Consider the following 111,114-nt stretch of genomic DNA (forward strand, 5'->3'; position numbering starts at 1 on the left):
CTCTGTTTGTTCTTTAATTCTTCTTGGTGTTTGTTCTTTAATTCTTCTAGGTCTTTGTTAAACATTTCTTGCATCTTCTCGATCTTTGACTCCATTCTTTTTCCGAGGTCCTGGATCATCTTCACTATCATTATTCTGAATTCTTTTTCTGTAAGGTCGCCTATCTCCTCTTCATTTAGTTGTTTTTCTGGGGTTTTATCTTGTTCCTTCATCTGGTACATAGCTCTCTGCTTTTTCATCTTGTCTGTCTTTCTCTGAATGTGGTTTTTGTTCCACAGGCTGCAGGATTGTAGTTCTTGCTTCTGCTGTCTGCTCTCTGGAGGATGAGACTATCTAAGAAGCTTGTCAAGAAATGGAAAATTTTATCTGAACCAAATTATAACCCAGGAAGAGCATCTCAGAAAACTCTGAGAATTGTTCCATCTGTTAGAAGTCAAGGCATGGTTATATAAGTTTTTTGAGACAGAGAGCTGTGCATCAAATGATGTATTATTGACAGTTTACACAATCCAGATCTAAGCATCATTGTGGACCCTTACAAGGTCAAGAAGGAATGTTATCTTTTAAGGAGTTGTCTTCTTGATGCTGGAAGAATGTTGCTCTTTTTGGTTGAGGAAGTATTTCTGCCAATGTAGGAGGTTTGGTCGACGCATAATGCAGAAACACAATGCACAGTGGGGGGAGAGATGAGAGGTCGAAGGGCAGAGAAAAAATTTTTTATGTTTAAATGTTTCCTTTTTTGCCATAAACTATGAATTTTATTTCACACATGTAACCTAGCAGTAAAGAGACAGGACTGTTAATTTATCCCCCAATGCTGATATCACCATTTTGGGAGAATGGGGGAGAGAAAAGCAGAGTGGAGGGAAGAGTGTGTAAGGAGCTAACTCTTCAACTACCAGGAAGCCAAGAGATGTGTCCAAAATGGATAAGTACTACACAGTAACATGAGCATATTATTTAGCAATATGGAGTAAATACAATGGGGGCCTATGGAGAGTAGAGAGAAATGGAGCAGTAAATGAATGTTTTTATTTATAAGCCTTTTGATACCCATTGACTTTTCAGCTATGTGTACATATGTCTTTGATTAAATAAAAGAAAAGGAAATAGAATAGAATGAAGGAGATGCATGGGAAGCTATGGCAGACAGTGAGATCTGGGGCCCGGTTTTGCCTTCCTTCTCCTTTCTGATATTTCCAAATTTTCTGTAATAAAAGTGTAATGTGTTTATAATTGAAACACTCCAACAAACACTTTTTAAAAAACATACTTACAAATATTTATGCCAAAGTCATAGTCCCAAAATGTTGATATGCATAGACATTACCTGGGGAGTTACTTAAAATGCAGAAGTCCAGGCTTTACCCTCTGAGATTCTGGACCATTCTGGATGCCCTAAATAGACCAGAAGTGCCACATATAGTTCAAAATATAAAGCAATACCAAGCCAGGAAACTTTTCTTTAATTCCCTAAATTACCCAATCCATAATACATATAGAATGGATAGGAAGTTTAAATAGTGTTTTTCTAGACTGGACGATTTTCTAATCTGTGTGTGTTCCTGCAAATGCCTCTGCTTTGCTAATGCTCTCAGCAGCTGCCAGCTGGGGTACAGAAATTTGCATTTGCAACACTCTCCCCAGTTACGTAAGAAAACACTGCTCCGGGACCCCATTCCACACGGGGGCGCTCTCCCAGTTTGGTCCCTGTACCTCAGAGTCCATACGAGATCCAGTTCTTCCTTCCACTCCCAACATCTGGGACCACTCCATAACCACAGGGGCAAGAGACACACTTGGAGCTTTCCTGGAAAGTACAATTTGTTTGAGAACAGCAGCAGTAGCTAGTAAATTCAACTGAAAACAAAATTAGCATAGTGAAGCAAGTTCCCTCAGGCAATGGGAGTCCCAGCCTCCACTGGAATTTCAAGCATTACTCACTCTGCTCTACCACCCCCAACCCCTCATCCAGGGATGACATAGAGAGCTTCCCACAGCCAGGAAATGGCTGGATTTCAAGGTCCTCATAACCCGAGAGTGGTAGTTACCTACAGCAATTTTGCCTTCCCCCATACCACCCCCTAACCCCCCACCCCCACCCACCCCCAGGGACATTTAACAATATTTAGAGACATTTTTCTTTGTTAGAACTGGGGACTGGGGGTGGGGTGCCACTGGCCTCTACTGGGTAGAAGCCAGGACTGCGGCTAAAAATCCTACAAAGCACAGGACAGCTCCCTGCACACACTCCAATAAACTATTTTCTGACCCAAAATGTAAACAGAGCCTAGATTGACAAACCACGTGCTAGAAACTGTGATACAATTATTCAAATGAGGTTAAAAGATTAGCTGTCCTCTTCTTTTACCACAATAAAGCTCTATTATCTATTAATACTTGGCTTGATAAAATGTGTTCTATGTGCAGAAATTAGAACCATTTACAGACAGGTGCATCAGTCAACCTTTCCCAAATAGGATCCAAACACACACTATTGCCACCTCTCCTTAGCAGGCACAGCTGTAATCTCATAAAAGATGCTTTGCATGATATGCTTTTTTTAAAGTCTTATTTCACAACAGAAGCTGGAGATGGTAAAAAAATAAAATCTGTATACAAAGCTAGTGAGAAAAACAATTTGACGAGTGATGTCCAATGCTAAAAATAAAGTAAGAGGTGTTAGTTTACTAGTATTGAGGAGAATATAAGATGCTATAAAGCAAGCTCGAGATGCTAGAAAGCAAGTTCAAGAATATAAGATGCTATAAAGCATGACATTTGTCGGAACGGATGGTACAATTGCGACATCATACCAGAAATAAAGGATCTGGCAGTGTGCTAGGGTAAGGTGTTCTGTTATGTTTTATGATCATGTAGATGTGGTGAGGCCAACAGATTAGGAGACGACTGATTGCCACTGAAAAGGATGTTTGTTACTCATAGTTCTCAAGAGGAGAGGGAATGGCGGGCCACACAGGGCCACACGAGGAAGCACCAGGGTCGGTTAGGAGGCAGAAGAGGGAAGCATCAGCAAGAGTATTGCAGTTTTCATGGGAAGGAATGGGTGAAACAGGGTAAGCAGGCTAGTTTGAATAATTTCATCAGGCTGGGCACAAAGGGTGTCTCTAGCTGTCTGGTACCTGGCCCCAGGTGAATAGGGCAGGCGGATAGTGGTCCAGAGTGTGACAGGCCCAGTGAAGGAGGTGATTGGGGTGTGGGGTCTGGATCAGTTTCTTTCCTTTTGACAAGCACACTGGAGGGCAAGCTGTTTACTATCTCTAGGAATTGGCTAACCCTGGGAGGGGGCAGATGACCCCTTCAGGGTCATCAAGGCCCCAAATAACAAAGCATCAGAATACAGAAAATAAAAGACATGGTTAATACACAAAGGGAATGTCAGAATGACTAATGAAATATGCAAAACAGTAAGTTTATTCTTGTTGAGTGTGCATGGGTCCATGGGAAGGAGATATATATGTCCAAGAAAGGTGAATGAAGCGTGAGAGAGAGGTTTCTCTCTCCTCTGTACATCAGGTTTAATTCAAATGCCTGGGTCATATAATGGGTGAACAAAACCAGACATACACCCAAACGCACATCAACCGATGAATGTATAAATAAAATGTGGCATATTCATACAATGGAATATTATTCACCAATAAAAAGGAATGAAGTACTGATACAGGCTGCATCACAGATGAACCTTGAAAATGTCATGCTCCATCAAAAAAGCCAGACACAAAGGGTCACATATTGTATGACTCTATGTATGTGAAATGTCCAGAACAGCTGTTGTAGAGACGGACTATAGAGACAGAACGTAGATTAGTGGTTGCCAGTGCCTGTGGGGAAGGGGGAACGAGAAATGATTGCTGATAGGTACAAAGTTTCTTTTGGGGGTGATGAAAATGTTCTTAAATTAGATAGCAGTAACGGTTGTATGTCTATGAATATACTAAAAAAATTAAACCGTACACTTTAAAAGGGTGAAATTTGGGCTTCCCTGGTGGCGCAGTGGTTTGAGAGTCTGCCTGCCGATGCAGGCGACACGGGTTCGTGCCCCGGTCCGGGAATATCCCACATGCCGCGGAGCGGCTGGGCCCGTGAGCCATGGCCACTGAGCCTGCGCGTCCGGAGCCTGTGCTCCAAATAGGGTATTAATTATATCCCAATAAAGTTGTTATTTAAATAAATAAGCAGACTGTGCAAGTTTCCTCCTAAGGCACAGTGATGAATTTATAGTGACTGAGCAAGAAGGCAGGGCTCGGGGCTGGCTGTCAGCCCAGGGGAAGGGCCTGCCCCCAAATCCCTTCCCGACTGCCTGGTGTGGGTAATTGTATTCCACCGGAAGCTATTTATAACTTTGAGACTTGAAGGCTTTTGATAGTCGAGAGCCTCCTATTAACATGCAAATAATCCTGGGAGAGTTGTAAAATAGCAATCACTCCCCAAAGTGGAATGCAGTCTTGCAAAAGAAGCTGTGGCCACCTGCATTCCAATGTGTTAGTGTAGGTATCGCAAAAACTGCTGTGAGCCTCAGCTCAGCAGGTGACAGCAGGTAAAAGGACGGAGGGTGTCTCAATCTGGGACAGAGAGCAAAGGAGGTGGAGCCTGGGAACATCCCGGGCTTCACAGGGAGGCATGGAGGTGAAGGCAGAGAGTGGCAGAGACAAGCCCACACACCCCCACGCTGAGAAGACTCTCTTCCTTCTCCCTGAGTTGACAGTACGGCCACCCACATCAGGATGGGACTAGGGTGCAGACTGGAAAAGACCCCAGGTAGGCTCTGGTGAAAATGGAGCAGGACAGGATGTGAAAGAAATCTGCAGACACAGCATCACAGGCTAAGAGGCAGGGCAGGGCTCATCTGGCCTCAGCCAGGTAGGAGAGGATGCTGAGGACCAGGGACAGGACCTTAAGGAAGGCAGCAGCACCAGGACACGCACAATGAGGCTGAATGTCTCCCCATGTCAGATTCTGACTGTGGTTCGATTCTGTACAAAGTGAACACCAATGACAGAAGTACCAGGCCAGCCCTCACCAGCCTCAGTAGAAGGATGTGTTCTAAGAAATATGTTGGTGATTGATAGATTGCCGTGACTTCCCTGTGGCAGTAAACATTACTGAACTTCTACCTCACGCAGGCCCTGCAGCACGTGGAGAGATTGACACTTGGTCCCGAAACGGAGTGGGGAGCTAGTTACACCCAGAGTTGGAAAGAAGGCGGAAGATGCACCTCCTGTGGTCCCTGGCAGAGAAAGCCATCCTCCTTTTAGACTCTGGAGCAGCGTCACTTCGGACAAGAGGGTTGGGGGCGGTGGCATAAACCGTGTCACTGCCTCCTATTTTGTGAGCAGCTATTATCTGACAGCTGGAGAAAAAGTACTTAAGAAGGGGAAGGGGGAAGGCACACACGGAGATGCTGCTGTACCCAGAAGCAGGAAAGCCATCCTGCATCCTGGTCTCAAACTTGAGTGACCATCAGAATCACCTGGAACAGAAAGGCACATCCCTTCGTTAAGTCCGGGGTGAAACCCAACAATCCCCAGATGACACTGATGCAGATGCTGCCCATCCTGCAGCCAGATATTATGAACCAGCACCCTGGCTAAACTATCTCACCTGTTTTCTCAGGTCATCTGAGCAGACAGGTCATGAGAAGAAACACACACAAGTCTACAAAGAAAGGTCCAGCGCCACACAGGCTGGCTAGGGAAAAAGAGAGGGATTCCACTGAAAAACACAAGTTGTGGAATAATAACAGCAGCTAACATGGATGTATTGTGCCCTTAGCATGTGGGGAGGACACTCTAAGTGCGCTATGATTTATCTCATTTAAACCACAGGACAAGCCTACAACGGTGGTGCTATTCGTATCCCTGTATCCCCTGTTTACTTGGAAAGGGAAACCCAAGAACAAGGGTGATAAGCGGCTGGCCGGTGCCAAGATTCAGGTCCAGGTCCAGTGGACCCACATCCTTAACCACTGTGCCCTGAAGTTGGCAGAGGAAACAGAAATGACACTGGAAACAGAGAGGCTAGAATCTTCATTCCCTCATGAATCCTCCTGCTAGGCCTTCAGGAAGGCACCTCAACGTTGCAAGCTAGTCTCTTCTGGGAGAGAAGGAGGTGAAAAGGGAAGTGTATTCATTTGGTAGGGCTGCCCAGCCAAAGTACCACAAACTGAGTGCCTTAAACAACAGAAACGTACTGTTTCCCAGTTCTGGAGGCTGACAGTCCAAGAGAAAGGTGCCGGCAGATTTCCATCTTTCTGCTGGCTGCAAAAGGAAGAATCTGGTCCACGCCTCTTGCTTAGTTTCTGGTGGTTTGCCGGCCATCTTTGGCATTCCTCGGTGGATGGACATATCACCCCATCTTTGCCTTCATGTTCTCACGATGTGTGCGTCTGTCTCCAAATTTCCCCTTTTTGTGAGGACACATTCATACAGGATTAGGGGCCTCACCACGTAACTAATTACACCTGCAATGACCTAAATTCCAAGTAAGGCCATATGCTGAGGTGCTAAGGGTTAGGACTTCAACATTTAATTTGAGGGGGACATCATTCAACCCATAACAGGAAGCAAAAATCTTCCTGGTATGAACTCCAAATGCCTAGATCCTAAAGACGTCAAACATACTTTGGGAATTGCCTGGCAGTCCAGTGGTTAGGACTCTGTGCTTTCACTGCCGAGGGCCCAGGGTTCAATCCCTGGTCGGGGAACTAAGATCCCACAAGCCACAGAGAACGGCCAAAACAAAAATACTTCCCTGGGCAGGGCCAACCCGCCATATGTATACACTAAATAAGAAGCCCCACTTTCATCCAAGACTTTAGAAATCATCACCTACAATGTAGAGCCAAGTAGGAAAAAAAGAGGAGTACATTAAGGGAATTTTATAATGAGAATTCTTTTTTGCCTAACACTTTTCTTCAACTTTAATGCTTCTCTTTCAGGTATATCTACCATCCAATTATAAAGTAGGAATGCAGCAAGTCAGGTGAAAATGGTCTTTTGGTACCTGCCACTAACCACTGTGTGAACCGCTCCTCTTTGAACAGCATTCGAATAAAAGCTGTGCTCATTTGAGGAGAGCAAGGTTGAATCAGAGAAGATGGATGTGAAGATTTCTCGGAACAAAGGTCTAAGAAGTAAAGCAAAGAGAACTGATGTTCTGTATCAAACCGCCTGGGAAAGACAGCAATCTAGTGATTTCATTATTTGACATTTTCCCACTTCCTTCCACCACTCAGGGTGGGGTGTGCCAAAGGTAGAAAAACGCAGTGTCTGAATCTCACGAGAAGTTCCTGTGACTAGGGGTGGGCAGAACACCTTTTCTTTGGGGACAGAATGTGAATGCCAATTTACATCCCCCACAGAATTCGATTGGCCTTCACGTATATCATGATTGTTTAGAGAGGGGATGATGAAGAGACTTGGGGTTGAGCCTTTGCTGTAAATACCTCATTCACTCTCCCCTTTATTCACTGTTTGTTGGACTCCGATGATGTGCCGGGTGTTGTGAAAACAGTGAGTTAGAAAGTGAGATTGAACCAGCGCCTCCTCTCGTGGGGCGCTTCGACCTTCAACAGTACTTTTCTTCATGTGTTAGTTCCTCAGTCGGAAATCTGAAAATGGAATTTCCCTAAAGAATTCAACTCAATTCAACAAACATCTACCCAGCCCTTAACTTAGTGCCAGATAGTGTATTCAGGGCCAGAAGGCTAGAGAGCAAGGAAAGGGGATGGGATCTAGGGTGAGTTAGAAGGGACCCCGCCTTAAAGAAACGGAAATGAGCCTGGGAAGGCAGACCCGGAAAGGACAGATCAGTGCTCAACTGAGGCACAGGCGCCAAGCGAAGGAGGGCTAACTCTGAATGCTGAGGGAGGGCAGGAGAAGGCCCCAATGGAGCGATGTGTGTCCTTTACGCTGGGCCTTGAAGGAGGAGATGCCTTCTCTGGTCAAGAACTGGGAGAGGACAGCCCAGCTGAAGGTACAGCATGAGCGAATGTCCTGGCATGAGAACGCGACGCTGGTGAGAAAGGCACTTAACACACGCAGCGCTCCTCGGTCACGTGGCTCCCGTCTGCCGCCCTTTCCTCTCGTTCCCGGGAATTCACAAATGCAGCTCAGAAGGGGCGTCAGGAAACAGCTGGGCTCCAAGAACCATCAGAGCAATTCAGGTAAGTCCGTACTGGAAGCCGAAATACTGACATGCGGCAGGGTGGTGACAGAGCTTGTCATCTAAAGGAGACAGCCACTGCTCAGCTCGGCCCAGTAGGAGGAAAGTTAGAGCAGTCAGGTTTGGGGTCTTTTCAGGGCAGGTAGACATATACATATATAGACACACATCTCTATGAAAAATATAAAGTATATGTATAAAATGTGTGTATACACTCACACATATATACATGTAGGTATACATATACACACACATATGTACATACATTCTACATATTTATATTTATATTTTTCCCCTTACTGTTAAATATCCTTAACAAATGCAGGGCGAGAAAAGCACACGTGCATCTGTGCGCCAAATTCGGACCCACGGTCCACCTTGCTATACGTAGAGAGGAAACTGAAGTTCTGAGAGGATAAGAAACTTGCAGGGGCCAAGACTAGTAGGTGCAGCGACTGGGGTTCAAATCTTGGGCTGTTGGACCCCAAAGCTGAGCTTGCGGGAGCCCTGGGCGAGGACCAGGCAGTCACTCCCACTATGGAGCTGGATGTTCTGGAAGGAAGAAGAAAGGAAACTGTGAAGGCACACTCCGGGAAGAGGGTTGGTGATCTAGGAATGCGACAATCTAGCAGAAGAAGTATTTTTTATTTATTCGTATTTTATTTTCGGAGGGAGGTTATCTTTACTACTTTATTATTATTTTTTGTCGTTTTCTTTATTGGAGTATAATTGCTTTACAATATTGTGTTAGTTTATACTGTACAGCAAAGTGAATCAGCTATACGTATGCATATACCCTCTCTTTTATGGATTTCCTTCTCATTTAGGTCAGCGCAGAGCTTTGATAGAGTTCCCTGTGCTATACAGTAGGCACTCATTAGTTATCTATTTTATACATAGTATCAATGGTATATATAGGTCAATCCCAATCTCCCAATTCATCTCACACACCCCCTTTCCCCCTTGGTATCCATACGTTTGTTCTCTACGTCTGTGTCTCTATTTAGCAGAAGAAGTATGTTTTAGATGATTAGGAAAATCAAAACACACATGCACTCACACGTGAAGAGTAGTGAGAGGAACTGGCCAGACTGAGAAAGCTTTGGTACCAAAAGAGAGAGACCAAGGGCCAGCAAAAGGAGAAAACACTGGAGGTCATCCCAGCTGCTGATATTAGATTCTAATGAGTTAGTACTCAACAGTGGCTTCAAACACTACAGTGAAAATGTATTACCAATTAAAGGAAAACACCAACCTGTCCAAAACCAACCCAAAAAGAGAAACGGAATCCTGCACCTTCCATCCCCAGCCCTTCCTTCAAGCCTCAATCTCGTTTGATCAATAATTGTAATAGCATCCTCCAGGCATATTAAAGACCACAGAAGTGAGCTCTGCCCTGCAGGGCGCCACAGGTGAACATTTGCATATGTCAGAGTAAAGAGCGTTTCCACCAGCCTCCCCTGTTCTCCAGAGACAACCCTGGGGCCTCGCAAGTATTGGCAGAATTTTAGCAGACTGTGAAATGACACACACATGTACACTCCCACTGCATGTGTGTGTGTGGTGGATGTGTGTGTGTGTGTGTGTGTGTGTGTGTGTGTGTACACGTGAACACAGATATCTATGATCTGTTGGGTTGATGATGCTGGCAGTGAAGCAAGGTGGGGAGGAGAGAAAAAAAAAGTGTCGAGAGAGAGGAAAATGGAGAGATATTTCATCTAAATGTAACCTTTCAATGACATTTCTTTCTGCAGTAGCCATCCAGCTAGTGAACGATGCAGCTATTCTTGGGTTAACACCTTAAGAGAATTTTTTGATTGAAAATGTGGATTCTTTTCAAGAAAATAAGGAAAGCTACATATTTAGATGCATGGTATCAAGCCATTCAGGCCGAAGGCACAGCAGGATAGGTCTTATTGGGTATAAATGTGCCAATGACAGCCTTGTCCTGTCAAGCCTTTGCTGTAATTAATTATACACGCCCTTCGAGATTTCAACAGAAATGAAGCTCTGAGGGGTTCTTGGGGAAGATCCACAAAAGCCACAAAGCAGATCTCTTCGACACAGACTGAAAACATCAGGTAGTAAGGGGTTCCCTTGGCTTGATTCATGGGAAATAAAAGGAAAAATAACTTAATTTTGTTATTTGTGACAGGCAAGGCCTAAAAATCTGCAAAGGCTCCACAGGCAACAATCTGGTTTCCTCCTTTTCCATGAATGATGCGCTGGGAAGGCAGAGCCGGAAGAAATAAAAAGTAACAGCCCTTCATTCAAAGTAGTTCCTTGGAGGAGCAAGGTCAGAGGGGTGAGAAGGATGGGAACATGTGACCCAGAGGACACACAAAAGCCAGGGAGGGGGCAGGGTGGGAGGGCAGTCACTGCCCCCCCCAGCTCTCCCCACCAAAGCCAGGGTCACAGTGTCAAGTTCTCCCCTAAGATCTCGTTTTGCTCTCAGGAAAAAAAAAAAATTCTCTACTTGACATCTATTTTTAAAGCGTCTTTCCCTGCTATAGTGTACATGCTCAGGTCAAAAAGTTCACTCAGGGACTTCCCTGGCAGTCCAGTGGTTGAGATTTCACCTTCCAATGCAGGGGGTGTAGGTTCAATCCCCGGTCCGGGAGCTAAGATCCCACATGGCTCGGGGCCAAAAATCCAAAACATAAAACAGAAGCAATATTGTAACAAATTCAATGAAGACTTTAAAAATGGTCCACATCAAAAAAAAAAAATCTTAAAAAAATAAAAGTTCACTCAGTCCGCTTTCAAAATGCCTCTGTGGTGCCCCGTCTGAACAGCTGACACAGGCGCTGAGGGCCAGGCTGCGAACCTGCCCAAACTTACTTTGCAATAGTACAGAGTAAGAAAGAGCCAAGCAAGGGATGGGGCCGGGGAGGGAAAAGCACTGACTCCCGGGCAGAGAGAGGCGGGAGTGTCCAAGGCCAGCTGCTACCACAAGCATTTCAGCATCAAAAGCGGATCCAGGTGGAGTCACGGGAGCTCCATGTAACTAATTTGCATTTTCTCTTTTCTTCCTGGCTAATGGCGTGTGTGTGTGTGTGTGTGTGTGTGTGTGTGTGTGTGTGAGAGAGAGAGAGAGAGAGAGAGAGAGAGAGAGAGAGAAGATCCACTCAAAGTCCTGTCAAGAAACAACCGAGGGACTTCCCTAGTGGTCCAGTGGTTAGGACTCCGTGCTTCCACTACAGGGGGCACAGACAGGTTAACTGAGGGGTGAAACAAGACGTTTTCTAGCCAAGAGGAGAATACACATAGATGTGTGTGTGTGTGTGTGTGTGTGTGTGTGTGTGTGTGTGTGTGTATGAAATGGGTATTTGTATCCCTCAAACATATATTTCTCAATTATTTTGTGAAGAAATTGAGAGTAAGAGATAAAACAGAGCGTTAATATTCACTTCTCATTTTCAGCCCGAGGAGCTCATTGGGCCTGAGCTGGCCTGAGTCTATTACTTAGATTGGGCTTGTTATTCGTTTCTCCATTTATATCTCTGGGTTTTATTGCATGTATATTTATTTTCTTTATGAAAATCATCATTTCTATGTACAGCAGAATATCCATGTTTAGTTCTCCCTCAGTTCTCCTCATTCTTTTTTCTGAATATTGAAAAATCTCCTTTTCCGAAAAAAGTTGATTAGACTTGTTTACTGGGTGAAAAAAATCCATTCTCCAAGTGTAAAATGAATTAGTAGGAAAGGAGTTTTTGGAAAAAATAGAATTATTGAATCTAGATTGGCGTAACATATATTGTACTGCAGTTTACTCTGAAGAGAGAGATGAGATATGGATGACATCATTCTAACAGAAAATCTCTCCGGAAAAATACTTTACTGCTTTGAAAGAATTTTAACAAACAGTATTTTAGATGTAAGATTGAATCACATTGTAGGTCAAAAACAAACATCCACAATTTCAATGACTGATTCGAATACAAGAGGACTGAGAAAAGTGTCATTTTTTTACTTAAATACAATAAAAGTTCTGCTTGAATTGTACATTTAAAATGGGTGAATCTTATGGCATATAAATTATATCTCAATGTTATAAATTAAATGTTTGTGTACCCCCCAAAATTCATGTTGAAACCCTATGCTTCAGTGTGGCCTTTGGGAGATAATTAGGATTAGACGAGGCCATGAGGATGAAGTCTTCACGAGTGGGATTGGTGCCCTAATAAGAGTGGGGAGAGAGCTTGCTTCCCTCTCTGCTCCCTGCCGTATGAAAATACAAGAAGGTAGCTCTCACAACCCGGAAGAATTCAACCATGCTGGCACCCTGATCTCGGACTTCCAACCTGGGAGAAATAAATTTCTATGGTTTACAGGCCATCCAGTTTATGGTACTTTGTTATAGCAGCCCCAATGGACTAAGACATGCAATAAAGCTGTTACAAATACTATTGAGTTATTTATTCATAACTATTTGCAAAGCACTAACCCATTATTTATAGGTAGGAGATCTACTGAGGGTCCTTGAAGCTACATGAGTTACCTAACTTATCCAGAGAAGGGGAGAAAAACAAGCCACAATGAAAAGCCCAGACCTTTTGCTCCTCTTGGCTCAGTCCCCTACCTCACAAGACTTGAGTGTAAAAGGGCCCAATCTATTGCCAGCATTTGCAGTTCTCCAGGACAGGAGGATAATTAAACCAAGGCCACAGAAGTTGGTAGAAAAAGAGCCAGAAACTAAAGTCCACGGTCTCAACTGCTTCTTTCTCCACAGTAAGTTAACCATTAACTTGAGACCAAACAAGGACTTCGTCTTTTTCTCTGAGGCTTCCCTCTTCTACTGTGACACACCTGCTTCTCCCCACCCCACCTCCTAGCCCACCCTGGAAAGTGTTATTGGACAACAGCCTCCCTGTGGAAGTTCACCTCAACCCAAAGAGTCCATGCTGGGAGATAGGAAAAAAAACAGAATTGGCAGTAACACTCTGAAAGTCTCTTGGGCACTGTTCAGCATGCCCCCACGCTAGCATGCTTTCCTGGTAGCGGATGGATCCACTAAACCTATAGGAAGCCCTCTGAGAGGTGCTTCTCAAACTTGAATCCCCAGCGGATCTAAAATGCAGATTCTGATTCTTTAGGTATGGGCTGAGCTCTGAGAGTCTGTATTTCTCACAAGATCTCGGGAAATGCGGATGCTGCTTGAGCAGGGACCACACTAAGCAGTGAGTTGTTTTTTTTTGTTTGTTTGTTTGTTTGTTTGTTTTTTGTGGTATGCGGGCCTCCCTCTGCTGTGGCCTCTCCCGTCGCGGAGCACAGGCTCCGGACGCGCAGGCTCAGCGGCCATGGCTCACGGGCCCAGCCGCTCCGCGGCACGTGGGATCCTCCCAGACCGGGGCGCGAACCCGGCTCCCCTGCGTCGGCAGGCGGACGCGCAACCACTGCGCCACCAGGGAAGCCCCAGCAGTGAGTTTTTGAACAGCACTGTTCAAAAGAAATGTAAGGCAAGGCAAAAACGTGAGCCCCGCACATAATTTTAAATTTTCTGGTAGCTACATTAAAAAAGTAAAAAGAGGGACTCCCCTGGCAGTCCAGTGGTTAAGACTCCATGCTTCCACTGCAGGGGGCCCGGGTTCGATCCCTCGTTGGGGAACTAAGATCTCACATGCCAGTGCGGCGCGACCAAAAGCAAAAAAAAAGTAAAAAGAAGCAGATGAAATTAATTTTAATACTACATTTTTAATACATTTAATACAAATGAACTTATTTACAAAAGAGAAACAGACTCACAGACATAGAGAACGAACCTATGGTTACCGGGGGAAGGGTTGGGGGGATAGTTAGGGAGTGTGGGATCGACATGTACACACTGCTGTATTTAAAATGGATAACCAACAAGGACCTACTGCATAGCACAGGTATCTCTGCTCAATGAGACGACCTACATGGGAAACATTTAGGTTTCCCACTGAAACAACCTAAATGGGAAACAACCTAAATGGGAAAAGAATTTGAAAAAGAATAGGTACATGAATATGTATAACTGAATCACTTTGCTGTACACCTGAAACTAACACAACATTGTTAATCAACTGTACTCCAATATAAAATAAAAAGTTAAAAAAATTTTTAAAACTACATTTTTATTTAACCCAATAGTTCAGAATGTCATCATAACTAATGTAAGAATTTATGTTTGAGGTGTTTTACATTCTTTTTTTCATATTAAGTATTTGAAATCTGGTATGTATTTTACTTATAGCACATCTCAATTCCAACAAGCTGTTTTAAGGGCTCGGTAGCCCCATATGACCAGTGGCTACTGTTACAGGACAGCTCTAGGGACCTCCTCACATGGCCCTGTAATGCCTGGCCAGGCACCCCACAAGCAGCAAATGCTAAGGGGAATTATTCCCATTCTAGTCTATTCTTTCCTGGTGAGAGGTCTGCTAAGAGTTCCTGGAGACTCAGAAAAGGAGACAGGAAATGTCTTGTCTTTTAGGGAGGGGCATGATTCTGAGAGAGGAAGGAGGGCATTTGCATTTGGGAGCCTAGCAAGGACGATAGGAAGTTCAGGGTGGCCAAGTGTGGTGAGTGAGAGGCAAGGAAGAGGCCCCAGAGCTCCTGAGCTGCTCGCCGGCCCCTGACTCTTTGCCACCCATCACTGACCTGGTGCTGCTTGGGTCCCTGCCCCAGACTCTGAGGTCAGGGCCAAACTCACCAACCCTATGACTTGAATTTAGTGCCAAAATCAAGGAGGGCAAAAAAGAAATTAAAGAAGTATAAAATAAAGAGAAAAAGGAAAGTGAGACAAGTGGGAGATAAAAGAATCCCAAGGAAAAGAAAAACTCCTCTAAACACTTAACCTCTATTTACTTTCTCACTTCCTCACTCTTAGCTCCCAGGCTACACACAAGAAGATAAATTTTGGAGACATTTTTTCCTGCCTTAGCCTAGAAACAGGAGGAGGCTCGAAGCTACAGCATTTAGCTTTTACAAAACCAGCATGAGAGTATCCCTCATGACTCTTCTACAGAATTGGCTTCTGGAAGTCATAGAACTGGAGGACCATCGACTTCAAACTTCAAGGCAGGAATTCTTTCAGAAACAAGGACAGCCAGCCAGCCCTTCCATGAGAACTTCCAGAAAGAGTTCACTACCTCCATAAGACACGCTTTTCCATTTTTAAGAAATGTTACAAAATTGTTTCTATCAAGTGGAAATTTACCTCCATTTAATGTTCATCCACTCATCCAAGTCCTATTTTCTGGAACTATGCAAAATATATGTCATCCTTATCCTTTAAATAATTGAAGACAGATGTTCTGGTGTGCTTGTCCTAGATCTCTTCCTGTTCAAGTCTGCCAACACTTTTATATCAATCTGAGCACAATATATATAATATTATAATTGTCCAGAAAGAGGATTAGTTAAGTAAATTGTAGTCCTCCATACAATGGATTATTATGCAGCCATTTAAAAATGATGATGGAGATGTAGATTTATTGATATTGAAAGATTTTTACCATATGTTAAATGATTAAAAGGCCGGCTAGAAAACCATATGTATAGTAGGATCCCATTTTAAAAATACATATATAAATATAGATAAACAGAGAGAAAAGTCTAGGAGAATACACACTAAAATATCACAGAGGTTATTTATGGGTGAAGGTGTTATAGATATTTTCATCTTTTTGCTTAACAGCATTTTCTAATTCTTTTACAGGAACATGTGGTACTTGTATAGTACAGCTAAATAATGTTTTCTGTAAATAAATTGTAACCAGTCTTCATAGCAGATAAAGATCAATGACAAATCATTCACCATTCATTTATTCATTCAATGAATGTCAGACACTGTTCTAGGTGCTGGGTGACAACAGTGAACAAGACAGAAATCCCTGCACTTCTGGAACCTACACTCTAATGAAGAAGACAGATATCAAAAAAGAAATAAGAAAAATATATAGCATATTAGTAGTGACAAGTGGTCTGGAGAAAAAATAAAGCAGGCAAAGGGTAGCAAGTGTAGGGGAGGTTGAAATTTTAGATAAGATTGTCAGGGAAAGCCTCACAGAGAAGGTGCTAATTGAGTGAAGACCAGAAGTAGGTACAAGGATGTGCCACGTTTAGGTGTGTGTGGAAAGAGAGTCAAGGGAGATTAAGTACAAAGACCCTGAGGCAGGAGCACGGCCCACATTCAGAAACTATCAAAGAGCCCAGCAGGGCTGGAGTGGAGGGAGCTGGGGAGAAGGAGACAAGGTCAGAGAGGAAACAAAGGCCAGATCAGTAGGGCTTCGCATCACTCTAAGGTGGGCAGCCCATGGAGGTTTCTGAACAGAGGGCTCACGTGATCTGACTTATGTTTTAACAGAATCACCCTGGCTGCTGCTGTTGAGAATAGACTGAAGTGGGCAAGACCAAAAGCAGGGTGACCAGGTGGCCACTGGAATCATCCAAGCAAGAGATGGTGGTCCAAGTAGTGGCTTGGACCACCATGGTAACCGGGGGGGTTAATCAGATTAACCAATTGTTAGTGACCAGAGTATATTTTGAGAGTAGAATCCTCAGAATTTGCTGATGGGCTAGACGTGGGGTATAAAAGAAAGAAAGGAGCGTGGAGGTTTTTGGTTTGTTTGTTTGTTATTTTTTTTGCGGTATGCTGTCCTCTCACTGTTGTGGTCCCTCCCGCTGCAGAGCACAGGCTCCAGACGCGCAGGCGCAGCGGCCATGGCTCACGGGCCCAGCCGCTCCGCGGCATGTGGGATCTTCCCGGACCGGGGCACGAATCCGTGTCCCCTGCATTGGCAGGCGGACTCTCAACCACTGCGCCCCCAGGGAAGCCCGGAGCGCGGAGGTTTTGAGCAGGAACGATTGCAGTGATTGTATTCGAGATGGGGAAGACGGGGGAAGGGGCAGACAGGGTCAGAAGTCAGGAGCTCAGCTTTGAACATTAAATTTGAAAACCTCTTGGACAACCAACTGGAGGTATCAAGAAGATAAATGTTGTTTCTGGGGACAAAAGGAAAGACGCTGGATAGAGATATGTTAACAAAACAAAATTCAACTGAGAGAAAAAAAAATTCAACTGAGAACATTTTAAAGGTCTTACTGGCTTTAGGCACTGATTCATGAATCAGGCAGCATCTAGTCTAGCAGATAGAAAGGAACCCCAAGGAGCTGTACAAAATGAAAAACTTTTATAGGCAGAAGGGTGCAAGAACAAGAAAGTTATAATAGGCAAAAATCGGATCGATTATCACAAGGTTACTTTCGCTATTGGCAGGGGCCTATCAGGTAGATTATCTAACTGGTGTTGATCAGGGGATTCCCGATTGACTGGTTCAAGGTTCTATTTCTGGGAAAATCAAAACCTTAATTAAGCTAAATCTCGGTTTTGGTGACATGGGGCTTCGCATAAGCAACTCCCTTTGGGGTCTGTTGTTCTTAATAGACGTAAATCAGGAGCTGTCAACAGATGGGACTTAAAGGTATGAGACTGCAGGAGATGACAAGACCGGGAGTGCAGGGAGAAGAGCTGCAAGGTCTGAGCCCTGGTGCACCCAACGTTATAAGGTCAGGAAGAAGAGGAAAATCCAGAGAGGGACTGAGAAGCAGCTGAGTGGAGAAGGAAAAAAGACGGAGAAACTCTAGCATCCTAAAAGATAACGGAAAAAAGAGATTTAAGATGGAGAGAGGGGCTTCCCTGGTGGCGCAGTGGTTAAGAATCCGCCTGCCAATGCAGGGGACACGGGTTCGAGCCTGGTGCACCCAACGTTATAAGGTCAGGAAGAAGAGGAAAATCCAGAGAGGGACTGAGAAGCAGCTGAGTGGAGAAGGAAAAAAGACGGAGAAACTCTAGCATCCTAAAAGATAACGGAAAAAAGAGATTTAAGATGGAGAGAGGGGCTTCCCTGGTGGCGCAGTGGTTAAGAATCCGCCTGCCAATGCAGGGGACACGGGTGCGAGCCCTGGTCCGGGAAGATCCCACATGCTGCGGAGCAGCTAAGCCCGTGCGCCACAACTACTGAGCCTGCGCTCTAGAGCCCACAAGCCACAACAGCTGAGCCCGCGAGCCATAACTACTGAAGCCAGCGCACCTAGAGCCTGTGCTCTGCAACAAGAGAAAGCCTGCTATGAGAAACCCGCACACCACAACAAAGAGTAGCCCCCGCTCAGCGCAACTAGAGAAAGCCTGCGTGTGGCAACAAAGACCAAATGCAGCCAAAAATAAAAATAAATTTATTAAAAAAAAAAATGGAGGGAGTGGTCAACTGTGTCAAGGGCTGCTGCTAGGATAAGTGAAGTGAGGGGTAAGGGTGACCTTGGGATTTAGCGACACAGAAGTGTAAGTGACCTTGGCCAGAGCAGTTCTGGTGGTGCAGTCAGGGCTGGAAGCGGTGGTGAAAATCTCATAGGAGTAGAATCAAGAGACACTGGGAGGAGAGAAGCTGGAGACAGCTTTCTGGGAGCTTTGCTCTAAAGTGAAGAAAAATAGAATCATAACTAGAGATGAGGAAGCAAGAGAGGGTTTTTTGTTTTGTTTTCTCCGAGATGTGAAACATAACAGCATGTTTGTCTGTAAGTGGAAATGATCCAGTAGAAACAATAGGGAAGAGAAGGGAAAATTACCGGCGCAGTGTTTTGGTAAATGAATAGGTATGGGGTCCAAGCACCAGTGGAAAGCGAAGCCCTTGCTAGAGGCACAGGCTCATCCTCCACGGTACCAAGACAAAAGGAGGAAATGGGAACAGATGCATCTACCAGTAAGTAGATATATTGTAGGAGCGTATAGGGCTGGTCTCTGATTGCTTTAATTTTCTTAGTGAAACAGGAGGCAAGGATATCTGCTCAAGGTGAGGATGAGGTGTGAGGTGAGGTTGGAGGAAAGAGGAGAAAGTGTGAACCTATCATCTAGGAGAGGGAAAAGAGTAAAGGGATCACGGTACTTGTTTGCTAGGCAGCATTAAAGGTAGGCACGCTTGAATTCAGTGACCGTAACATCATGTTTGAGGCCTCCGATTTATAATTCCTTTTTTAAAGAATAACTAGGAATCCGTCAATGGAAATATTGACTTCACTACTAAAATCACAGAACCCTAGACTTTTTGAATTGGAGGATATTTTAAATACTATCATTCAACTTCTTTCTTTCATAGAGAAAAACCTAGGAGACCAGGGAAGTTAAGATGTTTACTAAACGAGGTCCCTAAACAAGTTAGTGGCAGAACTCAGATCTTTATGGAGGGGAAGAGAATAAATAGTTGAGTGGTATGTCCCCCAAATACAGACTACACATTAATAGCAGGAATGTGTATAACACTTTCTTGCTAGAGATGTACAATTATGGCATGGGTTACCTGAGAGGGAGTGAAGGTTAAAAGACATCTTTTAAGTGTTGTGAAGGATGGTTCATGCATTACAGAGTTAGTCTAAATTACCCTTCCAATTCCAATGTTCTACCCTTCAGATGAAGTGTTCAAGAGTACTGTGCATGAAAAACAGCATACCAGGGGCAGCGTTAGGGCTACTAGGATAACTAAGGCCCACAGCTCACTTAATAAGCCTCCTCCCCTACAGTCTTCAACTGCAACCTTTGAAATGGCAGAACTGACTGAAGTTCCTGATTTCCCCTGCCGGTGCTACGGTACCTGTGCTTATGCAGCAGGAACTGTCTATAAAACAAGTAGCCAGAGGAAGAGGTAGGAGACCTAAGATGCTTGACTATTAACAGGACAGATAATTAGTCCTTGAATAATTGATGCACTTAGGCTCCCAGGCTATTATTCTGACAAATATTCCTAATGGTGCTAAAACTAATCCAAAGATTTCCCAGGGCCAACCAATGAATGGACCACAAGTTTGCTCCGAAGGAAGTGTGCAGAAATGACGATTATGTTGCTATTTATTCTAATAAATAGGAATTGCCACAGGAGAGAAGTTGCCTTTAAACAAAATCTGGGCAAGTTTCCTTCAATCCCTAGTTTGTTCCATAGCATGTTTGTAGTTTTTAACTTTTTCTACAGCATATTGGAAAAGAACTGGGGGAATGATAAGGACAGCTATAACATGTCCACTGATAAAAATTGCCGTGTGTCAAGCGGGGCTGGCAGATTCGGCCAGAGCCCTGCTAGATTCAGTTTATTATTGACATAGCAAAAGAGCAAGGAGCAAAGGTGCCAGCTCCTGTGTCCTCTGTCCCACAGAGGGGGCCAGGTGACTACAACATGGTTGCTAGGAAGCTCTATTGCAGAGGAGCCATCCCCAAGCTCAGCTAAGGAGTTTAAAGCCTGCAGTTGTGCGCTCACAGTAGGGACAAGGCCTCAAACCTCCTCAGAGGCTGGGAAGCAGTGAGGAACTGTCTCATGTTGGCTTCCCAGGGAGACTGGGAGGCAAGTGGGAAATGCCTGATAGCATCTTCTCACAAGCCTCTCATGTTCTGAGACAATCACAGGGCCTGCGTGGAGACATGCACAGATCGCCACGGCGCCAGGGCAGAGCCGTCCCCTATACCATGGTGGGCTTAAGAGTCTCTCGGGAAGGATGGTGAAAGAGAGGGAGGAATGACATGCAGAAATCAGTAAAGATAGTCAAAAGAGCTCTGATTAGGAAGCTGAGTCGCTGACTAGTCGGCAAGAGAAAGAGGACCTACAGGCAGCATTGGCTCATTGAGGTGGGACCCACCAGGGGCAAGGAGCTGACAAACAGCCCATTGGACACAACATAACGGGAGAGTCCAGGGCATCCCCAGCACATGGATCTGAAAACACTACTTCACATCAACAAAATCAAAAGCTATTCAGAACAAAGAAATTTTAGGGCTTCCCTGGTGGCGCAGTGGTTGCGCGTCCGCCTGACGATGCAGGGGAACCGGGTTCGCGCCCCGGTCCGGGAGGATCCCACGTGCCGCGGAGCGGCTGGGCCCGTGAGCCATGGCCGCTGGGCCTGGTTCGCGCCCCGGTCTGGGAGGATCCCACGTGCCGCGGAGCGGCTGGGCCCGTGAGCCATGGCCGCTGGGCCTGCGCGTCCGGAGCCTGTGCTCCGCAACGGGAGAGGCCACAACAGAGGGAGGCCCGCATACCACAAACAAACAAACAAACAAACAAAAAAAACAGAACAAAGAAATTTTAAAGGCTAACGGACTGTTCTGAGAAACATATTATGTAAGAATATGCATTTGAATCAGAGTTTCTGTCATAGATGGTGCTCCATAATTATTGTGCTCAACAGACTTTGTTAGAATCTGGATCTTCCTAATCCTTCAGACCCTACACAGCTAGAACCTGGTGGAATAAGCAGGGAAAAGTATAATTTAAAAAGAGAGAGAGAGAGAGAGATCCAAAACAGTTGTTTGCTTAGCACTCTATACTTCAGAGTAAAGACACTATTTTCAAAACTAAAATGACAGTTGTTAGAATTTTAGTTCTGGAAGGAATCTTTGAGATGATATAATCCGAAGATTTCCAAACATTTAAAACTTGTAGCTCCAGGAGTCACTTTTCAAACCAAAGCCCATGAAAAGGGAAGCGGAACAGTCCATCCCACCCCACCGTTTTCTAATCGCCCCCCACTGCTCTGAGGGGCCTTGAGGACACTCCCAGAGCAAAGGTGAGAAACCACTAATTTAGCTGAATTCTCCTAGTTTACAGGTAAGAAAACTAAGGTCCAGAAGGGTGAGGTTATTTTTCCGAGGTTAAACTTCTAGTTTAGAGAAACAGCTTGCACATCTGAGCATTTCTTCACACTACAGTGCTGTTTCTAGTCAACTACTCATTTCTAAATTGCTACATAGTCTGATTTACTAATACAAAATTGCACTAGTAAGGATGTGTTCCAAAGCAAAACTGACTTTTAGAATTCTATTGTTCTGAGACTGAAATTATGCTTTTAAAAATCACGTTTGTTCCCCTACTGGACTAGTTCCATGGCATCAAGAATAGCTTCCTTTCTTAGTAATTTAAGCATTATTTTATCAGAAATTTAAGAATATGTGACTTTAATGTTTCATTGCATTATCTACCAATATTTTAATTTAGTCTTAGACCCAAAACACTTTCCAAAGGAGAGCATCTCCAATCTGGTAATTTATGTCAGCAAGAAAATATGATGAATTAATATAAATCAGATTTATAGCCAACTTTTCATGAATAAATTTATTTTGTTAAGTAGCTTATTAATTAAATAGGAGTATGATAAGATAAATGATAATAATACAAATAAATTACAGCCCCAAGTTTCTTGTTATTTTCAGAGAGAAATGTTGTAGGTAATAGCCATGAACAGGAAAACATGTTATACTTTCAATACCAAAATTCAAAAATAATTTTGGCATAGCTGCTCCATCAGTATATGAAAATTAAATAAATAAAAAAGACACTGGAACACTTTTTTTAAAAAATCTTATTTATTTATTTTTGGCTGCCTTGGGTCCTCGTTGCTGTGCACGGGCTTTCTCAAGTTGCGGCGAGCGGGGGGCTACTCTTCATTGCGGAGCACGGGCTCTAGGCACACAGGCTTCAGTAGTTGTGGCACACAGGCTCAGGTATCCTTGATTGGGGCGCACGGGCTTAGTTGCTCCACGGCATGTGGGATCTTCCCGGACCTGGGCTCGAACCAATGTCCCCTGCATTGGCAGGCGGATTCTTAACCACTGCACCACCAGGGAAGCCCCTGGCACACATTCTTAATGATTAATATTCTGCATATATTTTGAGCGAGACAAGACATGAATAAATGAATGCTGACAATCTAGCATATGCTGTGACAAATGAGTGCCATAGACAAGATCAGCAACTTTGAATATTAAGATATATTTGAAGATTCCTTGTCTTCTCCCTACCCAAAGAAACCAGATGTGTTATTTGGCTTCTGCTAAGCAACACAATGAGCAACAATTTATTGAGGTTCTGCTGTATGCACTGGGCCACCATCCCAAAACAATAAGGATTTTTAAAAGACAGCTATCCTAATGTAGCGTGTCCTTCTTGAGCAGACATAGGACATAGAAAGATAAATAAGTCAAGGAAACATATTTTGCATCAGATCATTACTACAGGTAATGAGTGTCGCCAAGGAAAAGTAACTAAGGATTTCTCTGGAGGGGGAAGTCTTCTTGAGGGTAAGATGGCTTGAAGGAAGGTAGCTCTTAGATAAGCAAACGGCAGGTCTTCACAGTATGCACTATCACAGGTCTAGACAGGACTATGGGTATATGCACTCAAGTGTGTATAGATAAGTTTGGCTGGAAGAGAGGAGCTGTGAAGGGAAGCACATTTGTTTTTGATGATCACGCAATGAAATGTGGCTCATACAGCTTAGAAGAGACAAGATGTGGAGCCTTGAAAACCAAACTATGTTGGGACCTTGCAACAGGGGAATGGAAGGAGATTGAATGAAGGACGTTCCCACTGGAAATCATAAATTGCTCTTGGCCAATTTGGGAGTGTCGTGGGAAGGTCAATCTGGCAGGAGCGTTATGTAAAGGATGGGTACGAGGAAGGAGAGATTAGAAGCAGGGATACCAGTCAGAAAACTAATGTGCTGGTTCAGTCACCAAGTGATGAAAAGCTGGGAGGCTGGGAGAAATCAAGACGACTGAAGATTCTAGTGTGGGTGACTAGGCGTCTTTATACTTGCTGAACGAGTGATTGAACAAGGGAGCAAGGGCAGAAATTCAGAGTGAAAGCTGGTTTAAAAGGGATGGATGGTTAAGTTTGGATTTAGACAAACCAAATTTATTGTGATGACTGAATATGGAGGTGGAAGTCCTCAGGAAGCAGCAGATGTGAGACTAATCAGAGCAATCAGAGCTGTAGACATAGGTTTGGAATTAATCTCCAGGGAGGTCAACGTTTAAGCCATGGCAGTAGAAGGATCCTACACTGGGAGCTCATGTACCGAGAAGAACAACAGAGAAGGCTGAAGAATGAGGTTGAGACCTGTGCAAACTTAGGGAGAAGAAAGAGGAGTTGGAACTAACAAAGAACCCAGAAAAGACATAATCCGAGAATTAAGTGGAGAAACAGGACAATGAAACGTCGTCAATGCTGACTGGATCAGAGAGGTTAAGGAGAATGACAGCAAAGATCATCGATAGCCTTGGAAAGAATAGCTTCAGGAAAATAACACGGTGAAAGCTAAATTGCAATGGATTAAGGAGTAAAGGTGGAAAAAGCAAGTATAATGCTTAGCAGTAAAAAGACATGACAGCAGTTGAAGGGAAAAGAAAGTAAGGGAAAGATCTTAGTCTTAAAGAAATATCTGTGGTACAGAGCGTAAGTACTGCAGGACACCATGCTTGACCTCTGTAGACTGCGGAGGTGACATATGGTTTGGCTCTTTAAATTTGATTTCTACTTTTTAGTTTAGCAGTTGACATGCACATCTTTCGATAAAGGACCCTCTACTAATTCTTTATACTTGTATTTTATTTTCTTAAATACTTTTTAACCCAATGTATATTCTACAAGTAAGGATACAATGATATATTTTGTTCCATTACATGATGCTTTGTACTATATAAGGTTAAATGTAGAATTTATAAAAGTTATAAAGCAGAAGACAAATATATTTTAGTTGACAGGGTTTCAGTAACTGAATACATCTTAGAATATTTTGGAACTTGAGTAAAAGTAACCCTATTTGTTGGTTACCCATGTCCTCTGGTATTACAAAAATCAGCACTCCTTTATCAGACCCTTTCTCTTCAGACACTTCTTACCCAAGCTTCGTGCCTATCCTCATCCTCCTTCTCCACAGCTAACTTTTGTTCTTTTGCTCATTTTCTTTCCACTTTCCCCTAGACACCTATGTTGTTTGTATCTTCAGTCTTTTCCTCTAGTCATAAAATAAGCATAACTAAAATAACAAAGTGCTTACTTAGTATGTGCCAGGGACTACTGTACATGCTCTCCATGGGTTGTCTCATGTAATCCTCCCAATGCATTTTATGGATGATGAAACTGAAGCAGGGAGAGGTTAAATGACTTACCCAAGATCACACAGTTTGTAAAAAAAACGAAGCCAAGATTAGAAAACAAAGAAAGTCTTACTCCAAAGTCCATAGCCTTAACCAATTGCTACATTGCCTCTCACCAGATCCTGTTAAGTCTCTTCAAATCTGCATTCCTTCCAGTCGTGAACTTCTTCAGAGTACTAACTTCATTCAGTAATATTTTCCTGTGATTATGGGCAACCCACATCGTGCCAGGGGCTGGGGGTTCAGGCGCTAAGAGTATGGACACTGGGAGCGCCCTGTCCAGGTGAGGTGAACAAGAAGTCATTAGAATGGAGTGTAAGGGGTGAATGCACGTTCACAGGCCCTCACAGGCCAGCGGCAGGGGAGGGGCTGAGTTTCCTCAACACCATCACCCCTAGGCAAGTCAGCCTGCTGGCCTTTACTAGATAAAAGAGACTGGAAAAATTATTGAAGCCCTTTTCAGGTCTGTAAGTAAAATATAACAGATTACGTAGGTAGTGTTCTCCAAAATCTGTCCTTATCATTCTTCTCCATCACTTATAGCTGGCTTCAACAATCAACTGTATGTGTCCATAGCTTCTGCATCTGCAACTTCGGCTTGGGTCTCTCTTCTGAGCCCGTGGGATGCCCCTGCTTCCAACTCAAACTTTAAGTATTTAAAACCCATTGAGAACCAAGCCAAACCAACCCAGTGACTCTCTGAAACGTTGTGTGTTGAGCTGTCCACACCTGCCACCGGCACCACCATTCTTCCAGAAATCCAGGGAAGAAGCCTCTTTTTATTCTTCCTCCTCCTCCCTTGGTCCTGACATCTAGTCAGTATGTTTCCAAGGTTTTTTTTAATTCCTCCTTCCTTTCCATTTTTTTTACTGCCACACCAGTTTCAACTTCATTAGCAAGCCTAACCACTGCAGTAGCAGCATCCTAACTCACCTCTCTGCCATGAACCCCTGTCTCTTTTGTTGTTGTTGTTGTTGTTGTTGTTGTTGTATGCGGACCTCCCTCTGTTGTGGCCTCTCCCGTTGCGGAGCACAGGCTCAGCGGCCATGGCTCACGGGCCCAGCCGCTCCGCGGCATGTGGGATCCTCCCAGACCGGGGCACGAACCCGGTTCCCCCGCATCGGCAGGCGGACGCGCAACCACTGCGCCACCAGGGAAGCCCCAACCCCTGTCTCTTAAATGAGGCCAGATTAGTCTTCCTGAATCACAGCTGACCATCTCTCCCTGTCCCACTGCCTAGTCTATCCTTCCATGCTCATTATGCTCTCACCCCCACTAACTTCTCCTCACCACTCTCCTTCATCTTATACACGTCAAGTTAAACCGCTCCCTATTTTCAAACAAACCATGAGGCATCCTGACTGTGTATGCAGCTTCCTCCATCTGAAATACTTTATTTTTGGATGTCCAAATACTGCTCATCCTTGAATGCTCTGTTCAGATGCAAAATTTTCTCTCCCGTTCGGTTGGAAATGATCTGTTTCTGACATGAACTTACACAGCATTCTATCGCACTTCTAAGCACTTGACGATTTACACCTTGTGTAGTTGTGCAGCTTCTCTCTTCTACGTGGCAGTCTTGGAGTGCAGAATCCCATTGTGATTCATTCTTATATGTTCCACTGTCCCTAACACAAAGTGCTCAAAAATATAAACAAGTGAATAAAAAAAAAGTGAATGGAAGGGCAAAAAAGACAAAAGATGGAATGACAAAAGACTGGAAAGATGGAAAAATAGAGGCAGTAATATAGCATACTACCATGGGTTAGAATAACATTTCAGAATTCTAAACAGTAGGCATCTCTCCATCACAGGGATTTCAAGTAGGAAAAATAACTGACTATAGTCACATGTTAGAGAAGAATTTTCCAAGAAGCCAGTTATGTGAAAGAAACAAAGTAGTACCACCTTAATGTTCAGATCCACACATTGCGGAAAGCTAGAAATTAATGCAAATAAGTAGGCTTTTAAACAATACAATACAGGGGTTTTTTTTTTTAAGAATTGTTTTGGGGGGCTTTTTAAAATTAATTTTTAGTGGAGTATAGTTGCTTTACAATGTTGTGTTAGTTTCTGCTGCACAGCAAAGTAAATCAGCTAGACTTATACATATATCCCCTCTTTTTTGGATTTCCTTCCCATTAGGTCACCAGAGCACTGAGTTCCCTGTGCTATACAGTAGGTTCTCATTAGTTATCTATTTTATACATATTAGTGTATATATGTCAATCCCAATCTCCCAATTCATCCCATCCCTCCTTCCCCCCTTGGTATCCTTATGTTTGTTCTCTACGTCTGTCTCTATTTCTGCTTTGCAAATAAGTTCATCTGTATCGTTTTTCTAGATTCCACTATAAGCAATATTATACAATATTTGTTTTTCTCTTACTTCACTGTATGACAGTCTCTAGGTCCATCCACATCTCTGCCGATGGCACAATTTCGTTCCTTTTTATGGCTGAGTAATATTCCATTGTATATATGTACATCTTCTTTACCCATTCCTCTGCTGATGGACATTTAGGTTGCTTCCATGTCCTGGCTATTGTAAATAGTGCTGCAACGAACATTGGGGTGCATGTATCTTTTTGAATTATGGTTTTCTCCACGTATATGCCCAGCAGTGGGATTGCTGGGTCATACGGTAGTTCTATTTGTAGTTTTTTAAAGAACCTCCATACTGTTCTCCATAGTGGCTGTATCAATTTACATTCCCACTAACACTGCAAGTGGGTTCCCTTTTCTCCACACCCTCTCCCACATTGTTTGTAGATTTTTTTGATGATGGCCATTCTGACTGGTGTGAGGTGATACCTCATTGTAGTTAATAAGGGAAATGAAAGAGCAAGGAGCTAGAGATACGCTAATGAAGGAGTTAAGAAAACATATTCTCTTCTAAACTTGAATTTTTGCTTGTACCTGGCAATCCACAGGCTCTCAGCACCACCCCTTTAAACACTGCCTAACTCAAACATTTCACTAATAAGCTTATCTCCTTAAGGCTATTTAAAAAAAAATCAAATCAAGAACTCAGCACAATCTCAAAAGTTTCTGCATTTACACAGATATTTAGAAAAGCATCCTTAAGTAGAAAAGGAGTTTAAAATCAACTACTATATAACTGAAGAAATGGACAGATCAATTTCAAGCATTATTCTTCATACCCTGTCAATTTCAAAGGCAGAGAAACGGATGAATGAAGCTCTGTCAGTGATGGCCATTTCACTAGCACTGTGGTCATCTGCTTCTAGTTGCAGAACATTAATTTCTTTTAGAGAGGCAATTTTGGAATGTATCTTAAACATGCCTGGATTAGACAGAAATCAAGGAAAAAGTCCAAATGTCCCACAAAAATTAAAAATCATAAATCTCTACACGAGGAATGTGTGATTAGAAGATTATTCATTTTTCTTTGTGAATTTTTTCCAAGCCTCTATTTGTACCACAAAATCCCTCAGCATAGGAAATGAAAAGTTCCAATCTACATATTAAAAAAATAATAATTCAATTCCAAGGAGATACAAGGCACTTGGCAATGCCTTAAAGCAGCGGTCCCCAACCTTTTTGGCACCAGGGACCAGTACCCGTCTGTGGCCCAGGGGTTGGGGACCCCTGCCTTAAAGGAAGAGTGTTTCTTCCAGTTTTTTGTTTGTTCTTATACTTGTGAAACTATGAAAATGAATAGAGAAAGGGCTCCTGATTAAATGAAATAGAAACTGGCTTGTAAGACCTCCATTATAGCATATAACAATTTCCAGTGCAACTTCCAGCTGGATTTCAAGGTTGGATACCACATTAAAGTCATCTTGAGTAGCATTTAATTGATCCACAGTTATTACACAAATATTAATCACTGTTAGTCTAACCATAAAGTACCATGAATATAGCCCCCTGGGGTTCTTGACAAAATATAAGGTATAATATATATATATATATATATATATATATATATATATATATATACACTCTATTTAAATAACAAAGGGGAAAAAAAATACCTACCCTGGATTGGCAGCTTCCAATATCCAGGCAAAAGAAATTAAACCAAAAGCAAGGCTACTTCACAGCAAGATTTATTAATACATCCAAAAGAAAGAAAGAAAAATCATTTTGTCACACTATATACAGATAATACATACAGTGTTTTATACACATATTACATCAGTTTTTACACAAGAAAAATATACATAAAAATGTAAACTTTTGTATACAAAAACCCTTAAACAAATTAAACAAGGACCAGATAACAAAAGGAGACCAATCCATTATTATTTCATCAAATTTTTAAAACGGTAATACAGTACATTCATTGAGATATATATGGAAAACGTGAGCCATCTCTTCTTGTTTAAAGGGAAATTACAAACCGAAAGCCCATCATCTCCCAAAATGTGGTCTCCCCCAGCAACAGCATACCCAATGCTGTAGATATGCCTTTCCTCAGAACTGGGGGCCTCGTCCCAAAATCTGCCAATCTCCTCATCTTGCTCCTACAGTCTGTGCAGAAACAAGTGGCTCCTAGCTTTTGTGCATATAACTAAGCTTCCAGCCACTATTTACACGAATACTGAGAAGATTCTCAGTTTGTAAGTTCCCTTTAAGCAGTTTTTTTTTTTGTATATATTTTTAATGTATGGCCTTAAAACATACTTGTGTGCCAAGGTGAAGGAGAACACTGAAAAAGAAGGGCTTTGAGAACGGCTAGTCCTTGCTACCGTGCAGTTACTTTGTTAAAAGAGATTTCAAAACTGTGCAACCTGTCATTTTACTGGTTTCCAATAAGCTACCTCACCTTTGATTTCCCACTGCAACTTGGTTTCAATCTGTACTTCAGTACTCTGGTTAGTACCATACAATTGCCAAGAGGCTTGTTAAAGGCTGCTCCTGATATCAAGTTTCAGCTAAGCTACTCTGTGAAATCCCTCAAACCCCAACCTCTATTTGAGTCTTCAGGGGTACTCTTACTCCACCTGTTTTTTGTTAAGATCTTAAGATTTAGGATTGTCCATCTACACACTCCTCTCTCTTTAAGGTCTTGAAATGGAATCTGCTGCCAACTCATCACAAAATAAAATATGCAACAGTTTTCTCTTAATATTCTTTCATTCAGTGTATCAAATTGATATACTAATGAAAAATACCTGAAGCTGTGGGGAGTAAGAATTAAATCTAGGTCAAGTGCATGCAGACTTGGAGTTCTTTAAAAAAAAAAAAAAAAAAAAAAAAAGTCTGGGAAGACCTCTAACTAAATAAATGCAAAACCTACTTAAGACAACTGCATGAGAGAGCTGCCTTCTCTCACAGCTGAATTTTTGAACAAGGCTGAATAAAAATTAGGTGATATATTTCCCTGCAGCTAGAGAGTAGTTAACTTCCCCCAGGCAAAATGATCTTAATGATCATTATTTATTAATGAAAGGAAGAGGCAAATTGGTGAATTAAGTTGATCTAGGAGATGGTGGATGACATACAGTAATGCAAATGTTAGGATTGTTTTATAACTGAAATAAACAGGCTAGTTTGTGGTACATCTCCATTTCAGAGAGAGGAAAATGCACAAGGTTCCCCAAGTGAATCTCCAGCTCTCTTCCTCTCACGGGACAGATGGCATTTTTAAAATGACAGTCTCCCTTTCAGTTAAAAAAAAAAAAAATGACAACAAAAGGAAAAGGAAGATAAATAAATAATAATGTGTGGACGTCTTTAGATGAGACTTTGAAATGTTCTTTAAATAACTTCTGATAATGTATTTTAAATCATTACATACAACTGCCATTGCAGTGACAATATTCCAGTAGGGGCAGCATTTTGCTAAATGTAAAAGATTGCCATTTAAAACTCATACATATACATATGTATATACAGTATATCAACACTATTTATATACATATATATCTAGAGAGCAACATTTCATTGCCTTTGAACATCTATATAGCCACTCCCACAATATATACTAGAGACATACTGTGTGAGTATATATGAAAGTATATGTACACATGCTCCAACATGTATATATACACTTTTGTCTGTGTGTGCATAAAAGCTTTAAAGGCACAATATATAGGGATGCAAGTTTTCTAGAGAGCTGCAGCCAAGTTAAAACAGAATGTCACCAATGTGAGAAAAGTCAAAAGGAAATATAGCAGAACTCATTACACAAGAATTCGTTAAAGCAGTTTCACCATGAATAAAATGAATTATAGAATTTAAGAGGCTTAGGTTATAGAATTCAAGAGGCTTTCCATTAACATGAAAATGGTAAATTTATGATTAAATCACAAAGTAAACCAAACTGTTGAAAGGACAAATTAATGACAATAAATGACAAAATAAACCTAACACTAATGTCAATCATAAAATCATAATTATGTTCTTTTTCAATTTAAGTAAAATTTCCCAAAATTATCTAGGTAAAACTTTCAAAGTAGTCTTGTTTGAATGTTGGTTTTTGGGTTTATTGGTTGTTTGTTTTGAGACAAAGATGATGCCCAATTCTCAAAATTACTATTAAAAGGATTATATACAAAATTTGTATCTTCTGGGAAATTTCAGAGACAAAGATATTTAAAAGAAACGAGTGAAATATTAATGAAGTATGGCTAAGCCAAATGATTCTGGCTAGAAAGGACATAATAAAGGGGAAAAAAACACAACGAAGCGTGATTTTTAAATGGTGAGAGATTGAATTAGAAGGTAATGAAGATGGAGAATAGTGAGACTGGCAAGTAAGTACAGTGCTAAGAGGAGCTCATAAACAAGACTATAATCCTAACGACTTCCATCTTTGTATGCTCTGACGATTACCCTAGACTGTCACCTCTTCTTGCTTAGAGAATAATCCAGAATTTTCCATAGACGTATAATCTTGCTTAACAAAGGCTGTTTATCTATTATACACACACTTTTTAGGGAAATATATGTATATATATATTTATCTATACACACACATATACATACGTGTATATATAGATTTATACAAATGTATAAATAAACATAATACTTCTCAATCTTTCCACTGACAAGGCAAGTTCACATTCAGCAAAGTGCCACCACATCCCATATACACATCTCTGTACAGATATACACAAAAGGGTCTATTTTCACCCTTCAATCAGGGGGAATTTATTCTAGCAAATCCCATAGTAACTGAAGGGAGAAATGGCACCAATACACCCTCCCTTCTTTCATTTGCATGCATATGTACAAGAAATACGCAGATTTTAAAAACCTATAAAGCAAGAGTGAATGAAACTGGGAGACGCTGCAAAAAATACAACTGTAAAAAGAACAACATACAAAGCTTTCCCAGGTCTTGAGTTATCTAAGATGAATGAGGCTTCAAAGGTAACTACAAATTCAGATGGCTTATTAGAAGTTGTTTTGACATGTTTCAAAGTATATGATTTTTTAATATTAAAAATAAATGTGATCGGAGCATTTAATAACAACTCTAGCTTTGACTACTATTTTAGACCACCAGATACTTCAGTAATGAATGTATAGCAAAAAGACAAAACTCAAAATATAGGAATGTATTTCTTTTTAAATTCCAGATAAATCAGGTAAAAAGTCAAGGGTAGCATAACTTTTCGTATAGCCAAAATATGGGGGTTGGGGGGCATGCTAACTTCATAAACAACAACACAACTGAGTAACTTTTTTTTTTTTTAATTTTGGAAATAACTGAAATCAACCCAGCTTTGAAATGTGCATGGTGAAATAATCCCACCAACTCTTTAAACAAAGCAGCCCCTTAAAAAATGGCATTCTTTAGAAAAGGCCTATACTTTTCTTAATTTCACCAAGAAAAGGTGATCAATAATATCTTATAACTCAGAAGATGAAGAAATCTATTATTAACATAAAAAAGGTTCAGCTGATCTCTGGTCCCATCACCCCAATAGATAAACACAGCTCATGTCCAGGTCTGTTTCTCTCTTATTTTTACTCTCAAAAGTGAGAGGCTGGTCTTTAGAACCTGCTGTTTCTTGAGTCATTTTAAAAACATAGCATAAGTTAATCAAAAGGTTAAAATAAAATGCACATGATATCAGAGCTAGCCTTTTAACATAACATAATCAAGAATTTGGTGTATTTATACAACAGAGACGATGAGAAAGTAACTCCAATACCCTCAACTAAATAAATCATATTTCTACCATACATTGTTACCTTTTTCTCTTTTTATCTAAGCACACATTCATCTCTCTCACACACGTGCCCCCAATGTATATTTTTGCATGTGTGTAAAAGCACAGACATATACATGCACACAAGTACTTTAATTCTATTTTTAAGTCACAGTGGGAATTCCTTAGTGAGGAGGGATAAAAAGTTCCTGAATAAGACACTGAGAACATCTAGATTTATTATTTTCTCTATTTTACTTCCCAACTTAACTGTAATTAAAGAATAAATCCATAGGAAATAAAAGAGGTTTTAAAAACTTAGTTTACAAATTCCAGCTACAGTAGTTGGGAGCTTTACTTGATCTATGTATTTCTATTTACCCTGTAACTAAGCTTCTAGCCATCGTAAGTGTAAACCACAGATCATTTACTAAAGAGACATCATTCTCAACAGTTCTATGAGCAGTAATAAATGGTCTAAAGGTGTTCTATGTTTTGAGGCCCCAGGATATCCTTTTATTTTATATATCTGCAAGGTAGCAAAGGATAGCTATACACCTTGACACGGCAGAGATCCAGTGTAAAAAGGTGCTTCACTAGTTTGTTTTGTAAAAAAAAAAAAAAAAAAAAAAAAAAAAAGCTCATATATAATTTTTTAGCTATTAAACACATAGGCAACATAATTCATTACACTCAATACAGCTTTAGTATAAAACTTATAATTTATGAGGTGATGTTAATAGTATAAATTAATATACCTTTTCTCTTAAAATCTACAATAAGTATTCTGAAAGCTCATTGGGGAAGGAAATTTTTAAATAAAAGTTTTAAAGCTGTGCGTGGTGGGAAAGGATTCTGTATGCTGAGGCTGAGATGAGAGCCTGAAGGAGAAGGAAAAGCGTCCCATGCAAGACACCGTGGGCTACGAAACCAAATGTTTTCTCTTTCTTGCGCTCTCTTCAATGATGAGTCACCTTTAGTTTCTTTTAAAACTATTTTCTTATTTTAAAAACTGCCCTAATTTCCACAAGGAATCCCTGAGACATACTCAACACTATACAGTGAAAAGAACTATCACTGTTGAGAGGAACTGATTCAACCCTTCAGAGCAGATGAAGACACCGTCACAAGCACCAAACCTCCCATCCGTTCCACACTCCTCGGCTGGAGCCAACTGTACCTCAACAACGCAGGGTGGAGTCATTTCAGGGCAAATCAGTCTATTCCCCAAGTAAAAGCAAGGGTGGCATTTAGCTGCATTAGAGCCTTCTGCGCGGCATGTTGAAAATTTTTCCAAGGGTAACTTTGGGTGCATATAGAGCTTACTTCAGTGGTCCCCAGCTTAAAAAAAACAAACAAAAACAAAAACCAAGTGAAAGAAGAGGATTCTATTACTCTTAGGCCAGGAGCAGTACAGATTGTGTGTGTGTGTGTGTGTGTGTGTGTGTGTGTGTGGTATCTGTGTGTGTGCAGATCGTGTGTGTGTGTGTTTGTGTGCAGATCGTGTGTGTGTGTGTGTGTGTGTGTGTGTGTGTGTGTGTGTGTGTGTGTGTGTACTTCAGTGCCGGGGGTGGGCTGAGCAAGCAGGCAGAAGGGAAAACAGAAGGAAAGCTGTGCTGCCCTACATTGCTAAGAGTTAGACAGGTTTTCTCCAATAAGACTGTTTTTGGACTGAACTTCAGATCACCAAAACCCTGCCACTCAAAAGTAGCCAAACACCCCCAAGATTTGGGAACCTGGGGTTAAAAAAGTCATTCCAAGTTTGCTCTCTTTGTTTCTCTCTGAAATGCCACGTTTCTTTTTATCTGCTCTGTATCACAGTGCAGCGAGGAAAGCTAACAAAAAAATTTAAGAGCTGGAGTGAAAAGAGAATTTTTGCTATTTAGAAATAAGGCTAAGTTTGACCCACAATTTTCGCATTAATGACACCGGTCATTAGGAGAGACATAATTATTCATTTATGTTTTATGTTTTCTTTCCTAACTCACTGGTTAGGAGAGAAGAAAATGCTTAACGGATATCCAACTATGTCCTTTACGGATATCTTATTACACATCTTTTGAAAGGTGGCATTTAAAAAATGCTACTTTAATCCACTGAACACGGATTTTGGGTCCCTCCAGAATATGATATTGGAAAGCTTTATAAAGTTCAGAATATTAAGAAGTCATTACATTGTTTTACTTTTCTAGAGAATGCCCATGAAAATTCAGTTGTTTTCAATGTACTGAGAGGAAAAATTAAAAAAATCTACGTTCTATCACACATATATTCCCACCCCACCCCATCCTCAAGAAATATATTTCTTGTCAGGAAAAAAATCCTTGGAGCGATGTAGGTATCTGTGATGAAAGATCTGGTATGACTACATTTTCTTCCAGGGAATCCTTTAAATTGCCTCATTAAACTGCAGAGTTCTGTTGACCATTTAAAAGACCACTGTATTATTCTATATATACCAGATTAAAAACAGAATTTAATAGAATGTTAAAAGAAGGCGAAAAAGAAAAAGGATGAAGAAACTGGAAACGAGACATCTAAACAAAATTTAAAGGACTTTCTAACCCTATAACTTGAACTGGTTCGCCTGGTGGTGTTAACATCCTCGTCTTCTTGCGATACCATCCACAGCAATCTTTTGAACTAACGGGAAGAAAAAAGGCAACGTGCCCCACACAAGCACTGCCGATGAAGCTACCACCCGTCACCACCACTCCCACCATGCAGGGGGGCACAGGAAGGACTGCAGGCAGGTATCAGTGAATTCACAGGATGGGCGTGACCTACATAGGCTCAAATTCTAGTGCCCAATGACAAAAGCCCAACGGTAAAGGTCAACAGAAATATAAATTTCTTCATGTAAGAAGCAAATTGTACAGCTAGGGCATCTGCATGTATCACGGGCACTGTTTCCTTCCAAATCAAAGAACTGTCTTTGCCTCTGTGGATTATGATCACTGACTGAGAACGAGCTCTGGTAAGGAAAAGCTTTAGTGTTAGTCACAGAGAGTGATGATTCTTAACTTGCGGTTGAGAGGTTGGGCTTATTTAAGAAGTAAATCTTATAAATAACTATTTGGCAAAGATAAAGTACTAGCTTTCATTAGCCTTAAACCGCTCCAGACAATAACTACAATTTTAAGGAAAAAAAAATTTTTTTTCCAACTTTATCTCCATACCTACTATTTGCTTCTCATTAAATTATACTCTTTTCATGGAAGGATACTAGACACGCCATACTGCCTGCCAACATGAAATTGCTCAGGAAGTCATTTATGAAGCAGTTCTATCTCACATGGTAGGTTACTAGAGAAAATAATCCTTTGCCATATAAGCTATGCGACGATAATTAGAAAGTTTTTCCATTGCATAGTCTGTCACTTGGTGGGTTAAATGTAATTGCTATTTACTATTGCGAATTGTTTACTAACTACATAACCTACCCAGATGTGCAAATTGCTAAGCCATTTGTACAGAAGAAAAACAATGTCTTAAGTACTTTAATTAAAATAATACTAACAATTATGCAGAGGGTGTAAAGGAGAAAAACACATCTTTCCTTCGGACGCTACAGATCACAGCCAGTGAATATTATACATTAGAATGGAATTCAGATTCTCAGAGCACAGAATGTATCCATTAACTGCAGCAACTTTGTACATTAAATCACATTAACACAATCTAACTGGCCTTTATAAATGGTCCCAAAGTACTGCAGAAACAGAGTGAACCTTCTTTGCCACTATTTCTCATGAGTTTGACACTAGAATGAAAGCTAGTATCCACCTAATTAGATAGAACCTTATATAAAATTTGTTTTTGATTCCAGTATTGCCTTATTATAGAATAAGTGCTATTTTAAAAGACACTGATTTTCATATTTCTGGAGTAAAAGACACTTCATTCCTTTCTTTACATATTATTAGCAAACCTACTACTAATAGACTAGAATTGCTCCATTAGCTAAAAGAACAACATAACAGATATCTCTGGGTTCACAGATGTTCTTCTCTCTTCCAAAAAGGGACTCACAAGAAACAGCAAGAGCAAACAAATCGCAAGCTCGGATATTTGTTTTGAAGTAGACGAAACGAGAAGAAAAATTTGTTTTTTTGCTAACTCCTCAAACCTACGCTGGTACTTTCTACGGGTGCCCTTTCTTCAGCTATCATCGTGGGCATCTACACAAAAATGAATTTACTCAAAGTTTTTGGTGTGAAGCTGTAACTGGCAACATTCCTGATCATTTCATGCCTCCTTACCAGAAAGCAGAAAAGGGCTTAAAAATGCACAGAAAACAGAAAATTGCAAACCATAAAATGTGCAACTTACTGCAAACTCAGTTTTGATAACTGAAGAATTTTAAGCAGCTACCACAAGGGACAAATAGCCAGAAAAATTCAGATCGACGTCCCATGACTTGCCCTTCACTGTCAAAGAAGGGCTGATGAGAAAGTCAGTGTGTATGTACCACTTTTACCTCAATAAAAAAGAAAGTCAATGGGCTGCTCTGCTACAACCTTTAATTAGTACACAATGGAGACGGAATCAAATCACCGGGAATGGACAGTTATCTCGTGATGATTATTATGGGATGTGAAGAGTTTAGCAAACTAAATGACACTTTTGAGCAGAGGTAACTACTCATAATCGTTTCATTACAGTACATTAAAATAAAAAAGCTTACTAACATAGGTTCACAGGTGAAAAATATTCAAATTATCTCTTCTCACCCTTCAGAATAGAAATTTACGGTGCTACCAAATATAATTTTGCTTTGTGACATAATTTTATAATTTAGAAATTTCTCAATCTGCAAAAAAGGCAAAGCTATTAAAAAATAAATCTTCCAATCAATTATCATGATTAAAAAAAAAAAACTAAATATATTACAAACATATTTTTGGCCCACAGAAAGAAACTTCAATAAATACAAAATAGGGCATATAATGATTTCATACAGTCATGTGACATTTCCCCTCCATAATCTCAGGCACGTTTTATCTGCATAATGCCTGCTGATTACCATCATTCCTTTAAAAAGCAGAGAAAGAAAAGCTTTCAAAAGAAGGGACTGGTTAGAATTAGCATGGCATAAAGAGAATACATATAGGAAGTAGGAAAATACATCCAAATCTTTACCTATTGAAAAGGAATTAAGATCAAATATTCCCTGACAAATGAATTATTATATCACATCATTAATAGATATGTTCTCTCTACTCATCTTAAAATATATATATGTAAATTAGACTAGACTCGGGTATAAATAGCCAATGGTATCTCAAGGGACAGTGAAACTTCTCAGCAAAAGCAGAGTACAGATGCCTTTAAAATCTAGTTCCACCCTTGGGCGCGGGGGGGATCGGGGGTCGGGGAGAAGGCAGGTAAAAAGAAACCTCACATATTCATTTCATAGTCACCAGCTTACTAAACTATCCAATATGATTTTTGACCCTACAGTTCTGGTACTTAAAAAAAAAATGTCCCCAAACTTAAACCTAAATACTTAAATTATTTTAAAAGTACCAAAGGGTGGATAAAATTTATGTCTAATTTCCATATTCTGCTTTGAAAGAAACTTTAAAATGTGTATCCTTCAGATATTACACATCACTTCACAACTGGTACATTGATTCTACAAGTGTCTTCAACATTTTACAAATCTTACCAAAGAATCACTACTGTAAACATGAAAAATTCAAAAGCAAAAGATGGATCAAGGAGTTCACAGATCCCATCTTTCCAAACCTATCTGACCTATCCTGCTTTTCACATCAAAATATTTTAATTACATCTTGTGAATATATTCCATGGAAGAGGGATTTAGAAACAAATGCACATCTAAAAAGGCAATATAACCAACCACCAGACCTCAGAATCGCAGCAACCCTGCAGTCCCTCCAGGCAAGCTTTTCGCGACATCTGCAGGGCACTGACATGAATTCAGCTTTTTGTGTTCTGGGCTAACTTAGCAGAAGAGGGTTGTGCTATTCACGCCACCAGACCACCACCCTTCTCCATTCAGGAAAGTCGGTTAACTCGGTGGGAAAGAATGACCAACCTTATCAGGGTTGTGAGATGTGGGAAAGGAGAAGGGCCTTCTACTCATTAGGAAAGAAAAAAACCTAACAATGGGACAGCTGCTTCCTGCCCTGCACAAAAACACACGCGTGGGTGCACACACACACACAGGCAGTCAAAAGACTAATTTTTTTTCTTTTTAATTAAACATGATCACAATTAGGAATGGAATCCTGGCCTCATGTGATGTTTAGCAGTTGGTGCTAAGTCAGAGCCTTGATCTGCCTCTACACACCATTTGCCGTCTCTTACACAGGAACTCGATGAACAGGCTCATTCTATTTAGAACCACCACCTATGTAAAGACCTGGTATTAGAATGGAAAGCATTGATCTGAATACTAGGAAATCGTAAAGGGCACTGGTAATCTGAGGTATCTTTCACTTCTAGGACTTGCTGCTGAAAGTCGATTCTATGCAGTCACTGTGCTGAGCCACGAGGAAACCACTGGGGGAGGGCGGGCCTGCCGGGAGGGGACGAGCACCAGTGCGCAGGAGCACGTGTGAACACTGAAGCGAGGCCCGCTGCGGGGTAACGCGCTTAGCTGGAAAACGGAGTTCTCCTCTAGGCCCCATCTGTTATTTTTAAAATCTTCTTTAGGAAAAGGGGAGAGGGGTGATAAAGAGGAAAACAAGATAGAAAACACCAGGTTCCCCACCTGCCTGCAAGCACACAGATACGCTCAGTTAGGGGAGGTAAAGGGAGAAGATGCATTATTGGTACTTGTAGCTGTGGCACCTGTCACTGTGAAGCCTGTGGGAGGCGCTATGGAGCTGTGGCTGGGCTGCAGGTCCTTGGGGATGCCACTGTGAGAACTCAGCTGGTGGCCGAAGGCTGCGCTGAACTGAGGGAGTTGCTGCTTGGGAGAGGTGGAGGCCAGCAGTTCAGCAGAAGGCCCCATGCCACTGAAGCTGGTCTGCGGCAACCCCGGAAGCACACTGGAGCTGCTGGGGGTCACGGTGGCGAAGGCAGGCTGTGTGGTCTCTGAGTTCGAAGTGGTGGGTGGTGTGGATAGGGAGGTGGAAAGAAGATGTCCATCTGCGCCGAGAAGGTTGCTAAATGGAGAGGGATCTCCGAGGCTGACAGGGAGACTGCCCCAGTGAGTTCTGGGGTTCACGACTCCTCCAAGTGGCACCTCAAGTTGGGCTGGGAGCAAGTGCTGCGCCATGATGGGCATCTCTGCTGAAAAGGTAGCTGCCATATTATCACCAGAGTAAGATGTTGTGTGGGGAGAGGTGATATGGTCACTGTAGGGAGACGGCACGTGCTCACTATCATAATGGCTTCCATGGGGCGAGGAGTGTGAATGATCACTGCTGTATTGCTGTCGTGAGGTGATTAGGTCATCTGCCTTGCTCAGCAGCTGGGCAGGATGTGGCCTCTGGGAGGCATGGCTGCCGTCATGAAGTCCATGAAACTGTCCTGGGAAGGCTCTCTCCCCAAGTGCACTCTGGCTGATCAGAGTGGCAGAAGTAAGGCCAACGTTGGCTGGGGCAGAGAACTGCCCCTGGATCTGCCCTGCCAGGGGTGTAGGTGGGTTAGACAAGGTAGCAGAACGGAGCAGGTTCTCATCCAGCTCTAGACTAGAAAAATTGTCGTGTACTATACGCCCATTCAGCAGCTCCCCCAGGTCCGTGTTTACCTCTCGGCTCAAGGACTGAATTCCTGAAGCTCCAGTCCCTGTGGAGAACACCCCTATTCCTCTGTCTGACAACTCCTGGACGGGTACACCATCTGACTGGGTGAGCACCCCAATGGTACTCAGGCACTCAAGAGAAGTCACGGCCTGCAAGGCCCGCTCAAGCTCCTCGGCCTCTTCGGTGGTGGGGAGGAGGTCCCCGTTCTTGCCTGAGTAAACGAGAGCCATCAACAGTCAGCAGAGCTTTCACCGCCCCAGACCACAAAAATCATACAGCGGAATGATTTGTAACAATATTCTATTATGGATCGGATGGAAAGGAAAAAGTGAAATATTCAGCTGCAGGACAGGTGTGAGGGGTCAAGCTGTCCCGGAACCTGAATCACATCTTCAGTTCATTTACAGCACTATCAAAAACCATCTGAGCAAAGTGTTCGGTGCTTAGGAGTCTAAGCGTTACCAATTTAAAACCCGTGGTGACTATCTGATTTCACAAATGTTTTTACCCCAAGTTATATTAACGTCATTAAAACGGAAAACATATCTATCAGTTCAGATCTGAGAAAAAAGGCTGTGCGGGAGGAGCCGCCTTTGTTCCTCTACTCTTGGGCTCTTCCAGCTGGAAGGGCAGCTGTGAAGCCTAGAATACAGAACCCACGTGCATATTTCAGCGCAACACCAAGCACTCAGCTCACTTCATAGGTTACCTTTTGAAATGCTTTTGCGTTACTCTCTACTCTTCCCTCTCATCCTTCTCCCATTTCTAAGTGATTTTCACACAATGGAAGTCACAGGCCTCACTGATTTCATTTCCAATACAAAAAATCCATTGTAAGGAACTTGACTAATCACCCCCAAAATACCCAGTTTTTAATGGTGAAAGAAACCTTCTAAGAGTATAAAAGATTTCCCTTGAAAGCACTAGAGAATTGGTGGTATTAAGTCAACTTTGTTCTGGAAAAGTGCACTTCAGTTGAAGTACATGGTGGGGTACTAAAATGAGGACAAGTTCTGAAAGGTTTCAATAAACTCAAATTTTAAATGTCTTTGTTCAAAAATAAACGAAGGTAGGTGCCTTGGCGGTCCAGTGGTTAGGACTTAGGGCTTTCACTGCCGCGGGCCCGCGTTCAATCCCTGGTCGGGGAACTAAGATCCCGCGTGCTGCGCGGTGAGGCCAAAGATAATAAATAAGTAAAGGAACAAAGTTATAAACCTAGCTCTCAAACCTACTGATCCACTAAGGCTAGGATATCAGTTTAAAAACTGTACATGCCTCACCTTCTAGAAAGAGTAAAACAGCTTTAGTGCTTTACCTTTCCTGTCTCTGGTGAGAGACGTTACACGTGAGGAGGGATACTCCAAACATATCTCAAAAAAGTTACCTCCCCGTTTAAAAAACTCATTTTAAAAACCAGTTTTCTCCAATCAAAACATTGACCATACCTTCAAAAAAATCAAAATCTTGTAAGTCATCAGGTAGCCGCGGCAGGACGTCTGAAAAGTCCTCCTGGTTCAATTCCAAGTCATGTGGAATGTCAGTGATCTCATTGGCAATGTCATCCGGCAGCTCATCAGCACTCAGCTCTGGCGTGGACGGGCTCCTGGGGAAGATGACACGATTGGCCCCGCCCCCCCCCCCAACTTGACCTCCACATCAGTGTCCCCGCGACAAGTCTGTCGATGCAAAAACGGAAAATCCTAACTCAAAATGTCTCCCTTCCTACTTTAAGAGAAGGAAATCGGAAACCAAAACGACAGACCTCATGTAGTTACACACTTCTGCAACGCTTACCCACGTATTAAGAGAAGACAACAATTTGGAGATACTATTTTTACTGCAAATTAGTAGAATGAATGACAATTTTGTGCACTAGTAAAATGAATTACAATTTGGTATATCAAGTGTGTCTTAGCACTTTATAGTAGAATTTAAAATCTGGTCAAAATAATAATTAAAAAAAAAAAAAAAGTAACAGGGCTTCCCTGGTGGCGCGCTGGTTAAGAACCCGCTTGTGCCAATGCAGGGAACATGCGTTTGAGCCCTGGTCCGGGAAGATGCCACATGCCGCGGGGCAACTAAGCCCGGGCGCCACAGCTACTGAGCCTGCGCTCTAGAGCCCGTGCTCCGCAACAAGAGAAGCCACCGCAATGAGAAGCCCGCGCACCGCGACAGAGTAGCCCCCGCTCGCTGCAACTAGAGAAAGCCCGCGTGCAGCAACGAAGACCCAACGCAGCCAAAATAAATAAATAAATAATGAATGAATAAATAAATTTTAAAAAATGAAACAGATAAAACTGGGATGTTTAGCTGAAACAGAAGCCTCATTCATCTGGTCAAAATGCTTATTACCCCTGACAAAATTAATAATGCATCAGATTTCTGATGGAATATTTCTGTTGGAACATATATGGAATTTCTGTTGAAATAGAAAAATCTGAGAGTAGTCAATTAAATTCCCAATATCAGCATGTGCTCTCTTGGTTATCAAAAGCTTTACCTCAGATCTAACCCCATCAGATATTTTGTAAAAAATTATATTGAAAACTACAAAATCTAGGCTTATATACCAAATGGTTCCTTTAGCCTACTTCCAACACTAGAAAAGTAAACGAAGCCAGATGTTCTGAGAACGATCAGAACACGTAAAGCAGATGTAAACTCTGGCGCCATCACTGACCGGATGTGAGAGGCCTCCACTGGCAGTGAGACGCTGGTGGGCATGCTGAGGTTCCCCTGAGGAACTGCAGGGGGAATGGGTTTTTGGGGTCGACGAGGTCCACGCCTTCTCTTCTTCTTGTGTTTTTTGGTAAGTGCAGGAGGCTTGGTTTTTTTCCTGGGTTTCCTCTGCTGCTGGTGCTGAACTTTACGGGAGCTATCTCCTCTCAAGAAATTATCCTTTGGAATGAATAAATGGGTATTTTTAAACTGAGATTATTTGGGAAAAACCAAATAGCTATCTGAAAAAAATACTTATATCTCTTAAAATTCTATATAGTGCCTAAAGCTATGTATAACGATAATTAAATGAATAAGAAATTCATTTTAAAATTTAATTCAAATCAATTCAATGTATACATATAGCTCTTCCCACATTTACAGGCATTGTCATAGATGCTGTAGTATAAAGAACTGAATAAACTTTGATTTGTGCTCTCGAAGAACGTAGTCTCCCATGGGAAAAACATGACTACAAGGATACATAAATACAGTAGAAAAAATTGGGCAATAATGATATAAACACCTTCTAAGGGTACACAAAAGGAAAATCCTTTATTTGTAGTTACGTGAGATTAAAGGATAAACAGGATTTTAAGTTACTGGGATAAGGGGGAAGATCATTCTAGGCTAAAGGAAATGGCACAAACAGACAAAAAGGACAGCAAATAATTGGGTATGACTATTGCTCGGGGTATAATGGAGGACAAAATATAAAAGTAACCTGTAAAGAAGTCTGGAACCGGATCCTGTATGACTTTGAATACTCTGTTAAGGATTTTAAACTTTATTTTATAGGCAATGGGGAATGATTTTTGATGACAGGAGTACATGTTTTAAAAGGATTAACTATCCTGGTAGCAACATAAAGGGATAAAGAGAAGAGGCAAGTGAGTGGAGGAAAAAGTTCCAATCAGAGGGCTAGTTCAACAAGTATTACTGAGACTGATAAATAGCTGAGGGCAAAGTGAGCAGGAATGGAAAAGCGAGGGCCTGTTGAGAGAGAATTCTCAAGATGTGACAGCTCCTTGGATGTGGTGAGGATGAGGGGAATATAAAATTCTCAAATGTGTCCAGGATTTCTAGTTGAGGTGATTGTTAGGGGATAATGCCATTAGTTGGGATACAGAACACAGCAGAATAAACAGAATCAGGAAAAACGTTAAGGAATTCAGCTGGGCTCAGATAGAGTCTGAGATGTGAAGACGTCCAGGGAGGCAGGAGAAAACCGTATGTGGTGCACAGGAAGGAAGACAGGGATGGAGATGGAGACCTGGAAATCGTGACACAGTACAAGTCCCTCAAATAATTTATAGGGACCAGGCAGACATGGTAAAGAGAGAAGACAATGGGCACACAGCTTTATAAAACTGTTGCAATTAAGTGAGGAGGCAAAGGAAGAAGAACCAGGAAGGAATGAGAAACCTGCACTACAACTAGCTTTCTTCAGCTAGTACCCTTAAATCTGAAGACCCAGATGCACATTTTACTCTCTCTACAATCGGAAAGCATTTTACAATGACGGCATATTATTCCTGCCGTCAGCCAGGTGATGATCCTTACAGTTGGTGCTGCCTACATGTTCAAAGTTGGTCATAGCTCTTTGAACTGTCATTGTTTGAACGAAGGTATGTGCATTGTTGGTTTTACATGCAAAGGAAAAACTGCTGTGTATGCAGAAAGGCACAAAAAGCGGCAGTGTGTAAAACTGTTACTGGTGAAGCAAATATTCATTATTGAAGAACTGACCACAATCGCCCCCACCCACCTTTTTATTGCAAAGCAACAACCAAAGGAAAAGGGAAAATAATCCACAAAGTGGACAAAGCTGTGTTATAGTAGATGTATGTAGAAAATACTGCCTTTCACACACCAAGAATTAGGTGAAACCAGGAATGCTATAGAAGATAAAAATATCTATGTCTATCTAACACTAAAAAAGCTATTTTGGTAAGCATAAAATAAAAATTTGAAGTGATAAGAAATGCACTGTGCAACATTTTTTCCTTCTTGGTGGTATATAAGACAATCGTGGTTTTTACGATTGATGTCACCTTTGTTGATGAACTCAGTAATAACTCTTATAATCAAATACATAAAAAGATCTGAAGACTAATAATTATCACTAGCATCAAACAAATTCAAAGCAAGAAAGAATAAAATTAAGCATAAATTCAGGAAATCTAAAAGATGTTTAATCCCAGACAAATACTTGAATCCAAACACAATTACAGACTCAAAATTCACAAATTTAGAAAACAACAAAAAAGAGGCTGCTTCCCAGCCTCTGTAATTCCTTTTGGTTCAACACTTGACGTCTACTTTTTTTATGCCCACTATGTAACTGAATAAATAGTGAATAAGCAGCTACCAGTACCCACCAGGTGCTGGCATCCATTCCAGGATTTCCCTCTAGGACCAGTGTGAATCTTGAGCAAGAGGGAGGAAGAGAGCTCTAGCCAAGAATACACAAGTCCTACTGGTTCTGCTTCTAGGCTTCTGTCTTACTCTCTTAGGCTTATGCTGTGTAGCCAGGCAACATTTTTGGTACTGTGCCAGCTCCTCCACACAGAAGTGCCCAGGACTGAGACCCTGCCTGGCTCTTGGTATTCCCTTACTTAGCTCCTCCAGAGAACACCTGTGTCCTAGAGGCTCTCCTAAAGCCAACTGTTCATTTACGTACACTACTTACAAACACTGTTCACTCCCAGCATTCTCACTGTCCCATTCTACTTCTATGCAGGACAACGCAGTTAGTAACTTACCATCTGTTGTATGGTCTCATACCTATTGAATACCATGTTCTGTCTGCCAGCCTGGACCTTGGGCAGCTCTAGCCTCTTCTAACCAATGGCTGTCCTATCAAGTGGCTGAGTCTAGTTCAGACTCTCACCCCTCTCCCCCACAAGCCATGTGCCTAACCGATAATTTATTCAACCATTACTTATGGAGCATCTTTGTTCCGAGCACTGGGGATATAGTAGCATTGAACAAAAAATGTTCCTGCCTTTGTGAAGTTTACATTCTAGTAGGGGGATTCAGAAAATAAACAAAATAATTAATAAATAATGTTAGGCAAATATAAATGTTAGGAAGAAAAATAAGGTAGAGTACGAGGATAAAAAATAGCAGGGTAGAGGGGAGGCAGAAATGAACTGACACTTGATCAGAAACCTGAATGAAATGAAGGAATGAGACATGGAGAAATCTGGGGAAAGAACACTCCAGGAAGAGAGAAAAACAAGCAGAAAGTCCCTGAGGTAGGAGCATACTTAGAGAGTGTTTAAGAAAGAGCAAGAAGGTCAATGTTGCTGGAGCTGTGGAAGTGAGGAGAGGGTATAAGACGAAGCTGGAGAGGTTGCCAGGGCCAGATCAGGAAGTGCCTCATAGGCATGGTAAGAATTTCGGATTGGATTCTAGATGCGATGGGAAGATACTGGAAAGTTTTGATCAGGGAACTAAAATGATCAGATGTATATTCTAAAAGGCCTGCTCTAAAGGCTACATACTGAATGATTCCATTTAGAAGACATTCTGGAAAATGTAAAATTATACGGACAGAAAGAGATCAGTGGGGATAGAAAAGGGCCGACTACAAAGGGCAGCACTAGAGACTTTTGGGGGGTGATGGAATGATTCTGTATCTTGATTATGTATCTGTATGCATGTCAAAATTCATAGTACTGTATACTAAAAAGAGTGAACATTACTATATGTAAATTCAAAGACAGTGGGACCCACACACATAGTCTACCCTGGCTGATATGTGAGCTACACATCCGGGCACAGGGGGCATGGCAGGAAGAAGGGAGACTAATTAGGAGACTATTACAATAATGTAGGCAAAGATGATGGTAGCCAAGGCTAAAATGGTAGCAGTGAAGTTGGTAAAATGTGTGTGAATTCAAGATACAGTCTGAAAGTAGAGCCAAGAGATTTGCACAGTTTTGATCACCCAGTGTTAGTCTCTCACTGGGGGACGGATGGAATACAAGTGTTTGCTCTACTCTTATGTAATTTTTAACTTAAAAATAGCTCATACTAGTGTCAGATTCTACAACTGTCTTCAGAGAGAAAGCCATCTGTGTATTGTAGAAACTTTGCATTGAAAATAACTTTTAAAAACCTGACTAATATTATTTTATACTGCATTTTTATTTTACATTATTAAATAAAATATATATTATTTGATGACTGATTTTATTATACTAATTCAACCTTCTGTTTGCCTGGCTGAATCTACCTAAGTAGGAATGTTTAACCAGCTGAAAAGTATAAACTGCTTTCAATTTCTTTAGAAGCATTCACATAAAAACAGTTATACTAATCATCAACTCACTAAATCAATAAAGCAGATCCTAAAGTACAGACTCCCCATTTGACAATATTTTCCTAGTCTTATTAGAAGTATGATGGAATGGTATAACTTTAAAGCCAACATTTACAACCAGGATCATTTACTTCAGTGGTTTGAAAGCTACAGTGCCAAGGGTATATATTACCAAGGGTCTGTGAAATCAATGAAAGTCCACAAAAGTGGTTTAAAAAACATATGGAAGGGGCTTCCCTGGTGGTGCAGTGGTTGAGAATCCGCCTGCCGATGCAGGGGACGTGGGTTCGTGCCCCCGTCCGGGAAGATCCCACGTGCCGCGGAGCGGCTGGGCCCGTGAGCCATGGCTGCTGAGCCTGTGCGTCCGGAGCCTGAGCTCCGCAACGGGAGAGGCCACAACAGTGAGAGGCCCACGTACCAAAAAACAAAAAACGAACAAAAAAACCTATGGAAGTCATTCTTTAACCATGATAAAACCTCAATAAGCTAACAAAAATGTCTATATTTTAAATGTTTTAAAATTAAAATGGGAAAGTAATTATTCAATATTTGTATACGTAATTTAGTATACAACTTTTCAAAATATATGGTCCATAAAGGAAATCTAGAAAACAAAACAGGTTCTTAGAGAAGAAGCCGGTAAACTTCATACACGGCAACTGAGGTCTAGAAAGGATGACTCATTAGTCCATGTTATACATATAGCTAGTGGCAAAGCCAGAACCAGTGTTACACTACTAAGTCCTGTCCAATGGCCACTTGGTTACCCTGATGCATCCCTGCAAACTAAAATACGCTCATAGCAGGTAAGAGTTGTCTTATTCAACTTTTTAATACATAGGTACCTAGCACAACACCTTGCAAATAGCAGAACAACTCAGTAAGTGTCTGATGGGTGAAATGCATTTATTTTAAGTGATTATATAATTCAGGTAGTTCACTAATTCAGACTTTTCTCTCCAAATTATTCTGAACTAATTAGGGCTTACGCTACCAGCATTAACTAAAGCAATAAATTAAGTCCAATGGAATTATAATAAGGGTTGGCTTTTGGCTGAAATTTCATCAAATATCCAAGACATTCGCAGAATTATATATAAGAAAAGCAAAATCCTAGAGAAATGGAGCAAAGAAAGATCTTGAGAAATTTGCCTATGTATAAGAAAATGTATCTTGAGGAGAAGAGAAGTATAGACTAGCTACAGATAATGAACAAAATGACCACATCTAACTAACTACTAAATGCTTTCTAGAATGGTGTTTTTTTTTCAGTGAGGGTATAAAATTAATTCAATAGGTTATGACCAGCATTTTTTTTTTTTAGTGAAATAGAAGAGACTACAAAATATGAGGTACTAAAAGAGTATTGTTTCACAAAACTTGTTTCAGTGATTTACATACACATATAGTTTGTACTAAGTCATAAAATATTTCCTACTCTGGACAGCTATCAAAACTTTGAAAGCCTCAAGCTATTATATATAGGATGGATAAACAAGTTCCTACTGTACAGCACAGGGAACTGCACTCAATATCCTGTGAAAACCATAATAAAAAAGAATATGAAAAAGAGTACATATATAAATATATGTATAACTGAATCACTTTGAGAATCCGCCTGCCGATGCAGGGGACGTGGGTTCGTGCCCCCGTCCGGGAAGATCCCACGTGCCGCGGAGCGGCTGGGCCCGTGAGCCATGGCTGCTGAGCCTGTGCGTCCGGAGCCTGAGCTCCGCAACGGGAGAGGCCACAACAGTGAGAGGCCCACGTACCAAAAAACAAAAAACGAACAAAAAAACCTATGGAAGTCATTCTTTAACCATGATAAAACCTCAATAAGCTAACAAAAATGTCTATATTTTAAATGTTTTAAAATTAAAATGGGAAAGTAATTATTCAATATTTGTATACGTAATTTAGTATACAACTTTTCAAAATATATGGTCCATAAAGGAAATCTAGAAAACAAAACAGGTTCTTAGAGAAGAAGCCGGTAAACTTCATACACGGCAACTGAGGTCTAGAAAGGATGACTCATTAGTCCATGTTATACATATAGCTAGTGGCAAAGCCAGAACCAGTGTTACACTACTAAGTCCTGTCCAATGGCCACTTGGTTACCCTGATGCATCCCTGCAAACTAAAATACGCTCATAGCAGGTAAGAGTTGTCTTATTCAACTTTTTAATACATAGGTACCTAGCACAACACCTTGCAAATAGCAGAACAACTCAGTAAGTGTCTGATGGGTGAAATGCATTTATTTTAAGTGATTATATAATTCAGGTAGTTCACTAATTCAGACTTTTCTCTCCAAATTATTCTGAACTAATTAGGGCTTACGCTACCAGCATTAACTAAAGCAATAAATTAAGTCCAATGGAATTATAATAAGGGTTGGCTTTTGGCTGAAATTTCATCAAATATCCAAGACATTCGCAGAATTATATATAAGAAAAGCAAAATCCTAGAGAAATGGAGCAAAGAAAGATCTTGAGAAATTTGCCTATGTATAAGAAAATGTATCTTGAGGAGAAGAGAAGTATAGACTAGCTACAGATAATGAACAAAATGACCACATCTAACTAACTACTAAATGCTTTCTAGAATGGTGTTTTTTTTTCAGTGAGGGTATAAAATTAATTCAATAGGTTATGACCAGCATTTTTTTTTTTTAGTGAAATAGAAGAGACTACAAAATATGAGGTACTAAAAGAGTATTGTTTCACAAAACTTGTTTCAGTGATTTACATACACATATAGTTTGTACTAAGTCATAAAATATTTCCTACTCTGGACAGCTATCAAAACTTTGAAAGCCTCAAGCTATTATATATAGGATGGATAAACAAGTTCCTACTGTACAGCACAGGGAACTGCACTCAATATCCTGTGAAAACCATAATAAAAAAGAATATGAAAAAGAGTACATATATAAATATATGTATAACTGAATCACTTTGCTGTACAGAAGAAATTAACACAACATTGTAAATCAACTATACTTCAATACAATTTAAAATATATATATATATATATAAACTTTGAAAGCCTCTGTTGCAGAAAATAAAATTTGAACTTACCATTTTTTTGGCATGTTCTTCACACAGAGGTGTCTGGTGTGTAATGTCAAAAACGGGCACAGAGCACTGCTGTCCATCTGCAAACTTGGCCGTGCAACTTGAGAAGAGCTGCTGAGAGCGGTTCGAGAGGATATCTGGGGTTTTTTTAAGTTAGGAATAAAATACACTGAAACCACTTAATTTTTCGAGTTCTACATAAAATGTGTTTCTTCCCTAACTTGTGCTTAGTAAGTATAAATTTTATTATCTATAAAAGCTAAAGAACCAACCCAACTACTAATAATAGAAAAATGATAGTAAGTTGAGCTTATCATCTTTATTTCTCAGAATATACTTCTGAAGGAGTCTATTTTGCTAATGAGCTTCTAACATGAGTCTCCCATTGTGATTTATGGTCATTGTGATTTCTGTTATTTGGAGAAGCAGGGTCATTTCCTTCCTAACACACTGACTCCTAAAAGTTCCACTATGATGATTAAAAACAAACAAACAAAAAACTTTCTCTTAAGGAAAATTTCTGCCTAATATACTCATTAAGAATAAATATTTAGGGCTTCCCTGGTGGCACAGTGGTTGAGAGTCCGCCTGCCGATGCAGAGGACACGGGGTTGTGCCCCAGTCCAGGAGGATCCCACATGCCGCAGAGCGGCTGGGCCCGTGAGCCATGGCCACCTAGCCTGCGTGTCCGGAGCCTGTGCTCCACAACGGGAGAGGCCACAACAGTGAGAGGCCCGCGTACCGCAAAAAAAAAATAAAATAAATAAATAAATAAATAAATAAATATTTAAAGATATAATTACAAAAAACTTGACTATCCAAATCTGAATTTTTCATTTCACACTTCCAACACCAAACTCAAACTCATAACTTATGAAAAATTACTTTAAAATCAAAACTGTACTGTTAAAATTGGAACATCAGCTTTTTATCATCATCATTTTTAAGCATCTATACTTTTAGCCAGCCACTAACTACATTTCCATAGATTTACTTTTTATCTATTAAGGAAATACCTTTCATTTTTCCTTTATGCTTTTACGGTTAAGGCTATTTATAAAGCCTTTACTGCATAGAAACTACTGCTGAAAAAGCTGTGAAAATACAACACCAAGAACAGAAAGGAAGGCAAAAATCAGATAGATAGCAAAGAAAAGTAACTGCAACTATATAAATTTTTAAAATGCTACTCAACTTCAAAAAGTGAAAGTAATAAGATTTCATAACCAGTCTGAAGCTCCTTAACATAGGTTTTCCTCAAGTATATCCTGTCTTAAGATATCTTTCCTAGTCAGTGATGTTTGTTATCTTTCATCTCAAATCAGCACCACATTCGATAAAAATAGCAAATTAATCCCATAGCAAAAAGTGTACTGTAAAACTGCATAACTTTCTTGGAAGACTAAAAACAGTTTTTGAATAATGGGATTTGACTTTCCCATCAATGAGTGTCATGGTTGCCTCATACAAACTACCTAGAAACACTGGAAGGACCAGAATCCTATTAACAAAATTTATTTAAGTGACAGCCACTGGAAAAACCTACTACTTGCTGTCAACTTTGCTCATTTTGATATGATTCTTGAATACAGAGTCACAATGATATAAGCAGAAAAAAACTATTCAGAGGACACCAAGAAAATCAGAAGTAATATAAAAATTATTTTCAATTATTAGTTATGATTTCAAAAGCCATTCATCACTTGGCCTGAGAATGAAATATATCACCCCAATGAATTAGTACTTTTCAATGCACACTTGATTTAGTTAAGAGGATACGTTGGAAACAATGTCTGGTGAATGGAAGGGCTTTGTTGGTGCACTGTTCACCCTTCAGGGTCCCACTGCATGCTGCTGGCTCCACCTCCTTCAACTTGGTCCGGCTTATGCTAAGGAAAAAAACCACAAAACTGATTTTTAAAAATGGTTTAAGAATCCAGGGCAATTATTTAAATAATGTTACTACTCTGTAACACCCACATTTTTAACTACCTACTTTCATCATTTAAATGCAAATATAGGGGCTTCCCTGGTGGCGCAGTGGTTAAGAATCCGCCTGCCAATGCAGGGGACACGGGTTCGAGCCCTGGTCTGGGAAGATCCCACGTGCTGCAGAGCAACTAAGCTGATTTTTAAAAATGGTTTAAGAATCCAGGGCAATTATTTAAATAATGTTACTACTCTGTAACACCCACATTTTTAACTACCTACTTTCATCATTTAAATGCAAATATAGGGGCTTCCCTGGTGGCGCAGTGGTTAAGAATCCGCCTGCCAATGCAGGGGACACGGGTTCGAGCCCTGGTCTGGGAAGATCCCACGTGCTGCAGAGCAACTAAGCCCGTGCGCCACAACTACTGAGCCTGAGCTCTAGAGCCTGCGAGCCACACTACTGAGCCTGTGTGCCACAACTACTGAAGCCTGTGCGCCTAGAGCCTGAGCTCCGTAACAAGAGAAGCCACCGCACCGCAACAAAGAGTAGCCCCCACTTGACACAACTAGAGAAAGCCCACACGCAGCAACGAAGACCCAATACAGCCATAAATAAATAAATAAATAAATTTTTTAAAAAGTGCAAATATGAATTACAATGAGCAGTTCCAATACTTCTCCAACCTACTGACAAAACAAATATTACATTATAATTGGTCTCAGCTATGTCTCTCTGTTTTTGTTTTTTTTGCTCTTTTAAGTGATATTTTGGTTCCTTTTACTTTACAAAGAGGCAGTAGAGAATAGTGATGAAGACCATGAGACTAGATCAGACAGACCTGGTTCTGAATCTCCGCTCTACCTCTTATTAGTTCTGTGACCTTGGGCAAGTTACTTAGCCTTGCTTAAGCCTCAGCTTCCTCATCTGTAAAGTGGAGATAAGAGTACTTCTAGTCTACAGGCAAGCACCAAAAGACATAACACACCTAAAACACTTACCACATACAGTATATAGTATGGTACATAGATAGTAAAGAGTCAATGGTTGTTCGTCACCACTATCATCATCATCATTTTTTTTTCAGTTTATTTTTTTAAACATCTTTATTGGAGTATAACTATTTTACAATGGTGTGTTAGTTTCTGCTGTACAAAAAAGTGAATCAGCTATACGTATACATATATCCCCATATCCCCTCCCTCTTGCGTCTCCCCTCCCACCCTCCCTATCCCACCCCTCTAGGTGGTCACAAAGCACCGAGCTGATCTCCCTGTGCCATGTGGCTGCTTCCCACTAGCTATCTATCTTACATTTGGTAGTGTATATATGTCAATGCTACTCTTTCACTTCGTCCCAGTTTACCCTTCCCCCTCCCCGTGTCCTCAAGTCCATTCTTTACGTCTGCGTCTTTATTCCTATCCTGCCTCGTCAAGCTGCTAAACAATACATCTGCAGAAAACTTAACCTAATACATGAGGAATGGGATATAGAACAGAAAGCTACGCAGTGAAGAATCTCCTTTCCACCCTCGTCTTGATTTGCTAGTTCCCACTCGCTCTATAATAAGTATTCATTTTATTAGTCTCTGATCCTTCCATAGTTTTATACAAACATAAAAAAAAAATCAAAAATAAACAATATTTAAATTCTTGAAAGTATCAATATAAAAACTATGCTATTTATGTAATTCTATAAAGTGTCACAAACTATTAGGCCTTTACACATGGCTGAGTATGGACAAAGAATCTACTTAATGCACTGAGTCACAAGTCAGGCATCAAAAATAAAGAAATATTTTGAATTGTTTGTTTCTAATATCTTTCTAAGGATTTACACTAATTAGAGAAGGTCATATAGAATAAGTTACATATGAACTTATTACATAAAATCTAAATAAAATAATATTTTTATTATAATTTTAACTTTCATATAAACAGTAAATGCAAATAGATGCTGCCAGGTGCTGCCATAGAAGTTGCTTTAATTAAGAGTTCTGCAAGATTTGTCAGATCACAAGAGTGAGGAACTAGGTCATTAAGCCCTGTAAAAAGAATACACATTTTCAAAAAAAACGAAACTTTACTATTTTGGCAGCTAAGCCTAATTTCTCTTGGTCTAGATTTAAATAGAAGGTACCTCTCTATTTTGAATGGATAATTTTCACTGAACAGTTTAATAATTTGCTCAGCCAGCTACCAGGCCTAGTGTTACAACACAACCCTCACTTTCTTTACCCTAAACTTCAAAGTAAACCATTGGTTTCATTTTTAAAAAATCACCATTATGTTCCAATTCACCAATCTTTCTCTTAAAATAAACCCAAAGTCAGAATTTCAATATCCCCATGGATAATTAAGGTAAAAATGTCTGCTGTGATGTTAGATATATTTTATTATCCAAATAATCCCAACAAAACAAAGGTTTTGATGTTGTTAATATGAAAATATCTACGACAGGCTTCCCATTTGAGTGCTCTACTGGATACCCCATTAAAAAGGAAGTTTTCACACAACCAACACTATCTCTCTGCAGGATTGTGGGTTACAAGATACTGAGATTTGGGTTTACATACTTTAAGTTATTTCAATGGCTTGTTCCACATATTCACCAATAAATATGACAAAGTTATTATATAAAGAACATTTTAACGTTGTTCAGTTTATATCTAAACTATATTTAAAGAATACCTATTAGAAGGTAGTCACTATAGTTTTAATTTCTAAAATATTTAGTGACTTCCCTAGTGGCGCAGTGGTTAAGAATCTGCCTGCCAATGCAGGGGACACGGGTTCGATCCCTGGTCTGGGAAGATCCCACATGCCGCAGAACAACTAAGCCCGTGCGCCACAACTACTGAGCCTGCGCTCTAGAGCCCGCAGCCACAACCACTGAGCCGGCATACTGCGACTACTGAAGCCCACGTGCCTAGAGCCCGTGTTCCTCAACGAGAGAAGCCACAGCAATATGAAGCCCACACACCACAACGAAGAGTAGCCCCCACTCCCCGAAACTAGAGAAAGCCCGCGCACAGCAACGTAGCCAAAAATCAATAAATTTATAAATAAATAAATAAATAAAATATTTAACAGCGGGACTTCCTTGGTGGTCCAGTAGTTAAGACTCCACGCTTCCACTGCAGGGGGCGCGGGTTCGATCCCTGACCAGGGAACTAAGATCCTGCATGCCGTGCAGCACAGCCAAAAAATTTTTAAAGAAATAAAATTTTAAAAATTTAAAAATAAATAAAATAAAATAAAAATAAATAAAATATTTAACAGCAACCTTTTATATGTCTTTTGTGGAACCAGGCCTTTGAGAACAAAAAATATTAAACACAGAGGACATTATTCAACTGGCAGCTGATTTCTGCAAACCTAAAATATATGTAATGTAAAGCAGTTAGTTACTATTCACCAAGGAATGATTATGACACACTGTCATATGATTATCAGTGATGCACTGAGCAATAAACTTTTTACTAATCATGGCAGACATAACCAAATGACATCACATAAATCTGAGAACTATAATCAAGTTCATCTTGGTGTTTGTTTTGTAATACTTAGTTATCATGAAATTTTCTTAAAAACATCACTAAGGGTGGTTTGGGAGATGTTCTGAAAAGGAAGCAGTCGATTCTGCCAGTTAAAAATCATAGGTAAATACAGTTTCCACACAAATAGCAAATTGTCCCAAGCTCACAGTATAGTCTCTTTCATCTTTGACAGGGTCATAATAATATACGAGACCCGATATATACAATGGTCTATATCTAGATGGTTTCACGCTGGACAAAACTCAAATTTCTACTGAAATTATACTCTTGAAAGCATTATATAATACAAATGTTAGATACCATTATTTTAAAACCTATGTCAAACTGAGTGAGTTCTTTCAATAAACAGAGAATAGACCTTCACTTGTTCAATTCTATTCATTCATTCATCAACACTGGAGATTAGAAACAAAATATACATTGTTCCTGCCCTCATAGAAACCACTGTCTAGCATGACAGACAGACATTAATGTAAGTATAAATTCTACAACGAAGCAGAGTACAGAGCACAACAGCATATATATCAGGGGGACCCAACACAGTCAGTGGAATCTGGGAATGTTTCTCTGAGAAAGGCAAGTCTCTGAGTAAGTAAGAAGTAAGCTAAGAAGTAAAGATGTTCTGGGCTTCCCTGGTGGCGCAGTGGTTGAGAGTCCGCCTGCCGATGCAGGGGACACGGGTTCGTGCCCCGGTCTGGGAAGAACCCACAAGCCGCAGAGCGGCTGGTCCCGTGAGCCATGGCCGCTGAGCCTGTGCCCCGCAATGGGAGAGGCCACAACGATGAGAGGCCCGCATACCGCAAAAAATAAATAAATAAATAAAGATGTTCTACAACAGACACTACCTCCATTACAGGGGACTGGGAGCTCTTAAGAGTGAGAGGAGCTTTTTTCCTCTCGGCCGCCGACATGCCATCCAGAGTTTCTCTGAGAAAGGCAAGTCTCTGAGTAAGTAAGAAGTAAGCTAAGAAGTAAAGATGTTCTGGGCTTCCCTGGTGGCGCAGTGGTTGAGAGTCCGCCTGCCGATGCAGGGGACACGGGTTCGTGCCCCGGTCTGGGAAGAACCCACAAGCCGCAGAGCGGCTGGTCCCGTGAGCCATGGCCGCTGAGCCTGTGACCCACAATGCATGCATCACCCCAGGATCAATTTCAACAAATATCACCCAGGATACTTTGGGAAAGTTGGTATGAGGCATTACCACTTAAAGAGGAACCAGAGCTTCTGCCCAACTGTCAACCTTGATAAATTGTGGACCTTGGTCAGTGAGCAGACACAGGTAAATGCTGCCAAGAACAAGACTGGAGCTGCTCCTATTATTGACGTGGTGCGATTGGGTTACTACAAAGTTCTGGGGAAGGGAAAGCTCCCAAAGCAGCCTGTCATCATGAAGGCCAAATTCTTCAGCAGAAGAGCTGAGGAGAAGATTAAGGGTGTCGGTGAGGCTTGTGTCCTGGTAGCTTGAAGCCACGTGGTGGGAGATTCATTAAATGATGACAAGTGCTTTTCAGAAAAAAAAAAAGAGTGAGGGGAAATACTGCAGGCTGCAGCCACTATGGAGGTATATTAGATATACATACACAGTTTCAAACAACTTAAATATGCCAAGAAGCAGAAAAATCTTAAGGGCATGGTATTTTTTGAGATACCCAACTGAAAAATAGGTTATTTTTTTACAGCAAATATAATGAAAACCAAAATACACACAATGAAAATGAATTTCAAAAATTATAGAGCTATGTAAGGAATATGACCAATAGCTACAAAGCAAAGGTTGATTTTTAGTTTTCTGCTTGTTTTAAACCCTTTTCTCCTCAAATGACTCATGCATGATCACTATAGAAAAATTAAAATACACAGACTACAAATTTTTTTTAACTTTATCAATAATCCCATCATCTAGAGAGAACCACTGGTAATACTTAGGTATATAAACCCCGAAATGTTTTATCTATATGTTTATTTGCACGTGTGCGCACGCGCACACACATAGAAAAAGACTAGAAGGAGACAGAATCAAAATGTTCATGGTGCTTGGTCTGTTTCGGGAATGGTGATATCATGGTGATTTTCTGCCTTTTTCTATATTTTTCAAATTTTCACAATAAGCAAGTATCTTCATTATAAACAGAAGGGATTTCCCCCCCCCAAAGAAATCCAATGTAATAAAACATTTTGAATACATGATATATGGGATTATGTACATATTAACAGAAAATACAATGAAAAGAAAATTTTAAAATAATATAAGTAAAAAACATACAATACCACTTTTGTGGTTTAAAAAAAAAACCTAAATATTACTTTTAAATAACACAAAATTTCTAAGCATTGTCTTTTTTTAAAGACAGGTAACATTCTCAAATCCTCTACTGAATAAATTCTAATCAAACTCCAGCAAAATTATAGTAATACTTTAATTTTACTGTCACCTCATGGCAGGATTATTTTGCCATCACAGAACTTTGAGCAACAAAACCAAAATACAATGCTTAAATATTTTAAGATAATATGCCCACCACTCATTGTGTCTCGACTATCCTCTCAAAAGTTAGAGAAAACAGACTGAGGTGAGTTCTTAGAAAGAGGTGGTAGTGTGAGGCTCTGACCTGGTCCGACTGCATGCAGCTCTCTGTAGCTCCTGGATCAACTGGCCAGTACATTCTGGCTCTCTACTGGCCGCCTGCAGCAAAGCTTTCCTAAACGTGTGCCGGCATTTCTTTTGACGAGATTCTGCCCGCTCCAGGCGGCAGAGGTGCTTATATTTCTGCTGAAAGTAAGTGCAAAGTTGGGTCACCCTGGAGCTCCTACTCTCTGTATCATCATCATCCGACCTAGAGAGTGCAGGGAGAGAAGCAGAAAACTTGATTACATGTTAGGCTCATTTTAAAAAGGGGAAAAGCAGATGAGGAAGGGGGTGCTGGATGCACAGGGCTGAAACTTGTGGCATGTGAGCACACATTTAACAAAATTAGAGGAAGAGAATTTCAGTAGAGCAGCTGAAAATAAGTAGTGTTTTAACAATAAGTGAGCAGTAGAGACAATCCAATGCTTTAAGAAGCTTAACCTTCTTAGCTTGTCATAATTAGACATTCAACGCATCAGTGTCTTCCAAATTTTAAGTGACTAGGGATTTTGGGGAAGAAAATAATTTCTTTACCTCTACTTACTAAAAAGTCTGAGTAAATGACACGACGGTTATGAGGAAACACTCAGCATAATTTCATAAAAGATAGGTCATACCAGAAATAGAGCAGTGAATTCCAATGGAGCAGTGAATGCTATCTAAGAGCTGCTCTTTCAGATGTACTGGTTTTTAACTACTCTTTTTTTGCTAAGCACTTAAAAGAATTTTGATTATAGGGATCACAATCATTCTACAGTATTTTTTTAAACTACAGGAGATATCCTAAACCACATTTCATATAACAGGGAATTACACAGAGGCTTTTCTATCATTACGCTAATGTTGACTGATTGGTGGCCCCTGCTGGAGCACTACACTGAAAAGGATGCTGAGGGCACGTTTAGGCTCAACAAGAAAGAGAGCTGTGGTTAGTCAGCAATGTCTACCGCCAGGGAGGTTAAAAAGGTCACCTTTCTATAGCATAAATGTGATCTCACTTTTTTTTACTGTTAGGAATAATGCACACAAGACTTGAAAACTGACCTGTGTTATTTTACCTTCCTTCTCTTATATCATAACGTAAACAAACAGCACACATATGACACTACAGACGATATATTATCTTACTAATATTCTGTAAATCCTTTCTTGGTTTCTCTTCTTGAGTGGTATTACCTGTTTTTTCTTCAGAATAGCCCATAACAGGCTACTCTGTAAACTTCTGTTTAGTACATGTCTTAAGAGTCATGTTCTCTTCAGTATAGTTTCTACTGCAGATATACCAATTGAAGGATCTCACTTCAACCTTTTCACCTATTAGACATTCAACATTTACTCTATGTCTATCATGCTTTGTGAAAAAGCTAGGAGCTTTTTAAAATTTCAGTTTCCCAAGACCTACCCTAGATCTACTGAACCAGAATTTCCATGGGATGGGACGCAGGAATCTCTATTTTAATTGTTCCCCAAAGTCCCACAGCAGGTCTCCATTTGGGAATTGTAGTAGAGCCAGTACATGCTGTTAGTATCTTTAATGTGAGGTAGAGAACAAGAAACATAGGAGAGGTACAGATAAAATGCTTTTAAAGTTCCCTAGAAAGACTGCTGGATGAAAGGCTTTTTGTAGACGAGATGACAACAGAACTGAACCTTGAAGAAAGAGTAGAATTTGAAGATGAGTAAAGAAAGGTACCTCACAAGGATAAAGCAATATAAGCCAAGATACAGAGATGGACAGGATGGGGAACAGCAAGGACTGAGTAGCTTGGTTTGGCTAAGGTGTGGGGAATGCAGGGGAGTGCTGGTGGGTTAGGTAGACTTTCTAAAGCTAAAGGCCAGATTAAACAGTTCAACCTTTAATCCATAGGCAATGAAGAACCTTGTAGATTATTAAGAAAATAGCTAACAATAACAGAGCTATGAATGAGAAAGATTACTCTGTCAGCAGATACAAATGGAGGAAGAGACAGAAGAAGAGAACAGTGAGGAAATTATGATAAAACTCCAGGTAAGAAATAACAAGGACCCTACACCAGGGGGGCAGCAGCAGGACTGGAGAATATGAGAGGTAATCTGCATGTATAAGAGACTCTGGGGACTTCCCTGGTGGTCCGGTGGTTAAGAATCTGCCTTCCAATGCAGGGGATGCGGGTTCGATCCTTGGTCGGGGAACTAAGATCTCAGATGCTGTGGGGCAACTAAGCCCGTGCGTCACAACTACTGAGCCAGCGTGTTCTGGACCCCGCGTGCTCCGGACCCTGCACGGTGCAACTAGAGAAGTCCACACGCTACAACAAAAGATCCCATGTGCCGCAACGAAGATTGTGTGTGCCACAATGAAGACACGAAGCAACCAAATTAAAAAAAGAAAAAAGAGGGAGACAGTCTTTGTCAACTGGGCAAGGAAGATGGAAGGGACAATAATCACCCAGTTGTTTCCATTGGCAAAGAGCAGGAAACAGGAGCAAGAGCAGATTTGGGGTAGGAAATAAATTCCATTTTAGACCTAGGTAATTTAAAGTACAGATGAGGGGCTTCCCTGGTGGCACAGAGGTTAAGAATCCGCCTGCAAATGCAGGGGACACGGGTTCGAGCCCTGGTCCGGGAAGATCCCACATGCCGCAGAGCAACTAAGCCCGTGCACCACAACTACTGAGCCTGCGCTCTAGAGCCTGCAAGCCACAACTACTGAGCCCGTGTGCCACAACTACTTAGCTCGCACGCCTAGAGCCCGTGCTCCGTAACGAGAGAAGCCACCGCAATGATAAACCCGCGCACCGCAACGAAGAGTAGCCCCCACTTGCTGCAACTGGAGAAAGCCCAGGCAGAGCAACGAAGACCCAACGCAGCCATAAATAAATAAATAAATAAATAATTTTTTTTTTTTAAAGTACAGATGAGGCAACAAAGGGAGTGGTGGAAAAACAGCTGGAAATTATAAACTTGACACGTTTGGAGAAGAGATACAGATTTTGGAGTCAACGGCTAACAACTGGAAGTGACTAAAAGTAAAAGGCCACAGAGATAATAGAAAGAACACAACACATAAGGGCCATTATCACAAAAGAATTTGGTGACTGGGTATGAAGGATAAGAAAGTCAATAATGACTTTGAATCTGTATAATAAAGAGAATTGAAGCGCCATAACAGAAAGATGAAAGAAGAGAAACAGTAAGTCTTAAAGGGAAAATAAAGCTAAGGTGGAAAAGCAACTGCCAACACTGTTATTTAAAAAGCCTCTTATTACTGCAGAGAAAATGGACTAGATGAGTGTTTCTCAAGTTAACCATGGAAAGATGCACCTGGATGTTGCATGTTACATCATGATAAAAGTTTTCAAAGCTTATTCATAACTTCCAAAATTATCTTGTTGTGGTCCAGTAACAAGCAGTTTGCAGACTAGCACAGATCCACAGACCATCCTTGGCACTGTCCTAAACTAGAAAATCTTCAAGATGCCTCCCACTTCTAAGATGCTAGACGTTAATATTTCAAATCTGGTTGCTGAGGAAGAGTAGCAAATTAGGAAGAGAAAAGCCAGTTCCCATAATATACCAGCAGTGACAAGGGCTGGTACCTACAGCATTTCTCGATATGTGTTAAGTTTCCTTCTTTCTTTAACTTTTCTCATCTGGGTGAAATGGAGACATAGCTGGCTCACCTAACTCCTATGGTCAAGAGAAAGAAATGATACATGTGAAATCACAATATAAGTACAGGTATTATTATTAAGATGCTACTAATAGCTCCAAATACAGAGCAGTAAATTCCAAACCTGATTTCGTAAAACTTCAGGCTTGTCTGTAATCTCAAGGCGTGACATGAAATTTTCCAAATAAAAGTCACTTTATTTTACTTTATTAAAACAACAAAAGAGCGAAAACTTCCCACAAAGAAAAGATTCATGATCAGACGGCTTCACTGGTGACTATACAAAATGTTTAAAGAATTAGGGGACTTCCCTGGTGGTCCAGTGGTTAAGACTCCAAGCTTCCACTGCAGGGGGCATGGGTTCAATCCCTGCTCGGGGAGCTAAGATCCCGCATGCCACGCATATAAATAAATAAATATTAAGAAAAGAAGGCATAGTCAGAGCTGAGGAAAAAAAATAAGGCATAGACAGTTACACCTCAATAAAAAATAAATTTTTTTAAATGACAGCAAAATAAAAACTTTTTCAGACTTTCAAAAGCTGAAAGAATTTATCACTGGAACACCTGCACTACAAGATATATTAAAGGAAACCTCTCATACAGAAGAAAATGACATCAGATGGCAATCTGGAACTACTCAAAGAATAAAGAGCTCTCTAGAAATGGTAAAAACATGGGGGATTATAACATAGGTAGAAGTAAAATGTATGACAACTATAGCACAAAGGATGGGAAAGGAGAAATGGAAGTACACTGTCATACGGTTCTTATCCATGAAGTGGTATAACACTTAAAGATACACTGAGGCTGGGCTTCCCCGGTGGCGCAGTGGTTGCGCGTCCACCTGCTGATGCAGGGGAACCGGGTTCGCGCCCCGGTTTGGGAGGATCCCACATGCCGCGGAGCGGCTGGGCCCGTGAGCCATGGCCGCTGAGCCTGCGCGTCCGGAGCCTGTGCTCCGCAACGGGAGAGACCACAACAGTGTGAGGCCCGCGTACCACAAAAAAAAAAAAAAAAAAGATACACTGAGGCAATTAAGTATGTATACTGTAAACCCTAAAGCAACCACTATAAAAATAAAACAGAGGAATGCAGCTAATAAGCCAAGAAAGGAGTTAAATGAAATCATAAAAAATAATCAAAAAAGAAAAACAAGGGAAAAAGGACAAGAACAAATAGGACGAATAGAAAACAAACAAAAGATGTTAGACTTAAATCCAATAATATCAATAATCACATTAAATTTAAATGGTCTAAATACCCAAATAAAGAGCAGAGATTGTCAGAGTACATAAAAAAGCAAGACCTAACTATATGCGGCCAACAAGAAACCCACTTCAAATATAAAGACTAAAATAGGTTAAAAGTAAAAGGACTGAAAAAGACACCAAGCTAGCAGTAACCAAAAGAAAGCTGGAGTGGCTATACTTATATCACATAAAGTAAAATCTCAGAGCAAACACTATGACTGGGATAAAGAGCATCATTTTATAAAAATAAAAGGATCATTTCATCAAGAGAACAGAACAATCTTAAATGTTTATGTATCAAATAACAGAACTACAAAATGTGTGAAGTAAAAAGTGAAAGAACTCATACAAATCAATAGCAAAAAGGCAAAAAATCCAATTTTGCAAAAGAAGACATACAGATGGCTAATAGGTATATAAAAAGATGCTCATCATAGGTAATCATCATTAAAATGAAAATCGAAACCACAATAAGATATCACCTCACACCTGTTGGAATGGCTACTACCAAAAAGAAATAACAAGTGTTGGTGAGGATGTGGAGAAAAGGCAATCCTTGAACACTGTTGGTGGGAATATAAATTGGAACAGTCACAATGGGAAACAGTATGGAGGGTCCTCAAAAAATTGAAAATAGAACAGAATGACCATATGATCCAGCAATCTCACTTCTGGGTAAACATGACCAAAGGAAATGAAATCACTGTCTCAAAGAGATATCAGCACCCCCAGGTTCACTGCATCATTATTCACAATAGCTAAGATGTGGAAGCAACATAAGTGTCCACACACAGATGAATGGATAAAGAAATTGTATGATATGTATACAATGGAATATTATTCAGCCATAAAAAAATGAAATGTTGCCATTCATGACATCATGGATGGACATCAAGGGCATTATGCTAAATGAAGTAAGTCAGAAATAGAAACAAATACCATATGCTCTTTCTTATATGTGGAATCTTTAACAAAACAAAACAAAACAGGGACTTCCCTGATGGTCCAGTGGGTAAGACTCTGAGCTCCCAATGCAGGGGGCCCAGGTTCGATCCCTGGTCGGAGAACTAGATCCCGCATTCACGGTGCAACTAAGAAGCCCGCATGCTGTAACTAAGATCCTGCATGCCACAACTAAGACCCAGTGCAGCCAAAATAAACAAAACAAAACAAACAAAAACCTCCATCAAGCTCATAGATACAGAGACTTAATTGGTGGTTGCCAGAGACAGGGGTAATGAGTAAGAATAATAGGTGAACTGTGTTTTGGGGGATTTTATTTGTTTTTTAGTTTCAATAAATTTTTTAAAATTTATTTATTTTAATTTATTTATTTTTGGCTGCATTGGGTCTTCATTGCTGTGCACGGGCTTTCTCTAGTTGTGGAGAACGGAGGCTACTCTTCGTTGCAGTGCACAGGCTTCTCATTGAGGTGGCTTCTCTTGTTACGGAGCACAGGCTCTAAGTGCACGGGCTTCAGTGGTTGTGGTACGCAGGATCAGTAGTTGCGGCTCACAGGCTCTAGAGCGCAGGCTCAGTAGTTGTGGCGCACAGGATTAGTTGCTCTGCGGCATGTGGGATCTTCCCAGATCAGGGCTTGAACCCATGTCCCCTGCATTGGCAGGCAGATTCTTAACCACTGCAACACCAGGGAAGCCCAGTTTCAATAAACTGGGTAATAAAAAAGATCCTGCTGGGCTTCCCTGGTGGCGCAGTGGTTGCGTGTCCGCCTGCCGATGCAGGGGAACCGGGTTCGCGCCCCGGTCTGGGAGGATCCCACATGCCGCGGAGCGGCTGGGCCCGTGAGCCATGGCCGCTGGGCCTGCGCGTCCGGAGCCTGTGCTCCGCAACGGGAGAGGCCACAACAGAGGGAGGCCTGCATACCACAAAAAAAAAAAAAAAAAAAAAAAGATCCTGCTTAGTCTCTCATGGTAGAAATAAGACAGCAAAAGAAACTGTGAACAATGATACCAAGAGTCTTATTCAGGGGCTGATGGTCGTCCTGCTCTCCATCAACACTGCCTCACCCCATCTTCCACACCCAAGCATACATATGTTGTTTTTATTGGCTACAAAGCAAATGTGATAATATTAAGGGATAGTTTAAAAATAAAGAATGTAATTTTCCAAAAAAAAAAAAAAAGTGAGAGAACTAAAAAGAGAAATAATCAAATCCACAAATAGAGATTTCAACAACCCTTTCCAGTAACTGATAGAACAAAATGAAAGAAAATCACCAAAGATGAAAAGAAAGAAAATTAAAGAAGACCTGAACAACACTATCAACCAACTTGATTTAACTGACATTTACAGAACACTGTAATCTAAATGTGGTCTCTGAACACAGTACAATTAAATTAGAAACCAATTCCTGATAAATCCCCAAATATGTGGAAACTATATATCACTTCTAAATAACCCATAGATCAAAGAAGACATCAAAAGGGGTATTAGAGGGAATTCTCTGGTGGTCCAGTGGTTAGGACTCTACTCTCTCACTGCCAAGGGCCTGGGTTCAATCCCTATTCAGGGAACTAAGATCCTACAAGCCACGCAGAGTGGCCAAAACAGAAAAGGGGAGGGGTATTAGAAAATATTTTGAATTGAATAAAAATGAAAACATGTTGTATCAAAATTTGTGGGATGCAGCTAAAACCAGTGTTTAGAGGGAAATGTATAGCACCAAGCATCTATGTTAGAAAACAAGAGGGACTTCCCTGGTGATGCAGTGGTTAAGAATCTGCCTGCCAATGCAGGGGACATGGGTTCGATCCCTGGTCTGGGAAGATCCCACATACCGCAGAGCAACTAAGCCCATGAACCACAACTGAGCCACGTGCCGCAACTACTGAAGCCCACGCGCCCAGAGCCCGTGCTCCGCAACAAGAGAAGCTACTATAATGAGAAGTCCACGCACCGCAACGAAGAGTAGCCCCCATTCGCCACAACTAGAGAAAACCCTTGCACAGCAACCCAACGCAGCCAAAAATAAAATTAAAATTAAAAAAAAAGAAAACAAGAAATATCTCAGGTTTAACTGATTTAAGCGATTATCTTAAAAACATCAAAAAAAATTAAAGCCAAACAAAAGGAAACAGAGCAGAAAGCAATGAAATAAAAAACAAGAAATTTGGCTTCCCCGGTGGCACAGTGGTTGAGAGTCCGCCTGCCGATGCAGGGGACGGGGTTCGTGCCCCGGTCCGGGAAGATCCCACATGCCGCGGAGCGGCTGGGCCCGTGAGCCATGGCCGCTGAGCCTGCGCGTCCGGAGCCTGTGCTCCGCAACGGGAGAGGCCACAGCAGTGAGAGGCCTGCGTACCGCAAAAAAAAAAAAAAAAAAAAAAAGAAATTTTTTAAAAAAAATCAATGAAACCAAAAGCTTTCTTCATAAAGATTAAAATCTATTTGAAGCTATTTAAAAATATTTATTAATTTATTTTTTGGCTGTGTTGGGTCTTTGCTGCTGTGCGTGGGTTTTCTCTAGCTGTGGCGAGCAGGGGCTACTCTTCGTTGCGGTGCACAGGCTTCTCATTGCTGTGGCTTCTCACGTTGCGGAACACAGGCTCTAGGCACTCGGCTTCAGTAGTTGTGGCTCACGGGATCTACAGCGCAGGCTCAGCAGTTACGGTGCACGGGCTTAGTTGCTCCGTGGCATGTGGGATCTTCGCAGACCAGGGTTTGAACCCGTGTCCCCTGCATTGGCAGGCAGATTCTTAACCACTGCTCCACCAGGAAAGTCCCTATTTTTAAGCTATTTTAATTAAAACTTTGAAGTTATTTGCACAAGGACAAACAGGCCAATGGAAGAGATTAGAAAATGCACAGACATACACATATATGTCAAGGCCTCCAATGCAATGAAAAATAAGTGTTCAATAAATAGTGTTGCTTAAATAGAGAAGCCATATGGGGAAAAAAAAAAAAAGATCCTTGGCCCTAACTCACATCATATATAAAATAAACAAAAATAAATTCCAGAAAGATTGTCAGTGAAACAATAAAGCTTCTAGAAGATAATATGAGAAAATAACTTCATGACCCTGGGGTAAGCAGTGATTTCTTAAACAGGTCACAAATTAACCATAAAGGAAAGAACTAATAAACTGTACCCATTGAAATTAAGAACTTTATTCTATCAAAGACATCATTAGGAATGTGAAAAGGGAAGCAGTTACTGGCAGTACTTACTGTTCCTTAATACTACATTTAAGATACCAACTTATTTCTGCTACTGAGAGACCTAAGTAAAATCCTAAGAGCTCCACTTTGGCATATGCATCTACAACTAAACTAAGTAACCAAGGAACCTCTGCCAAAACAAGGCCAAATTTTCTCCCCAAATTTCTTTAAGTACAATTTTGGCTTAGGAAGAAAGCTCATGAAAAGGTTCTTTGGGGGGAATGTAGCGATCACGCCACTGTGCTTTTTTTCCCCCCAAAACACAATGAACTCACTGAGCAATTTTAAATGGCAAAACCTTGAGAAATTTCACATGGCAAAAACTTCTTGAAGATATAATGGACAGGCTAGGTAGGGCCAATTTTCTACAGCTCTCCATTTTCTATTACACTGAAGCACAACAAGAAGCTGGAATAAAGTAGTTCTATAGGTAGTCTAAAAAAAAAAGGACAGAGGTTCCTGTGAGAGAGCACAGTGGCAGATGCAGATGTGCAGTTGCAGGCACAGAAGGGATGGTAAACCAACGCAATCCCAGTTTCACCCAAGGAAAAGAATGTAGTGCCCCATGCCTGAAGCATAATACTCGTTCAACAAGAATATGCTGAACAAGTGAATAAACAAATGAGTGAAGAGGAAAAGATTAAAGGGACAGCTGGGCAGGAAGTAAGGAAAATTGCTTGTAAAAAGGAGAAATATATACTGAAGGAAAAGAAGAGCCTCAGGAAAGCAGAGTATCATGGTAAGTCAAAGAAGAAGCAAGTTAGCCAGACTGGCCAAGAAAGTAAAATGCTACAGAGATGAAGACAAAGATGATGGTCACAAGTCTGTAACAGCAAAAGAAATATTCTGAGAACTGCACTAGAAGGCAGAAATGGAATATACATTGCTCCTAATCAAGGGCAAATACTCCCAATACTAATGTTCAGGTAATTTTCAGAATTAAAATAGGATTCTTAGCTATCATTTATCATTTCCCATGAACCAGGTATTGTGCCGAGCATTTACTTATGTTACCTATTTATAGCATTTGGAAAATTAACCCAAAATATCCCAAGTCAAGCTAAGCTGATTTGAATATCAACCTTAGAAAGCACGGTTGATATTATCTATAACCTAGAAAGCTTAAGCTCAGTTGTACTTCTATCTGAAAACAAGAAATGCTAATGGTGAGGAAACAGTCTTAAATGACATATAAAATGGAATCTCAGAGAGAGAAAAAATATATATAGCATTTTCCAATACTAACTCGGAGACAAGGGAGACAGGGACAACTATACGGGATATAAAGCCCAAGAGTGGAAATGGAGGCAACAGGCTGTTATAGTTTAATGACACGGACCATTAATAAATCCAGCTAACTCTCCTTGCTCTAATTCCATGTCCAAATAAGCTTCTGACTATAATTTGCTTCCCATATAGTTTTGCTTCGTGAACATCTGTACCACTTAATGATAATACTTCTTAGTAAAAACTGTCATTTTGGCTTATACATTAGCCTCCAGTGAATCAGCTCCCTAAGCCTAATCATTTCTGGGTGTACTAACAAATCACCTTTTTAAGCCTATAAATTCAGAAACCGGACCTTAGAATATATATGCATACTATGATACTGTGAAATTGTAGGAGTCGGCCTGGGTGCAGATAGTCTCCCCTCCGTCTTGCTGAACACCTATTCAAACCACAGTACTTAAACGAAAATAATAATTAGCTGAGTCTGCGAGTCATCTTTTAGCCCCACAGACAAGGATCTATCTCAGTCCTGTCACGCTGCACCAAGCATATACCTATGATGCTGAGGCAGTCCCCTGAAAGAGAACTAGTCTTCTTCTTACCACTGAAGGGGCTGGGCATTAACCTACAGCTTTCTGATAAGGTAGATATCGAGAACCTCTAACGAGATTATTTCAAAAAAATATTTTAACACAGAAATATTCAGCACATTAGAAAATCAGAGAATGGATAGGGATTTCCCTGGTGGCACATGGTCAAGAGTCCACCTGCCAATGCAGGGGACACAGATTCGAGCCCTGGTCTGGGAAGATCCCACATGCCGTGGAGGAACTAAGCCCGTGCACCATAAATACTGAGCCTGCGCTCTAGAGCCCATGAGCCACAACTACTGAAGCCTGTGCTCTGCAACAAGAGAAGCCACCGCGATGAGAAGCCCGCACACTGCAACGAAGGGTAGTCCTCACTCGCCGCAACTAGAGAAAGTCCACGCGGAGCAAAGAAGACCCACCGCAGCCATAAATAAATAAATTTATCTTTAAAAAATAAAATGAAATTAGCATATATAGGAAAAAATCAATCTACTAGAGTGGAAATTTAAGAATAAAAAGAAAAAGGAAGACTCACGTGTGTCTTTCATATCTGAGGGTCTCTCGGATGGACCAGGCAACCTGGTATGGCGAGGCCTGCTCTGAGTCCTCCAGTTCTTCTCCACTCTCTTCAGACCAGTCCAACCCTAGGACGGAGGAGAGGATGTTGCAAGTTAGAAAAAATTAACATTTATTTAAAATTCAGATAAAAAGCTAGCTGAAATACATAACCCGACACCTATAGCAAGTACTATCATAGTGTGAATAAATCCCTCCTGATGAGTTTCAGCCCTGTTCTGGCAAAGGTATTAATTAATAATGAATGTATGACATGCACTCGCATTTAAAATAATGACATTACAACAAAAAGGCTATATTCCACGGATGAACATCTTTCGTCAGATGCTTCACAAATGGAGTAGAAACAACACAAAGCAAAGAGAGAGTTCAAGTCAAAAAAAGGGGTAGAATTTCTTAAGTATAGAAACGTTATACACTAAAATAATGTCGAAAAACATAAAACATATTCAAGACGACAGGAAAAGAAGCCTAATGCATGTTCAGGCAAGAAAAAGTCGAAAGGTGCCAGCGGACTCATGCTATACCTCAACAAAGAAGCGGCCTAGAATATATTGTGAAAGGCAGGCACACTCCATCCCCTTTTCCCAATAACATCTCTGGAGGAAAGGACACCATCCACTAGGCAGGGCCATTCCCAGGCTCTTGCCCCCTACGGGAAAAGGGAAGGGCAGGATGGCAATGTTCTATTTCTAGTATCGCTTGGGGTTTCTTTCAGTTCTTTTATTTTTTTAAATTTTTTTTTTTTTGCGGTACGCGGGCCTCTCACTGTTGTGGCCTCTCCCATTGCGGAGCGCAGGCTCCGGATGCGCAGGCTCAGCGGCCATGGCTCAAGGGCCCAGCCGCTCCGCGGCATGTGGGATCCTCCCGGACCGGGGCACGAACCCGCGTCCCCTGCATCGGAAGGCGGACTCCCAACCACTGCGCCACCAGGGAAGCCCTCAGTTCTTTTAAACAAGAGCTGTCACATTTTGAGTTCCATTTGGAAAACAAGGTTAGAGGGAAAAGTAGAGAAATACAGTATAATAATGCTTATTTATTTTGTTAAATGCTATTATTTTTAATGACCGGGTAATTGTTAGCTTCTAACATACACGTTTTGCCTTTTTTTTTTGGCCACACAGCAGAGTATGCGCAATCCTAGTTCACCAACCAGGGATCGAACCTGTGCCCCCTGCAGTGGAAGCACAGCATCTTAACCACCTGACCACTAGGGAAGTCCCAAAGGTTTTGCATTTTTAATTTTGTATCTTGAAGAGGTCTTAAATACTGATGTTGCATAGCCTAAAATACAACAGTGTGTGGACTACATAACCTTAACAAACTCATACCACTATGAAATTTTAATTAGATACCTTGATGACTAGTATTCTATGTCTTCCTTCTTGAGACCCTCAAAAATCAAAAGACCATCTTCATTAGGCACAGTTAGTTAAAAAGGATCTCACAGATTTCTTCCATAATTTTAATGAGTTTACATGTGCCAAATTGGGAAATTAAGAAAAGGTTAATTGAAATGCAAATTATAAATGCTTAAAATTAAATATTGCCATTGGCATAAAGAAACACCAAATCTAGTTCCAAGATGACTATTCAAAATGTCAGGTCATCTTAAAAAGTAAGTTACTTTCTCTAACTAAAATAATTAGTAGTTTGTTAAAGAGTAAGTCAAAAAAATAAAAAATAAGTAAGTGACCACATCATCACCTTCAGGATGTTGAAAGGTGAGATCTTTCAAACACAAAGTGACACTCAAGGCACCTTTAAAAATTAGAACATGAGTTGTTATCTTTTATATTTTCTGTAGAAGTCATAATAATGTCTACTAAGATATCCATGCTTTCTCTGAAAACGTCAAGATCTGAGTCATAAGAAGTAAGATGGAAGTGTTTCTCCTGTTGTAAAATTAACTGTCCAATAAAACAAACCTTTGATCTTGGCTTCATTATCACTAGTTTCAACATAACTAATTGAGATAACCAGCCCAAACAGGACTGTAGAAGCCAACTAAATACTGGGTTTTTCTTTAAGTATTCTTTGCTGACATGAATGCAGAGTACACTTGGTTATAATAGTGCACTGTAATTTCTGGTTTCTCCAAAATAAACTGTTTTAAAAATTTGGGTCCCTCATATGCTTGAATTTTTTAAAAATAAAAAGATAATACTTTTCTATGAGTTTTAGTTCTGTTCAAAATGATTGAAAGTCAGCCCTCAACACAACATAAAATTTCATAGTTTCAAAAGCTAAAATATTATCAGCATCTAGAAATAAAGAGAAATATAAATAAAAATTTAGCAGATAATATGGGTAAAAGGTAGAATAAAAGGCAAAACATTTGGAAAGAAAAGTTAGATCTCTGCCTCAAAACTAATGCCTAATGAGTTCCAAACAGATGACTAAAATAATAAAAGGGCTAAAAGAAAATATAAGTGAACATATTTATATACTCTTGGAATGAAGAGAGCCTAAACAAGAGGAGAAAAAAAACCTGATTCAAAAGGAAGAAATCTTTAAAAAGAGAGAGAGAGAATACATAAAAAAAATTTAACCTCTAAATTCCAAAACCTTTATAATAGATACTAAAAGCAAGTAACAAATGGGAGTGAGAAGAGGTTTTGCAACAAACATTAAATATGTATAAAAAGCTCTTACACCTATCAATAAAAAAGAGGAATGCTTAAATAAAAATGGATGAAAAAACTGACAGGATAAAATAGGAAATACATATGTCCAAAAAAAGCAGTATGAACCAATATTCAAAACTACATTATTAATCTAAAAGAGCAGTTCTTACTCAAAGTATGGCCCACAGATCCCCAGGGGTCCCTGAATCCCTTTTTAGGGAGATGCTTAGGTCAACACTATCTTCAAAACAATACTAAAATGTTATTTGCCTTTTTTACTGTGTTGACATTTGCACTGATGGTAAAAACAACAACAAAAAACCCATGGTGGGTGAAACTGCTGAGGCCTTAGCGTGAATCAAGGCAGGGGCACAAAACTGTCCTAGTTGTCAATATATATTCCATACCATGACTTGCAATTAAATGAAAATAAGTATACAAAAAACAATTTAAGACCATCCTTGATAAAGCACTCATTTATTAAAGACTGTTTATTTGATCAAATCTTGATTCTTGTGTATATGTCTTTATGATGCTGTGTGTGATGAAATGTGAGGTATATATAAAGCACCTCTACTGCATCTGAAGAAAGTACAGCAGCTGTCTTGAGGAAAAGCACTTTGTAGGACTCTTAGTTGTGATCTGAACTAGCTGCTTTTCCCTCATTCAACACCAATTTTATTTGAAAGAGTGACTGACAGACAAACTATTGGCTATCTGGCAGTCATTTTTTCTAAAATGAACACAGTGAAACCATCACCCCAGGGAAAACAATGAACAGTATTTGTTGCCAATGATAACATTCAAATGTTCACTTGAAAGCTCAGTTTGGGGGGAAAACTTGAATTTATCACTGACAGTATGACAAATACCTAAGAGTTGGACTTCTCCGATAAGACTGGTGTTAATATTAATGAATGCAATCTAAAATTTTTGTATAATGAAATGTGTCAACATTTGGGACATCTGTGTAACTCAGTAGAGCAATATCTTCCAAATGACCAACATACGATGTTACAACATCACGCATGGGTAAAACAGTCATTCAAAAATCAATGGATTTTAATGTAACAGTATGCAAAATTCCTAGATATGGTTTCAGATTCCACGTTGAAACTAATTTTTAAGAAACTACCACTTGTCAAGTTTTGGTGTAGAACCAATTACAAATATCTACAATTATTTGGAAAAAACTATTAAAATATCCCTCCCTTTTCCAACTACAAATGTGTAAGGCCATATTTTTATCTCCTAACCAGAAAAAAAAAACCCCACATATCAGGACACATTGAATGCAGAAGCACATATCTAGCACAACAGACATTAAGATTTGCTAAACAATGTCAAACAATGCTGCTCTTCCCATTATATTTGTTTTTGTTTTGGAAAATAGTTATTTTTCATAAAAAGAACATGTTAATATGCAGTAAATTTATTGTTATTTTAAAATGAATTAGTATTTTTTTAATTTCTCAGTTTTAACTTCTAATTCAGTAAATATCAGTAAATATAACTCACATATACAAAATCTCTACCATGTCCTCGATCATTTTTGAGAGTGCAAATAAAGTGATTCAAAGGCCAAACACTTGAGAAACACTGATCTAAGGTATACAAATTAAAGCAAACTTTCTATCAAATTTGCAAAGGCAAAATAATAATAATAATATCTAATATCCAGGGCTATAAAGATGTAGAGAAACTGTCATTCTTACACACTGCTGAAAGAAAAGTAAACTGACAAAATAATTCTGAAGGAAAATTTGGCAATACATATCAAAAACCTTTTTAAAAAGTGCAAAAGCTTGGGATCAGCAATTCTGCTTCCAGGAATCTATTTGAAGGAAAAATTAAAGATGTGATGGTAATTATTTTACTGAGAGGGCTATATAGCTACAACACTTTATACTTTAATAAATTGGAAATGATTTAAATTCAAGAAAGAATTCAGCTGTGACAAACTGTATGAAAAATAACTAACGTGATAATACATTACAAAACATTTTTAAATAGGTTACAATACTGTACATATAGCAGGAACTTAATTTTATATATCTGAAAGAATATGCCAAGATATTAACAAATAGGTATTAATAAGGCTTGGGGTGTTTTAATTTATTACTTTTGCTTATCTATATTTTTTCTTTAAGTTTCATTAGCTTTTTTAATTACAAAAATGGGACAGTACAATACCTCTTGGCATTTTTCTACTTGCTAATGTATCATGAGCACATCCAGGTAAAAGATGGAGATTTCATTCATTCTTTTTAATAGCTGCATAATACTTCATAAAATGTATATGTACCAGAATTTACTCAATTCTGAATTTCCTATAGGTTATAAAGGTTGTTTGCAGATTTTTAATACTCCAAGCAATACTGTAAGCAATGCTGTAGTAAACATCCTGGAACACATATCCTTACATTCTGATATTTTTTTTATCCATAGATAGAGTCCCAAAAGTGAGCTTGCTGGCTATACGTATACTTTTAATTAGTATATATTGTTGCATTACTCACCAGCAGCGTATGAGATCCCATATCCTCATCAACAACAGATATACTTTTTGCCAATATGATGGTAACTCATTGTTACTTTAATTTGTGTTTCCCCGTCTGTTACGAGGATTGAGGTTTTCATTTGCTTATTGACCATTTATATTTCTTCTTCCTCTATTCCCATCCTTTTCCCATTTTTCTATTGCTGTCATATGTCATGCAAATAATTTTTCCTAAAGTTAGAATCACAACTCACAACAGATTCAAGAATAAATTCCAAGTGAATCAAAGGCTTAAATGATCAAAAATAAAACAAAACAAACTATTAATAGAAAATACAGAAAAACTGTATAAACTTGCTATCAGAGAGATTTTCTTGAGTAAGACGGAAAACTCAGAAGCAACAAAGGAAAGACAGACATTTGACTACATTAAAGTTTTATCTGTAATTTTTTGCTTTTCAATCGTGAAGGTATTACTTTAAGAATTTTTTTTTTTTTTTCAGAAAACTGTCAGCAGATATTTACAATGCTATCTTATTCCAAAGTCCTGTGATAAGACATGTGGAGAACTTCATTAGACACACAGGGACTGAGCTCAGAGGCAGAAAACCAAACACAACTGCTTTAAATATTGCTACTACTACTGCTAGAAGCTATAACTGGAATTCTAAATTCCCAGCTCCTATTTCTTCTGCATCCTGTTCACCAATCACTGTCCTCTCCAGTAGCATATTTACTTTAAAGCGGTCTACCTAACTATGAATCTTTAATTGACCACTCTGTCCAAGTATTCTTTTACTCCTATTACATATGAGGTTATGAAAATAAAACCTTGTGCAATAGGCACATTTTGTTACATTACACACATATGATATGGTAAAATAGACAGTAACTCACCTAAATGGGGAAACAGATCAGTGTCCAGCTGATGTTTTTGGGTGCACAGTTTCACCAGTCTCTGCAGTCGACTTATACAAGAGAAGTGTGGAGAGAAGGCTGTGGCTTTCATAAGGACCCGGTCAGTCCTGGGCGGGTCCACGATGGGAGCCCTACTAGATGGCAGGAGGGGCAGAGGCCTCTTGTGAGACAACTGCCTGGCTTGTGCTATAGTGTGTGGAGTGGGGGCCACTCCCTGCATTGGTAGGCTGGTGTTCTGAGGTTGAGGTGACTTGCAGACTAGACCCTGCGGTGGCGCTGGAGGTTTTAAAGTGGATAAAGGTGACAGGTGGGAGTGCTGCTGCGGAGGCTGCTGCTGAGAAGGTGCAGGAGGGGGACTAAAGTGCTCTTGTCGAACTTTTAAAATCTCTGTCTCTCTCTGGCGCTGCCGATTCTGGGCCAACTTGCTCTGCAACTTCTTTCTCACAGTTGCCCCTTTCTTTAGGTCATCATCTTCCTCGTTGAAAGCAAATGGGTCTTCCAACTCAGTTTCCAGGTAGTGGAGAGGGACCCTTGCCCCCGGTGGAGAGAGGGACATTCCATCCAGTCCATTGGGCATCTTCAAGGCCAACGTGGGCACTGTCAGGCTAAAGGCCATGGTATCCATCTGGTGCCTGACCTTTACCTCATCTATAGGATCATTCTTTTTCTTCCTCTCTTTTTTCGGGATAAAGCCAAGTACCTGCAAGTGGCTGTTGCAGTACCTTTAAAAATACACACATATACAAGAAAATGTTCATGATACATATTAAGAAAAGGAGAATATAAAACTACGTATCATAAAATGTGAATCCTAATATGTTCAAAATGCATGACTATAATAACTCTGGCATTCGTGGATGTGATTTATACAACTTCCACTACCCTCAAGCAATCCTCAAAGTCTGTGCAATTTTGCTAAAGCAAATATATGAATTGCACATGTGAAGAGGCTGCCAGACAGAAGCAAGTCATTCAAATAGTGAGTGGCCCTGGATAACCAACCACCCAGCTATTGCTTCTCACACCGCTTTGTTATTCTCTATTCATAGCATACAAAGTAGCTCATCAGGAGTCTAAAGGATCACTTAAAATTCTCTTATGTATAAAAAAATATATGTCCCAATGCCATTCAAGTATTGGAGATTCACAAAGATCTTATGACATAACACTTCAGAATGTTAAATGTCAAAGAAATGATACAAATGAACATATTTACAAAACAGAAACCGACTCACAGAGAATGAACTTATGACTATGGGGGGCGGGGGGGAAGGGTGGAGGGAAGGGATAGTCAGGGAGTGTGGGATCGACATGTACACACTGCTATATTTAAAAAGGATAACCAACAAGGACCTACTGTATAGCACAGGGCACTCTGCTCAGTGTTATGCGGCAGCCTGGATGGGAGGGGAGTCTGGGGGAGAATGGATACCTGTATATGTATGGCTGAGTCGCTTTGCTGTGCACCTGAAACTATCACAACATTGTTAATCGGCTATGCTCCAATATAAAATAAAAAGTTTAAAAAAAAAAAAGGAATGTCAAATGTCTACTGTGTGTGTTCTACACACACACACACACACACACACACACACACACACACACAAAGAGAGAGAGGGAGAAGGAAGAGAAGAAAAAAATAAAATAATAAAACTAATTAGTGCGATAATCGATTAAATGAGTTTCTCAATAGCCAGCCACATGTTAAGTACATGGATTATCTCCTCTAGCTAGTTTCTACCTGCAGGAGGTACTAAAATAATGCCTTTTATACAGATGAGGAAACTAAATTTTATACAAATTAAATAACTTGCCCAAAACCACCTATCTGGAAAGTGACAGAGCGGAGACAAACTAAAAATCAAAGCTCGTATAGCACAGGAAACAATATTTAACATCCTGTGATAAACTATAATGGAAAAGAATATGAAGAAGAATGTATATATATGTATAACTGAATCACTGTGCTATACAGCAGAAATGAACACAACATTGTAAATCAACTATACTTCAATTAAAAAAATAGAAAAAAAAAAAAGTCAAAGCTCACGAAGACTCAGTTAAGTCTTCAACAATGAGCAGGTTACTTCTGTAATATAAATGCTATTTTAAAAATACTATGAAAAGAAAGAATCCTTCTACATAATGAGAAAGTAGAATGCATGTTATTCCAATAAATTTCACTGAAATCCTGTGAAGGCTTCTAACCAGAAGAAAAGTAGTATATTTCCTAAACTGGTATTCCTCATGCAGTTCCAAGGTATGTTAACAAGTATGTCATAAAAACAGTATTCCATGCTTAAATAAATTTGGAAAATGCTGGCTTAAACAGAATGAGATAACGATTTCATCATGTGTTTCTGCTAAACAACCTCTCAAAGCATTTTGTATGATAATGTGCATTATACACCAAGGGTAGAAATCTACCCATATAGCACTGCTTCCCAAATGTATTTAAAATGGCACCTATTTTATTGCAGCATATTTATGATATCTCCATAGAACACAGTTTGGGGAAAAAGGCAATAAAGTAAATAATGTCAATCCCCAAACTCAATGGGCTGCAACAAAAAACTGTTTTAATGATTGTTAAAAACACAGATTCACCAAAAATCAGGACACATGGTTTTGCTGGTTTGTCTTAAAAATAAGTCTATCAGAGGCACTCTTTAATTTTAAATAGAACTATTAAGAAAAAGCTTTCTGGACAGTAAAGGGACGTTACACTGTGTTTGTGTGTGTGTGTGTGTGTGTGTGTGTATGCGCGTGTGCACACGCACGCGCGTGCGCCTAGCAGGTTTGAGCTAGGTCCCTTACACACCTTAAACAGAATAGATTCATAAAGCTGCAGCCAACAAGGAAAAGGGTTTCAGGGATAACTGTACTAAGCTTCCCAACAGTTAATGGTTTTTGTTGTTTTCTACTCATTTTCAAATTAACAAAAGGATTAGTACTATTAGTGGGGAGAAGTGAAGTGGGTTTTTTAAATTTAGAAATCAAACTCTTCTGCTCATTTACATGGACAGCCTGGACTGGTAAATGAGGCTACTATGTGCTACATTACCTAATCCAGCAGAGGCGAATCCGCATGTACAGTCCTCCTTCAGCCCCACCCTCAACTCCCACTCCAGCCACTGTCACACTATCGCAACATTTAGCCTGAACTCTTAAAAACCCTGCCTCTTCTAAAAGGGAAAATTCTTCATAACTAGAATTAGAACAGCTTACTTAGTTATGAACAGCATTTAAAATAATGCAAATATGAATTTCCAGTCTAAAAGAATACAGGGGACTGACTGCAAATGGGTTCTTTTGGGGGGATGAAAATGTAAAATTAGACTGTGTTGATAGTTGCACACTCCTGTAAATACACTAACAAATACTGAACTGTACACTTCAAATGGGTGACTTGTATGGTATGTGAATTATATCTTAAGTTGTTTTAGAAAAGAATAAATATAGGAAACAAGAAAATTTCTTGGTAAATACATATCATTAAATAAATATATATATAAAATTAAACCAAACTTAAATTTAAAATACTATATAAAATAACCAACTTAATATACCCATTTATCTCTAAGCTATCAAGGCTACAGTAAATGGGCCTTAGCTTCCCACTGTATATTAGAAAATGGACTTTTCAATTATACCACTACTTCTACTGAACATAACACTATTCTATCCAAAAGACAGAATCCCATAAGTTAGCATTTATAATACACACCAGGTAAGTTACACACCAGATATTATTAAGAAGCTTCCTCTAGCTGACTACCAACCAGATAATTCTGTCAATTAAAAGTCCTTGGGAATTTGTTTTCTAAAACTATACATAAAACCATGTCAAATCCCTAAGTGTCCAAGGAGTAACTGCCTTAACAATGATAAAAGCTTATTTTCAAAAGAATATTAATCTTTTCTACATTGTATCATATAGTACAGTTATAACTATTATATTTATACACAGGTTTAAACATATTATTACATGAATTCAACCTGGGTTTCTTGAGGTAAAATAGGAATATTACCTCCTACTAATGTCTACTTTAATCTGTTTTCAAACAACCCTACAAAAAGAAAAGTATTCATAGCATTTGTGTTCATATGATCTTGGACCAATTCTGAAAAAATGTATAACTTAGCATTTATTAAGCCTAGCTTCTCTTGACACAGCATCACAGAAGTCCTTTCCCTTCTTGTTCTGAAAAAAGAAAATTACTTCAAATATAAAGGTGAAGATGTATGTTTCAGAGAATTAATATTTTGGAGAAATTCAGAGTGACTCTCACTTTACTTCTTGCTGTTAGCTATTAAAATAACACTTGCTTCGACTGAAATAAAAAAAATCCAAGGTTGACAAAAATTGCAACTGTGTGTGATAAACTAAATTTAAGACAAAATTATAGAAATGTGATTATAATGGATCTTGAAGTAAAAAAGTTAATCCAAGTCCATCCATTCTTCAAGTTAGAAAAGGGCAGCAGTAAGAAATTATTTTCAGTCAGCTAAAACCAACTGGACAGACATGCTTATTAGCCTAGTACCTTGGTACCTTTCTCACCTGAGATTAAAATTTTATTCCTTTCCTCACTAAACAGCTGTTTCTAACTTTCAGGTGTTGTAATCTGAAGCCTAAAGTGCTCATTAGAAATTCTACGAGAGTATTCCCAAATCACCACATTATACCGTACTCATTTTGGTGGGATATTTATCAACACAAATTATTTATTTCACCCTAAAAGTTTAAAAGTTGCTCACCATGACATATAAAATACATGATTCCTTTTCAACCAATTTATGTAGGTGACATTCGCTTGTATATAGGAACAAAAATAAAGGTTGTATATGTATTTTTTAAAGACAGAAGTAAAAAGTTCAAATTTCTACCTAAAAATAACAAGTATTTGAAACTTTTAGGAAAATAAGCATGCATCTCTCTGTAATATCCTACAATGATCAGCATGGTTTCTGGAGAACTGAGAAAAAGAGACATGATAAAAAGAGATTACATGTGAAATCATAAATTTTCCTAAGAATATGAAAGATGAATAATCAGCATAAGACTCCTTTAAAAACACCTCCACATTTTTATTTTTTTAACTCAGAAAAATATAAATTCATAATCCTAGTCAAAAAGCCTACTTTACTATGAAAATACAGTTTCTAAATTATAGTAAACATAGTCTATATGGAACCCTTTTTAACCAAAAGAAGTCTGAGAGGAAGTAAATCTGAATGATTCAAGTAATCATTCTTTTGAATAATTCTTTTTCAGTAAGTACATACCATTTGCTACCTTTCAAACAAAGATTTAAAAACTCTAAAATTATTATCATTAATAATAACACCTAAGTAGTTCCTATAATTTCTCTCATTCAGGCTGATGAAATTCTAAGTAGAGAAATCAGGAAATACTTTCTAAGGCTGCAAACCAAACACATCAGTGCCAAGACTTCAAGCAAAAAAAATGTTTTTAAAATAATCCTAGAAAGTCTATTAAGTAAAAAAGAAGAAAACAAACACTTTTCAAATAATTCCCCAAATTTACTACTCCATTTCTTAAAAATTGCCATCACTCATCTTTAGAACCATTCTAAAGTTTACTTAGATTAACCCCCAGAACTCAACATTTAAGTTCATCATATCAAAACACAAACAAACAAACAAACCCAACTTCCAAGCCTACTAATTAATAATCAAAGATTGCTTCCCACTGTCAGCGCTTACCTGCGGTCCTCTGATTTAGGGATGGGGTTGGTGCAGCGCTGGCTATTATACTTGGCCACATATTCACATTGCTTGAAGGGGGCAGTCTTGTCCTCCAGAACGTGTCTGATACAGAAAGCGTAGCCGTTGAGTCGCCGCTGCTTGCACAGTTTGGGGCTATATGAGCACAAGGGCTTATTGTCAACCTCAGAGAAGTGTATATGTTTCCCTTCATACATCACGTGACTCTATTCCTTGTGAACATCAGCTAAAAGACCACCACAAAAAAAGAAACCCAAATGATAAATCAGAGAGTATAATGCAGATTTAAGTTGAGAATTTCACTGAGGGACTTCTGCCCCACAGCCATACCTGATTTTAAATCTTCTGCACCATAGCAATGTTAAGAGAACCCCAAGGATACCACAGTTTGGAATGCTGCAGAATCAAGATGAAGCAGATTGTCTACAAAAATATCAAAAGGCCTAGTTAACAAAGAGAAATAAGCAAAGCTTGCTCATCTGGGAAGTAAAATACTAGGATATCACCCTTCCTAACAGGATGGATTCTTCATTGTAATCCAACATCCCAATATTGAATTCAAATAATAAGACACATTATAAAATATTAAGTTGCCCTACCACTCCAAATTGAACTAAATAATTTTTGCTTTGGTTAAGTTTTGTAAATAACTCAAAGCAGCAGGGCTCTTCCACCAAACTAATGTCAAAAGGTGGCAAGTCATTTTTTTCACTACTGATGGCTGCATGCTATGCCTATTTTCAGAGCTCAGATCTCTTTAAAATGACAATGGAATGAGCTCATAGACCCAAAACTTCCCCCAGAACTTCTACATTTTTGGATATGTTGGCAAAATATTTAGCAGTTTATAACAAATGTTTCTATAAACTACAAAAAAAGAACAAATTCCTGTTTTAAAAAGTCATTTTCCCTCTAATATTCCCCCCTACCTATCCCATCCAGACCGTAAATTTCTTGAGTCCAAAGACTATTCACCACATTTCCACCATTCAGCTGAGTGCTCTGCAGAACACTGTGCTATAGTATAATTATCATGGCTTATGAGTCTTTGGAGGTTTAAGAAGAAAACGGAAGGAAGCAATCACACAATAGTCACTATCTCTCTACACACAAAAGGTCCAGCAGTAACATTTATGTGCCATAACACCATATAGTCTGCAATGAAACTGATACAACTAATCTGTCACATCAGGACATAGGGGGCTGCTGTGGTCTAACCCAGGGATCCCCAACCCCCAGGCCGTGGACCCATGACGGAACCCGCGGCCCAGCAGGTGGGCAGCCGGGGAGCGAGCGAAGCTGCATCTGCCACTCCCCATCGCTCCCCATCACCCACATTACCACCTGAACTATCACCCCCACCACCCCGCCCGTCCGTAGAAAAACTGTCTTCCACGAAACTGGTCCCTGGTGCCAAAAAGGTTGGGGACCACTGGTCTAACCCACCTTCTCCACACTCCAGAAGTCACCCAGACAGCTGATGAACAGCTTAGATACCAGCTACAGAGAAACTCAAGAAACACTCTCTCATTTCCAAAACTAAATATGAAACTCCTTATACCAGTGAATGACAAGATACATAAATCCTTGAAGAGTCAGAAGATATGTCTGCTCAAGTCTGATTATCTGCCAAGGTAACTACAATATTCACCTTGAACAAATCATTTAACCTCAGTTTTCTCATCTGCAAAATAGGGATAATATTAGTAGCTATGTTATCAGGTTGCTCTAAGGATCCAAAGATACAAAGCACGCAACATGCGAAGTACCATGCCTTGTATAAGTTATAAGTAATAACAGAAGTTATTACTCATAAATGTTCTTATTATTACTACATTTTACCTGCTGATGATAAAGGTAGAGAATTTGTATTACCTTTGAGAAGCATTACACTTACTTTAGCAGAAAAAAAAAAATCTGAAACATTAGCCTGGTTAATAAAAATCACATTTATTACTGAGTAAACCTAATCATACATCACTGTAAAAGAAAAATAAGAGCTTTCCCTTTTCACTTTATCAGGAGGCAAGGAAGAAAAGTTGGACTAAAAATTTAAATTTAGCTGCCCCGAAGGTCTGGATGTTCAGGACAGGAAATTTTTCAAAGCAAAGCCATGCTGTTTCATTTTTACACCCTCTCTTCGGCCTGCTCATCCACCCGGCAAACATAAATCTTTCATGAATTAGTCCAAGTAAATCTACATGAACTTTAGGAAATAAATAGGCTGGAAATAAGTGACTGAAAAAAGTAACTGCCATTATGAAAAAAGTAGACTATATATGTATGAGAATATTTTATAAATCATATGAAGGGTTAACGTTCACTTTTTACTGACATTTTCTATCTAGGTGGCATCATATCTATCAAGATTGCTGACTCCCCCTTTCTTTCCAATGTTTATGCATCTTTTTTTTTCCTATTTGCATTGGCTAGAACTATTGGAACAACGTTAATAATAGCAACCACTGGTACTCCTAACTTTAAATGAGAACTGCTTCGAGTCAATGGCAGCAATAATGCTGACTTCTGTGTTATGTTAAGGAAGTATAAAGAAATTCCTACTTTATTAAAAGTTGTTTCTTTTAAAAAAAAAAACTCAGAATTGATGGTTAATTTTTACTGAATTCTTTCCCAGCTTCTAGGGATATGATCATTTTTCTCTTCTGTACTTTAAAAAATATGTACTAAAAATATTTAGTATTTCCTGATACTGTACTCTTCTTACACTCCTGGGATGAAAGCAACTTGGTCATCATGCATTATTCTTCTAATGTATGGCTGAGTTACATTTGCTAATATTGAGGATTTCTGATTTTTGTATTTTGAGAATGTCTAGAGTTTTTTTGTGTGCTTTGGTGGAATTAGGTGTTAATATAATATTTTAAAAAACAATTTATAAAATCTATGTTCCTGAACAGTTAAAAAGCATTGTAGTTATAATGTTACTTAGAAAGTTGACTGGGCCTACTAGTGTTTTGTGCAGATCAGGTTTTCAAGTTTATCTGCATACAATTTAGCAATGTGACCTCTTACGTTTAAATTTCTAAATATCTGTGACTCATTCTCGTATTCTGTGTATGTCCATACACATACGTGATAGTTGTGCTTTCTCCTCTTGTTCATGATTGGGTTCAACAGGAGTTTATCTGTTTAATATTTTTACGAATATCCTCCCCCAAAAAACAAAAACGAAACAAAACAAAACAAAAACCTCTTGGATTTATCAGCACCTCCATGTATTTTCTAATTCATCAATTTCTGCTTTTATATTTGTTCATTCTTTCTGCTTTCTTTCCATTTATTTTATTATTTTGTTAACTTCTTGGGCTGAATTCTTTTATTTTCATTCTTTTCTTGCTTAGTAATTTGTTTACATATATGAATTTTCCTGAGTACTGTTTTAATCATATCCCATAGGTACTAATACACAGAATTCTGATTATCAATACTTTCTAGTTGATTTGGATTTTTTTATTATTTCTCCTTTGCCCCAAGAGTAATTTAATTTTTTCAGATGGTAGAGTTTTATGCTTCCCTTTGTTTTAGTGCTAGTTAAGAATAAGGAGCATTGGGAATTCACTGGCGGTCCAGTGGTTAGGACTCTGTGCTTCCACTGCCGGGGGCCCAGGTCCAATCCCTGGTCAAGGAATTAAGATCCCACACACACAAAAAAAGAATAAGGATCATATTGGTGTCTGAGTGATTCTCTGGGCCCAGCAAAGGAACCAAGTTTCCAGAGCTCTGAAGACAAGGGGTAACACCCCAAAATACAGACTTATTTTCCACTCCACCTTCATTGGCCTAGCAGCTGCCAAGAACAAAGGCTGCATCTCCAGATACCTAGCAAACAAACGCAGTACTGCTTCATGAATTGATTGCTTCTCTGAGGTGCCCACAGTGTATTTGGGGAGAAGCTTCACGAATAAGTCGAGGAACGGCTGTCTTATGAGACTGGAGAGATTCCACAAAAGAATGGATGTCATGAAGGAGGCAATGGTTCAGGCAGAAAACAGCTGCTGAGATTACAAGGAAGCTGGAGAAACAGAAGAAACACTTGAAGAAGGAAAAAAAACAGCTGGCTGCAACTGTCCTCACATCTTTAGAAAACAGCAGCAGTGTAGAGGAGGAGTGTGAGAAAGGACAAAGGTGCTGAGACCTTGCTGAGAGCCCAGAGAGCTGACTGCAGCACACACCCATCCCCTGGGCAAGTGTGTTCTGTCCTCGGCTGCCTCCCAGGAGTGTAAGACCCCAAATGAAGAAAAGCAAAAGCCCCAGTAGGCTCCTCAGGAGAATGGAATGGAAGACCCATCTCATTCTCCAAACCCAAGAAAAAGAAATCAAGGAGAAGCTGGTTAGCAGTGATCTTGAAGAGACAGCTAGCAGTGGAAGTCTTCCCAAGAGGAAGAAATTGTTCCCCAAAGAGGAACCAGTTAGTGACCCTGAAGTCAGAAACGATAGTGCCCCCAAGAAAAAGAGGAAATTCTCTTCCAAGGAACAGCCACTCAGCAGTGGACCTTTAGAGTCTGCTGGCAGCAAGAACAGCAGCTCTAAGGAAAAGTTCTAAAAGCTATCCCAGGAAGATCAGAATGGACACTTCCCTGGTGGGGCACAACCCACGGAGATATTTCTCAACCCATCCCCTATATCCTAATAAAAACAAATTCACAAGGGAAAAAGAAAAAGAAGGAGCATAATCTGCATATATCTCTGATTTTGGATTTGACTGAGTTTTTATTTGGGGACTAACAGATATTCCTGGGAAAGAGTATTCGTTGTTTCCAGGGTATGTTGTTAGTTGTATCATATACCATGCTATTAACATTCACTATGTTATTACTTATTTCAACATTCACTATGTTATTACTTATTTCGTTTGCTTTCTCTATCTACCCAGAGCTGGAAGAGATGAATCAAAATCTCCTACTATCACCTTATTTGTTTCTCCTTGTATTTATTTTATAAATTTTGAAGCTGTATTATTTGATACAGATATTCACGACCACTAGACTGTCACTCTTTATCATTAGGAAATGCAACTTAATTGATGCTTTTTGTTTTGAATTCAACCTTGTCTGACACTAATACCTGGACTCCATTTTTTTGGATGTGAACTTGCTGGTTAAGTCTTTGCCCATCATTTTACTCTCAGGTTTTCTGAGGCACTGTTTTAGATCACAGGTCAGCAAACACTGGCTTATAAGACAAATTTGGCCCATTGCCTGTTTTTGTAAATAAAGTTTTATTGGAAGGCTGTCCTGTTCATTCATTTACATGTTGTATATGACTGCTTTCATGCTGTAACAGAACTAGTAGTTGTACCACAAAGCCTAAAATATTTACTAAATTATTATTTGTTGGTCCCTTTTTTAGATACATCTCTTAACAGGTTTGACTTTTTTGCTCCAATCTGAGTCATTTTTTTTAATAAATGAGTTCATCAAATTAATAATTTTGTATTTACTTACATGACAAATGTTTCATCTTAATTTTATTACCTTATTTTTTGTATTGTTTTTAGCTTTCAATTCTTTTTATTACATTATATAGTCTATTCTCTTGGAAGATTTATAGTCTGTGTCCTTTAAATAACATTTCTTTACTCCAAACTAAGAAAATTAGTATATTTAGCATTATTGTGATTAATCTCATGTTATGAATGAGAAAAATTTCCGTTTTTGTTAACTACCTACCCATTCCAACTCAGTATTTCTTCCTTAGATTATTATTTCTACATTGCTATAGCTTATGACATTTTAATGTTTGTCCTACATTTAAAATTATTCGATGCTAATCACTAATCTTCTAACTTCGTTTTCAATTCATCGCTTTTGTTTGTTTTTGTTTTTGCGTTACACGGGCCTCTCACTGTTGTGGCCTCTCCCGTTGCGGAGCACAGGCTCCGGACGCGCAGGCTCAGCGGCCATGGCTCACGGGCCCAGCAGCTCCGCGGCATGTGGGATCTTCCCGGACCGGGGCATGAACCCGTGTCCCCTGCATCGGCAGAAGGACTCTCAACCACTGCGCCACTAGGAAAGCCCTCAACTCATCTCTTGATTCAATAGTTTATAAAATAGTTACCTTCTTTTTCCACATTCCCCACCAAGGACTGACTTATGGAAAATAAGCCGTGGTTTTTGTTTAAAAATATATGTCAACTGAAATTATACTTAAACTATAGCTTTCCTGGACATAAGTCTTAGATCATATATTTTTTTTTTGGTCTATTGACTTTGTATAATTTTTTTCCATGTCTCCTAGAATGTAAAAGCTTGAGGCCAGCCTCTTTTATAGGAGGTTTGATTTTTCCCCCCCGCCACTTTAACCTAACAATAAGTCTTTATGGGAATTCCCTGGCGATCCAGTGGTTAGGACTCAGCACTCTCACTGCCGGGGCCAGGGTTCAATCCCTGGTCGGGGAATTAAGATCCCGCAAGCCACATGGTGTGGCCAAAAATTAAAAAAAAATTTTTTTTTAAGTCTCTATATTTAAATACTAGAAGCCATTCTAGAATTTCATCTTTTACTGTGGCAAATTCTTCCTTAGTATCTTGAATTTTTTTTCTACTTCATTTATTCTATTGTATTCTTCAAGGGTACCAATTATTGGTATGCTAGATTTACTGTCTTCCATATCTGTCTCTGTCTCTAGTCTTTTACTTTTTCCATTTTGTATTGCTCACATTTCTCAAGCTCACCTCCATTATCATCAGCTATAGTGTATATGTGCTGCTTTGAAAGTGACCTTCATTTCTACAATGACTATATTTTCCTCTTTTATTTCATACCCTGGTTCCATGAGCTCACTCTTATATCTTATTTCTTGAGCTTTTGTATCTCATCTTTAAACTCCTGTTTCAGAGGAGCCACGTCTCGCCCCCAACTCTGCACACCACCACCCAGCATAAGGAACTATTTATTCATAATTTTCACTTTCTCTGTTCTTTCTGAAAATGATCATCTCCAACACTCCTCCCTTAAGGCTTGACTCAATGTTGATTAGTCTCCCCAACTCGCAGGGGCCCACATGGCATAGATTAGGGGATGACAATTTAGGCTTTCTGTTCAGTTGACCAGATCAGCAGCTATATGGCTGCATGCTGCCAGTTTCTCCTCTACTCTCAACTTCTTGCAAAAATAGTATGACTCTACGGTTTGTTATTCAACCCCACCTCTCCTGCCACTCAGGGAGCACAATGTATATACCAACTTTGACATTCCTAGTAAGGGGATCACTAGTTTCATCCTCATGGTGTGTCACCTACTTGGGAGGAAGCTGCTCCCCCTACTTTGCTTGAGTTCTACAGAGGAAATCATCCTCTCCTTGCATCCTCTCTTGCCCTGGTTCCATTCCCACTGCACTTAAATAGCACTAATTCATATATTCTGATTACAAGGTTTTTTTAGTTATCAAAGATTGAGTTTTTGGGCTTCCCTGGTGGCGCAGTGGTTGCGCGTCTGCCTGCCGATGCAGGGGAACCGGGTTCGCGCCCCGGTATGGGAGGATCCCACATGCCGCGGAGCGGCTGGGCCCGTGAGCCATGGCCGCTGAGCCTGCGCGTCCGGAGCCTGTGCTCTGCAACGGGAGAGGCCACAGCAGAGGGAGGCCCGCATACCACAAAAAAAAAAAAAAAAAAAAAAAAAGGTTGAGTTTTTCTTCTGTTTCTCATTCTCCTTATTCTTTTTAGTTGGTTTAGAGAGCAGAGATGTCAGTATTCTGACATCATTAACCAGAAGTATCTTTTAAAATTCTGCATAGTAAAATGTACCAAAATAAAATCAAAATCATAAAACAAATTATCTAATTTTTACAACAAACATATTCCTTATGTTATTTTCTGTTTATTTTTAAGAATCAACATGTTATTAAAGAAGTTACTAAACTTGATTCATTTTCACTATGTCTAATCCATGTGATTCTAGCTTTAATGACAAGTATTTATTTATTAAATACTGATGGCAAGTCCATCATTTTCAGAGAAGCTATAGAGGATATTAATAGTAAAAGACATAATTTTTTCCCTGAAAAGATTATAATCTATGCAACGAGATGCACTCAAAAGAAAGGAAGTGAATAACTGGAGGACTTCACCCAGAGCTCTGAGCACCCAGGCGCCTCTGGTCTCACTAAGCCCAACGACAGGCCCTCTGTCCAGAGCAATGGATGTCTTCCTCTTTGTGCCCCCTCCTCTGGCCAGCCCTAGCCTCAGAACACAGCTCAGTTGTCACCACATGCAGATTCCCAAAGGCTGAGTTAGTTACATGCTCCTCTGAGGTACTCTGTACATTTCTTTGTTTTAACCCTTATCACATTCTACTTTAATTGCCTGTTCTTCCGTTGTCTTCCCTCTTAGGAAATAAGCTCCTAGAGGGATAAACAGTTTTCTGTTCATCATTATATCTCAGAGCTTAGCAAAGTGCCCAGAAGTTAACAGCTGCTCAATAAGTACATGCTGCCTACATAAATAGCTTCTGTGTAGTACCTCAATTCTAGGTTGTCTACCCAAAACAGGTTACTAGATTCACCCACCAATCATTAAGTAATTTTTAAAAATCACTAAATTGGTACTTCAGACAGCCTACACAATAATTTCTAATAGCCATAGCCATATACCAAGAGAAAGTATAATTTAGAAGCTTTAAATTTTTTCAATATTGCAGTACATCTGAGGTAACACCAAACGTTTCATCAAAAAGATTCACATAATTTGCTACCCAATGTCTATCTGGCAAATAATGTTTCTTAAAACAATGTAAGAATGAATTAAAATCTACCTATTCAACTTCCTCCTAACTCTAAGAATTCATTAATCTATCCAACTGCCCTCTTTCAGCATTTGCCACAAGGTGCCAAAGCTCTTGCTAATGACCTCTATGCCATTACAAATAGGTGTTCAATTGCAATATCTTATAAACAGCTTCTCTTCAACCTTAGTTTTTTTACATCTACCTGTGATTATTTTTTTCTATTAATATTTCTTTGATTTTTAACGTTTTAAAGTCCTACTAAAAGCCAACTTTCCATCTCCTTTTTGAACAATCCATTTTCAAATCCCTCTTTTAAAAGGCCAATTCAGGGATTTCCCTGGTGGCACAGTGGTTAAGAATCCGCCTGCCAATGCAGGGGACACAGGTTCGATCCCTGGGCCAGGAAGATCCCACATGCTGCAGAACAACTAAGCCCATGCGCCACAACTACCGAGCCTGCGCTCTAGAGCCCCAGAGCCTGAGAGCCAGCATGCCCTAGAGCAACTACTGAGCCTGAGTGCCTAGAGCCCATGCTCGGCAACAAGGGAAGCCACCGCGCTGAGAAGCCTCTGCACCACAACAAAGAGTAATGCTGCTCACCACAACTAGAGAAAGCTTGCGCGAAGCAACAAAGACCCAATGCAGCCAAAGATAAATTAATAAAAAAAATTTTTTAAAGCCCAATTTAATCTTTATACTTATATTTTCAATTCCCTAATGTATTCAAACTCACTTTATATACCATAAAAGGAAAGAATGTTGGGGGACGATGGCCCTCTGCTTTGAAATCTAACTTCCTTCTTAATGAGTATTATTTAATATCAAAACCACTTTGTCTATAGGGACTTCCCTGGCAGTCCAGTGGTTAAGACTCTGCACTCCCAATGCAGGGGGCACTGGTTCGACCCCTGGTTGGAGAACTAAGATCCTGCATGCCGCAGGGCATGGCCAAAAAAAAAAAAAAAAAAAAAATCACTTTGTCTATAAACTGGAAACAACTATTCATCTGGTCTTCTCTACATTAACAGGTTTTTCCTTTTAAATTAAAGAAGAAATCATCACAAAAGCGCTAAGGTAGATCTCAGGGGAAGAAAAAAAAAAAACTATATATTTTTCATTTTTTACATCTAGCCTCCCACCACTGAAGTTCTTTACCCCTACTCCACCAAAGGTGAAGTTCACATGGCCTTCACTCATTGACATTCATTGTAAGATAAAATAAGAGATGAAACATATAATGTATAAAGTCCACATGATCTTAATCAAATGTCTTACAGACCCTAATATTTAAATACAATCCCACTGACTAATCCATTTAGAACTATACCTAAGCTCTACCTTTTAATACACAATGAACATCACTAAAAAAAAAAAATCCTAACCAGACTAAATTTATCACAGCTATAGTACATACTATACTCAGCTGTGGAAATAACTTGTTTAGAATTAGAATACAAACAGATCGGGCTTCCCTGGTGGCGCAGTGGTTGCGCGTCCGCCTGCCGATGCAGGGGAACCGGGTTCGCGCCCCGGTCTGGGAGGATCCCGCGTGCCGCGGAGCTGCTGGGCCCGTGAGCCATGGCCGCTGAGCCTGCGCATCCGGAGCCTGTGCTCCGCAACGGGAGAGGCCGCAACAGAGGGAGGCCCGCATACCCCCCCCAAAAAAAAAAAAAAAAAAAAGAATACAAACAGATCTATGCTCCCTTAAAGAAGAGAATAGAATTAAGGTAACTAAGCACGTAAGAGCAGCAGTAGAATATACACCCTTATTAATTATTACCAAAAAAGCAAAAATAACTATTACTGAGAATAAATTCACAGAAAGAATATTTTCACAGCAAACATATCCATATACTGAAATTCAAGAGAAGGAAATATGGGTAGGTGTAAAAAAAAAAATCCTTCTTGATATTACATGCTGAGTTTAATGAAAAATAAATTCCTTTCCACAGTTTCTTTCTCCTTGCAAATACGGAGGAATAAGACATTAGCAGGGAGAAAAGTAAGAAAGATAAGCTTTTTTTTCCCCCCAAAGTCCCTGTTTATATATATTTTTAAACATCTTTATTGGAGTATAATTGCTTTACAATGGTGTGTTAGTTTCTGCTTTATAACAAAATGAATCAGTTATACATATACATATGTTCCCATATCTCTTCCCCTCTTGTGGAGACCAAAGACCTGTATGCAGAAAATTATAAGACACTGATGAAAGAAATTAAAGATGATACAAATAGATGGAGAGATATACCATGCTCTTGGATTGGAAGAATCAAGATAGTGAAAATGACTCTACTATCCAAAGCAATTTACAGATTCAATGCAATCCCTATCAAACTACCACTGGCATTTTTCACAGAACTAGAACAAAAAATTTCACAATCTGTATGGAAACATAAAAGACCCCGAATAGCCAAAGCAATCTTGAGAAAGAAAAACGGAGCTGGAGGAATCAGGCTCCTGGACTTTAGACTGTACTACAAAGCTTCAGTAATCAAGACCGTACTGGCACAAAAACAGAAATATAGATCAATGGAACAGGATAGAAAGCCCAGAGATAAACCCACGCACAAATGGTCACCTTATTTTTGATAAAGGAGGCAAAAACATACAATGGAGAAAAGACAGCCTCTTCAATAAGTGGTGCTGGGAAAACTGGACAGCTACATGTGAAAGCTTATTTTTGATAAAGGAGGCAAGAATATACAGTGGAGAAAAGACAGCCTCTTCAATAAGTGGTGCTGGGAAAACTGGACAGGTACATGTAAAAGTATGAGATTAGAACACTCCCTAACACCATACACAAAAATAAGCTCAAAATATATTAAAGACCTAAATGTAAGGGCAGAAACCATCTATTGCATAGCAAAGGAAACCATAAACAAGACCAAAAGACAACCCTCAGAATGGGAGAAAATATTTGCAAATGAAGCAACTGACAAAGGATTAATCTCCAAAATTTACAAGCAGCTCATGCAGCTCAATAACAAAAAAACAAGCAACCCAATCCAAAAATGGGAAGAAGACCTAAATAGACATTTCTCCAAAGATAAGCTTTTAACAAAAGCAACCTACAGCCCTTTCTGTCTTCCAACAGCAACCATAAACCAATTTGCAAAAATTTGAACATTATTCTCTTTGGGACTGCCACTGTATCACCTCCATGTGGAATCTCTGCATGTCATTACTGTTCTTTTGAGTCTCGAGTTTCAGAAGCACGTTCATTTCACTGCCACAGCATTTTCCCCTAATTGCCATCTGTAATTTTATATTCTACCCCCTTTTAAGAGCCTGGACCTACAACATGCCTTACAATTTTTTCTAATCCAACATGAACCTAAACTCTCAGAATGTTAGTTTTCTAATATATTTAATACAAACGAAAAGAATTTTTACTTATCCCAGATCATATAAAGTCGTAAAAAGCGTGTGCCCCCTACTTTAAGCTTTTTTTGAAATGAATTTTAATTCAACTTCATGGAGCATAAAAATGTGATACTAAACAGATTATTATTATTATTGATTTTTTAAAAAACAGCAATATCCCACACATCAATGTGAAAAGTAGTAAAATTAGACTCAGAAATGATAAAAATCTATCAACTGATGTGATTCAAAGAGAAAGATCAGTGAGAAAAACTGCCTATCACCCCAAAATATAAACAATATTCAACATGAAGTTCAAACTAGAATATTTAAAAATAAATTGCTTATTGAATGTCGATTATGTGCCAAACACTGTGCTCAAACAGCACTGTACGAATAAGTTTGCATTGTGAATCTTAATTAAAATGGCCTTTATGCTAGTCGAGTTCTTTACCTAATTTATTAGAAAGGTAAGGATAGCTCATGCAGCAGTTGAGAGCACTTACTGGCTTTAGGGGGTATCAGAGATGGTGCTCCAATCTGGCTCTGCTAATTACTGTGTGTTTGACCTTGGGCAAGTTATTTAGGTTTCAGTTTTCTCAGTTGTAAAGAAAGGATTACAATAGTATGTACCTCATTCAGTCACTTAGGAGAATTAAATTAGGTATTTCATGTGCATGGTACCTAGCACATACTAATCACTTAATGTTAAGTGCTATTAGAAGCAGTAAGTAGTAGTTTATTGGTATTATTTTAATCAAAGATCTGCAGGGCTGAAATGCAGTCTCCAGCTGTTGCTGGTTTTCTGAATGGTACAACATAATTCTCGGTTAAGTCAGGCCCTCCCACCTTCTTGAGGCTAGGGTAACAGAATCCACTGAGAACTGTTTTCTATAATCCATATTAAAAATCTAATATTAAAAATGTCTTCTTGGGCTTCCCTGGTGGCGCAGTGGTTGCGCGTCCGCCTGCCGATGCAGGGGAACCGGGTTCGCGCCCCGGTCTGGGAGGATCCCACATGCCGCGGAGCGGCTGGGCGCGTGAGCCATGGCCGCTGAGCCTGCGCGTCCGGAGCCTGTGCTCCGCGACGGGAGAGGCCACAACAGAGGGAGGCCCGCATACCACAAACAAAACAAAACAAAACAACAACAACAAAAAAATGTCTTCTACATTCTACAGAACATCTATATTCCCGGTGTTCTTAGGATGACAATACTAGCAGAATGAGCAGTGTTTGATTGGGTTACAGCATTTATTAGGTCCAGTTAACAATCCTGTACAACAAATGCCTTCTGAGTTTCTATCCATGCCACAGTCACTCTCAATTGTTACAGAAACCCTACACTGCAGGACAAGAAGAAAGAAAAATTAAGTTGTAGTTATAGTCCTCAAAGTTCTTCTGTTCTAAGAATCTGAAACCAATGGCCTCTTTGTTACTAAATTCCAGGTCCACCTTTCCATCCTTATCTCACTTGACCTCTCTGCAGCACCTGACACTTTCTCTTTCTTGAAAACTCTCTTTCTGGCCGCTCAGTCATGGCTTCTCTTGACCCCAGACTTAAATGTCAATGTTCCCCAAGATGCTCTTAATCTTGTTTTATAGGGATCGAAGATGAAATAAATGCCTACACGGGCCACAGGGGTGGGCCGTGGCCAGACTTTGGCAAACTTTGCTTATCTAAAAGACAGCAGACTCAAACCAGTTCCAACAAGTTGTCACGATTAAAACACACAGGCAGGCTTCCCTGGTGGCGCAGTGGTTGAGAGTCCGCCTGCCGCTGCAGGGGACACGGGTTCGTGCCCCGGTCCGGAAAGATCCCACATGCCGCCGAGCGGCTGGGCCCGTGAGCCATGGCCCCTGAGCCTGCGCGTCCAGAGCCTGTGCTCCGCAGCGGGAGGGGCCACAGCAGTGAGAGGCCCGCGTACCGCAAAAACAAACAAACAAAAAACACAGGCGCGCGTGGACCCAACGTTTCCAGATCTTCCAATTTTTCAAAGAAGACAAAAATCCAAATTTTCCCACAAAATCTTTTCCACGTCAGCAGCTCATTTAAACTGTTGAAATACAAGATGCGTGACCTTGAACAAGTTATTTTACAAATCTGTTTCCTCATCTATAACGTGTCAGTGATAAAGTCACACACAAAGAATGAATATCAGACAAAACATTTTACAGGCTTTCATTTTAATGTCTGCTCTACATCTACCCCAAGACTAGATTATCCCAGGTTTCAAGCTAAATGTATAAAACTGTGAATATGCATAAATGCATTTTACTGGAGAAGGGGCCAGAAAGTTCATCGGATTCCCAAAAAAGACTAAGAACCACTGACTAAACCAAATTTTTCTAATTCTACAACTTCAGCTGTTATCTATACGAGGATGGTTCCCAAATCTACATCCGGTCAACCTATGAAGACCACTTTTACCTCCGTAACAGCCTCTCCACTGACTTCTCTCCATCTCCACTGCCACCTCGTTAGTCCAAACCTTCAATCTCTTCTCAGCAGCTGTCTCACTTGCCCTCCTTTGTTCCACCTTTTGTACGATTCAAATCTTCTAAAATGCAAATAATTTATTTGGCCAAAGGCCTACATAAATGTAAAATGAATCCAAATCCCTTGGCCTAAGTACAAACTCCTTAGGACCTGGTCAGGCTGACCACTCCCTCTCCCATTATAGATTCCTACTCCCCCAATTCCTACAATTTGCAATACAGAATACTCCTTTGTCCGTAGGCATTTATTAGTACTTGCAGGTCCCACCTCCTGGAATGCCTTTCTAACTCCTCCCATTCCCTCAGGGCAGAAATCCCCCCACTGGAAAATGTTAACTGCTTGCCCCTAGGCCAGAATAAGTAGGTTTCCTTCCTCCAGGCTAAACTATCCCTCACCATTCAAAGATGTAAATGTCAGCTTTATTTTTCTTCTCCACTAGACTAAAAACTCCTCAAGGGCAGACAATGTGTCTTTTTATTACAAGGCCCAGGGCTACCACTAAAGAAGCTAATCTGTTAAATGAATGAAACAGCACTGGCTTCAGCAAATCCTACCATCACCTCAGATAAACATCCGACCCTCCCAAGATGAGCCTACCCAAAGCCACAGACTACTCCGCCCTTCAAAGCCATACAACACACACAGCTGCAGGCAGATAACCTCCAGAGGTTAAAAGGAGCTAGAAGTAAACCCACCTTCTTTGCCCACTGGTGTACTTACCACTCCTTTACATTTACCAACTCACAGAATCAACGACAGAGACTAGGCTAACATCAAGCTACTGAAACTCTCTATGAATATACTGCTGATTTTTTACTGGCACAAAAATATTCATTTGCCCCATGAAAGTAATTATTATATTGTATCTGTACTCAAATACTTATTAGTATTAATATATGCTGAGTCAAGCACTCATTCACATTGAAAAATTCACATCGAGAATATTAAAAAACATTTAAAGGAAAATATTATATAAAGGTCAGGCACCACTCTAAAGGCTTTGTGTGCAATTCCTCATTTAATCATCACAGCAACCCTATGAAAAAGGTGTTATTATCACCCCCTTTCACAGACGAATAAACTGAGACTTAATTAGAGTAAGTAATTTATCCAAGTTACATAGGTAGGATTCAAAGCCAATTTGTCTCCACAGCCCAAGCTTTTAAGCAATACAAAACTATACAACATTGTTAAATGGAAGATCCTGAAATTATGCGGTATGCACATACAATCACAAAATAGGGAAAAACACACACATACACAACAAAATGTTAATGGTTATCTCCTGAATGGGATGAATATGAGCAAATATTACCTTTAGTCTGAAAAAAAAAGCAAACAAACAAGAGAAATAGTATAGACGGTGCTAATAGAAAAGTAGAGTGGGCTAGGGGAATTAAGAGCCAAGCACGTGGGCTATCTCATCTAATCTTTACATCAAAAAAAAAGTTATTTCCATTTTATAGATAAAGACTGAGAAACCTCCCCAGTGGAAGAACTGGCATCAGAACCCAAGGCCCAGCCCCAATAAGGCTGACTGCAGGATACTATGCTACAAATAAAATGCAACCAAAAAGCTGTCTTAAAACCAAGTCACATGCTGGGAAAGAATCAGAACCAAGTAGCCTGGCATCTTAAGTGCAAGGAGGGGAAAAAAGGGAGACCTAAGGTTTTCATTTTAAGCTGATCAAAAGTAACTCTGCAAGTGTCCCCAAAACGCCAGGACCAGCCATTACAGTCGGGGTTCTGGAACAAACTCATAGCTAAAGGAAGTGGGGAGGAGACTCCACTGCTGTTTGTTTTGCAAAGCACAGAGTCGAATTAGCATAAGTTAAATGGACTTGGATGGGACACCATTGTATATGCAGTGGAGTATCTCCTTTGGGGACAATTTGCTGCCTCCACCCCAGTCTCACCAATTCATCCATTGTTTACAAGTTACCAGGTGTGTGTGGGGAGACACGGAGTGCTACCTGTCTCAGAATATTGCTGTTAACTGTATTCACATACAAATACCTCTCATTATCAATAACTACTGTTCCAGAGCTGGATAGTGAGAGCTACTAACCCTGGGGAAACATTTCAGGTAAGAATGAATGGATCAGCATTTTTTTTTTGAAATGACATGTTTAATTTTGGGTGCTCTGACTTGGAAATTTTTAAATCCATCTAAACTATAATTTCATTTCTCTAAAAATAGTACTAACATTACTCACTGAGAAAAATGGTTGGGGTAGGGTATACAAATTTTCTTACACAATCTTTTGGAGGAAAGAAAACGATTATTTCAGACTTATAAATGAAAATTAAACATCTGATTTTGAAACTAAATATTTAATAGTGAAAAAGTATATTACCTTAGCAACTTAAAATTCATTCAATATTTACCTTGAAAGTCTTTTCTTAGTTTCAAATACAATGTATTTGAAACCCACCATTCCTTCAAAAATAAAGTAGCCCATGGGGTGATTAGATTAGGAAAGATGTGGAGGCCGGGGGAGTTCAAAACTTTTGGGTTTGTTCATATACAGATTTTGAAAGTCTGGGACTATGACGCCAACAATATACCTTAAGAATATCAAATTATGAGGCAAAGAGATTTTTTTAAACCTTAAAATGTCCTAAGAGACTCATAGACTGATTTCTTCCATCCAATATGCTCCAAAAATAAGGACAAGCTATAACAGAAGTAATAATTTTGGGTACACAGTATATGAAAACATCGAAATCAATAAGCAATTTCAATTAATCAATAAAGTTAAACAACCATTAAATGTAATTTGCATTTTTGTAAGAAATCCATACACTCTCAAATATCAAGGCTTTCTTAAGTAAAATACTAAATGGCTGGATGGCTGTCACTGTGGAGAAACAGAAGGAGTTTTATTTTAGGCAGACAAAAGGAAAAGAAGACACACTTACTAAGAATCACAGAAGGAATCTCACTTCCACGCCTAACAGAAGTCAGCACTGACCAAGTCCTGGGTTACCCCTTGCCCTCTGCAAGTACCACCTTGTCCCTGGGTAACAGTGCTCTGGCGGGGGGGGGGGTGTATGAGCGGTCAGAATGTGGAACACCTCTGCCAGCCAACTCCAGCCTACCAGGCAGGACACACATACCTACACACAACCTCCTGTCCTAGGTCTGCTAAAAAAAAAAAAGCCGGGAAGAAAAGAGCGAATGAAAGAGGAAAAATCACCTCTCCAAACATGCCCACGCTGGGGGTTGGGAGTGGGGGGCAGGGCACATTAACATTTCGACTTCCACACTAAAGAACACCAGGAGGTTAAGTGTTGCCACAGGAAACATCCCATCCCCGAAAACCAGGAAATCTAGATTTGGAAATTTAAGTTTTCGATTTTTTTTTCTTTTTTTTTTTTTAACTTTCAAAACTCACGGCACCAAAATATAGCTAAAATTGGATCCGTTTAAACATAGAGAGAAAAAAAAAAAACCATACCCAAACCACACCGTGTCAGCTATGTTCAGTTCCCCGAGGACTCTTCCACAGACCCTTCTGAGTTGTGGCAATAACAAGTTTCCTTAAAATGCCCATTTTTCTATTTCTAGGGTCGAACCTAAGAGTATCACAGAAATCCAAATAGCTGTTATCAGAATAAATAAACGACTGATCCTTAAACTGCAGACTTTGTTTCAGGAGCTGCCCTGCCCACCTCCACTCCCTCCTCATTCTTAACGCTTCCCAGCAGGGTCCGTCCCGAGAACCTGGGTCTCCCTCTTGGGTCCCGTCCCCGCGCTTGTTTTCCCGGACATTGACCAAATAGGACAGGAAACTCTTCCATCTGGGGGCTCTCGAGACATCCAACCCCCTCTCACTGTCAGGCTCCTCACCGCTCCCTACCTCTTTCCCTCAGCAAGGCTGTCCAGAAAAGGGGGCTCGAGACCCAAAGGAGCCCGGGATGGGAGAAGGGTGGGTGCTCAATCTGAACATAACACCCCCGGTTTCCGGGGTGAGGGCTAAAAAAGCGACTAGGAAAGCCTGCCCCGTAGAAATACCACCTGAATTTACCTCCTCCCTTCCCACTGCAACAAGCCCAGTCACTAACTAATAAGCTAAGACAAATCCCTGGAAAACTTTTGCAAACGGGCCGAGAGGGCCCTCTCCCCAGCCGGGGGGCTCCCGGGGAAGGGGCTGGAGTCTGTAGCCCTGGAAGGGCTCGCCGGGGAGCGGGCGAGGGGTGCAGGGGCGGAGTACCTTCCACGGACAGGAACTGGCAAAGAGTTTCAAAATAGCCGAGTGCTCTCCCCCACGCCCTCGGGGGTCGCGAGCGCTAGGACCGGGGCTCCCCGAAAGGAGACCAGCCCCCAATTCAGGCCTAAAAGGAAACTTTCCGGGCCGCGGCTGCACCTGACTCCTCACCACCCCTTTACCCCACCCCACGCCCGCCAGGCCGCCCGCCCCGCCCCGGCCTGGCCTGGCCGCCCGGAGCGCAGAGAAGGGGGAGAAATAAATTCAACTATTACCGGAATCGGGGGGTGGGGGGCGTCGGCGAGAGAGCGGGGGAAGGGGGCAGCTGGGCGCCCATTCCCCGCTCCTAGGCCCTGACGCCCCGGTCCCGGCCGCCCGGGCCTGCCGCCCCGCGGGGGAGCTTTCCGGGGCCCCGCGCAAGATTCGGCCCAGCAGCGCCGCCGTCCCGCCCGGAGGCCCCGGGGGACCCGAAGGGGCGCGGGGAGGCCCGGGGTGCGGGGGTAGGGCGCGGCCGCTACAGCGCCCGCCGGCCCGAGGCCTAACCGGCGCCCCCTCAACCCCGGCCCGCGCAGGCCGCGCCGCTCGCCCCGCTCCGGCCCCGGCTGCACCCCCGCCCGGAGGCCCGCCGTCGTCAACCGTGGGCGCCCCCCAGGCCCCCGAGTCCCCAGCCCCCGCTACCCCGGCGCCGGCCCCTCTCACCCTTTCATTCTCTGCCCGGGGCCTGGCGCGGGCCGGCGAATCCCCGGCCTCACGTAAGCGCGCTCGCCGCCCGCCCTGCCTGCGCGGCCCAGCCCGCCGCCCTACGGGAGCCCGGGGATGTGGGCCGGGCCTGGGGCCGCCTCTGCTTACCTTTCAGCTGCTTTTTTTTTTTTCTCCTTCCCCCCTTTTCCCTCGGCTGGTCTGACAGATCAGAGTGAGAGGCGCTGGCAATGGACTAGGAAGCTCGGCCGCCGCGGCTACTGCTCCCCCCTGGGCTCCGGCGAGAGCCTTTCCCTGTCAAGCAAGAGGGGTGAGGATCATATTTTTATTTTGGAAACTAAAAAGTGCTCCCAGGGTCGGTGATTATTAAGGGGAAATCCCTGAATATACTCTCCAGCCAAGAAGGCAGGGCTGCCGGAGCTGCACAAGAAGAGGCAGCAGCCTCCTACAGCACCACTACAGGCACTGCGAGGACATAACACCAGAGAGCAGCTCCTCTGCCCTCCGAAACGACAACTTTCCTACCATCTTGGAGGCAGAGGAAAGGGGGGCCGGGGGGAAAAGTGCACCCGCTCCCGGTAAAGTACAAATTTCGACTTCTCATCTCTGGAAAAAAGTCCACACCGGCCGTCTACACCGGCGCCTGGGGGAAAAAGCGGGGAAGAAACTGGGGGTGCTTGAGAAACGTTTGCATTTGCACCAGGGGGAAAATTGTTTCTGCATCTTCTGATGGCAAGAAATCTTTACAAGACACAGGTTTTCCGGTGATTATTGTTTTCTATTTTCTGTTTAATTTTTTCCATGTTCGTGAGAGTGGTGTTTGAATTTTTTTTTCAGGCTAATAATGATTTTTTTTTCCGTTACAGATCTAAGTTCTGGGTCTGGTGGTCAGTTTATAAATTTGGACTTCAAGAGACTTCCTAGCCACTTTATTTGTCTACTTATTTATACGTTTTTGTATTGATATACAGAGAGATTTATATGATTCCTTATATATAAAAATTTGTGTTATATATTCCCCTCCAAACTGAGATTGCTGGAAGACAGTTGTAAACGGATGTCTTTTGTCTCCTTTTCTCAAAGCAATGTAAATAAAACCTATTGATTGTCCAGAAGGGCAAGATGCAGCTGTTTATTTTTCACAGTGCAAATTAAGGCAGAGATCACTGGGGGCATAAATACAACTTAAGTATAACTGACCACCTTTATAGAAATAATCCTAATGCTGTTATGGTCTGCCCATGAAGAAATGTTACTGTAAAACTGGAAACAGATTTTAAAGACAGCTTTAGATTTTCTCTAAGTACAATTGCTTATTTAGAATTTTGTACAGGCATTTAATTTTTATTTTACTTTAGATCCTTTAAGGTTTAGATCTTTGGTGCATTACACATGTTGCTATCCACTTTCTGTGTCGCAGAATTGAGAAATGTGTCTATTGTTGTTAGAGTTGAAATGTTAAGAATTTCTAATGTGCTGCCAAACTGTGTGAAGTGCTTTTAATATATTGCAGTGGATGTCATGAATCTGCTTTTTTCCAATAAGCAAAGCTTAGTAGATAGATGGGAACAAAGTCATACAGTGCAGAGCTAACACAGAGGTGAGGGAGAGACGGGTGCTGCCCACTTGCAACAATTCCCATAGAACTCTTACTGGAGAAGAACAAATTGCAGAGATATAGAAAGAGAAGAATACTAGAAAATGAACAAAAGGTCTTTTCGTGTGTTCTACAGGGAATGAGGAATTGAATCTTGTACGAAGAGTTATTTTTCTGACGCAAGTTGGCTGACATAGTGGGAAGGAATTTGTAATAGTAGTGCCTTGCATCAGTAGAATATTTATTTTTAATTGGGGTATAGTTACTTTACAGTGTTGTGTTTCTGCTGTACAGTGAAGTGAATCAGCTATGTGTATACGTATATCCCCTCTTTTTTGGCTTTCCTTCCCTTTTAGGTCACCACAGAGCATTGAGTAGAGTTCCCTGTGCTATACCCCAGGTTCTCGTTGGTTATCTATTTTATACATAGTAGTGTATATATGTCAATCCCAGTCTCCCAGTTCATCCCACCCCCCCCCTTACCCCTTTGGTGTCCATACGTTTGTCCTCTGTGTCTGTGTCTCTATTTCTGCCTTGCAAACAGGTTCGTCTGTACCATTTTTCTAGATTCCACACGTATGCGTTAATATACGATATTTGTTTTCCTCTTTCGACTTCACTCTGTATGACAGTCTCTGGGCCCATCCAGGTCTCTACAAATGACCCAATTTAGTTCCTTTTTATGGCTGAGTAATATTCCATTGTGTGTATGTACCACATCTTCTTTATCCATTCATCTGTCAATGGACTCAGTAGAATATTTAATTTCTTTCATTTAAAATTTATTACAGAGCATTTAGAAATAACTGATGCCTCACTTTAAAATGTTTATTTTTTGAGCTTCCAAATTTAGAAATTCCCATAATGTTAAAATGAGTTCAGATAATGCATATAACAGATACTTATTATTTTCATGCTGACCCCCATCTTTATCATCTATGTTTGAATACAGTACCTGAATAGTCTTGGTTTTCTTTTGCAGTTTTTTTGCCTTACTCTTTGCTAGAAAAATCTAAAGTAATGAAAGTAAAATTAACTGACGTTTCTGAGATGATAAGAATCAGTTATGAAGTTGTGTTCTATTTACAGTTTTTTTAACATTTGGAAATCAAACACTTCAGTCATAACAAGGAAATCCGTTCCCTTAATGAAGAAATCTAGTGGACTTGAAAAACGTGTTTTTGAGCAACTTGTTTCTTATATGTGACATGACATGACTTTGTAGATATGCTTTGAATTTTTCAAGAAATTAAGATGTGTTTGCTTTAAGCTGACTGCACCCTTTTATGCAATCCCTCTTGTGACCAGCAAGCTTGTTTTCGTGATGTCCATCTGGGGATAGGGATATGGTGCATAATCTTAGCATTTCAATGTCTTTCTCTTTATAAAGCTTGACTTGTACAGGGCTGTGATCCATGATGTTTATTCACCAGCTGAGCTAAATAGCCCAGACTTGGGGAATTACAGGCCCAACAAGAAGAAATCCTGCTACGTTTGTAACATTGGTCAGTGTTTATTTCGTTTGGTAATTGAACTCATTTCAGGTGTTATTATCTCTAATTCCTAGAAACTACAGGTGCTGACAGAACTACTGACATAATTAACCTTAAATAAACGTATTTTGCCCAATAAGATTCCCAATACTGTACTCAAATTTGGCTAACACTGAGCCCCTAATACATCTTGGTAACCTTGCTGGACACTTTTATGTATGTGCTCTGGTTTAATTCCCCCAAGGGCTCCAAAAAGTATTATTTTTCTTTCCCTTCTCCCCTCCTCCTCCTCCTTTCCACTTCTTTCTTCTTTTAAATACAGTTGGGATAATCGTCTTCAATTTCAAGGAATGTAGACGTTCTTGGCCCTAAGGTTTTCAATAAGATTCCGAATCCTTTCGCTCTATAGTTTCTGAGGTGCCTTCCACAGCTCTGTACGCTATATCTGGAAATGCTAAGTTTCTGCCATTTACTCTTTGCCAGAAACAAACTGAGTAGCCAGCAGCTGGAGCCCCTTCATTCACTAGTGGCAACCAGCGGCTTATTTCACCTTCATGAAGTCTAGTACCTAAGTCTATCCATTGTTTTGAGACAAATATATATTTGTCAGTTGAAATGCACTGTGTTTAAGAGAGATTTCCTGCCTGATCCTGAAAGTGAACAGTACATGTAATGCACTAGCATAATTAGAAATGTTACCTATGTTGTAAAGTTATGGTATTTTCTAAAAGATCTAGTCAGTGGATGAAGTGACCTGGAGCCATGAATGCCAAAGTTTTACCTATGTGATACTTAGAGCAGTAGTGTCTTTTATTTATTCTGTTATTATGCTTTACTTTCACCAGTAGCTTGTTTTGGCCTTTAGTTGAAATAGGAGACACTTGCCTTAATATTTTTACTATTATAAACTTTAATTGATCTGCCTTTTGGTATTAATGATTTTAATTTTGTAAAAATTGACCACCTTATTGTGAACACTATGGTGGAAAAAATACCACCTAGGGAATTCCCTGGTGGTCCAATGGTTAGGACTCCGCACTCTCACTGTCAAGGGCCCAGGTTCAATCCCTGCTCAGGGAACTGAGATCCCACAAGCCACGGGGTGTGGCCAAAAGAAAAGAAAAGAAAATACAACCTATATTCTTAAAAGAGCTCATTCACAGATTGTGTGGATTTAAAGTGAAAGATCTATGCATGTTTAATATATTAGATGTTTTTAAGCAATAAAGCCATGCCTTTATTGGCGAATGTTTTGCTGACAGAATCACCAAGTGTTTAAAAAGACACTGACAGCAGACATGATTATACAAATTTAGTGGGGGGGGTTTGGGAGAGTAGGGGTGTGATTATAAACCTTCCCTAATCACAGAAATGGTTTTTTGTAACATTTCTAAAGGCAAACTCTGAAGTGATACCAAGAGGTCCCTAGTAGTTTGAAAACTTCCAAGGAGGTGAAAAGAAGTGTGTGTACAGAGCCTAAAAGTTTTCAAAAATCATACTCTTGGGCTTCCCTGGTGGCGCAGTGGTTGAGAGTCTGCCTGCCGATGCAGGGGACACGGGTTCGTGCCCTGGTCCGGGAGGATCCCACAGGCCGCGGAGCGGCTGGGCCCGTGAGCCATGGCCGCTGAGCCTGCGCGTCCGGAGCCTGCGCTCCGCAACGGGAGAGGCCACAACAGTGAGAGGCCCGCCCACCGCAAAAAAAAAAAAAAAAAAAAAAATCATACTATTATGATGGCCATAAATGTAAATTTTTTCACTTTAAGCATTTGTTTTGGAAACATTTGTTGGTAATGTTTCTATCTAAAACAAAGATTTTAGCTTTATTGTGGTTACTGTGCCCTGAAGAAAATGTTTCTGAGACAAGCATTGTATTTGGGAGACATCCACATCATAGCTTTAGGTTATTCAAATATGAAATTTCTATAATATAGATGCAACTATAGTCAAAACACACATGATCAGGTAATCTCCAAGTTCTGACACCTACCCAGGGGCACTGAGACCTAATGCCAAGCCAGAAACCAAGAAAGTCTTTTTTTTTTTTTTTTTTTTTTTTTTTTAATAAATCCCCATAAGGGGCAAGATATATCCTCCAAAAACCAGATGGTCACTGGCAGCAGCAGGGGCAAGACATGTCCCTGGTGCCATTTCCCTGCCTTCTCGTCACGCTGCAGGCAGAGGATGTGCCGTTGCCTTGGCCATAGCATTCTTGGGCCATTTTATTGACTCCTTACCTTACAGAGGAAAACACCTCTCCAACTGAAGTCGTTTTTTAAGCAATGGTTAGTAAAAACACCCCAAAGCAGTATTAAAGATTGGATTTGGGCAGAATTATAAGTGTTAGTCAACTTTTTCTATAATTCATAATGAGAAAACCGTGTCCCAGAGGTGGTGGTTAGCTAAAACATTGTAGTAAGAAGGGAAATCCATACAGTCCTCGGAATAATAGGCAGAGATCAACACAAAGGTGACAGTGTTCATTTCTGCTACGTTCCTGGTTAAGCAAGCTTTGTAGACCCCCTGGGAACTTAACCACTATTTCCATGGGAAAATAAATCCCAGGTTCCAAATAACTAATTCACAGTGATATTCTGCAACACAGCCCATTAATAAGTTTGGACTTCCTGTACTATAATAACTTTGCCATATATTTTTTACAGGCTGCCAGAATTCAATAGTAAGGGTGGGGAAAAGGGGGAAATCCTCTCATTGAGTTAAGGTAAGGAATAACTATTTAACACAATTTAAACAGCTTGATTTAAATTCAGGTAAGGAAGATTATCAAAGATATAATATGGTGAGGCCAGTTGTAGTACACCAGGAAGAGGAAAAGACCTCAGTCAAAAATAAAAATTGTACTGTTTACCTTAACTGTATACACTGGTGTTTCTGTTTTATACATACCTGGGTGCTGTATGGTCTTACAGTAGGTATTTGCATTTTGTTTTATTCTTAAGGAAAACCAGAAGGAGAAAGAAATGAGGGCACAGAAGTAGATAAAATTCTACTAAAAATTACCCAACCTAGCCTCCTTCTATTAGGCTAATGCTGTTTTTGCCCCACAAAGCAAGCCACGGCCATTCTTGTCGTGATGCCTCTGTTAGCTCTGCCAGGTAAATCCCACTCTGCTCTGAGGACTTGTTCAAAATCTTGTTCCTGAAGCTTTCTGGTGCCAACCTGAGTGTACAGTGACCTTACTCTTACTTTAATGCCTTGAGTTGTTTTCTAGGATTTTTTTTTTTTTCCCCACATGCGTTCCTTTTGTGCAGGAGGAGCTGTAATGGTTTAAGAGCTTAATCTCCAGTCCAGGCCATCTGGTTTAGAAACTTGGCTCCACCATTTTTCTTGGTAGTGTGACCCTGGGCAAGCTACTTAACCTCTAAGGAATAAGAACAGTACCTACCTCATTGCATTGTTTGAAGATTACAGGGCATAGTGCATGTGAGGCACAAGGTGGGTCTTAATGCCGTGTAAAGGTCAGCTGCTCTCTCTGGTTTCTTGCCAGTAAACACCTTACAGGCAGCACATCCCAAGGTCAGGGAGTACTGCTTTGTTTGTGTTGTGTTTTGTTTTTAAACACTACCAAAACAGTGAACTTAGCAGCACTAGTCACAAGTTGAATTAATTCAATACAGAAAAAGATAGAAGACTATGATTATGCCATACCAAATACCTACAAAAACAATCCAATTTTTTTTCCAGATATTTTTGAATACCCAGATAGTTGACAGTAGCAAAGATTTTTAAGTTTAGCTGAGATTTGGGTGTCCTTCAGACTCAATCAAGGTCTTAAAGGATATAAAATGAGTACTTCCCTGGTGGCACAGTGGTTAAGAATCCGCCTGCCAATGCAGGGGACATGGATTCGAGCCCTGGTCCAGGAAGATATCACGTGCCAAGGAGCAACTAACTAAGCCCGTGTGCCACAACTACTGAGCTTGCGCTCTAAAGCCTGCAAGGCACAACTACTGAGCCATGTGCCACAACTACTGAAGCCCACGCGCCTAGAGCCCGTGCTCCGCAACGAGAAGCCACCGCAATGAGAAGCCCACGCACTGCAACGAAGAGTAGCCCCTGCTCACAGCAACTAGAGAAAAGCCTGTGTGCAACAACGAAGACCCAACGCAGCCAAAAATAAAGTGTAAATAAATAAATTTTAAAAATACATATATATATAAAATGAGATACAGGAAGAGTACATACAGAACATATAGCAAGAGAAATATTGTGACCAGTTAATGCCTTTTCATTAGCCGTTCTAAAGAGAGATGCACTTAAATTTCAATATGAGATATTGGAGAAGACTTTTCTGACAGCAAGGCATAAAAAGGTTTACGAAATATCTTCAAAGCAAGTCATCCTGGGACTTCTCTGGTGGTGCAGTGGTTAAGAATCCGCCTGCCAATTCAGGGGACACAGGTTCGAGCCCTGGTCCGGGAAGATCCCACATGCCGTGGAGCAACTAAGCCTATGCGCCACAACTACTGAGCCTGTGCTCTAGAGCCCGTGAACCACAACTCCTGAGCCCGTGTGCCACAACTACTGAAGCCCACACGCCTAGAGCTGTGCTCCGCAACAAAGAAAAGCCGCCGCAAGGAGAAGCCCACACACCGCAACAAAGAGTAGCCCCTGCTCACTACAACTAGAGAAAGCCCATGTGCAAGACCCAATGCAGCCATAAATAAATAAATAAATAAATTTTTTTAAAGATTCATCCCACAAAGGGAATAGTAGGTGTTTGACACATTTAATGTTTCCAATGAACTGTTTGGTAGGGCAGGTACTAGTTTATTGTTTTCAAATGAACAGTGTTAAGTAGTAGACAAAGTGTGGGGTTTAGATCTGAAAACCATGTGTGAATTCCAGAGCTAATATTTATTTACTAACTGTACAAACTAAGGCAGTTTCCCTAGACCCTCAAACCTCAGTGCCCTCGTTCTCAACACAATTGCTTGAATAAGATGATTTATAGAACCATATGTAGTATACTATATGACGTATAACAGCCACTCCACAACTGTCCATTTCCATTTTTTTGTTGCTGAATTCATAGAAAGTGCTTAGAATTAAGGCAGGACTTTAATTAGAAAACTATAAAAAGGGGTCATGCTCTAGAAGCAAGTTCTCAAGTACTGAAGAACAAATATCAAATTAATTAGAGCCCTATTTACATATTTACTTTTTTGCATGATTTGTGTGAGATTTCTCTTTTTGCTTAGTTACTAGTGCTCTTGAGAAAATGATTATTTTTTAAAAATATGATCAAACTCTATATTTTCACAGTAAGAACAGGCTCAGCCAACACAAAACCACAAGCATTTATTCACTCAGCCATGTGCCAGACAGCTATGCATTTCCCTGGCACTTGGCTCTAACAGAAAATGATTATGGGGTCTTCTTATTCAGGGTGCTGGGTGATACAGTGGTGAGAGACCTCATCTCAAATCTGTGGCATAGAGTCTTTACAAGAGGGAACTTAAATCAGTTTGGCAGCTTATGACCTACTAAAAAGAATAGAGTGATATAGAATAGAAAATATCCAAAGTCATCACAGTCGAAGTATTATTTCACAAAAAATTTCAGTTATAGATAAATATATGTATATTTTTATGATGGGTTAAGGACAAAAAGTTGAAGAGATACTGCTATATCTTATGAGGCTGACGTTCGCAGCGTCCTGCAGTGGTTAAGTAGTGAGCAAGAGAGGCAGTCCCTGTCCTCATCGGCTTTATAGTCTAGGTACAGGATAAGGGTCTGAATTGCCCTGGTTGAACACTATAAGGAAGGTGAGGCCTGAGAGGAACTTGGAGACCACTGTGCTTAAAAATATTTTAAGTTGGGCTTCCCTGGTGGCACAGTGGTTGAGAGTCCTCCTGCCGATGCAGGAGATGCGGGTTCGTGCCCCGGTCCAGGAAAATCCTGCATGCCGCGGAGCGGCTGGGCCCGTGAGCCATGGCCGCTGAGCCTGCGCGTCCGGAGCCTGTGCTCCGCAACGGGAGAGGCCACAACAGTG

The 111,114-nt window shown here is 40.3% G+C and overlaps 2 protein-coding genes and 1 long non-coding RNA gene across 4 annotated transcripts; 2 read left to right on the forward strand and 1 right to left on the reverse strand.

The window, feature by feature from the left end:
- Nucleotides 1-29,193: 29,193 nt before the first annotated feature.
- INO80D (INO80 complex subunit D) lies at nucleotides 29,194-102,176 on the reverse strand. 2 transcript variants are annotated; one of them, XM_024124620.3, is made up of 11 exons: nucleotides 102,012-102,063; nucleotides 82,823-82,915; nucleotides 82,472-82,718; nucleotides 76,721-77,463; nucleotides 70,656-70,764; nucleotides 59,201-59,425; nucleotides 52,884-52,993; nucleotides 51,108-51,241; nucleotides 43,657-43,874; nucleotides 42,422-42,579; nucleotides 29,194-41,187 (listed from the first exon to the last, which is right to left on the reverse strand). In XM_024124620.3, the coding sequence occupies exons 3-11, from the start codon at nucleotides 82,687-82,689 to the stop codon at nucleotides 40,022-40,024; spliced, it is 3,081 nt and encodes a 1,026-aa protein (XP_023980388.1). In that variant the 5' UTR covers nucleotides 82,690-82,718; nucleotides 82,823-82,915; nucleotides 102,012-102,063; the 3' UTR covers nucleotides 29,194-40,021. The 2 variants fall into 2 exon arrangements, with proteins under 2 accessions (XP_023980388.1, XP_054945638.1); XM_055089663.1 differs by lacking the exons at nucleotides 82,823-82,915; nucleotides 102,012-102,063 and adding an exon at nucleotides 102,162-102,176 and having other exon boundaries at nucleotides 82,472-82,627.
- On the forward strand, nucleotides 57,721-58,100 carry LOC102985996 (60S ribosomal protein L27a-like). The gene has a single exon (XM_055089666.1). It carries the CDS (start codon nucleotides 57,721-57,723, stop codon nucleotides 58,054-58,056), a length of 336 nt encoding a protein of 111 aa, XP_054945641.1. The 3' UTR covers nucleotides 58,057-58,100.
- Nucleotides 101,893-103,526, forward strand: LOC114484506 (uncharacterized). The gene is made up of 3 exons (XR_003677495.2): nucleotides 101,893-102,064; nucleotides 102,220-102,775; nucleotides 102,878-103,526. It is a non-coding gene; the product is annotated as an uncharacterized lncRNA (long non-coding RNA).
- Nucleotides 103,527-111,114: the final 7,588 nt, after the last annotated feature.

Source organism: Physeter macrocephalus, chromosome 2 (genome assembly GCF_002837175.3).
Source record: "Physeter macrocephalus isolate SW-GA chromosome 2, ASM283717v5, whole genome shotgun sequence".
In the NCBI taxonomy this organism is placed as follows: Eukaryota; Metazoa; Chordata; class Mammalia; order Artiodactyla; family Physeteridae; genus Physeter; species Physeter macrocephalus.

What these genes read in the sequence shown, in the direction of transcription:
- LOC102985996 (XM_055089666.1), top strand. Translation starts at nt 57,721, where the DNA reads ATGCATCACCCCAGGATCAATTTCAACAAATATCACCCAGGATACTTT.
- INO80D (XM_024124620.3), bottom strand. Translation starts at nt 82,689, where the DNA reads ATGTATGAAGGGAAACATATACACTTCTCTGAGGTTGACAATAAGCCC. An exon ending in CACCAGACATTGTTTCCAAC is followed by an intron (nt 51,242 to 52,883) that starts GTATCCTCTTAA and finishes AAAAAACCCCAG; the next exon opens with ATATCCTCTCGAACCGCTCT. An exon ending in AGATTTTGATTTTTTTGAAG is followed by an intron (nt 41,188 to 42,421) that starts GTATGGTCAATG and finishes TCGTTTACTCAG; the next exon opens with GCAAGAACGGGGACCTCCTC.